This window comes from Crotalus tigris, unplaced genomic scaffold (assembly GCF_016545835.1).
Source record: "Crotalus tigris isolate CLP2741 ecotype Arizona unplaced genomic scaffold, ASM1654583v1 scf7180000019504.1669754, whole genome shotgun sequence".
In the NCBI taxonomy this organism is placed as follows: domain Eukaryota; kingdom Metazoa; phylum Chordata; class Lepidosauria; order Squamata; family Viperidae; genus Crotalus; species Crotalus tigris.
In genome coordinates, this window is record NW_024097569.1 from 195,155 (window position 1) to 317,050 (window position 121,896).

At 43.3% G+C, this 121,896-nt stretch overlaps 2 protein-coding genes across 2 annotated transcripts; one reads left to right on the forward strand and one right to left on the reverse strand.

The window, feature by feature from the left end:
* Window positions 1-25,209: 25,209 nt before the first annotated feature.
* PSMB2 (proteasome 20S subunit beta 2) lies at window positions 25,210-47,110 on the forward strand. Its single transcript, XM_039363041.1, has 6 exons — window positions 25,210-25,385; window positions 27,179-27,301; window positions 28,127-28,197; window positions 42,954-43,116; window positions 44,716-44,765; window positions 46,879-47,110. Exons 1-6 carry the CDS (start codon window positions 25,295-25,297, stop codon window positions 46,984-46,986), a joined length of 606 nt encoding a protein of 201 aa, XP_039218975.1. The 5' UTR covers window positions 25,210-25,294; the 3' UTR covers window positions 46,987-47,110.
* Window positions 47,111-53,941: 6,831 nt separating this feature from the next.
* TFAP2E (transcription factor AP-2 epsilon) lies at window positions 53,942-120,395 on the reverse strand. The gene is made up of 7 exons (XM_039363042.1): window positions 120,266-120,395; window positions 118,839-119,315; window positions 114,235-114,286; window positions 67,249-67,477; window positions 65,990-66,108; window positions 56,950-57,091; window positions 53,942-55,217 (listed from the first exon to the last, which is right to left on the reverse strand). The coding sequence occupies exons 1-7, from the start codon at window positions 120,290-120,292 to the stop codon at window positions 54,929-54,931; spliced, it is 1,335 nt and encodes a 444-aa protein (XP_039218976.1). The 5' UTR covers window positions 120,293-120,395; the 3' UTR covers window positions 53,942-54,928.
* Between the last annotated feature and the right edge of the window lie 1,501 nt (window positions 120,396-121,896).

A 121,896-nucleotide genomic window follows, 5' to 3' on the forward strand; every position in this document is an offset into this window, starting at 1 on the left:
TATCTATCTAATGTATACAGCTGCCCAATTCATACATAGGTAATGTAATCAGGTGTCAGTGGGGAGCTAGGTGCCAGATGGGCTTTCCCTGAACATGGCATGAGAGATGGTGGAGAGACTCAAACAAATAGAGGTAGAGGGTGGACATAAACAGTTAAGAGATGGAAAGAAAGTCAACTGGCAACTTATCTTGCAAAAGGCAACTTGGCCTAGCTGCAACAAATGTGGGCACCAAGAACCACCAAATGTGGAAAGAAGCATTTCACGTTATTCAGAGCTATGGCCCCTTAATGTCCTCACTAAAAATAAGGGCTGGATGTCCAAATTTTTGTATTTATCCCAGTTTAGCATTAAAAAGTCCTTCCTGACATCACATATGTTTTTGCTTCCTTGATCTTGGCTAGTTGATTGGGTTAATACGTGGGTCTCACACTCTTTTGAAAGAGCGATAATCTATATCCAAAACAGCCCGCCTGAAAGTTTTGCAGAGATAAAAGGACTCAGGGTGAGCCAGGGGTTCTCCTTCCTGCTTCAGCCTGTCATCCCCCTTCACACTCAGGCTGAAAGGAGAAACACAAGTCTTCGCAATTCAAACTCTTCATTTTGGCTCCTTTGTGTCCTGGAGTGATTGCAGGGATCCACAAAGTATCTGAGACAGGAGAGAGACACCCAAGAGGAATGCATCAGATGGAGTTGGCTGAGATTTTAGGTACAAGAGACCCAAGATGGCTAAGAGATGCAGAGGATTAAGGAGATGGCCTTGAAGATGGAGAAGGTTGACCTGGTGCCAGGTTTTCCTTCTTTTTTTTAAATTTTTTTTAGCGCATTCAGTTTTATAGTCTTAATATGGTTTTATATGGTGTTTTAACTTTTGATTGGGAGCTACCCAGAGTTGGCTATAAGATGGGCGACTATATAAATGTTTTAAATAAACCAATCTGGAACTAAGGAGAAATTTCCTGACAGTAAGAACAATTAATCAGAGGAACGACTTGCCTTCGGAAGCTGTGGGTGCTCCAGCATTGAAGGTTTTTTTTTTTATAAAAAGTTTTTATTTTCCATTTATTCAACATATACAACAAAAATCACTTTACAAGATAAAATAAATTCATAATCATAACCATGACCATAACCATAGGTGCCGCTTGCTCATTCCCCCCATGCTGCATCCACCCTTTCTAATACCTTCCCTACTTCCCTCCTCTTTCTCTCCTCCCCTCCTACTCTCTTCCCCTCCCCTTCTCCTCTTACCATCCTACTTCCTCCCTGCACCTTCCTCCTCTCATCCCTCTCAAACACAGGAATTCAGCATAGGGGAAATGCCCAAGCAGCACCTCTCTCAAAAATTACCATATCTATATTATCTTATTCTACCTATTTTTTTTCTTTCCTTTCTTTTTCTTTCTTTTTATTGCATATTGTTAATTTCGTTATTAATAACCCTGTACTCTGCTCTGAGAAGTGGGGGGGGGGTTTTTGAGGGTGGGTGGGTGGGTGAGTGGGTGGGTAAATAGGCAGCACTGAAGGTTTTTAAATAAAATATTGGACGGCCACTTGTCTGGAATGGTATAGGGTCTCCTGCTTTGGCAGGACTTTGGACTAGAAGACCTCCAAGGTCCCTTCCATCTCTTGTTATTCTGTATGCTGTAATTAAAAGAGTTCAATAACTTTTATATAAGCATCAACATAGCCTGCACTTATAGATGGGGGTAAGGAATAAACCCAAGATTGCCCATCTGAATCTTCTTTGGTATAAGACAGGGGTAGACAACCTTGGCTCTTTTATGACTTGTGGACTTTTATGACTTGTGGCTGGCTCAGGAATTCTGGGAGTTGAAGTCCACGAGTCATAAAAGAGCCAAGGTTGCCTACCCCTGGTATAAGAGAAGGGAGAGAAAACATCTGCCCAGGTTGTGGTTGTACCCTGTAACAATAAAGTTGAGTGCCAACAGCTCCTGTGGTATCTCTTTCCTGTCTTGGTCAATTTCCTGATTTAGTCAGCCTTGGAAGGCACCCGACTGCATCTTCAACCCCATGACTGAGGAGGCCGCACAGATCATGTCCACAACAAAACATATGTTGGGAGAAAGGAAAAAAATATTAACACTGGAAGAGCTTAATAAAAATTTAAGCTGTCTTCACCCAATGATCTGGGGAGGCTATAAAGATCACATATGGGCTGTAGAGCACTATGAAGTGGTATATAAGTCTAAGTGCTATTGCTATTGCTATTAAAAAGATTTAAAGTAGGTCAAAGAGTTTATGGTTTTGAACATTGTAAGGTGGAGTTCGAAATGCAGTTGTGTACAAATAAAGAACACATAATTGCTCAAATGCATAAATCTCTATTGAAATTTGAAACAGAAGAACAAGTGAAAGAATGCATGATAAACTGGGCTAAAAAATTTGTGTATAATACCCAGATGAAACAATGGGACAATAGGCAGCGTTTCTCAACCTTAGCAGCTTTAAGATGTGTGGATTTCACCTCCCAGAATTCCCCAGACAGCACACTAGCTGAGGGATTATGGGAGTTAAAATTCACACATCTTAAAATTGTTAAGGTTGAGAAACTACAACAGAACCCCAGAATAATGCAGCATTCCAGTCTCTGGCCAATAGTTGCTGAGAAAACAAAGTTGTTGACCAATGTCATTCTTCCTATCACTTTCCTATAACTCTTTGTATTCATTTTTGCTTTGGTTTTTCTTTACACCTTGGATGCTTTTTGCAATGCAATATCTCAATAATGACAGTAACTCTTTAAAGGGGGAGAGGCGGGGGGGGGGAAGCACATTCTTCTTCCTTGTTAAAAGATGTCTGCAAGGGGAACTGCCAGTCTGAAAAATGATCTTTTCTTTCCCCCATTTTCTTGGTATTTTCCTTCTAGCTTGTGATAATCTGTTCAGGTTAAAAAAACAAAACAAAACTACAGGCACATTCATTAAATCTTTGTCTTTGACATCTCAGCTGGTTTGCAGCCCTGGGCCCCCTCCATTCCTTGTTTTCCTAATTTCTTTCTCTTTTTTTCTTTAAAAATTTCTTCCTTCCTTCTTTCCTTCCTCCCTCCCTCCCTCTTTCTTTTCCATTTCTAGGTTTGCCTGATTGGCAAACAGGAAGGCTGATGGAGAGGGGAAATCTGCAGCTGGTGTCAATAGATCATCTGGGTTTTCAGTCATTTGTATATCAAATGTTGTGTGCAGCTCATTGTGTTGCCAGCAAGAAGATATTTATCAGCAAAAAGGAAGGGGAAACCAAAGGGAAAGTATATTTGTATAGGATTTCCAGAGTCCTATTTATCAATAGAAATGAAATTTAAGGGGAAACCATTGCTTAATTTACACAGCAACGCAACTCTTTTCGAGTTAGGGACCACAACTCTATAGTGCTGTTATAGCTACAGGGATACATACAATCTTTATTATAAAGGAGAGTCCTTTAGATTTATTTCATTACTTACTTTCTTGGTTTTGCTCGTGAATTTTCTTTTGTAAAAGAGAGTTAAAGCCTAAACATTTTTTATTCTCATGAACATCTTTCAAATTTGCCCCCTTTTCAGGTTTCTCATTTTTATTTTTTTCCCAAGAAAATATGGTCATTGTAATTATAGACCAGGGGTGTCACCCTGTTGGCTCGCAGGCCGGATGCATCATGGCGAAACTGAGCCCTCCCCATTGCCGGCAATGGAAAAAAAAGTCACGATACGTCGCAACACGTCAGGTGACATTGTGAGTTTGACATCCCGTTATAGACCATCACCGTGACAGCTGCCTGAATCTCTTAGCACACGCTTAAACTTGTCTTCCTGACATGCTTTCTCTGCTTTTATAATCTTGGTAGTGCTTGACCTACAACCTTTCGCTTAGTAACCGTTGAAAGTTACAACAGCACTGAAAAAAGTGACGTGACCATTTTTCACATGACCGTTGCCGCATCCCCACAGTCATGTGATCAAAATTCAGATGTTTGGCAACTGGCTCATATTTATGACCAGGGTGATATGATCTCTCTTTGCGACTTTCTGACAAGCAAAGTCAATGGGGAAGCCATTGACAACTTTAAGACTTGTGGAGTTCAGCTTCCAGAATTCCTCAGCCAGCTTTGCTGGCTGAGGAATTCTGGGAGCTGAAGTCCACAAGTCTTAAAGTTGTCAAGGTTGCAGACCCCTATTCTAGCAAGATTGCCTTGTGTCCCACAATTCATGGCAGAGCACCTGGAAGTCGGGAGACCTTTGGAGGTGAAACCATCTCTGTGCCCTGTGATGCTGTGAATTCCTGCGGAGTTTTGTTCACAGGAGAGGCACACCGCCTGATGCCCTGCTCTGAATTAATTATCTGCTGACACGATTTCGCTTCTCTCCCTCTTTGTGTTATTTTAATTAACAGAGCCCTCCTCCGAGCAAGCCAGCTGTCATATAAATGGTAAAACTGTCAGTGTGTACAGGAACTTAACTGGGATGGTTCCCCCCCCTTCCTCATTTGTAAACTTTAAGTAAAGTGTGAAAATTGGTCATGGGGATGCAAGGGGAAAGAAAGCAGGCTAATAATAAATAAAAGTGACTCCTTCTAAGTCAAGGTTGCTCAACCTCAGCAGTGTGAAGAGATGTGGACTGCAAACCCAGTTAGCTGGGGAATTCTGGGAGTTGCAGTCCACACCTCTTCACCTTACTGAGGTTGAGAAACAGTCTTCTAGGTTGTTGGGGAAGGGCCATAATTTAAAAGGAAGATACCAAGCATAGGCCACCCTGGAAAGAGGATCTAGGGAGCAGGTGATGAGAAGACTCTTCGTCTCTTGGAGACTAAATAAAATATACCTGCCCCTCCCATTCAAGCGCAATTCCCAGAATTCTCTTAGTAGCATATTCCTTGCCAAGAATTCAGGGAATTGTGTATCTGAAACGCCAAGCTTGAAAAAAATCTAAATAAATAATTGCACTGCTTGTCAGAATGTTTCCATATTCAGTTTAGGGTGATGACAAAGACTTATAAAGCCCTTTATGACATGGGGCCTGATTCTTTTCCTGGTTACATCTAGCATCCCATTAAGAGGTAAAAAAAATAAAAAAAATGTAAGGGAAGAAAAATGCTATGAATATACAAGATGGATTTTGACTCTGTGTCATTGGGAACTTATTATATTTGGCATCACCATTAGTCCTAAAGATCTCACATAAAATCAGTCCAGATTAAAAATAGATTTGGTGAGGAAAACAGTCCTTTCTCTGCCCTAAAGCCAAAATATGCCTAATTCACAATATTATTTTGTATCGTGGCATTCTTATATTCATTTAGGTTCAGGAACAGTTTTACTCAATGTTTTTAGGTTTGAAGGACCTTCAAGAGTTGATGCTTTCTGACCATCGTGCAGAGCCAGACCTACAAATGTTTGCCCTCTATTGAAATCAAAAAATGTTTTCCTTGGATGGTCTCAAATATGTCCATATGGGGATCAATTGTGGTATTTATGTTAAGTGGAATCATATGTTTTTGTTTAAAGGCAGCAGATGCTAACTAAGGGTGTGTGTGTGTGTATGTCAGAATACCACATGGTTGAAGTTCAGGCAAGGATATGTAGTGGAACATCTTGTTTCTTGCATTTTTTTCACATACTATCATATTTTGGATTCATGCTATTCTTATCTAGTATAGAATGTGATTCCATGTTCCTGTCTATCAGAACTGGGCATTTAATTGCATTAAAGAAACACTTCACACCAATTCTGTGTGGCCCAAAATGATACTTCTATTGCTGTCATTTCTGGATTGTAATTGGAAAAAAGACAACACAAATACAGAAGAGGTAATGAGATCCTGATGTGATTCCCAGTTGTAGGATGAATAGGACAACACATAGTTTATCCAGCACTTTTTCCCCGTGGTGACCAGCCACATACCTTTGGGAAGCTGACAAGTCATGAGTATCATGGAACAACCCAATCCATGATCCTTAACAAATTGAATGAGAAGGCATTTTGCTGAGGATTTTTTTTATTAGAGATCCTATGTAGTCACAATAATTAAATGCCATTGATATAATTATGCTTCTGGAATCTGTCTCAACTATGTCAATGGACGCCAATGTTTTGTGAGTATTTACTATTTTTTTATTTATGTTTAGATGGTAACTTTGCTCAGGAAGTTGATGCCCACGGGAAGGATCCTTATTTGCTTTATTATAGGCTGGCTGAGAGAAGGCGACTTGTCTCAACTCAGAAAGGGTCCTCTTTAATTGAATAAGGATTTAAACTTGGGTTTCCTAGTCCAACTTCTTAACCAGTCCAACACCTTTCAACTAAATCTACCCTTCAGTAACTTAAAATCATTTGATTTAGTCTTATCCCCTTGGACGCCTGAGAATTTATGCTTGCTATCTTTCATGTCTTCTCCTTATCTTGATTATGGTGCTCATTTCCATTCCATCTCCATCTCTTCTGAAGTTGTGTAGCTCTATTTAAGACCAATTCAGAGGTTGCCTAATCCTGAAGCAACATCACTGTTCTGATCTTCAGAAACTTTGAGTGGTGCTGTCCAAGGTGCTGCCTGTTTTCTGAACTCTGACTTGGCAGAATCTAGATCAGTGGTTCTCATTCTCAGATGGGTGCACTTCAACTCCCAGCATTCCCCAGCTACTTCACCCATCTTAAAGTAGCTGAGGTTGAGAAATACTGATCTAGACTGTGCCCACATCTTCTTGTTCTTGTTGGAATAACAATATGGTATTTGTTCCTTAAACCGCTTCTATCTTTTCCCCATATCATTGATGGCAACCATAGAGAAGAAGTTATACAATAGGAATCATTTTAATAATTCAACCAGCAATACACAACACACACACCCAGAATTAGTGTGTGTGTGTGGGGTGTGTGTGTGTGTGTGAGAGAGAGAGAGAGAGACCTGCATAGCTGGAAATGGCACAGTCCAAAGTCCAAGATAAGTGTAACTCTGCTTTTTTTGAAAATATATATATATCTAGAATAAAATGTACCCAACGTTTTTGCTAATTGTTGAGAAACAAACAATACCATTCTTGTGATGCCAAAGAAGGTGTGGATGGATGCAGAAATCCAAATTAGGAATCTGATAGCCATACTGGCCACTTCTTAACTTTAAATTCTTGCACATGTTTGGGCCTGCAGTTGGAAGTAAAGAAGTAGAATTCCTTCTTTGCAAGGCAGCCTGCATTTAGAGACTTTGTCACTGTGATGGGGCAATTAACTTCCTGCTGGCTTTCTTTAGTGCCTCTGTTCTTTTTAGCTTCTGGGCCATTGCCTCCATCTTTCTCTGCAAATTTGACATGGCAGATTTTGTGCAAGTGATGAGAGCAATAAAATGAAAGGGGGGTCAGTAGAGACAGCATGAATGCATCACAGGGAAAGAAGCAGGACATGAAATGCATTTACGCCTCTGAGTATGGATGAGCGATAAGACAGGATTTTCAGAATGCAGAGGTGGAAACCAAGAGGATTTAAAAGAGGTGTTATGCAAAGCTACTCAGCAAGGATCAAGCTGATCTTCCTCATCTTCTCCTCTGAGTGGTGACTCTTCCTGGGCTGATTCTGAGCCTACTTCTTGCCTAATTTAATAATATAATTTCTACTGGGCTAGAAACCAGGAGAATATGAGTTCTTCTCCTGTCTTAGACATGAAGTCAACTGGATGACCTTGGGCCAGTCACACACGCTCAGCTCTAGGAGGGAGGGAATGACAAGCCATTTCTGATATTTTGCCAAGAAAACTGCAAGGATTAGTCCAGGCAATCACCAGGACTTGACATGGATTCAAAGGCAATAATTATTGCATAAATAACTCAACAGTAGTGCCTGTGAGAGGGATCTAAGTGTCCTGGTGGACCACTACTTAAGTAAGAGCCAGCAGTGTGCTGTAGCCAATGCAGTCCTAGGCTGCATTAAAAGAGGGATAGCATCAAGATCATGAGAAATGGAAGTACAGCTCTATTGTTGTTCGTCCATCCATTTCGATGAAGGCCTTGACATCTTGGGGTGTATGGAGTGTTCAGGGAGGGGTAGTACCTCTGGTGTAGGGCATGTCATGCCTTTTTAGGGCAGCTCGTACACAGCTCTATACTGCACTAGCGAAGGCACATTTAGAATACTGCATCCTGTTCTGGTCAGCACAATACGAAAAAGATGCTGAGGCCCTAGGAAAAATGTAAAAATCAGCAACAAAGCAGATAAGGGGGGTCTGGAGGCTAAATCGTTTGATGAATGTCTAAGGGAACTAGATACGTTTAGCCTAACAAAGAGAAGGCTTAGGGGTGACACGATAGCCATCTTCCAATACTTGAAGAAGAGGCCATTGATTTATTCTCCAAGGCACCTGAGGGCAGGACAAGAAGCAATGGGTGGAAGCTAGTCAAAGAAAGAGATCCAACCTAGAAATAAGGAGGAATTTCCTGACAGTGAGAATATTTAATCAGTGGAACAGCTTGCCTCTTGAAGTTGTGGGTGCTCCATTGCTGGAGGTTTCCAAGAAAAGATTAGACAACCATTTGTCCAGGATGGTATATAGACTCCTGCCTTGGGCAAGAGGTTGTACTAGAAAACCTCCAAGGTCCCTTCCAACCGTACGATTTTATGATGCTAATATTATTGAGAATAAGAATAAAAATTGATTAAACTTTGTATGCTGCCTGGCTCTCAATGATACTGGATTTCCAGGACACATAACTGTAAGCAGGTTTCTCTAGAACAGTGATGGCAAACCTTTTAGAGACCAAGTGCCCAAACTGCAACCCAAAACCCACTTATTTATTGCCGGTTGCCAGGTGGGCGTGGCCCACTGGGTGGATGTGGCTGTGGTGGTCATGGCAGACTGGGTGGGTGTGGTCACCTCGATGTTGCTCATGGGGAGGGACATCTGTGGGGGCTGGGCAGGGTTGGGGGAGATCCAGGGGGTCTCTGGCAGGTGGGGCGGTGGGCAGGAGGCTCATCCTGTGGGGTGAGGCGAGGCAAGGCGAGGCGAGGCAGGGCAGGTGTGCCATTGTTGCAGGATGAAGTGAGGCAGGGGCCAGGGTGGCTGCTGCCTGACACCATTGGCCCCCGCACACAGAGGCCAGCAAACACATGGGGGCCGGCAGTGTCCATCAGCAGCCACAGCCTGCCAGCCCCTCGACCAGCGCACACTGGGGGTCCACAGCCTGCCGCCAGCAGTTCAGAGAAGCCGCCTCTGAGTTGGACGGCCAGCTGACAGCTGAGGAGGCAATGCAGTGGGTCATGCCCGGGAAAAGGAGAGATTGCGAGGCCAGGAGGGATGGGACAGTGGGGAGGGAAAACAGCCATGCTGGGATGCAGCCAGCCATGTGGGACCTCTGAGAGTTAGTGGGCGACTGGTTGAAGAGGGACAGTTGCCATCCCTGGGGTATGGTGCACGTGCTCACAGAGAGGGCTCTCAGTGCCACCTCTGGCACGCGTGCCATAGGTTCGCCACACTGCCCTAGAACAATGGTCCCCAACCTTTCCAGCTTAGCAGCCTGGGATGGGGGGATGGTTTTGCGTGAGTGGCAGGTGTACACACCCCCCACTTGCACAAATGGACCGTCATACCTGAATGTGCTCACTCACCGCTGGCACAGGTGGAGCTGCATAAGCGTGTGTGCCCACCTGCTGCTTACACTGCCTGGTTCCAACTGGGCCACGATCCGGTAGTGGGTTGCAGCCCAGGGGTTGGGGACCCCTGCCCTAGAAGAGATGTTTAGATTGTTGGCTTCTTCTATAATATAGCCCTACACGTAGTTCAAAGTAGGGTCTTTGCCAGACACTAGCCATGGATCACAGGCTACAAAGAGAAATAATGTGATGTTATATGCAATAACTTCCTTAATCATATGGAGATGTATCCAAATCAAATCACCTATTATGTTAGGCTATGAAGCTGCCATCCTTTTATCACATCTGTACTTTTCCTTCCCTTTCCCCTCTGCCCTCCCTGTCATCTTAGGTTGAGCTGGCAAGGCAACGTGTGGGCCCAAGGCTGAAAGGGCAGGAAGGTTGAAACATCACATTCATTTTCAAGAAAAAGATCCTTGTTATCTTTGGGAAGTATCCACATCAAGCTAAAACATCGTTGGCAATGCCTTAGAGCTGGATTGAATCCAGCTGTTTGCCATACCAAAGCAATGTTTTTGCTCCTCAGGGTTCATCCTTCATCTTTGACCCCATCTGGTTGCTGAGGCAAAGCTTTAATGTATTGGGGCTTCTAATTAACAAGATTTGGAAGTTAATTGTGATGAACTTTCAATCTCATTTAGATTTTCAGTTAGAGCCAAGGCATTCATGATGAGCTGTTGGGAAGCAGTGTTTCATCTGTGTAGAATGTGGCATGAGTGTCTGTTAGGATTCAAGTTGAGAGCCCTAGATGTCCTTTCAGATGATGATAATAATAATAATAATAATAATAATAATAATAATAATAATAATAATAATAATAATAATAATAATAATAATAAGAAGAAGAAGAAGAAGAAGAAGAAGAAGAAGAAGAAGAAGAAGAAGAAGAAGAAGAAGAAGAAGAAGAAGCGCCTTGGGTGCAATCCCAAAACAACTGGAGCACCACTTGAACACCACTGGCATTGATAAATTCACCATTAATCAATTGCAAAAGGTAGCCTTACTAGGAACTGCTTCCATCCTGTGATGAGATCTATAATACCATCAAACATCCACATCTGCCTATCCCAGGTCCTTGGTGAGGACTTGATAGGTAGACAAAAATGTCAAATCCAGTCTGAACATCTGGCTGACTGCGCGATGATTAATAATAATAATAATAATAGTAATAATAATAATTGGAGGTCATCTAGTGCAACCCGCTCTCAGGCAGGAAACCCTATACCATTTCGGAAAAATGACTGTCCAGTCTCTTCTTAAAAACTTCCAGTGTTGGAGAATTCATTGCTTCGAACTCTGTTATTCTATTCTATTCTATTCTATTCTATTCTATTCTATTCTATTCTATTCTATTCTATTCTATTCCATTCCATTCCATTCCATTCTTATTCCATTCCAATCTAAAATTTTCAGAAGACAATGTCCTCTTAATTTAGATACCAATTACATGGAATTTGAAAACTGGACAATGTAAATGGATTCTCTGTGTCCTTACTATGGCAAAAGACTAATGATGCAGTTATTCAGTGGATTAAAGACCTGATTATACTTGTCAGTTGTGAGTAAATTACTTAAAAATGTAATTTTGTACAGGTAGTTCTCAACTTACAATCATTCATTTAGTGACTGTTCAAAGTTACAGTGGCACTGAAAAAGTAACTTGCAGCTAATCCTCACAGTTACGACTGTTGCAGCATCCCCAGGGTCATGTCATCAGAATCTGGGTGCTTTTCTAATTTCCATCCATATTGCTTTGGAATAAGCAAGTGCAATGTTAGGTGAGGGTCAAATGGATAGCAAAATGGTCCTGGTGTATTACAGTATACAAGTCTTGCCATATCTTCCTGAGACATCACTCAAGATTATGCTGAAAATGATATGATCAGTGTAATAATATTGTTGGATTGTCCCTAATTAGTTCCTCTCTAATTATATTCTGTACCTCGGAGAAATCTTTTAAACAGCATGGCATTTTCTGAAGGGCTTTGTGCTTTGGACAGCTAGGAAATGAAATGGCAAAAAAGAAATGTGTGGGATATTTGGAAACTTGGGGGTAAAGTTTTTTTTTTCAATCTGGCAATTTGGTGCCCAGCCGAAGAAGAAAATAACATATTACAGGTAATATGTTTTCCTCCCAGGCACGGTGTCCCTGGTAGAGATAAAAAAAAAGGCAAGATGGCAACTACAGCTCTGAAACTAAAGCTTTGCCCCCTTTTTATTTATGACACATGTAAAAGGGGCAAGGCTTCTACCACACTGTTGTGTTCCAGCCTGGCCCAGACAAAGTATCTGGACGGACAGCTGATGGTGAGGCAATGCAAGGCCAGATTCAAAGAGTAGGTGTGGCTGGTTGATCTTAGCCTTTTTAACCAGTGCCACACCTATCTCAGGTAGGTTTTGATTGACTACTTGTGTCTGGCTCCTTCCACATCCCTGACTTGCCCTACACATTCCCTGGCATCTTTTTTGTTAATTCAATAATACATTTTCTAATTTAATCTTATCAGAGCACTCAACATTATGAGTTTCAGATTCAGCTGGCCCCAACCCTGTTAGACTTTGGCAAGGCATTGAAGACCTCAGTAGGGTTTAATCCTTGGCAATTTAATCCTTGGCAATTGTGTTTGGTGGGTTTGTTTGTTTAACCTTGTAAGCCATCCAGAGTTGCTTGTGTAAGATGAACAGCTACATATGTGCCTAAGCAATTGCTCCGAAGTCGACTTGATAGTACCATAATTTTGGGTTTCCTCCTGACTACTGGCACATGGAAGCTACAGTTCTGATATAATAATAATTAGGGGGAAATGTATTCATCATCATTATTACTGTATCATCATCACTATCAACATCATTTTGTTTATATTACAGTGAACAGAATATAAAAGCAAAATACAAGATTGATTGATTGATTGTATGTAAGGCCCAAGGAACCAAGAACGACATGTGGAGTTATTTCTGAGTAGTTTCTTTATTGTGTTTGCCTATTGAAAAAAAATCTTGCCAGAGTAAAACTACAATCTCCGTAACTATTACCGGCAGATATACTCTGTGAATTACTGAGGAGGATCCACTTTCGCCTTTTTCCTGGCTCTCTAGGAGAAAAAACCCTCCTTGCTGCTCTTCTGGGCTACATTCCACCATATTATGTGCCATTAACTTGGTGTCAGCTCTTAGTGACTACATAGATCAGTAGTTCTCAACCTTTCTAATGCCGCGACCCCATAATACAGTTTCCCATGTTGTGGTCACCCCCAATCACTTATACATCACCGGGTGCCAGGGGCGTGGCCAAAGAAAAGGGGAAAAAATGGCGGACAGCTTGTTTGGCGACCCCCGTGAAATGGTCGTTCGACCCCAAATGGGGTCCCGACCCACAGGTTGAGAACCACTGACATAGATAGACCTCCTCCAAAATAATCTTTCCCCAGCTTAGTCCTTCAGGTTTCCTAATGGTGCACTCATTGCAAGTGTAACCAACTCTATCATCCTCTTCTCTTTCCTTCCACCTTTCCCAGAATATTTTAGGCTTCTCCAAAGAGTTAGAGTGTCCCATAATATGTCCAAAAATGTGATCATTTGAGCCTGGTCATTTCTGCCTCAAGTGAGAGTTCTGAGTTGATTTGTCTGATGAGTGACTGGTTTGTTTTCTTGATGTTCCATAATATTCTCAGGAGTCTTTTTCAATGGCAAAATTCAAAAGCAACAATATTATTTCTACTGATACCTTCAAAATCCAACTTTTACTTCCATAAAGTGTCACATTAATGCCCTATTCTGATTTTTCTTGATATAGATATTTCATGGCATCTGTCTATCTTTTCCAGTGACTTCATTGTTCTGTAGCGTATTTGCTACTTCTGGTTCCTTTGCTGTCAACAATCCTACAGGGTAGATAATCTTAATATATATACAAATAATTGTATTAAATTGCCTAGGCAGGAACCTGAAGTTGGATTATAAATAATGTCTTTGCTGCACCCAAGTAATAATTTTAAATCATATTGCCTAAAAATAATTCCCAGAAAAATCATAATAATGTAGTGATGGGAGGAATAGAAATTTACAAACTTTTGCTTAGTTCTAGATGTAATCATATGACTGGATTCACGTTAAGATATTTTCCCAGTCTCTGAGATCTAATCCTAACAATTATCCATATGGATTTGTAACTTTAGCTGTCCTTTTAAGTAGTAAACTTAACCAGGCTAAATTCAATATTATCCTTATTATGAGATGACCATGGAGAAAAATTAACCTGGTGCAATAAGGCAACTGTTTTCAGAACTTGTATTTTGGATGCTTTGAAATGTACCTGAGGGGGGGAGGGTTGGTTTTGTTCTGAATTAAATGAACCCATTTTATTATTGATGCAAATAATGAATATTGGGAGAAATGAATATTAGTGCCTAATTATTTTCTTATACTGAGAGGATAGAAATCCTTTCCAATATCATCGCAGGCTGATTATCTACAATATGAGATTATATTAGCCTTTCTTCTCTCCCACCTTCAACGGCCATCTTAGTGAAAGGGGAGAAAAAAGCCTAGAATAATAATTAAAAGATGCCTAGAAACGCTCTTGGAAGAGCATAAATTCTGAAGATGAAAGTAAATTATTAAAATAATTAAATACTTCAAGTTGACAAGCAGAAGCAGAATCTTGCCAACGGACATTTGTCAGTAATTAGTTAATTAATCCTAACACAAATTATAAGCCATAACAAACCAGTCAGGCTGAACACAGCCGGCTGTTCAGAATTAAACTTAGGAAAGAAGAAAAGGAGAGGGAGAAAGGGAGGGGAAAAAAAGAAGAAAAAGTTTGCAAGTTTCTGCCTAATGGAATGAAGGTAGTGTACTATATCCATTTTTTGTTAAGAGTGAGGTGGCAAATGAATTCCTGGAGAGAAATCACAATGGACGCTTTATTGTATTAATTCTTATTTATTTAATATGCATACCACCAAATCCAGTTGTATTCTTGGTAAGTCACACAAGGACAATTAAAGCCTCCACAATTTAACATTATAATATCAACATTGCAATATCTGCAGTAATGCTGTAAAACTAAAACATTCACACTCCTCAAAATCAATAGACAGCCACATACATGTTCTCATAAAAGAATTAAACTAACAATGATAATTAGTTTAATGACCTCAATAACATCCACCCAGAATAATCTCATGATTACATGCAAGATGATACTCCACCATTATTTCAGCATATAGGAAACAGCCTCTGGCCCCAACCTGCAAAAAAGACCTTTTGCATCTGAAGACTTATGATCAAGCTACACATTACACACATCACCTTTAGTCATGGGAAACAGGTTGGACACTTTAAAAAAGAGATGCCCGAAGACTTTTGGTGCCATGAAGCCCATAAAAACGTGGATTGTGACCCTCAAACATCTCGGTGTCATTTTCAATTTTCAAGTGGTAACTCTTAAAGTGGTAGGAAAGTGAAAGTATAAAATGTACAACTGCCATCTGAGCTTCTTAATTAAATTAACGCTAGTGCCACAGATTGTCCTCAAGCACAATTGGGTCCAGAATTGCCGTTGCTAAGCAAGGCAGTTGTAAAATGAATCGTGTCTGATTTTACTATCTTTTTTGCTACAGTTGTTAAATGAATCATGAGGTCATTAAGTGAATCTGGTTTCCCTCATTGACTTTGCTTGTTCAGAAACTGGCTGGGAAGGTTACAGACGGCAACAACATGATCCTCAGACAACCATCATGAATATAGGCCAATGGCCAAGCACCCACATTTTGATCACGTGACCGTGGTGATGCCGCAACGTTTGCAAGTGGAAGGACAGCTCATAAGTCACTTTTTTCAGTGCCATTGTAACTTTGAATGGTCACTAAACGAAAGGTGGTAAGTTGATTATTTTTAAAGACCTGCATGGCTTAGAGCAGTGATGGCGAACCTTTTAGAGACTGAGTGCCCAAAAACCGCCCCCCGCCCCCACTCCACCTTCTGCCCTGCCTGCTCTGCCCCTGCCCACCTGCAGGGCCACGCACCACTCCATGGCCCACCACAGCAGATCGCCCAGGCAGCCCTGCAGCACCATGGCAGCCACGTCTTCCGCCCACACTCTGCAGCATCATCGGCACCTATGGAGCGCGAGGGCGGAGTCTTGTCCCTGCTACCTGGCTATGTCCTTGGCTGTGCTGGGGGCGACTCTCCTCCAGGGGGGCTGTGGTGAGGAGGGGGCCGCGGAGGGAGGTGGGGCTGGGGCAATGGTGCACGTGCCCACAGAGAGAGCTCCGAGTGCCGCCTCTGCCACGCGTGCCATAGGTTCGCCACCACTGGCTTAGAGCCTAATTATTTGAGGAATAATCTACCCTTGAGTAATGTCTGCCTGTCCTATATGATCCAACAGAACCAGCTTGCTTAGGGTCCCTTCAGTTAAGCAGTATAATCTAGTTGGATGCAGGAAGTAAGTCTACCGTACCTGGAACTACCTCTGGAGATCCACAAAGCCCTCAATCTACTCTCCTTTAAATGAATTTTAAAAACTTGGCTATTCCTCTAAGCCAGTGGTGGCGAATCTATGGCACGCGTGCCAGAGGCAGCACTCAAAGCCCTCTCTGTGGCCAGCGCACCATGCCCCAGAGATGGCAACCATCCCTCTTCAACCAGCCAACTGCTAACACGCTGAGCTCCCACATGGCTGGATGCATCCCAGCACGGCTGTTTTCCCTCCCCCCCATCCCATCCCTTCTGGCCTCGCATGCTCTCCTTTTCCTGGGCACGACCCATTGCATCGTCTCCTCAGCTGTCGGCCAGCCGTCCAGCTCAAAGGCAGCTTCTCTGAACTGCTGGTGGCGGGCTGCAGAGCCCCAGAGTGCACCAGTTGAGGGGCCGGCAGGCTTTGGCTGCTGATGGACACTGTCTGCCCCCATGGGCTCGCTGGCCTCTGTATGTGGGGACCGATGGTGTCAGGCAGCCGCCCCGGCCCCTGCCTTGCCTTGCCCTGGACAATGGCACTCCTGCCCTGCCTTACCTTGCCTCGCCTCACTCCGTAGAACGAGCCTCCTGCCCACCACCCCACCTGCCAGAGACTCCCTGGATCTCCCCCAGCCCTGACTGTCCCCCACAAGCATCCCTCCCCACGAGCACCATTAAGGTGACCATGCCCACCTTGGCCACACTCACCCAGTCTGCCAAGACCACCACAGTCACGCCCATCCAATGGGCCACGCCCACCTGGCACCCAGCGATAAATAAGTGAGTTTTGGGTTGCAGTTTGGGCACTCGATCTCTAAAAGGTTCGCCATCACTGCTCTAAGCTTTACATTATCAGTGGTCAGGCCCCTTCAAGCCACTGCCATATTTTTCTTATCAGCAGTTTGTAGCATTGAAGTGACCTTGTCTGAGCTGGGAAGCTCAGCAGGGTTCTCCCAGGGCAGCACTTGGAAGGAAAACCATCAGAAAAATCTCACTGCTCTTGGGTAAGGTAGACTGAAAAGCTGAAATAAGATTCTGAAACAGTGTTTCATCATCTTGGGACTTTAAGATGTGTGGACTTCAGAGTGGAGTTGAAGTGCCAGCATCTTAAATTTGCCAAAGTTGAAGAACACTGCTCTGGATAAAAGCAGACTCTTTTTATGCTTTGCCAAAAAAACAACGTGCCAAGAAAACCGCGATGTGTCTTTGGAGTTGCCAGGATTCGAGGCTGACTCTAAGACACGCCAAGTTCGGAGACTGTTCTTTTTTTCTGTTAATGTATATTATATAAATCCCTCTGTAATTTAAAAACATTTGGCTCGTTCTCGACAAAGCAAAAGTTCTGGTATATGCACGAGTGTCTTTGTGCATGGATGCACAAGTGTGTTTTTTAAGTGTTTTGTACAATGTGAGCTCTGACCTTCAAAGCTCGAACAGCCGGAAAATGCGGTTGCCCGAGGCTCTCACTGTCACTGCGATGTCTGTCTTCCTTAATAATTTCAATCTGGCTGACAGGGGACTGGGCATTTTTGCTCTGAACGGATCTACTGCAAAACCTGTCAGATGGGATTTATCTCAAGTCATGGTGTTTCCATCCATTCACGTTCACAAGTGCTTGCATCCAGACCTGTGGAACATAGTGATTCCCCTTCCCAAGTGAGGGGACCTTTTCAAGACCTTCCAAACTGGATATTTGGAATGGTCTTGGTTTTGTTCATCCACTCCTTGGGCACCTATGCAAAGGAATCAACATGTGGCAATCCTGGGTTTTCTTTGTCCCTTTTCCCTTTCAGAGCCAGTTAAAATCCACTTCAAAAAGGAGAGAGTAACAAAGGAATTTCTTCTCTGATCTGTTGCCATCAAGGTTAATGGAACCCATAAGAACAGAATAACACAATAACAGAACTGGAAGGGACCTTGGAGGTCTTCTGGTCCAAACCCCCTCCCCCACTCAAGCAGGAGACCCTATACCATTTCAGACAAATGGCTGTCCAGTCTCTTCTTAAAAACTTCCAGTATTGGAGCATTCACGGCCAATGGAGGCAAGTCGTTCCACTGATTAATTGCTCTCACCAAGAGGAAATCTCTCCTTGGCTCTAGGATGGTTCTCTCCTTGATTAATTTCCATCTGTTGCATCTTGTCCTGCCTTCAGGTGCTTTGGAAAATGGGTTGATCCCCCTCTTCTTTGGGGCAGCTCCTCAAATATTGGAAGACTGCTATCACATCACCCCTAGTCCTTCTTTTCATTAAACTTGTTGTTGTTGTTAGTTGCAAAGTTGTGTCCAACCCATCGCGACCCCATGGACAACGTTCCTCCAGGCCTTCCTGTCTTCTACCATCTTCTGGAATCCCTTTAAGCTCACACCTCCTGCTTCAGTGACTCCATCCAGCCACCTCCTTCTCTGTCGTCCCCTTCTTCTATTTCCCTCCATCTTTCCCAGCACCAGGATCTTCTCCAGGGAGTTCTTTCTTCTCATTAGGTGGCCATTCATTAAATTAGACATAACCAATTCCTACAACCATTCTTCATACAGTATGTTTTAGCCTCCAGCCCCCTAATCATCTTTGTTTCTCTGTTATTCCCAAGAGTCTCAGCCAGTAGGCTGAATCAGGATTTGTAAACCCAATCCAGCCAAGAAACACTGAGCTGAGGACAGTTGGGATGCTTTGATGCAGTTTTTTTTTTTAACACAAGCAAAAATATGTATGGAGAACAGTACCAACAGATAGGAAAATATCTCTTTATTGAGATGTGTATAGGTCAGTGGTGGCGAACCTATGGCACGGGTGCCAGAGGTGGCACTCGTAGCCCTCTCTGTGGGCACGCGTGCCATCGCCCCAGTCCTAGGCCTTCAGCTGGGTTTTATAAAACCTTTTTGCTTTAGGCCTCCACTGCCATGTTAAAAAAAAAAGGTTCAATCAATCAATCAACTTCTTGCAGGGAAAAAAAGATCTTGCAAAGTTGGGATTGATTGATTGAACTTTTTAGTCCCGCCCGGTCTGCCGTTACCACTGCAGCCACACCCACCCAATGGGCCACACCCACCCAATGGGCCATACTCACCCGGCACCCGACGATGCATAAGTGGGTTTTAGGTTGCAGTTTAGGCACTTGGTCTCTACAAGGTTCGCCATCACTCTAAAAGGTTCGCCATCATTACATCCATTTGTTTAGCAACTATTCGAAGTTACAAAAGCACTGAAAAAAGTGACTTATGACCAGTCCTCACACGTACAACTGAAGCAGCATCCCCAGAGGAGTCACGTGATCAAAATTCAGGCACTTGGCAACTGGCATGTATTTATGAAAGTTGCGGTGTTCTGGGATCATGTGATCTCCACTCGTGGCCTTCCCAGCCAGCTTCCCACAAGCAAAGTCAAGAGGGGAAGCTGGGTTTTTTTAAGGATCACATGATTCACTTAACAACTGCAGTGGTTCACTTAATGACAGTGGCAAAAATGTCATAAAATTGGCAGTGACTCACTTAATCACCACCTTGCTTAATGGAGGAAATTCTGCTTTCTGTTTGATTTATGACTTACAGTCATAAATCAAACACTACCTGTATTGTAGAGCTGTGGAATGGAGTGCTTAAGACAGAGTTTCTCAACCTTGTCAACTTTAATACATGTGGACTTCAACTCCCATAATTTCTTGTGAATGTCAGCTGGGGAAATCTGGGAATTGAAGTCCACATGTATTACAGTTGATAAGGTTGATGGACACTGGCTTAAGAGGTTGAATCTGGGCTGTGGAAACACAGATTCACTGCCTCTACTCAGCTAGATAGCTTCCTGATGTCTTGAGGCAAGTTGTTCTTTCTTAGCTCAGCCTATCTAACTGGATTGTCACTGGGGGAAAGAATTACAGAATAACAGAGTTGGAAAGAAAACGAGGAGAGACGTCTCCCTCATATCATCTTGTGTTTCAATAGAAACAACGAGGTATCAAGGGCACTAACAAAATAAAAGTTTCTCAATTGCTATTTTTATATTATTTAGTTTTTTCTAATTATTGACTGGTTTTTTATCTTGTTTTATCTGTCACCCACCCAGTTACTTATATGAGATGGGCAGCCATACACACTTAATAAATCAAATTATATCAAAATTGAATATACCATCCAAGACCAACCCAATTAAAGATCAGCATAGAATACAATAATTTAGAAAAAAAAACATTCTAAAGGAACATTTTAAAAATTGCAAGAATATCTTGATAGGCAGGCATGTCAAACTCGTGACGTCACGTGTTGTTGCACGACGTATCGGAATGTTTTCCCCATTGCCGGCAATGGGGTGGGCGCGGTTTCCTTGTGACATGTCTGGCCCGCAGGCCGGCAGTTTGACCCCCCTGCTGTTTGGGGTTAACAGTTAATAGGATGGAAAAGGTTTCAAAGAACTTTGTTGTGTTGTTGTTGTTGTTAGTTGCGAAGTTATGTCCGAACCATCGCGACCCCATGGACAACATTCCTCCAGGCCTTCCTGTCCTCTACCATCTTCTGGAGTCCGTTTAAGCTCACGCCTATTGCTTCAGTGACTCCATCCAGCCATCTCATTCTCTGTCGTCCCCTTCTTCTCTTGCCCTCCATCTTTCCCAGCAACAGGCTCTTTTCCAGTGAGTCCTTCCTTCTCATTAAGTGGCCAAAGTACTTGAGTTTCAACTTCAGGATCTGACCTTCTAAAGAGCAGTTGGGGTTGATCTCCTCTAGGAATGACCAATTTGATCACCTTGCAGTCCAAGGGACTCGCAGGAGTCTTCTCCAGCACCAGAGTTCAAAGGCCTCCATTCTTTGGCGCTCAGCCTTTCTTATGGTCCAACTTTCACAGCCATACATTGCAACTGGGAAAACCATGGCCTTGACTATAGGCACCTTTGTTGGCAGGGTGATGTCTCTGCTTTTTAGTATGCTCTCTAGATTTGCCATAGCTTTCCTCCCCAGGAGCAAGTGTCTTTTAATTTCTTGGCTGAACTATAGCTATTGATAAAAATTTTGTTAAGAGATTTATGGGGAATGGTCATCCAGGCAAAAATCAACAGCCTCCTGGTCACAATAGCAATTAAAACCAGGGCCTTTTTTTTTTTGTCACAGAACGCCCAGAACCGAGTTCCGGCACCTTTTTTGGATGGAACCTTGTAGGGTAGGCAAGGCTGGTTGTATGACATGTGTGAGTTCCGGCATCTTTTCTTTTCTTTCTTTCTTTTTTTTTTTTTTTTACAAAAAAAGCATTGATTAAAACTATTCACAATTAACAGGCATTTTAAGAGCACATGTCAGACAGATTCTATCTCGCAATATGAACAGAAACAAGCTTGGCTTTTATATGGGATACTCATATATCTATTGACCTAACTGGTAGCACCCTGATTCGGGCTAGAGTAAACCCAGATAATCCTTACAATGCCAATTGAGCCCAAAATTTCTACTGCTCAGTGAGACAGTTGTTGAGTTTTTTGCCCCGTTTTACGACCTTTCTTGTTGACTCCCTGCCCTTGTAAAGTGAATCATGTGGCTGTTAAGTGAATCCAGCTTCCCCCATTGACTTTGCTTGTCAGAAGGTTGCAAAAATTGATTAGATGACAGGGCAACCATCATAAATATGAGTTAGTTGCCAAGGACCTGAATTTTGATCATGTGGTCATGGGGATTCTGTAATGGTTTTAAGTGTGAAAAACGGTCATAAGTCCCTTTTTTTCAGTGCCGTTGTAACTTTGAATGGTCACTAAATGAACTGTTGTAAGTCAAGGACTTCTGCTTTGTGAAGCATTTAAGAAGTTATAGACATACAGGTAGTCCTCGATTTAGGATCACAATTGAGCCCAAAATTTCCTTTGTTGAGCAAGACAGTTAAGTGAGTTTTGCCCCATTTTACGGCCTTTCTTGCGTTGTTAAGTGACTCACTGCATTTGTTAAGTGAACCACTAAATGAACGGTTGTAAGTCGAGGACTACCTATATCTATGGGCAGTCTAGGGAGGAAGAAAGTTGGTGCTCTGCAGGGGAATAGTAAACACTGGCTTTGCCATTTTGGATATCCGGATGCCCAATCCTAAGTCCCATCAATTATAGAAGGTCTAACAAGGTGGTCATCTTGATCTGCAGGAATGAAGCTATATTTCCTCTTTAAAATAAATGGATGAATAAATATATGAATAGAAATAATGAAACATGTCCAATCTCGTCTCAAAATGACATCTGCATTTTGAGGCCTGAAAATTATCTAAACCCCCAGAGTTGCTGGGTTGATACAACACAGCACATCCTAACCCAGGTTAACAAAATGCACTGCGGTGTTCAGAGGATATGCTGAGCCAAAGCAAATCCACCACACATGGTGCTTTAAATGACAATCTGGTCTGACTAACATGGTAGAAAAGGACGTAGGTTCCCGCTACACAGAATCACAAGCCGCACAATATCATTTGGTGTGTCTAGTTTTACGTTTTTCTTGGAACTAGCTAGAATGTGGATTTGTTGTAAATATTTAGTAGTTAAGACCTCTGGGTTTTGGGATATCAATCCTGAGATATTGATTAGGGTTTTTGCGGACATTATTTTGCATTTTTAAAAATCTTTTGCACTGTGCTGCACTTGGAATGTCTGCAAAAAAAACCCTGAACAATTTCTCAGTACTGATCTTCTGAAGCCCAGAAAAACCTGTGCACTAAATATATAGTCTATAGTCCATTGAATTCCTTCCTTCCTTCCTTCCTTCCTTCCTTCCTTCCTTCCTTCCTCTTTCTCTCTGCTGGCTGGACTTCTGCCTGTCCTGAGCATCTAAGTGCAGTCCCCCCCTTGGTTCAGCTGGCATGTCTTGTCCAAACTGACAGTTGACAGAAGCTCTCTCTAAAGTGATCCCAGCGGCCTTGATATGATTCTCGCCTTTGCTAGCAAGTCCCTGGGAATAGATTGGAGTGCTAATCGCTGCCATTGACACCACTGACAGAGGTACTTTAATCCATTTTCACCTGCAGGGACCAGTTGATTTTCCTCATTTTAGGTGGAGAGTAAACACTTCTTCTGCTAATTGGTGAGAGGCAAAGAGGGGAGAGGTAAAAGAACTGGTGCTATGTTAACCATCAGATTTATTTTCGAGAACAGGAAGATACTTGCATCACAGATGGACCCATACACCAGCTTCTGAAGCAAGGAATTAAAAAATCCATTTTGCACCATACACAGTCACCATCCCTGGGAATCTCCAATATTCATTCATTCATTCATTCATTCATTCAATCATGCATTCATTCATTCATAGTCACCTATTCCATATATGTGACTCCGAGAGGCTTACAGACAAAACAAATATAAAAACAAAACGCAATTACAAAACCGCAATTGAAAAACAAGAATAAAACCCAATAAAAAATACATAAATGTTACTGACAAGGAAATCCTGCTCATCAAAATAATCAGTACAGCCACTTCACTGGTTCCACAACATCTCTGGTCCCCAAAACAGGTGGCAAAGCCATGCAAAAAAAGCCAGAAGGCTCAGGGCCAAACCGGAGGTATGATGTTACACAGGGTGATTGCCAAGGTAGAAAAAGCTGTTCTCCTGAGTCCCATAAGATGCCACTCCTTTGTAGATGGGATCCACAACATGCCTCTTGCAACTTGCTAGGTTCTGTTACTGTAACTTTACAATACAGGTAGTGTTTGTACTCGTGATTGGTGCATTTTGTCTGGATTGCCTTGAATGGCTGATATCACTCTTACATGATTTGAAGGACTTCTCCCCGCCCTTATTATTAGTCTCCTGAAAACTAAGGGGATCCCTTCTGAATTGCTTTCTTTACCCTGTCCCTTCAGACTCAGATTTTCTTTATCATAATATTGCCTAGGCCAGTGTTTCTCACTGAAGCTTAGCAAAATACTTGGACTTCAACTCTTAGAATTCCCCAGCCAGCATTCTGGAAGATGGTCCCACTCATCTTAAAGTTGCCAAGGTTGAGAAACACCGACTTAAAAAAAAAACAAAACCCAAGTTTTTCAAACATTGCAAGTAGTTCAAACATTTAACCAAATCTTGTTTCTCTTTTGGTCTAATGCAGGGGTCTTCAAACTTGGCCCTTTGATGACTTGTGGACTTCAACTCCCAGAATTCCTCAGCCAGCGTGCCTGGCTGAGGAATTCTGGGAGTTGAAGTCCACAAGTCAACAAAGGGCCACGTTTGAAGACCCCTGGTCTAATGCCTGCGGTCCAAATGTTGTTCGCAATGGCATTTTCACGTCTGACAGCTTTCAGGCATGAAATGTCACTCTGAAATCCCCTTTGCGTTGCTGCCTGTCATTGAGCAAATGGGAGTCTTGTCCTTTCCTTCCTTCCTTCCGAATAGGAAACTTTAAACGTAATGCCCGGATTGCATTCATACAGGAGTGGCAGGACAAGGGGTGGGGAAAAGTGCTCACAAAGCCAAAATGATGGTAGAATAAAAATGGTATGGTTGGCAACTTGACTTCATTGAGGTCCTGCTGTAGTGTTATGTACGAATTTATTTATTTATGAGACTTATATACCGCTTTAAGTGCAAGCACTCTCTAAGCGGTGTACACCAGTAAACAATCTGGGTCCTCATTTTACCTACCCCGGAAGGATGGAAGGCTGAGTCAACCTTGAGCCGGTGAGATTTGAACCGCTGACCTGCTGAACACAGTCAGCTAAAGCTAAAGCATGACCTTGCGAGACAGGAGAGCTAGCCAGGCGAACAGGCGGAGTAATCCAGGGATCCTCAACCGTGGCCACTTTAAGACTTGTGGACTTCAACTCCCAGAATTCCTCAGGCAGCAAAGCTGGCTGAGGAATTCTGGGAGTTGAAGTCCACAAGTCTTATAGTGGCCTAGGTTGAGGACCCCCGGATTAAGCAGAAACTGAGCCCACAGCAATATGGACCTGGGAAACATCTGAGAAGGGACCCTCCCCAGTTTTGTGGGCTGTGACAGCGAAGGAGGGGAAGGTATTTTCAGAATCGCAAGATGTTATTAAAGGCTAAAAGAAGAGCCGCTCTGGGCGTCGCTTGACTAAAACTCGAGGGAACCTAGCGAAGACCCGCCCACGTGACCTCGGCGGGACTCATAGACTACGCACGCCTTGGTCGAAGGCGGTGGATCTCGCGCGACGTCCCCGTGACGTCACTCCTCCGCGCCGTGGCGCCCCGGCTTCGCGCTGTGTCACCGAGGCTCGCAATTCGGTTTCGGTTGCTCGGGCAGTCATGGAGTACCTCATCGGCATCCAAGGGCCTGACTTCGTGCTGATGGCCGCCGACACCGTCGCGGCCTCCAGTATCGTTCACATGAAGCGCGGTCAGTCTCCGGGTTTTACTTAGCCGGGAGGGCGGCGACGGCGGTGCTGGGAACCGTTTGAATGACCCCTGGGTGGTCTGGGGCTGAGGGGCGAAGGCGAGTCAGGGGCCGAGTTGAGGCCGTGGGGCCTCCTTTACGTTTCCCTCACGGCCGTTTGCAAGGCGACGCTCTTGGAAAGGGTCGAGGGGTCGCGCTGGGAACCTGCTTTGCCTGGCTCGGGATCGAAAGAGATCCAGTAAAAGCCGAAGGGGGGGGGGAATTGGATTTGAGCTCCTGGGAAGAAGCTGCCCGTTAGAGTAGACCATGGGTAGGCAACCTGGGCTCTTTTATGACTTGTGGACTTCAACTCCCAGAATTCCTGAGCTAGCATGTGGGAACTATGGCCCCTTCATGACTGGTGGACTTCAACTCCCAGAATTCCTGAGCCAGCCATGGCTCAGCTTGGAAACCTCTCCCTGTCCCCTCAGCATTGCTGGCTCAGGAATTCTGGGAGGTGAAATCCAGGAGTCATAAAAGAGCCAAGGTTGCCTACTCCTGGAGTAGACTAAAGAGTGAGGGCCTGACCTTTTCTAAATTTCCGAGTTACTTCCCCCCCCCAAAAAATGGGTTAAATTGTCCTTCTCGCCTATTGATCCCAGAACGTATGGGAGGGCATGGGTGATATTTCAAGATGTTTGGAAAGTTGGCTAGGACAGAGCGTTTGGTTTGGGGGAGCTCCATAACAAAATGGAAGTCCTGGGGAAAGCCAAAGAAGACGCAATAAATTTGGAGCGTACAGTACTCTTGAGTGAAAATGTATAGGTGACTCCGCACCATATATTTAACTCGGTTACTAAATTGCGTTCTGGGTTTGCCCAAGACAATCTATAAAGTAGCCATCTAATTTTTAGGGTGCAAAAAACCCACAATATATTCAAATATAAAAAGAAAAATTACGAAGTTTTGCATGTTGTGCAAATAAAGCTCTTACGTTTGCAAGTGACTGGGCTAAACATATGTATGCCTAGCCATAGAATTAGGTTTTTTTTTTTAATATTCTGTGATTTTATGTTTTCAATTGCCTTTTTAAACTTTTTTGTTAGCTGCCTTGAACATTTAAGGCATTAAATATATTACTGAATTGCCAATTGATCGGTCATCTGCACCTTTTGACTGTTTTGTAAATATTTTTACATTACGAAAGCATTATTGATTATTAGAGAACAAGAATCTAAACAACTTGGTTATTTTTTGGCTCTTCAGTCATATGTAGGGCTTGTTTATACATTTATTTCAGATCATGGAAAGTTAAATGTTGTGGAATTAATTGGAAGAGTCATTATTCTCCTCCCTTTTTGTTTCTCAGTTTGAAAACTTCAAACCAGCCGCTTAGTGACCGTTCAAAGTTACAACGGCACTTGAAAAAGTAGTTTATGACCGTTTTTCACACTTACACGTTGCAGTATCCCCATGGTCATGTAACAAAAATTTGGGCACTTTGCAGTGGCACGTATTTAAGAAGATTGCAGTGTCCTGGGTCATGTGATCACCTTTTATTACCTTTTCACAAGCAAAGCCAATGGAGAAGACATTCACTTAACAACTGTGTTACTAACTTAACAACTGTACTGAGTCACTTAACAAATATGACAAGAAAGGTCGTAAAATGGGGCAAAACTCACTTAACAACTGTTTTGCTTAGCAATGGAAATTTGGGGCTCAATTGAGTCATAAGTCAAGGCCTACCTGCATCTGATTATTCTTTTTTCTGACACTGGTTCCTGTTCTTCTTTTCTTCCTCTGTAATGTTAAAGATCATGACAAGATGTTCAAGATGAGTGAGAAAATCTTGCTACTGTGTGTTGGGGAGGCTGGCGACACTGTACAGTTTGCAGAATACATCCAGAAAAATGTCCAGCTCTATAAGATGAGGAATGGTGAGTGTTGCAGCCGAGTCTCTAGGGAAAGTAAAGAATAAAAAACTAGGTCGCCATATTACAAGTCATTTAGGTGCTAATGTCTTCAGACCCTGTACAGATCCTTCCATTCCTTCACCTATTTATGTTTTTATCTCAGTTACTAGACACTTTTGTTTTTTCAGCTGTGAGGAACGATATTGCAAGGTGACAGCCAAAGTGTTGTAAACTTTTAGTTTCTTGTACTTCTGTTGTCTTGAAGTTTGCATATTCAGATTAACAGGAGTGTGTCTTAGTGAAGAGGGTTTTCATTAAATGCTTCTTACATTTGAAGTAAATACAACCACTCTGTTCAAGTGTGAGAATAATAACTTTGACTATTCCCCATAACATACATAGGATTCTTTTAATCCACTTTAATTTCTTTGTGTATCACATAAGTGCTAAATTTCAGAAGTACTATAAAGCAGTTGACATATTTGATTGATCATAATTACTCTGTATATGTTTGATAAGAATTTTCTCTGACTTTATGTAATCCCAGTTCTATCGATTTCTAGCTTTGTCTACAAATAAGCACAAAGTTTGGGTATAACCATTTTTGTGCATATATTTTGATATTGCAAGGGTATTTATAAATAAAACGTAAGAGGATTAGGGTACATAACTGTTAAGTCATTTTTCTATGCAGTCACTTGTTCACATAAAAATGAAGTCTTGCATTCCTATTTTAGTATTTGTTGCTTTGCACTATAAAATTCAGCTGAAGCAGTTTCTTCCAACGAGTCTATAGAATAAATTTCCAGATACCCATAAGATGTGATTGTGTTATTGTCTTAACAATAGGATATGAGCTGTCTCCAACTGCAGCTGCCAACTTCACACGCAGAAATCTGGCTGATTATTTGCGGAGCAGGGTAAGCCAGTCAGCTTTTATTGGCTGCTTATGTTTGGATGTATCGTTTGTTTCCCCCAAGTCTTATGATAAATGCAGATGTGTCACCTTCATCATTTCCTGATAGGATTATTTAAATTTCATGTTTCTAAACTGCCCATTGCCCTCAAAAAGGGGCTATGGATGGTGTACAATATAATGTAACCAATAAATAAAACTATCAAAATTAACATTACAATTAAAAAAATTTGGATTAAAAGTTTTAAAATTATAGAATAATAACAAACATCAAAAGGGGGAAAAAATCTAAGTGGCCATTTAATGATGGTTATGATTCATTCTGTCTGTCCTTGAAGATAAAGGGTTAATCTGAAAATAATTTCAAGTATAGGAAGGAGTAGGGGAGCATGCTGGGTAAGGAGTCAACTGCCCAATCTACTTAGAGCAGACATGTCAAACACAAGGCCCAGGGGCCAGATGCGGCCCGCAAAGTGGTTTCATGTGGCCCTCAAAGCCATCCTGGAAACAGTGAGGGAACGGCCCCTACTGTCTTCGCCCTGGCCCAGGCCAGCTGGGAGCCAATGTACAATTTTGTGGTGGCCATCTATGCTGAAACGCATTCAGTCTTAGCTCCACAAGGCCATCTGGAAACAGTGAGGAACCAGCCCCTGCTGCGTTGGCCCCGGCCCCTGGGTGCATGCTGGGGAGGGGTCACCCTTTGTGAGGAATGAAGAAATGCACCATGCCTTGGCACTTGCCCCAGTCCCACCCCCTTCCGCCAGAGACCCTCAGATCTGTCCCACTCCTGCCCAGGCCCCCACAGGCACCCCTGATGCAAACAATGTAGAGCTGGCCGTGCCCACCCAGTAGGCCACACCCGCTCCATCCACGCCCACCCAGTAGGCCGTACCCACCCTGGCCACTCCCACCCGGCCCCCCAAGGGCAACCACAATGCTGATGCAGCCCTCAGTGAAATTGAGTTTGACACCTCTGACTTAGAGATTCACTTCAGTTGGAGCATTTGTCCCTTTTTCACTTTTTCCATGCCTAGCCCTACATTTTTTGCTAATACTTCTGTGGGTCAAATACAAATACAAATGAAAATACAAATGGCTGCCAAGAAGGAGGGTTCCTCCTGTAACCTTCTCATTTTAACTGTTCATTTCTTGCAATTCTGCCACTGCTTGAAGGAAACTGTCTACAAACTGAGGCCTCCCCAATGCATTGAGCTTCATTTTCCATAATGCCAACAACGTGGATACTTAAAACTGGGTTTAGTCTTTTAATATTCCATGATTCTTTGTAATAGCCACATGTCACTTTCTAAGTGACACTTCCTGCTTCAGTAAGATCTTGAGGATAATAATAATAATAATAATAATAATAATAATAATAATAATAATAATAAATAATAATAAATAATAATAATAAAGTTGGAAGGGACCTTGGAGGTCATCTAGTCCAATCCCCTGCTCAGGTAGGAAACCCTATACCATTTCGGATAAATGGCTGCCCAGTCTCTTCTTAAAAACTTCCAGTGTTGGAGCATTCACTGCTTCTGGAGGCAGGTTGTTCCACTGGTTAATTGTTCTAACTGTCAGGAAGTTTCTCCTTAGTTCCAGGTTGCTTCTCTCCTTGATCAGTTTCCATCCGTTGCTTCTTGTCCTGCCTTCAGGCGCTTTGGAGAATAGCTTGACTCCCTCTTCTTTGGGGCAGTCCCTGAGATATTGGAACACTGCTATCATGTCCCCCGTCATCCTTCTCTTCATTAAACTAGACATAACCAATTCCAGCAACCGTTTCTTATATATTTTAGCCTCCAGTCCTCTGATCATCTTTGTTGCTCTTCTCTGTACTCTTTCTAGAGTCTCAACATCTTTTTTATATCGTTGTAACCAAAAATGGATGCAGTATTCCAAGTGTGGCCTTACCAAGGCATTGTAAAGTGGTATTAATACTCCACATGATCTTGATTCTATCCCTCTGTTAATGCAGCCTAGCACTGTGTTGGCTTTTTTGGCAGCTGCAACATGTTGCAGTTAAAGGTGGCAATTGACAATCAATAACTATCATGGCTGAGGTAATCTGAGAGAGATTGTGGGAAGGCTTGAATGTAACAGAAGGTATGTTAGATACAAGCCACCAACAGTTCCAGAGGTCACCACAATAGAGATGTTTGTGTATACAGGACTGAGGTAACATGAACTGATGGCCTATTTCAAAGGTAGCTTTTTATAATCCAGTACATCACAAATGGCTTCCCATCTGAGATCTGAGGGATCCTACCTTTTTAGCCTTTGGGGGGGGGGGGCTTTGAAGGCCTGACTTTTCCCTTAAGCCTTGGGATAGGTTGGGAGTTGATCAGGGAGGCTGGTATCTCCCTGGTCTGGTACTTGGGCATTTGGGGACTGTTGTGAGTCTCCTAGAATTATAAGATATAGGCAGCCATATAATTCTTGAAAATAAAAAAAAAATTGTTTTTAGGAAACCATAAACAAAAAAGTAAAATCTGAGGCTTCTGTATACATAAAGCTGAACAAAAGCGTATAATTCCGGAATCTGGTTTTTGCCTCCTTTATTCTGATGTGCTAATTTTAGGGATGTTAAGCCAAAACTGTGGAAATCAGATTCTAGCCCAAGGATTGTAACATACATTTGTCGTTCTGAGGTCTTTGATTGGGCTCTTTGATTAACATGAGGCTAAAATGCAGCCATTGTAGTATTGAAGGATCCCAAGGCATAGTTGCCACCATTGAAATTATGCTCTGAATGCTAGAAACTGTGGATTGTTCTAAACCAGTGTTTCTCAAACTTGGCAACTTTAAGAAGTGTGGTCTTCAACTCCTGGAATTCCCAGGAGCGTGAGAATTCTGGGACTTAAAAGTTCACACATCTTAAAATGGCCAAGTTTGAAAAACACTTTCTAAACCATGAAATAAGCACCGAGTCTCCTCCATTATTTAAGGAAAGTGATGAAAGATCTTAAGCTCAAACCTGGTTTATTTGCTGCAACATCTGACAGATGACAGCCTTGCAAGGCTAACACATCCTTAAAGTAGGAAGGAACAGTCCTTGCATGGCAGATTAAAATTCAGAAAGTGGGTTTCTAAACTTCCTGAACAATCTGTGGTGGGGACATGATTCAAACCATCATGAGCTTGTAGCAACTACAAAACACCTGTTCTGAGCTGGGGCTGTAGAAACACAAAGAAGCATTTATGTCCACTTTCCTCCTTCCCCTGAGTTCCTTGATCCAGCATTTTTTCCCCAGCTGCTTCTGATATGGTTGGTGTACTACCCCCCCCCCTTTTAAGAAAAATAAATACAAGCATGTGCGTACACAATACTAAATACTGCAGGGCAGGAAAAAAAACAAATAAAAATGGAAATTGCCTATGATTAGCCTCAGGTTTAGAAATGGTTGGGGTTTTTTTTTTTTACAGGAGGGAGGAGTCATGGCTTCATGGAGAGGAGAGGATGCCTGTGGTAGGCAGTAGGGCCCAGGTTAAACTTTTGCCTTCTACAGGTGAAATCTCAGTCAGGGTAAACCAGCCTGTGTACTAGATTCCAATAATCATCAGTCATCCATTTGTGGAGGAAATCAGCTAGATCAGTAGTTTCAATTCAGTGTCCAGTGTTTGTGCTCTTGTCCAGGTTTGTCAGTTTTTAATTTAGAGTGCGTTGCAAAACCTCCCTGGTCATCACTTAGTTCAGTGGTTCTCAACCTTTTTAATGCCGTGACCCCCCAACTGGTCGTAAGTCGAGGACTACTCAACCAGTTGTAAGTCGAGGACTACTCAACTGGTGCAGCACCGTTTGCAGAATGGGACTTTTGGCGGGCTCAGCAGGGCAGAGACAGCCTGGACAATTCCTATGGGCTTTTGAAAGCCAATAGAATTAGACTCTATTCAAGAGAGTCTATTCTATTGGCTTTCAAAAGCCAATAGAATAAAAGGGAGTAGCACAGCTAAGGAAAACAGGGGAAAAAAATGGCGGACTGCGTTGTTTGGCGACCCCCGTGAAATGGTCGTTCGACCCCAAATGGGGTCCCGACCCACAGGTTGAGAACCACTGACTTAGTTGCAGATCAGGTTCCTGTGCATCCATAAGTTACTTTAAGCAGATTCAAAACAGTGGCTGCAGCAAAATGAACATAAAATAGATCCTGCATTGCACCATAAGTAGATTCTTGAGACCGAATATCCCTCAAAGGCCACTGTCACTCTCATGCCTTCCTTGGAAGCTTCCAATCTCAGTGGCCTTGTTGCTGTGAAAAAGGTACCCCCCTTTTAAGGCAGTGTAGCACTCCAGTATGCCAAAAGGTGTGTCCTTGCATGCGCTTCCATTCTCAGCTTGACGTGATCCCAACCTATAAAAGAATTGATCATTCCAAGGCAGTGGTTCTCAACCTTTTTAATGCCGTGACCCCGCAACCGGTCGTAAGTCAAGGACTACTCAACTGGTGCAGCACCGTTTGCAGACTGGGGCTTTTGGCGGGCTCAGCAGGGCAGAGACAGCCTGGACAATTCCTATTGGCGTTTGAAAGCCAATAGAATTAGACTCTATTCAAGAGAGTCTATTCTATTGGCTTTCAAAAGCCAATAGAATAAAAGAGAGTAGCACAGCTAAGGAAAAGGGGGGGAAAATGGCAGACTGCGTTGTTTGGCGACCCCCGTGAAATGGTCGTTCGACCCCAAATGGAGTCCCGATCCACAGGTTGAGAACCACTATTCCAAGGGGATAAAAAGCATCAGGGGTGGGAAGTATTGAGATGTTCCATGCTCAGTTTGGAAGCAGCAGAATGACAGAACCACCTGGAAAGAGAGTGAAAAAGACACATGTAAATGGACTTTCCATTGGTATATAGAATTATGTTCTTTGCACTGAAATAAGGATACGCAACATCAAGATGGAATTAATTTAGTTGTACAGAGACCATCATTTTCCAGGGAGCATAGATAGCTTGTAAGCTAGAACCCTTACCTTGCCCACAGTAACCCTTGCTTTCCCAAGAAACCAATGTATGGCATCTAGCCATCAAAATATTGCCTATTCCTGCACAATGAGTACATTATGAGATTTTCTTTTCATTCGTGATACTATCCATTTTTTCCTTTCTCACACCTGTCCTAATATCCGTCTTTTTCACATGCACATCTGTGCACTTTATTGTTGCTCCATTGGCATCTATGTTCTTCCCCCTCATAGCCCAAGCTAGCCTGGCACATTGATTGATTGATTTCACTTAGTGTATTTCCAGTTTCTCTTTGAATATATTATGTGTCTTAATTTTATCTGCGTAGAATTGAAGGAATGGGCAAGCTGTAACAAAGCATGAGACATTTGGGATGGCCTGTAAAGCAAATGCCGAACTATTTTATTGCTTAGTAAATTTTCGTGGGTCATTTTGATTAACTATTTATGGTTGGTTTGTTTTGTACACCTCCCAGAATCACATAGTTTGAATTGAGTGGCCATGTAGATTGCATGCATGCATTGATATATGAATGGAGAAATAAATTTGTCAAGTGCTTCATTATGCCATCCTGATTTTGCTGTTGTAAAACTTTCTTTTCAAATCCAACACCTGCAAAGCAAAACATAACCCTCCCCACAACTACACACTAACTCAAATAGCAGAAAGAAATTAAACCATAAAAATAAGCTGAAATAAGGCCTCCAGTTCTCAGGCATATTAGAAGATTAATTTCTTTACAAAGACAAATTAATACAATAAAGTAGAACAATGTTGTTTGATATAAAAACTGAACTTTAAGATTAAAATAAATATGGTAATATAATAAATATTATAAGATGATATTTGTAAATAATACAATCTGGGTGTGTCAGAATAGATACATTTTCTTAATCTTTTTGCAAGAAACTGCCTCATTTTTTTAAAAAAGTAAATGGGAGGAGGTACAAACATGCAAGTGTGAATCATTTGCTGCTGAATTGATCTGGACTGTGCAATGTGTATAATTTTGCAATACAGGCACCACTCAGTTCATACCAACTTCTACCTTTAACTAAAAGGTAAATGTATCTTTCTTAAAATCTAATCTGCAAATTGGATTGTTAGCAACTCCTGCCTTGTACGGTTAAGGCCAAAAACCATTTTAATTTCTACTTACAATGATTAAATATCAATTATGTCATTGAGTTCAAGTGTCCTAATCTTCTTCTTCTTGTGCCATATCCGTTATCGGACGTTGGCGATCACGTTGGCGATCCTGTTTTTATCAGCAGCCACACGAAAAAGTGCTGCTGAGTTTTGTCCAAACCAGTCTCTTAGATTTTGAAGCCATGATCTTCTTCTTCTGCCTGGACCTTGTTTGCTTTCCATCTTTCCCTGGAGGATTAAATGGAGTATGTCGTCTTTTTCTGGATGTCGCATCACATGTCCAAAGTATTCTAATTTTCATTTATTAATTGTTTTGATGATTTCCCTTGGCTTTCCCAGGCGGCTTATCACCTCCTCATTTCTGATCTTGTCAACCCAGCTTCTACGTAACAGCCGCCTATAAATCCACATTTCAAAGGCTTCTTCTAGTCTCTTCAGGTGGCCTTCTGTCAGAGACTGACTCTCTACTCCATAGAGCAGGATAGGAAAAATACAGCATCTGACAAGCCTGATTTTCAGTCTTAGGCTTATGTCGTGGCTGCAGAAGACCTTTTTCATTTTGAAGAATGCTGTTCAGGCTTTTTCCTAATAGGTTTTTTTTTTTAAATTTGTTTCTGTGCTTCTCTTTCTGTTTAATTCTAATTTCAAATGAACACCAACCCTGGCCATTTTTTCCTGCTGTTATGTATTGTGCAGGTTACCTTTCTCCTCCTCCTCCACAAGTCTTAAAAAAAAGGATCAAGAAAGGAATATTCTACAAACTCCCTCCTCCTCCTCCTCCTCCTCCTCCTCCTCCTCCTCCTCCTCCTCCTCCTCCTCCTCCTCCTCATTGCAGATTGTAAGGAAGATCTCTATTTCTCCCCTTTCCCCCCTCCCCCCCTCAAGGATTTGTCTGCATACAATTACTGATCCTTTCCCAAATGTTCTCTCAGCTGCATGCTGCCTGTTTTCGTGGCCTTGCAAGTTCACGTGACCTTTGGAGCAGATGGCCAGGTGACACTGGTTCGGAGCATCAACACTAACGAAGGCAATTTAACATACCGCTTGGCAAAGCCGGGTTAGCAGGATGTGACATAGTGAGACCATGTCTCCTTCCTCTGCATGCCAAGTCCCTGGAGGCCTGATCCTGCCTCTCTGTCTCTCTCCCTCCCCTCCTTCCACCTCTGAGTTTGCCTTCTAGCTTACCTGCTCCAGATGGGCTACGCAGCAGGGAGGACACTGGTAGAAGCAGATGTGTTTGTTTACCGGAGATGAAATGTTGCGCTCTTGCAGATGGCAGGGCCCTCCAGCAAACGGTGCACTTCGACACCACAGTCACGCCAGGGAGGGAGAGGACTTCCTCTTTTAGCATTGCCCCATGTTGCCTTCTGAATAAGAGGCAGATCCACCTTCTGCACTGATTGGCACTTGACAGCACTGGAGAATCCTGCTTTTAAAAAAAAAAAAAAAAAAACTTCCAATCTCTACGTTATATATTTTAGGAGGGATGGCGACTGCAATTGCTTGATTTGAATATAATCTGGGCTGTTGGTTATGTATAAAGTCAACATGCTATGGGCACATTATTTTCAGTTTATTTTCTGATAATTCAGAATTCAAAAAAATTCATTTTGGGTGCTGGATGTGGGGGGGGGGAATAACAGCAGCTTATTATCATTTATCTGCCATAATTCCTAAAGTTCTTTCTTTGTAAGTCATATGGAATCCTTCTAGTGTAGTCCTTCTAAGCAACCAGTCCTAAGTCAAAGCAGTCCTTGACTTACGACTGGTTGCTTAGCTGAAGCCAAATTTGAAGTTCCAAAAGCTGTCTCCTCGTGGTCACATGATCACATTTTGGTCACTTGGCAACCAGCCCCCCCCCTTTATAGTTGTTTGCAGCATCCCCTGGTCATTTGACTGTGATTTACTTTTTTTTTCTTTTTTTTGCTGGAAACTAGCATTTACATACAGTTTCCAACGAAAAGCGCCATTCCGGATAATGGGTTTGCTTAACGACTGCCATAAAAATTGTCATAAAGCCAGGTTGGTCACACTAGTGCCTCAACTTACAACCTTCTTGACATACTAAGGAAATTCTGGCTTCATTATGATCATAGCTCGAGGCCTACTTGCATAGATAAAATATGTATATAAGTTGCACAAAAGCTGAGAATGTAGCCATGCAGGGAAAGGACTTCCTGATAGAACTGGTGCTGTTCATTCCCAGAGTTTGGGTGTGCCCAGTAATTTACTGCTCAAGTGATTGTAATTGCAAGATGCATTAAAAGGGAATCCTATCATTTGCTCTGGAGGCTGAAATGTCAGAAGGGCAGTGTTATGCACCCATGAAATCTCATGTTAGGATAAAGCTGTGAGATCTATGTAAATAAGCAGTTTTAGGAAATGGATATCCTGACCTAGAGTCAAACTGGTCTGCAAATCCAGATGTGGTTTCATTGATTTGTTGGTAACTAGTTTAGCATTACACCTGCATGCATCTTTTGCTCATCAATAACACCCATCATATTTCATCCTGTAAGGGTTGGTGAATGTGTATGCATGCGTGCATGTATATATGTAAGGGGGGGAGCATGAGAGGGACCTAAAAGCTGTTGTGACTTTCAAGTTGTTTTCTATACCGAGTAGCTTTGTAGGACTAGGTAAGCTTTCAGCAGATTCTCTCTTTATAAACTTGGAATAAACAAATGGAAAGTTCCTTTGCAAATCATTCCATGTGAATGACTGGGAAATGCCCCAAATGATTCTTCCCCCCCCCCCAGTGACTTTCCACATTTGCTGTAAAATGAGGAGAATTAGAGGAGTCGTATTCTTGGAACTGGGATACTGAGATTTCACCCGCATCAATCTATTTTCCAGATATGAAAATGGCAACTTTACCGATTTGGCACTCTCTGTCCCAGCTTGCTGTTTTGCTGCTTTGAATTTCCTTCTCTGTGAATTCATATTTTATACACTGAACATGTGTATTTTCCATGTGCAAGAGATTGTTTCTTATTTATAGTATTTTGTTTTGTGGTTTGTAATTCTATACTAAATATTAGTAGTTTTGTAATGTCCATGTTAAATACTAGGTCATATCTAGTAAACCAAAAGTAATTAACTCCAGAAGTAAATAATATTAGTCATTTGGTGGCCTGGGTAGAGAGGAAGGCATCTGTTTATGTTTGCATGTGCGTATTGGCCACCAAGTGGCTATGTGCAGCCCAGATTTAGAATTACCCAGAAAATTTGGTTGGTGGCAGGTTTTCTTCCTAATACTTTCTTGAGACGCAACAGCTACCTATCTGAAAGGCTTTAAAGGTTAAAACAGAAGTGGAATTATCAGGTACTTCAGTTCCCATTATCCCTAAACATTATCCATGTTGGTTTTGACTGATGTGAGTTGGAGCCCAAGCAACTTCTGGTGGGTTTTAGAGCCCTCTGAAGATAGTTGGGTCTACTATCTTGGCTAACAATCAACAGGACTCATGATTTAGACCCATGCGCTCATGCCCTACTTGGGAATTTCTGGGGCAGCTCTTTGTGGCCTCTGAAATGGATTGGGGTCTAATTGAGCCTGACAGTTTTTGAGCTAAAACGTCATTGCTGGTCCTTTTAATAAGATGCATAAGTTTGATAGGGCAATCTGTTTCATGTTACAGCTTCCCTCAAAATACACTGGGTGCTCTCATTTGTGTCACAAAATCCCACATTTTAGCTTGCTTTATCATTCAGAGGAGCATCAGAGCTTGATGGCTCTACAGCATTGCCAATTTTTTTTATAGAGCTGTGTGTTATTAAAATGACTAAATAAGAGAAGTAATGTTTTTGAGAGATATGGAGGAAGACGTAGCAGTCTTCTCAGGCAAAAAAATTGACCTTTCAGTTACAACAGATCATTCCCCCCCCCCTTCATGAATACCTGGAGCAGATAAAGACCCTTGTTGCCCCAAACCCATTGATAGTCTGTGGGCATCTCGTCAGCCAGAGGATGCTTTTACGTGCTATGCATGTCCCAAGGCCACAGCATACATGGGACAGTTAATGTTGTGCCATCGCACATCCAGAGAGTTTTAATTTAAGTTGGTTCTTGCTGGTTTTGCTCAATGAATCATTTGAGTCCCTGGAAACCGAGCGGGGTCTGCATCTATTTGAAATGCAGTTTCTTATCAAATACAAATTAGGAGTTCTGAATTTTCTTGGGTCCTTGTCTTCCTATTTATCTCTGAGAATGCAACGGTGAGGTTGCATGAAGAATTGCGCGATGCCATCCCTCTCTTTCTCAACACGGGCATTACCCTTCCCCAGTCAAGTGTAGCTTCTTATGAAGCAATTAATTACAGGGGCCTCAGCCTGGCCTGGGTCCAAAGGCAGGTTATCAGCTCCTTGCTGACTGTCCACGCTTGGTGGGATGCCTTCCTCGCACCCCTATTTCCTTTTCTTCCTCTCACTTGTGACTTTGGCTTCCGCCAGATGTCGAATGCCAGTCTCCCCCCTCCATTGTTTGTCACCAGTTTTGCTGTGTGTGTGTTGGTGGTGCAGTTGTCACCACTGTTCCTTCCAGTTGTAAATGTTGAAGGATGTCACGCTCTTTCTAATCACTGTTGTTATTTTAAATCAGAATAATGGGGTAGAGATGCATTCCCTTCCCCCATTTTTCTAGCATTGTACTGATATTAAGAAATAATGTCAGTACAGTCCTAGAAAAATGGGGGAAGGCAAAAGACTCTGCCTGAATCTTCCCTTTTAACCTGCCCGCCCACAAGTGAAACTTTCCTAGCTGCTCTTTAAAAAGTATCAATCACTGTAATTATAACTTGTAATTATAAAATCTAAAGTGAATCTTGATTGTTTGTTGCTAGGGTTCACGGTTTACAGGCAGGTAGTAATATTTAATTGGGGTTTCAGTTGTTACTCAGCTACAACACCCTGAGGACCAGCTATATATTTTTTTCCCAGCAAGTCAGCATGTACCCACCTTGTCACCAAAGGCAGACTAGATGTCAGGTGCAAGAAGTCAGGAATCAGGATAGAGTTGGAAAGCACTACAAGTTTATTTCATGCCACCTATACACAAGAATCTGAATCCTACTGAACAGTGAAGGCAAACTGGCACCGGATAAGAGTCAGTGGACTTTAAGAGGGTTTACAGCGGTGTAAAGACTCCAAACTAATGATGCCTTTGACCCTGCCCTCAGGCTCAGCCTGGCCATCTCCTACATCAAAAGCAAGTAAACAAGGCTCAAGGCAGGGGCACGGGGCAGGGGCACGGGAACTGCAGGGAGCTTCCCTAGCTAGATAATCTAGATTTATATGACCCTTTCCTCAAGTGGTATACATTGTCTTGATCTGTGCTCGTTTATCTTTTCTTCTTTTCCAGGCAAAAACATTTAGCCTAAACACTCTTCCTTACTTTAGAACACTTAAGTTACCTCTTGGTGGGCTTTGCATTGTGGCCTGTATGAAGCCTTGAAGGGGAAAGCTTGCATCTTTTCTCCATCCTTATGTCTTCCAACTGCCAAATCCCTCATCTTCCTAACCAGCAGGGCCACCGTTGCTAAGGAATTAACACAACCTAGGCCTACACAACGGGATCTTGCTGCCTTGTCCCCAGTTTGTCTCCGGGGAATGTCACAAATGTTGCTCTTGTAATCTCTCCCTTTTATTTCTGGATATCCCACTTTTCCATTCAAAAGGGTAGATAAAGTGCTGAAAATGTAGTCGAAAACAAAACACTTAAAACTATTAAAATGAAGCAACCCCCCCAAAAGCAAAAGACACGCAAACTTCTTTTTCTTAAAAATATGTCAAGCAATTTGCTTTCAGGCCTACATCTTAGCTTCTTTCCTAAAGTTGAGAGGAAAATACGGGTAACACCTCACCCTCACCCCCCCCCTTTTCATCAATCCGATTAAATTTTGAAATTTGTAGAACTTCTTTAAAAAGGCTTTAGCAGGAAAAGCTCCTGCTTTGACAGGTTCAGGAGAAAAGAGTTTCTTCATTCAGTCTACCAACTTATGGGGCATATTGCATATATCTGTTACGAAACGTACTGGGATGCTGTGGTGCATCGCACCAGAAGTTGCTAGTAACAGCTCTATATTGTGGAAATGTACCCAGGTAATAACAAGATAATAATAGGTAGATTGAATTTGATTTGCATCAACTGAGAGCAGAAAGTGATTTGGGGGCAGCTTCTGTCCTAAAGTGTAGCTCCCCATATCTACGCTTCTCCTTGCAAACTAAGGAAAGGGTGAAAGGAGACATTTGAAAGAACTTGGAAGTGTCTCCTGCAGTCCCTTGTACCCAACCAGCCTTCCCAATCAAATTGCTGCACAGCTGTCTGGCTCTAATTAGCTTGCACATCATTTATGTATGTATGCTTTGACATCTGATACAGACACGGCTCAAAGTTGGCATCTAGAAGCCATGTTTGTGGTACGGAACTTGATTCGCCAATTACAGTAGAACTTTCCGTTGACGGCTTCTAGATGTGCAAGATGCTTAGGTGTAAATAAAGGAGTGTTAACGCGGGCTAATTAATCAATGCCAGAATTGAGGAGCAGCTTTCAGTCCCAAACCCTTCTGACATTTTCCCAGATTTCTTTCTAAAAATAATCTCTTGCTGGCATAGATTGCTTGCTTAATAATACTTTAAAAGGAACATGTCTTGTTGGACAGCCCATGGAGTCTACTCTAACCATATGCCCAAGTTTTATGGACAATTGGTGAAAGTTGGCCAACTTTTCTCTTTTTTTCAGGAGAAAAACAACCAATTTATAAGTCTTCAATAGTAGCTGTTAACCTTTTAAAAGAAAGGGGGAAAAGATCTCAATGCATTTATCCCAAAATGGAGATGGGGAGACCTGGAGCAATCATAAAATGATAAGACTTTTTTTAAAAATATGTTTTATTAATTTTTTAATATAAACACCTTAATATTCAGTAGACAGTGCGTTGTCTGGGTTTACATTTATCAAACATTCATTAACAATTAAATTCTATAATCTGTAATCCACATAATAACTTTACTTGATTTCCTCTTTTCCCCATAATGTCCTCTTTTGCCAACCTTAAGTAAATAGAATTCTTATTGTTTTAATAAATGATAATTATAAAAGTTTTCTAATATTTCTACAAATAATAATCACATCAATATAATATTCCTTTTCTATCTTGTTATTCTGGTTGTCTCATCATATATCCTGTTTACAGTTCTTGTTTACATTTGTCTTTCCCACAATGTTCTAAACATTTTTACTGGTTAAGGTCTTCTCAGAATTAATTACATTTAATATATTTAAATCTGTTTTTCTCTGTTTTCCCAACCCAATACTTTTACCTTTCTTAAGGAATAAATAAGACTAAAAAGAGAAAGAATAAGAATAAGAAAAAGAATAAAATAAATAGATCGTATGCTACTTAAAATCCCTATTTCCTATAAGCTAACACATATTTATTTCCAAAAAAAATTCGTTCTTTTTTTTTTTTACCATAATTGAAAATGTATTTAATCTTGAAAATGATCTTTTTCTACCCACCCTTATTTCTGGGGAATTATTTAAAAAAAAAAAAAGTTTTGCCTCCAGCCACTTTAAGACTAGAAATGGCCATAGTTGTATTTATCATCCTTGAGACGAATCTTAATCATTTCTGAATTTTAGATTTAAATGAAGAAACCTTGCTGCTCCTTTTCTGTACATGAGGTTCAAAATATTGTTGATGTTATGTCCTTGTAGATGTCTGCTGTTTCAGCCATCTTGGCTTCTTTGGGGGAAAATGAATAAAATTATATATTGTCCAACTATGGTTAAACAGAAGTCTCTTCCCCAAACTGGTCTTCAGTTCCCCTAATTAGGTTATATGGACAGGAACAGGATGTGAAAGGTTGATTTTGAGTCTTGTCTGCCTTTTATCTATTGTTTTCAGGAAAGGGCTGGTACCTACTAGTCAGTTTTGACTCCTGGCACCTGCTTAAACTAGTTCCTGCAGTTTTCTTGAAACAGTTTCAGAAGTGGTTTGCCCTTGCCTGCTTTTTATTAGGGGATGAGGAGAGAGAGAGGGGCCCAAGGTCACCCAGCTGGTTTTGTGCCTAAGGCAGGGCTAGAACTCACGGTCTCCCCAATTCTAGCCTGCTGCCCTTAACCCACAACACCAAATTGGCTGTTTGCGTTTATTAACTAGCAATTCAACTTTCTTCCCTTTGCAAGCAATGATGGATTACAAATATCCCATCTCAAAACCTTAAGTGGGACTCCTGCAAACTCACCAAAAATTTCTACTGATCTTGTAATGTTCAGCCCAGAAGGGCTGAAATATTAAACATACGACAACTAGCTTAACATTAATCAATATCAAGTTTAACTTCGTCCAGTCCAGTCCACTTTACGGAAGGTCGACATTCAAATGCTAAGTTCAGCTTTTAACTTGAAAATTGGGGGGGGGGGTGTTGTGTTACCCCATCCTCACAGCTTGGTGATCTCTAAAGGCACTGGGATAGCAACTTATACTTTAAAGGATAGCAAATCTAACTCTGTGAGTTCCTGTCAGTGTTAATCCGATTCATTCTTCGCCAGTCTTAACTTTCCCAGATAATTTGGGCTGTATCACACATTACCTCAAGCCAACATGGTTTATTGACACATACACATCCTTCCCCTTGGTTTTGTTGCAGAGTCCTTATCATGTCAACCTCCTCCTCGCCGGCTATGATGAACACGATGGTCCTGCCCTTTATTATATGGATTATCTTGCCTCTTTAGCTAAAGTTCCCTTTGCAGCCCATGGCTATGGGGCATTTCTCACACTCAGCATTCTTGACCGCTACTATAAACCAGGTAAGTTGGACCAATGTGAAGCAGGACACCTGTGGCAACGTGGAGGTTTCATCTTTATCAAGCAAAATTTTTATCCATTGGGATTTGTAGAAGGCAGGCTTGGCATTGGGTATTATTGGATATTAGCAATCAAAAGTTAGGCACTTGGAGCTCAACAACTTTTCTGGACATTTAGAAGCAGAGTCACCTTGGACAACTGAGATGGCAGCACATACATTTAATAATAAATCTAACACGTTATAATGCTTCTCAAAATCTGTAGAGAACGTTCTATACGCTTTGGTAACATAAAATCCTCCCCGTTTCCCAAAATAATTTTTGTAGGTTCCAGATTCTTCATGTAGATTTTTTTTAAAAATCAGAGATTGTTTGTTTGTACCCTGCCTTTATTATTATTTATAAGTAGGGTGGCGAGCATATACAACACACCTTCCTCCTCTTGTTTTCCCCACAATAACAACCCAGTGAGGTGGGTTGGGCTGAGAGAGAGGGACTGGCCCAAAGCCCCCCAACTGGCTTTTATGGCTAAGGCAGGACTTGAACTCACAGTCTCTTGCTTTCTAGCCCGGTGCCTTAACTACTAGACCAGGGTAGGCAACTTTGGCCCCTTCATGACTCAGGGACTTCAACTCCCAGAATTCCTGAGCCAGCCATGCTGAGGGGAAAGGGAGAGGCTTCCAAGTTGAGCCATGCTGGCTCAGGAATTCTGGGAGTTGACGTCCACAAGTCATAAAAGAGCCAAGGTTGCCCACTCCTGTACTAGACCAAACTGGCTCTCCAAACTGGCTCTGGTTTCAACCCAGCCTGTGCTGTGTTGGTTGCCCTTGGCTCCTCTGTTGACATCAGTGTGAAAAATTCGCTCAGGCTAACTGACGTCCTGCAGAATTCAGTGGGATAGACGTCCCCGCATACGGCACTAAAAAGACAACGTGTGTGCCAAATTTGCCCCTGCTTTTAAGTTGTTTTAAGATGTTCTTGGCTGCCTTTTCCTTCCTGCAGCTCCACCTCCTCCCCCCCCCAGAATGGAGCAGAATTATGCCCTCCCCCCTCCCTCCCCCCCACCTTCTCTTATATTTTCATCACATTTTGTTGTTCTCAGCATGGGCGAAGCTTTCTTCCGAAATGTAAGAATAGCCGAGGCACTCTGCGCACACGTGCCAGTGCCATTGTTAAAACTCAACACCCAACAGGGAGCAAAGCACTAAAAGTCTGCGGAGGAACACCTCCTGGCTCCCTTGAGGGACTCGCAGCCAAGCCCGGACAGATGGAGCTCATTTAAAGCCATAATAAGCTCAAGAAGGCCGAAGTGCCGAGTCTCTCCGAGCCCCTGGCCGTGGGAGGCAGAATTCTGCCGGGTTTCCCATTAATGCAGAACAAATCGATTTTGGACGGCTCGTTGGGCCACAGAGCTGGGGCACAGGTGATCCTCCTTACATGTGGAATGAGTTTTCTCTGAGCTGGGAAAGCAACTTCAGTTCCTTTGTGCACTACTGAAAGACCATTCAAACTTCATGAAAGAGGATTTTTTTGGGGGGGAGGGGGCTCCGAGATTTGGCCACTAATTAAAGCTGTCTGCCGGGGTCTCCTTTCTTCCTTCAGGTATCACCCGTGAAGAAGCAATAGAAGTTCTCAAGAAATGTCTGGAGGAGGTGAGTGACTCGCCTCAGCCCAGGAAAATGATGCAGATTTGCTTCTCTTTGTTCAGCCAGCCCTTTTGCCTCTCTTCTGCTGCTGAATTCTCGTCTCCTCTAAGGCAGCCAGACGTGAAATTGGCTACCAGGGAAGAATTCTTTTGCCCCTCCTGATCTTCATTTTCTTCAATGTCTTCCAGATTCCAAATCCCAAATTTTCTTCTCAACAAGAGGAAAGAAAACTTGAGTTTGCTATATTTAATGCCAGTGGCCTGCTCTTCCGCCTCTTCTGGCCAAGAATCTTGCCTTGTTTCGTTCCTGTGTTCAGTGATGTTATCGTTTTCACTAAAAAGGGGAAAGATGGAAATTGGTGTGCCCTTAGGACAGTGGTTCTCAACCTTTCTAATGCCGCGACCCCATAATACAGTTCCCCATGTTGTGGTGACCCCCAACCACTTATACATCACCGGGTGCCAGGGGAGTGGCCAAAGAAAAGGGGAAAAAATGGCGGACAGCCTTGTTTGGCGACCCCAAATGGGGTCCCGACCCACAGGTTGAGAACCACTGATTTAGGAGAACTTTGAATCATGAGAAGGTCCCAATCTAGCCAAATATAACTTTTTAAATGCTATTTCCAGAGAGGATGGAATGAGAAACTGTTTGTTTGTTTATCTTTATTTGCCTTTATGTATTTATCTTTATATGCTGCTCATTGCTATGTGACATTACTAAGAATCAGAATTCTTGGGCTGAAGCTGAAATTTTCTGGTTGCCATTGAGAGCCTCCTAAAACACCACCAGGACTAGGAAACTTCCACTTGCCTTCTCAGTATAAACCTGGCCCAGTAGCTGCTCTCACTCTTTTTTCTTTCTTGCGTATTTTATTAACCAGTTCAGAAAGTATTTTGACGGATCTGGTGGTTCATAATGCCAATTCTTTACACTGACACGAGGAGCTTGCCATGTTAAAATTGCCCTGTTTCTCTTCGGATCCCTTTGATCCACTTCAGTTTATAAGTAAGTTTCTCCGCTGGTTATACCAACTACGCCACTGTTGCTCAACTTCGGCAACTTTCAAATAGGTAGACTTTAATTCTTCAGCCAGCCGTGGGATCTGAAAGTTGCCACGGTAGTGATCTACACACTACCAAATTTAGAAGTGAAGGCACCCTGTTCAGTTTCAAATTGTGCATCCTTCCTCTATCTGAAGAGGTGTACGTTCCTTGTTCTCTTACCATCAACATTGCAGAGATGACGGTACACCATACTCCAGCCTTTAATATAGTTTGCAGAACTACAACTACAACTAATATAATTTATAGGACTACATTTTTACCACCGGGCATTAAAAAAGCCCATGGAGTGAAATTCTCTGTGATGGGTACCATAACTCTTCCAACATTCATAAAGAGGGGGCTGAGTTTTTTTTTTAATTCCCTTTATGCTGCTCAAATGGAATTTTCCAAGGGCTATTGTTAATTTGTGAGGATTTTCTGGATTCATTCCTCTGATAGGTTTCATTTCACAGAGGCTTAAATATGGACCATACGAGTATGCTGTTGGTGAAAATAAAACCTTTTTTTTTCCTAAAAAGATCCAGTATGAAAAAAATGCCACAACAGCGGTTCAGATGGGCAATCTGCTCATCGCCTATTTTTCAGATATCCCTTTTTTGAAGTTCTCAGGCCTGCTGAGATTTGCAGGGCCGGAAATCAGTGGTGTAATTTTTCCATTTAAAAACTCTCAATTCTGGATAAAGGATGGCTCTGATTCGCATCTTCATTGCTCTCCTCTGGGAATGTTTTATGGGTCTCTGTCCTTAACTGAGCATGCTCCAGATTCCTTGGGACAGCGACTCCCAGAATTCCTAGCCCTAGTTGGGGATGATGGTGGGAAACATCAGTTCTTCCTCTTCTCCATGTTTGCAACTGGAGTCTAACCTTCTGAGTTTCTTAACTCTCAGAGCAGGGGTGGAGAGCAGTTTTAATAGGTGGGATTAGTGTGAGTGTGGGGGGGGGGATGTAAGGATATCAGTGGGGCAAAGAATCTGAAAGAGACCCTTGAGAAATAATACAGATCTCACCTGACTTGCTGCCAATGTTGAACCAAGTGGTTTCTCTCCCTCTCACAGCTCCAAAAACGCTTCATCTTGAACTTGCCTTCTTTCAACGCCCGGTTCATCGATAAAGATGGTATCCACGAAGTGACCAATGTCCCACTCCTGAAATCAGTGGCCTGAGTGTCCAGGCTCTTCTTCCTCTGCCAGTCTCCGATTTCCTTTTTGTACTTGTTGGAAAACCAGAACATCTTTAATTCTGTTTCCAAATGCAAATAAAAATTTGATTCCCCCCCCCCCTTCTCAACTACTTTTGCAACATTTTTTTGAGTGGTTTCTATGCGGGGGTTAGGTCAACCTGTGTGTGTGTGTGTGTGTGTGTGTGTGTGAGAGAGAGAGAGAGAGAGCGCACTATTGGCCTAGCTCAGGTTGCTAGTTTTTCGTGGTTTTTTTTTTTAATAAAATGGTTTTTAACTTTTAGGCAACAAGTTGGTCTGTAGCATTTAACAGTGGATTAAGTTTCCCATGAAATAGAAGTGAGCAAAGATCCCTTATCCAAATTGGTTCATACCTCCCATTAAAACATTGTTTATCAAACTACAATTGCTCGAGTTCAGACATAGACTAACCACTTGTAAGCTACACATGTTCTGTGAACTCAACAACAGAAGAAGACAACTGATCCGTTTGGCTCACCATGCCCCTAAATCAGTGTTTCTCAAACTCAAGCAACTTCAAGATGGGTGAATTTCAGCTCCCAGAATTCGCCAGCCGATTTTGGGAGTTAAAAGCTACACGTCTTAAAATTGCTGAGAAACACTGATACATTCTGTATAGCACATTCCTGTACAACATTAGAAATCAAGGCTGAGTTGACGCAAAATGCTACAGTAGTCAGTTTTGGTACATTTTGTAAACCCATTGTCTTGGGGTGCATGAATATCTACCTACCTACCTATCTTACATAGCCATCCCTCTCAGCAGAAGCAACTCTGGGTGGCATATTTAGAATATGAACCTAAGATTTTCTTTTAAGTCATTTTCCATTTTCAGTTGCTCGGCCTTGAAAGTGTGACAAGATTCCTGTTTTCCTTTGCCCTTTCTACTCAGTGTCAGGGAATGCTGGGAGTTGTAGTTCCCAGAATACCTCAAGGGTGGTCACTGATATAACTGTAGCAGTTCTTTCTGAACTGAAACAGCAAAGATGACCAATTTCCAATGCTGTTAGTTTTCTCCCCTTTTCACCTTGAATTAATGCCGCTCCTTTAATCGGCCTTTTAATTAATGTCACCATGGATCCCAGTGGCTTTCTGCGTATTTTTGTCATCAGCCAGAAGTCACAGATGCTTGGATGACACTTGAGTTTTTTTGGTCATGGTTTCTGTTCATTAAATATTGGGTTGAAAATGTATTTAACAATGCTGCAAGTCAAGATGATCTTTGTTGTGGATCAGAGGAAAGCGAAAAGAAAATGCACATTTTTTTTGAAAGTACGTATGTCTTGTGTATTGCACAAAGAATTGCCACTGTTAAATTGGATAGGCATCCTGTGTGTGTGTATAAATGTGTGTGTTTGTTTCATAGCTGGTCCTTCCCGACAGGCAGGTGATAGTTTTATGTATATTAATGATTTCAACCCCCCCCACCCCCCAAACAGCCTGATGGAGTTGGATTAGAATGGAACATATGTTTTGCCTCAGGGCAACGGACCTACTACGAAATCCCCTCTGACTTTATAGATATGGGGATATGTTACACTGGAAAAAGGCAGAGTTGCAAGCATGGGGGAAAAAAATAAAAATGTTCCTGCATTAAGGTGCAGACAAAGAACTGCCCAGTTCTCTCCCCAGCCGTTTATGTAAATAGAACACCATTTTTTTTTTTTACTTTATCCTACTATTTTTGAATGGGGGAAAAAAATCAACCTTCAAGTTTTACTTGAATTTCACTTGATTTTTTTTTTTTTATTAAGAACCACCTCTTCCATTCTCCTGATTGATTCAACCTTTTGTGTGCTTGTTTTGAACAAAAAGAGAAACAGCTAGAGGCAAAACGCAGGAAATAAATAACTGCCATTTGTAATTGAAGTTAGTTATATATGCAGCAGAAGCTTTTACACTCCCAAGATGTCAAGAAGGAGCAATTGCCAATATCGGACCAGAGCAAAAAAAAAAAAAATCAAGTTTATTGTATTTGTTTATATTAAATTTATATGCCACTCATCTCACTTTGCAAAGCAACTCTAAAGTTGCTCTAGTTGAGCTTGGGTGTGTTGTGAAGTTTCAGGTGTACCCTTTAGAACAGTGGTTCTCAACCTTTCTAATGCCGCGACCCCATAATACAATTCCCCATGTTGTGGTGACCCCCCAACCACTTATACATCACCAGGTGCCACGGGCGTGGCCAAAGAAAAGGGGAAAAAATGGCGGACAGCCTTGTTTGGCGACCCCCGTGAAATGGTCGTTCAACCCCAAATGGGGTCCCGACCCACAGGTTGAGAACCACTGCTTTAGAACCTTTTGGGCACCAGGGGCCAGTTCCTTGGAGAGAGGTTTTTCCACGGACCGAAGAATACGTGGTTTTGTGTGCTGCCTGCATCCCACGGATGGGGCTTTGCTTGTTTGTGCAGACCGGATGTTGGCATGCATACTGGTGTGGACTGGTACCGGTCCACAGACCAGCGGTTGGGGACCCTTGCTTTAGAAGTTGAAAAGTGCAGTTCAGGGTGTTTCAGTTGTGCCATCTCAACATCCACGCTTTGTGGACACCCTTGTCCCACCTGCTAATTTTCCAGGGAAGATGCCTTTAATTCAGAAAGTAGCAAACAGCCCTTAAAACTAGTGGTCACTGAGAATCCGATGCTGTCTGTCCACCTTTTACAACCACTTCAATTCCTGGCCATCAGCTCATTTGGAGGGCAGTACTTCTCATACTTTAACAATGTATTAGATTGGGATGACCAACCTTGGCAACTTCAACTCCCACAATTCCTCTGCCAACCATAGTGTTAGATAAAAGAGAAAAAACATCTGCTATTGGTCTTGGATTGCAATTTCCACACCATGCATATTTTTTTAAACAGACTGCATTTCTCTTACGGTCTCCCTTGGCTATCTTTGCAAAAAATGGATTGATCTTTCCTCCTGATCTACTATATCGAATGTTCCTAATGTGCTCCCAGATATGACAATGTTATCTTTATTTCCATCTCTAATAAATCTGGGGGCGATTCCTCTGCCTACTTCTCGGCAAGGCTCCTTCTCTGTCAGGTCAATTTGCACTTTGCATATAGGCAAAATTTGACTTTTTTGCACCACTGCACCTTGCTTTGCATTGGCTTGTGTGAGACGGCAGCCACCAATTTAGAACTCCATCATTGTGGAGAGATCCCCTTGAACTTCTGACAAGTCTTATTTGATTTCTCTCACCCTGCCTAGCTTGGTGTTATCAGCAAAATGGATTCACTTTGGCTTGTTGAAAATGGACCATTTACCCTCTGCAAGGAGTCCTCCATTGACAACGCTTAGGGGCCATTTAAAGTTACAACAGACCCTGAAAAAGGAACAACGCAGATTTTTAAGTTTTGACAGCCAACCCTGGTCAAGCAATCCTATTTTGGGTGCTTGGCTACCAGCCCACATTTTACAGCCATTTGCAGCATTCCTTGGTCACGTGATCATAATTTACAACTTCTGGTTTCTGGCCCAAAAAAAAAAAAAAAAAACCAAAAACCTGCCCGTAGACAACAATGGGTTCACTTAACAACCGCTGCAAAAAAAAAAAAAAAAAATCATAAAAGGCACAGTCATGTGATTCTCTGCTTAATGACTGTCATGACTTAGGGGCTCAATTACAGTTGTAGATCGAGGACTATGTGTAGTTTAGAAAAAAGTTTAAAATATCAGTCCTGAAATAGATCCTTGGGGGGAGAGACCCCAGGATAAAATATGTTCTTTTCTGCATCCTGGGGTGAATTTGGTTGCTAGGGAGCAAGGGGATAAAATACTGCTATTTTTAATGTCATACAACCGCCAGTTAAAAAGTCCAAGGAAAATGCCCTTTATTGATGAAAACTGATCATTCAAGGAAACAGTGTGTTGAATAACCCCCCAGGCACCAACCTGCCCTGCCTATTAGTCCCCTCCACCACCACCCCCACCGCCTCTGCTCTTCCCACCCACTCCTCTCCCGGCCACAGACCTGCTCTGGATTCCAGGTCAGGAAGGTTTTTGATACAGAGGCTGAAACAAGCCTTGTCCAAATCTTTGTTAACGAAATTAGCCACTCCGGAAGTGGCAAATACTTGTAATCCCAGAATAGGCCTTTTCATTTCAAAATGAGAAGAAGGGGGGAAGTCAGCCCTCACGTTGACATTCAAGACTTTCCTCCCTTCCTCTGGACAGCTGGCTCCAGTTAAGCTACATGAATGCACTTATTGGATAACTACTTAATAGCACATTAGCGCTGGACCAAATGGCTCAGAAACGTCATTTTCCATTTTCAAGATGGCTCCATTTGCTGCGATGCCTTACAGGGTTGAGGGTAGGGCAACATCAGAACTAGGAACAAAACATGCTGGTTGGGACAAGGAGAGAACCAGCAGAGGAAGCTGGCTCTCTTCTAAACCAGCCATCTGGGTTTTGCACGGCTTGCAAACGTGGGTTGTGTGCACGTGCACTTGCGCACATTCCATCTGAACCATCTCAGCACATTGTGAGAATAAAGCCATTCCAGGTAGTCTTCAAATTGCAACTGTAATGGAGCCTGCCCATAACAGTTGTAAGTCGTGAAGGTTGTAAAATGGATCAACCATGTGACTGATCGGATTTAAATCATGACCGACCTTCTTGCAGTGATTGTTCAGCGAACCCTTTGCTATAGGACATTTCTGCCGACAATCAGAAGTAAATGCTGGGTTTTGGGCAAAAACGTTGTAAATTACAGGCATGTGACTGCAGAACACTACAAACGGCAGTGAATGTGGGCCAGTTACCAAGCTCCTGAAATACAGTTGTGGGATTGTGGGAGTGGGGAATGACCATCGGAACTTTACAACTCAGTTATAAGCTTGGGATTGTTGTAACTTCAAACAGCCAATAGCTGACCAGTAGTAAATCAAGAACTATCTATAGACTGTTCAGCGAGCTGCTTATGTTATACAAATCAAAATAATTTTTCCCATAGCTAACTTTTATACCTCGCACAGTATAAAGTCTCAAGTATTTAATTTTTACCAGCGTTATGCAAGCATCTCATTGTTACGTTTAATTTTAATTTTATTCCTAATATGCAGGTCATCTGCATTTAGTAACCATAATTGGGACTGGCAATTCAGTTGTTAAATGAAGTGGTTGCTAATGAACCATGCTTACCATCATCAGCTTTCTTTTGCTTTATGGACCTGCAAAGGGCATAACTGCTGAGCTTGGTCATGTCATTTTATTCATTGTTGGTGTAACTGTAAATGGTCACTAAATTGGGCAGTTGCCAAATAAGAACAACCTGTACTATGACATTTAATTGTTCTGTATTTATATTCTAGTCACTTCTATTTCCACTACAACACAATAGCTATCTTCTGTGTTTAATTGTGAAGTATATAACTGATTTGAGAAGAAGCCTCATTTTGCTTGGAAAAGTCATAGTGTTTTAGATGACTGATGGAGAGAAACCATCTGGCTTTAAAATGTTTGAGGGAGGGAAGGAAGGAAGGAAGGAAGGAAGGAAGGAAGGAAGGAAGGAAGGAAGGAAGGAAGGAAGGAAGGAAGGGGAGGGGAGGGGAGGGGAGGGGAGGGGAGGGGAGGGGAGGGAAGGGGGATGGGTTTACTGGCATTTCTGTTTCAGTTGGCACAAGGTCTTTGTTATGGTCCCCATCACTAACCACTTGGGGTCCTTACTGAGCTTTGGCCAATTTAGATTGCATCACCATTTGGGAAGATGTGACTCAGCACTTTCACAATTCCATTAGGGGTGGGCCACAAGAAGCCCTAAGGCCGGGCCACATATAACCACACACACACACACACACACACACCCCCATACCCATCACCACCTTGCTTTGATGGCCCTAGTATCTTTTCCAACCTCATTGCTGAAATGTAGCAATGCAATTTGTCGCTGTTTTTAAATAGAAAATGCCAGGCTAGCTGCTGCATGACGTTAGAATAGGCTTAAAGCTTTAGAAAAAACCCTGAATCACCCCCCCCCACTCCACTTTGCGCCACTTACTGCCATAGCAAAATACAAGTCTGGAGATGGTTGCAAATAAAAAGAGATTTTATTCCAATAATAAGGGTGACATTTTTTGTTGGGTGGAATTCATAACATCTATTGCAGCTTTTCCAGAGAAACCTTAGGAAGTACAAAAGGCAGAAGAGAGGAGAGAAAAATCCAAATGGGCTAAAATGTCTCTTTAATTTATTTGCATTGCAAACTGTAGTCCATTGCTACCCTGTTTTACATCCAAGACCTCGTTCCCCAAAATTGCAAGGACTGGCTTTATTTCTTTCATAATAATAATAATAATAATAAAAATCATAGAAGTCTCAACTTAGATCATTTTAAATAATGCACACTGGACATGTTAAAACTTTTTTTTTAATTTCTTTAATTACACATAAATAAATATATACAGATTTCATTATAGTTCCATTTGGCCTCTCCTGCAAGGGCTAATCTTGTGCTTCCAATCAAATTGTTAATTTATTCTTCCATTATTTAATATTAATAGCATTATGAATGTTTTAGAACAGGGGTGTCAAACTCAATTTCACTGAGGGCCGCATCAGCATTGCGGTTGCCCTGGGGTGGGTGGGAGGGTGGGTGTGGCCAGGGTGGGTGTGGCCTACTGGGTGGGCGTAGATGGAGTGGGTGTGGCCTACTGGGTGAGCATGGCCAGCTCTACATCGTTCGCGTCAAAGGGGCCTGTGGGGGCCTGGGCAGGAGTGGGACAGATCTGAGGGTCTCTGGCAGAAGGGGGTGCGACTGGGGCAAGCGCCAAGGCATGGTCCATTTCTTCATTCCTCACAAAGGGTGACCCCTCCCCAGCATGCACCCAGAGGGTGGGACCGGTTCCTTGCTGTTTCCAGATGGCCTTGCGGAGCTAAGACTGAATGGGTTTCAGCATAGATGACCACCACAAAATTGTACATTGGTTCCAGGCCAGCCTGGGCTAGGGCCAAGGCAGCGGGGGCCGTTCCCTCACTGTTTCCAGGATGGCTTCACGGGCCACATCTGGCCCCCGGGCCTTGTGTTTGCCATGTCTGTTTTAGAACTTGGGAGGGGAGGCTGGCTTGGACCTCCCCCCTCACCTTCAATCTGGAGACACTTTGCTAGAAAAGAGGAGGCCTAGGAGCAGGGATTGTGTCCCCTTTGGCGTTGGGGTGAGGGCTACCAAGATGGCTCTATCAGCCCCTCCACCATGAGGTCTAACTGGACCAAAATCTGTTAACAAAGCTGGAGAATATTTTCCATCATGGGATGTTTTATTTCGCCATGAGACTGTAGCAAAGGAAAGCCACGTGAAGCTTCAAGACCGGTGATTCGTACATTTGTGATTAAAAGAGCCTTTTCTTTCTGGTTCAGATGTCTGGACCTGACCTGCTGCATGGGTCAAAAAATTCCAGTACTCTTTGACTCTAAGCAGGCTTTGATTCCAAACGTTTCTCCTCTAGATTCTACCCGAAAACCTCTTTGTCTTGGTTTGCTCCTTTGCAATGCTGCCTGGAGCCTCCCCACCTTTGTCCGAGCATGGACTTTTCCCAAAGGAGCACCATAAACATCATCAAAACAATTGCACATATAGCCAGGCTTCCCGTCTCTCCTATGGAAAAACCAGATGTGTCAACCCAAAGCACTAACTAATTTCTTCTCGTAGCGAGAGTGGCTCGCCCTCGTCTTCTTCTCCTCCTTCTTCAACCTTCTCTTTTTCATTGACTTGGTTTCAAAAATGCATCCGTCGCAGTTCGGAAAACCCGGCAGGAGAGAGGAGGGCTCGTCATCTGCCTCCTCCCGCCCCCGGCAACACTTCCAAGCGCGTTGAAGGACCTTCCTGTCTCTCGCGTCCTGGAAATGGGAAGGAACGCTCCGACGGGGAGAGATGGCGGGTCACTGCCTGCCGAAGGGGTCATTTCCGATGCTTCACATCCTTTTCTGAGGTTTTGGCGTCGCCCACCGAGTGACCGTTGCCCGTGCTGTTCATGAACATTTTGTCCAGTCCTTTCAGGGACTCCACCAAGTAGTTCTGGAACGCTGTGAGAGCCGCGCAGATCGCCGGCCCTCCGAAGCCATGGGTTATTAAACTGAAGTGCGTCAAGCAGCTTTGAACGCCAGGTTCCAAGATGAGTGTCGGGCGGCTGTTTCCCAGAGGGGAGCGATCCTGAGCCATCAGGTCAGCAAACTCTTTGCAGATTTGCCTGGAGTGGAGAAGGAGGAAAAAAAAAAAAGGGAAATGGGATATTTAAGGTGGGAAGAGAGGCAGGTGTGATCTTGTAGTCGGCTGTTATGCTCATTCTGACAGCCGTCAGTTGCTGGTACTCCTGCAGACCCTCCCAAGTTTATTTCCCACCCTTTTCAAAGGGCCTGCAGGCTCTTTGCACAGGCTTTCTGCGCAGTTGGTCCTCGACTTACTGGGACTAGAATTTCCACTGCAAAGCAGCGGAGCGGTTGAGTGAGTCGCACCCCATTTGACAACCGTTTGGCTAAGTGAAACAGTGCGATTGTTAAACGACTCGTGCAGATGGTAAGCGAATCTAGTTTCTTTCCTTGAGTTTCCCTGTCAGAAGTTGGCTGGGGAGGTTGCAGATGGTGGTCACGTGACCCCAGGATGCTGCAACTCTCCTAAGTACATCCTGGTTGCCAAGTGCCTGAATTTTGACAGGGTCACCATGGCGATGCCGCGATGGTGTAAGTGTGAGGACTGGCTGTAAGTCACTTTTTTCAGTGCTGGCGTAACTTCAAACAGTTGTAAAATTAATGGTTCCAGAATTGCAGAATAACAGAGCTGGAAGGGGCCTTGAAGATCTTCTAGTCCAAATAGGAGGCCCTATACCAGGGGAGGCAACCTTGGCTCTTTTATGATTGGTGGACTTCAACTCCCAGAATTCCTGAGCCAGCCATGCTGAGGGGAAAGGGAGAGGTTTCCATGCTGAGCCATGCTGGCTCAGGAATTCTGGGAGTTGAAGTCCACGAGTAATAAAAGAGCTATAGTTCTCCCATGCTGGCTCAGGAATTCTGGGAGTTGAAGTCCACGAGTCATGAAGGGACCATAGTTCCCTCGTGCTGGCTCAGGAATTCTGGGAGTTGAAGTCCACGAGTCATAACAGAGCCAAGGTTGCCTACCCCTGCCCTATACCATTCCAGACAAATGGGTGTCCCGTCTCTTCTTAAAAATCACCCGCTACTTCTAGAGGCAAGATGTCCCACTGGTTAATTGTTCTAACTGACATAAAATTTCTCCTTATTGCTAAACTGGATTTCTCTTTGATAAGCTTCATTCAGTACTATTTGTCCACTTGGTTGTAGTATAGATGGAATACTATCTATATTTTTAATGATCAGTACAATGGAGAAGTCTGTATATCTATAATTTGCCACCTGCAACTAGTCCTACCTTTCCATGACATATTCCCAATATTTTATTAAGGTTTTTTATAATGTAAAATAAAGGTCAATTAAAATAAAAAGGATAAAAGAAAGTAAGGGGGGGAGGGGAAAGGCATTGACTTCTGACTCTTTCCAGTACATACAGTGTAATAGAAACTAGATTTACAGCCTTTACTTTTTGCATCACATTTAGTTACTATAAACCATTTCTGTAACTAGGCAATTATTCGATCTTCAAACTAAAGTCTATATTTCTTTCTTTTTCTTTTTACTATTTTGCGTATAAAAAAACAGAAGCGATTTCCCAACGGAAACAGGACTGAATAAAATTTTCTCTTTGTTTAAAACAGTTTACTTTCCACCAAATCCACTTAGTTCCCATCCGTTTTTTTTTCCACTTTGAGAAATAATATAGCTTTCTATTAACGCTTATTGGATTTTCTGCACTGTCATCGTGTATAATTGCTAAAACGTGTACCTTATCCTTCAAGCTGACTTTGATGCTAACATGTCTTCCACCACAGGTGGGATCCTGTTACTTACTTGGTTGCTAAAAGCATGTTTTTCCGGGCGTGGAGCTCGCTGGGATCCGAGTGCTGGCGACAGAGGTATTCAGCGGCTGCCTTGGCTGGGAACTCTGTTTCGCACACATAGCCAAAGTCCCGGGCCAGATGAACAGCCTCCCCTGGAAAGTTAGAAGGAAAATCAAGCTGGGGTGGTACAGGTAGTCTCAGCTTACAACCACAGTTGGGATCAGACTTCCCATTGCTAAGTGAGTTTTGCCTCATTTTACGCCTTTTCTTGCCACTGTTGTTAAGTGAACCACTGCAGCTTTTCAGTTAGTAACCTGGTTGTTAAGTGAATCTGGCTTCCCCATTGACTTTGTTTGTCAGAAGGTCGCAAAAGGGGATCACGTGACCCTGGGACGTTGCAAATGCACGCAGGTTGCCAAGCCTCCAATTTTTGAACCCGTGGCCACAGGGATGGGGCAATAAGTCCTAAGTCACTTTTTTCACTGCCACTGAAACAGAAGAACAGAATAATGGAGTTGGGAGGGATCTTGAAGGTCTTCTAGTCCAACCCTCTGCTCAGGCAGGAAACCCTGTACCATTTCAGACAAGTGGCTGTCCAATCTGTTTTTAAAAATTTCCAGTGTTGGAACATTCACAACTTCTGGAGGCAAGTTATTCCATTGATTAATTGTTCTAACAGTCAGGAAAATTCTCCTTAGTTCTAGGTTGTTTTTCTCCTTGTTTAGTTTCCATCTGTTGCTTCTTGTCCTGCCTTCAGGTGCTTTGGAGAATAGCTTGACTCCCTCTTCTTTGGGGCAGCCCCTGAGCTATTGGAAGACTGCTATCATGTCACCCTTTTCATTAAACTAGACATCTCCAATTCCAGTAACCGTTCCTTATATGTTTCAACCTCCAGTCCCCTGATCATCTTTGTTGCTCTTCTCTGCACTCTTTCTAGAGTCTCAACATCTTGTTTACATTGTGGTGACCAAAACTGGATGCAGTGTTCCAAATGTGGTCATGACATTTTGAATGGTTGTAAGTCAAGGACTGCCTGTAACTATTTGCTGCGTTTGAACCAATTAACATTACATCAATTGTACAGCATCAGCATCTCAGACTCAAGTGTGAGAGAAGTCAAGGCTTCGTAAATTGCCACTGTGGCAGTGTTTCTCAACCTTGACAATTTTAAGGCATGTGGACTTCAACTCCCAGAATTCCACAGCCAGCAACGCTGGCTGTGGAATTCTGGGAGTTGAAGTCCACATGCCTTAAAATTGTCAAGGTTGAGAAACACTGCACTATGGCATCTCACTGCATCACCAGCCCAGTGGGATTCAGACGGGTTGGGATACTAGGCCATAATCAGTGCCTGCACTAAAAGGAACTCTTGACATAATAACAGGAGGCATGTCAAGATGTCATGACCCAAGTCTTGCCTATTATGTCACAAGGCAAGCACAAAAGCAGCAGAATTTACAACACAATTTGTTCCCTCCCCTTCTGTAAGTGTCCATCTGGGCAGAGCGACTGGGAGCTGCAGTGACCCAATCCACTCAGTCACAAAAAGCTAACCAAGATTTATACTAACTCAGCAAATAATGTTGCTGCCGCTTTAACCAACCTAGTTAAATGCAGAAGGCACTAAGATTGGTTAGTCTGGACTCTGGATGAATATAGTTTTTGTTTTTTTTAAATGTAAACTGTGTTTTTGGAGGTTGCGTTTGAATTATGTGAATTGTTTAGCTTTGTGTTTTAATTGTGTATGCTGCGCAAAGTCCCAGGCAAGCGATGAGCAATTATATAAATTATTATGTATTTATTTATTATTAGAGCGCTATGCTACCCATCTTGACAAGGCAACTATAGGCGGTTACATAAATAGATGTAATTAGATTAAATTGGATCACTAGATAAATCAATTAGCAAATAAGATGCTACCAGATTCCATGTCAGGTTTTTGCCACAGACTAACATAGCTTTCTGATCCGCATCTTGGATAAAATATGCTGCATAAACACAACCTAATCATTCTAAAAAGCAGAGCAAGTTGTTGACAGTTGATGGGGAACTGCTGGAATCTCGAATAGTCACTAAAAGACTGGTTGTAAGTTGAGGAATGCATGTGTGTGTTTGTGTAGGTATATGTATATATGTGTGTAGGTATTTATGTGTGGGTATTGTATTTCCACCTCACATTTCCTTCAATTGATCTATATCAGTGGTTCTCAACCTTTTTAATGCCGCGACCACCAACCGGTTGTAAGTCGAGGACTACTCAACCGGTCGTAAGTTGAGGACTACTCAACTGGTGCAGCACCGTTTGCAGAATGGGACTTTTGGCGGGCTCAGCAGGGCAGAGACAGCCTGGACAATTCCTATTGGCTTTTGAAAGCAAATAGAATTAGACTCTATTCCAGAGAGTCTATTCTATTGGCTTTCAAAAGCCAATAGAATAAAAGGGAGTAGCACAGCTAAGGAAAAGGGGGGAAAATGGCGGACTGCGTTGTTTGGCGACCCCCGTGAAATGGTCACTCGACCCCAAATGGGGTCCTGACCCACAGGTTGAGAACCACTGATCTATATCTCAGCTTGCGGTCTGCAGACTCCTGGCCATGTCGTCACAGGGGGTCCGTGAAGACTTAAAAAATGTTATGATTTGAATCTTAATAATAATATTATAATAATAAAGCTGGAACGGACCTTGGAGGTCATCTAGTCCAACCCCCTGCTCAGGCAGGAAACCCTATACCACTTCGGACAAATGGCTGTCCAGTCTCTTCTTAAAAACTTCCAGTGTTGGAGCATTCACCGCTTCTGGAGGCAGGTTGTTCCACTGGTTAATTGTTCTCGCTGTCAGGAAGTTTCTCCTTAGTTCTAGGTTGCTTCTCTCCTTGATTAGTTTCCATCCGTTGCTTCTTGTCCTGCCTTCAGGCGCTTTGGAAAATAGCTTGACTCCCTCTTCATTGTGGCAGCCCCTGAGATATTGGAACACTGCTATTATGTCCCCCTCCTTCTCTTCATTACCTTGAGTTGGGTCTTGGGGGTCTGTGAGCATGAAAGATATTTAAAGAGGGTCCGTGGTGAAGAAAAGGTTGAGAATTACTGGCCTAGAATATTCCCACTTCCATTTTATCCCTACAACAGCCTTGCGAAGTGATATCCCAAGGGGGCTTTCCTGGTGTGGTTGGGTTTGAACGGATCTCCCCAGACCTCTGGCCACCCTCCTACCCTCGGCTGCCTTTCTTCCAAGATTGATAGGCATCAGCCCATATAACCATGAGAACTAGAACCTTGTAGGATTTGTGCCCTGGCCTGTTAGCCGATTCTCGCTCAGAGGGGCTGAACGGGAGGCCCAGACGTTGCACCGAGAGCGAGGCCAGCAAGTAGGTTAACACATTATAGGATGGATGACTTAACCCGAAGCACAGCAAGGGAGGGAAGATGAATTAACTCTGTCTGTTTAACTTGAGTTCGGGAGCTGGGTATGATCGATTGCCCATCCGCTCCGATTACTTCCACAATAATGCCTGAAGCTGGATCAATTTCACCAATGCAGGGGCACTTCCACAGAATGATGGATCCCCTCCTGACTGCAGCTGCCCCCGGAGATCTGGGACTTTTGTGCAGAGACTATTGGACAGGCCGAGTCTCCCTCCTGCACCTTCTCACACCCCTCCCTACACATAACAGCACCAACAGATGCCACCTCTACCTTAAGCCCATGCACACATCCTGGGATAAACGCCGTGCAGAAATATCCCGTGCCTTTTTACTACTGGATTGCAAAGATGTCATCTGAAAACGGAATTGGGGGGGAAATTTTCCTAGATAGCTTGGGAGAATCTTGCCCTCCCCAAAAGATGAGATAACCAAGGGTTACCTCATGGGAATGTCCAGTGTTTCGTTCCACAATTTTTTCCACGTGTCGAAGGGTAAATGAGACTCGCAGATTCATCGAATCTGTGAACTGGAGGCCGCTTGGAGTCCATCCTGTCTCAGTGCAGGAATCCAAACTGCCACACTCTCGTTTGGACCCTTCTGGCAAGCCAAGCTTCTTGGGGCATTGAAATAGACTTCACCTGTTTTAAAAGTTTGTAAGCTTGTAAGTTCCGTTTCTGTTCTTCTTTATTTGATATAGATTTTGGGGGGGGGGGGAGGATTTGTTAACACTTTGTAGGAATGCAAACAGGCCAGGCTGCTTTTCCCAAGAGAATGCCCTTCCGTGAACTGTAAGATTTGGCGGGTGCTTCAAATCTAGTAAAGCCTTTCTGAAAGGCAAAACAAACAAACAAACCAAAGTCTATGGAGATTCTCAGTCATCCAGGTCAGGGTTGTCCCAAAGGTGCTTTTTTCAAGAGGCAACTGGACTTTCTGGTTTTTCCCTGGAGACGTTTGGCTCCTCATCCAAGCAGCAGCAGCATCTTCTCCTCCTCCTCCTCCTCCTCCTCCTCCTCCTCCTCCTCCTTCTTCTTTTTCTATTTCTTCTTCTCCTTCTTCTTCTTTTTCTATTTCTTCTTCTTCTCCTTCTCCTCCTCCTCCTCCTCCTCCTTCTCTACCACCACCACCACCACCATACAAAATTCTTCTTCTTCTTCTTCTTCTTCTTCTTCTTCTTCTTCTTCTTCTTCTTCTTCTTCTTCTTCTTCTTCTTCTTCTTCTTCTTCTTCTTCTTCTTCTTCTTCTTCTTCTCTTCTTCTTCTTCTTCTTCTTCTTCTTCTTCTTCTTCTTCTTCTTCTTCTTCTTCTTCTTCTTTTTCTCCTCCTTCTCCTCCTCCTCTTCCTCCTCTTCCTCCTCCTCCTCCTCCCCTTCCTTCCTTCCTTCCTTCCTTTGTTTCTTTCTTTCTTCTTGACAAAGGAAACAAGAGGAAATGCTGAGCCAAAGAAGAGGACCCAGGTTTGCATGCTGGGATGTTTATGCAGCAATGCAAAAGTATGATCTCATTGGAAAAGACCCTCATGTATTTCAACGTCCTTTTTTGGAAAGGCTGGGACGGTGAACAGGAGACGTTTATGTTGCCTATTCCCTCTGGCCTATAAGTGCTAACTAGGGGTGGAAATCGTCTAGCCCATCCACCCTAAATGCACTTTCCTGGAGTTCATTTATCCTGAAGAGCCCTGAAAATAGAAGGCTTCCCTTTAAAAATCCTTCAAAGGAAGGGCCACGCTTTGTGGGGTAGGACTGATTGTCCTTGGGCAAACAAGCTATCATCTGTCATTTATACTGACCCCCCTGATCAGCAGTCAATGACAGCTCCCAGCTGTCTGGGCTGAGCCCGAAATGCTTGTTTCCTTGCCCTGCTCCTCCTCCTCCTCCTCCTCCTCCTCCTCCTCTTCTCATGGAAATAAACCATTCAGGAGCATCCAGTCCCAAAAGCCGCCGTCAAAGACAACCGCAGCCTCCCACAACTGTCCGTTTCATCCGCTGCCAACAAAGCAAAGGGGCTTCTTTCTGTTCTTCTCCAGCAGCTGCCTTTCCGTCACAATAGACCGCAGAACTAAGACCATCCCCAACTCACGGACGGACGGCCTTTCTACACATTGTAGTGTTTCACATAGAAGCCATCCAGGTGATAAACTCCTCCGATGGGGGTTGTGACGAGCCAAGAAATCCTGCAGCCTTCCCCCCCCCCCCGGCTGGTTCTCCCTCAGTTTGGTCCAACAGCATTTGCTTCCCAAGTAATTGTCCTGGAGTGGAGGCAGCGTAAGGCTCTTGTACGTATTTCACGAGAAATGTCACTTTCAGCCGATCATCCTCTATCCAAGACCTGCATCCTCTGCCCATGGTTCCTGTTGAATTCCAGGGAAAGCCATCTGGGGCGTCTTCCGGTTGCAAAGTCTACGCAGCCAGAGAGGTTCCTCTGATGGAGGGCAGCACTCCCCAAAACGATTGAAATGATCGCACCTGGCCACTACAGGTAGCCCTCGACTTGCAACCGGAATTTCCATGGTTGGGCAAGGAAGTGGTTAAGTGAGACTCGTCTAACTTTACAACCTTTTTTTTTTTTTTGCCTCGGTTCAGCAAATCACTACTGTTGTTAAATGAATCAGGCGGTCGTTAAGCAAATGACTTAAATCAGGGGTAGGCAACCGTGGCTCTTTTATGACTCGTGGACTTCAACTCCCAGAATTCCTGAGCCAGCCATGCTGAGGGGAAAGGGAGAGGTTTCCAAGCTGAGCCATGCTGGCTGAGGAATTCTGGGAGTTGAAATCCACGAGTCATAAAGCAGCCTAGGCCCTAGGCCAGGGGTGGGCAACCTTGGCTCTTTTATGACTCGTGGACTTCAACTCCCAGAATTCCTGAGCCAGCATGGGGGAAACCTTGGCCCCTTCATGACTCCTGGATTTCAATTCCCAGAATTCCTGAGCCAGCATGGGGGAACTATGGCTCCTTCATGACTCGTGGACTTCAACTCCCAGAATTCCTGAGCCAGCATGGCTCAGCTTGGAAACCTCTCCCTTTCCCCTCAGCATGGCTGGCTCAGGAATTCTGGGAGTTGAAGTCCACGAGTCATAAAAGAGCCAAGGTTGCCTACCCCTGACTTAAATGCTTAAATATTGACTTTGCTTGTTGGAAGTGGCCTTTGAAGGTTGTAAATGCTGACCCGGGGTGGGTGGGTTGATCATGTGACTGTGGGGATACTGCAACGGTCTTAAGTGAGAGGACTGCTTGTCAGCCCTCTCCTTTCCAGTGCCATTATAACTTCAAATGGTCACCAAGTGAATGCTTGTAAGTTGAGGACTATCTGTTACCGTCCGATCAAAAACACTTCCTAGAGAAATTTGGAAGAAATCCTCAAGCTCCCTCTGAACAAAGTAGAAAACCAGAGGCCCAGAACAGAACAGAATCACAGAATTCTAGTCCAACCCTGTGCTCAAGCAGGCAAACCTGTAGCCTTTCAGAGAAATGGTTATACAATCTCCTCTTAAAAACCTCCAGTAGTAGTCATAAAGTTGGAAGGGACCTTGGAGGTCATCTAGTCCAACCCCCTGCTCAGGCAAGAAACCCTATACCATTTCGGACAAATGGCTGTCCAATCTCTTCTTAAAAACTTCCAGTGTTGGAGCATTCACCGCTTCTGGAGGCAGGCTGTTCCACTGGTTAATTGTTCTAACTGTCAGGAAGTTTCTCCTTAGTTCCAGGTTGCTTCTCTCCTTGATTAGTTCCCATCTGTTGTTTTTTGTCCTGCCTTCAGGCGCTTTGGAGAATAGCTTGACTCCCTCTTCTTTGGGGCAGCCTCTGAGATATTGGAAGGCTGCTATCATGTCACCCCTCACTCTTCTCTTCATTAGACTAGACATACCCAATTCCAGCAACCGTTCCTTGTATGTTTTAGCCTCCAGTCCACTAATCATCTTTGTTGCTTTTCTCTGTCCAAGCATGCATCTTTGCCATTAATATTGATGAAAAACATCTTCTTTTCTTTTTCACAGTCCGTTTTGAGTTGTTTGGTCACAATGATTCTCTGATACTCTTCCCAAGAAGATGTCCTTTAAAAGCCATTTCCCTCCATGGCAGTACCATGGTGTGCAGAAGAAGACAGGTCCAGACTGCAGTGATTTTACAGTTGAGATGCCCTCTAGAGGTCTTCAGAATCCTTGCTTTCCGCATCAACCCTCTGTCCTCCATATGGTCTGGACTGTAATTCCCACAGTTGATTGCTAGTGCCCCTACAGCCCAAGGCTAATGGAAATGAAAGTCCAAAACTTCTGGAGACCACCAAATTGCCTGTCCCTCTGATTAACGATTTTGGGTTAAGATGTGTGAAGGAGTCTGTTCCATATCCACACTGCTAATTGCATCCATCTCTGAGAACTTGTCTCTGTAGCCTGTTGCATTCCCAGGGGACACTGTTATAGGTATTCTTCACTGGTGGCACCTGGATTATGGATGCCACCAAAGAAAGCTTCTAGAATGGGCTGCAGTGATAGGGCAGCAAGACAATGAGTGCACTTGGGCGGGTGTAACGAGAACTGAGGGAACTCTCTGTGTTTGTATGGCATGCATGTTTTATTTGAGGGAAATAATGCAAAATCTGTCTCATGGGTTGCACGGTTTTATTGCTGCTTCCTCACAAAGCTCAGTAGAAATCATGCCTCCATTTTGTCAATGTTTTGCTGAACAAAAATGTGGCTGCCAGATTGTGGAAAAGAAATCACCAGCAGATGGTGGGCTGTAGATTGCTCGCTCTTGCTTTAAGGCAGGGGTGAGGAACCATGGCCCTTCAGGACTTGTGGACTTCAACTCCCAGAATTCCTGAGCCAGCCATGCTCATCATCAAATTCTGGGAGTTGACGTCCACAAGTCATAAAAGGGCTGTGGTTCCCCACCCCTGCTTTAAGGAGATGGTGACCGCTTAACCCCAAGAAATAAGCATCAGACTTGGAATTAAACTGAAATGGTCTCCTTTTTAATTCTCTGTCCAGGGTTGTCTATGGAATACAGTCAAAAAAGTTAAGATGGTGACTGAAAGGATGCTACTGAAATTCTGCCTTGACACACTTAAAAACAAGTAGAACTTCCATTGTGCCATCATAACTATCATCTTGATGTTTTTGATCATGTCCTTCAGACATTCCAGTTGTTTTTTTATTGATCTATTTTATTTTCCTCCTAAAGCAGTGGTTCTCTACCTTTCTAATGCTGTGACCCCATGTTGTGGTGACCCCCAACCACTTATACATCACCGTGTGCCAGGGGTGTGGCCAAAGAAAAGGGGAAAAAGATGGCGGACAGCCTTGTTTGGCGACCCCCATGAAATGGTCGTTCGACCCCAAATGGGGTCCCGACCCACAGGTTGAGAACCACTGTCCTAAAGGATTTTTTAAAAATTGCATCTGAATTTTAATTCTTTCTGTGAACACTTTGAAAAAATGAGTCATACTGATGCGAGGCTGAAGGTAGCTAGTAAATCCATTAGCCAGGGTGTCAGAGAGATAATTCAAGATGGGTGGTGGTCAACTTTTCCCACTTTTAATGTAAAATGAGGACATTTTAATTCCCAGAATTCCTACACACACACACACATACACAAAATAATATCTTGTCAGGCCAAACACAAATAATCTTACCTTCCACCAGTGATGTTAACAAGGTGACATTTGCTGCTTTGCGCCTCCCAGCGGGTAAATTTAACCCAATCTTTTCCAATCTTTCCCTTAAACATCTTCCACCATTTTTAGATTTTGCCCTAAAACAGGAAAGCAGAAGAGTGAAACAATCTGAATGAGATTTAAAAAAACCCAACCAAACAAGCAAACTAAGGAACCAGATTACTCCTGATTTCCAAAACCTGTTCTTCAACAATTCTTGGAAAAGTCATAGGGCTGTTTGGAAATTTTGCAATTAAGTTGTGATAAAGGTTTCATGGTTTAGTAGTGACTTCTTATATGCATCAAAATTAACGTAAAAAATACCTGCCAGTGGTCCTTGCTTAACTGCCCGCTTAGCAGCCGTTCAAAGTTACACCAGAAAGAGCTATTTACAAACCAGTTGTGGAGTTGGTTGTGTGATCACATTTTTAGGCATTTGGTAACCGGCTTGCATACACATCTGTTTGAAATATCCCGTGGTCATGTGACTGCGGGCTTTGGTTTTTTTTGCTGATTTCTGGTGTTTACTTTGGTTTCCAGCAAAAAAAATAAAAATGCCCAGAGTCAAATGAATCCATTTAACAACTCTGATGTTCACTAAATGACTGCACAGTTCATTTAATGACTATGGTGTTCGCTTAATGACCACTAGCAAAAAAAGGTTGTAAAATCAGGCATGGGTCCTGTGGTGACTCATTGATGGATGCTGCAACTTATGACCGTAATTCTGGGTTCATTTATGGTTGTAAATCTAGGAATGCCTATATAGTCTTATCTTAACTTGAGACAATCTCTTTTGGGTAGGATTTTACTAAGATATTTTTGCTGACCAGCTCCCTTATTGATCGATAGATAACCTTTATTGTGATTTTTTTACTGTGGGCACCATGGCACACATCAAAAATGAAATTTAGTTGCCCACTCTCAAAGTGAAATACATACATGACACATACGTAAACATAGTATGTACAGCATATGTATAGACCCACACTCCTACATATACATAACAAATAAATATTAAATACTGTAACTTGAATATATAACGGAAGGAGGAAGCTTGAGAATTCACAAGGTTAATGGATGTATGGAATGAAACCATTGATTATTCATTCATTCATTCATTTAATTTTTATGGGGCCCACCTGAAATTCATGACTGTAAAAACAGATCCCTCAATCACAGTTTAACAAACTAAACAAATTTGTTTTCGTAAACAAATGAGTCTTGTGAGTTCCTACCGCCGAAGTACACCACCGAGGAGGGAAGCGTTGAGGCATTCGGGGGGTGAGAGCCTCCTCTGAACTTCACCGACTGTCACTTTGTACTTGGAGGTGGAACTAAGGAGAGATAATCGTCCAGGAACAGAGCAGAAGACTTCGTTTGGATTGGTCACCCCTCCTATCAGGGTGTCCTTGTTCATGGTTAGGGAAGAGATGGTGGTCCCGTTGGCCTTCGAAGGGATGGGCACTAGAAGATCAGAACAAACAAAGAATGAAGGAGTGACAGCTACAAAGAAGCATGGGTTCATTTATGGATAGCAGCTATAATAATACAGCCATGGAATAAGAATCATAAACAGGGCACCAGACCAGACCATATTTAATATGAAGAACAATTGTAGTAATAGTAATAGTAATAAAGTTGGAAAGGACTTTGGAAGTCATCTAGTCCAACCCCCTGCTCAGGCAGGAAAGCCTATACCATTTCGGACAGATGGCTGTCCAGTCTCTTCTTAAAAACTTCCAGTGTTGGAGCATTCACCGCTTCTGGAGGCAGGTTGTTCCACTGGTTAACTGTTCTGTCAGGAAGTTTCTCCTTAGTTCTAGGTTGCTTCTCTCCTTGATTAGTTTCCATCTGTTACTTCTTGTCCTGCCTTCAGGCACTTTGGAGAATAGCTTGACTCCCTCTTCTTTGTGGCAGCCCCTGAGATATTGGAACGCTGCTATCATGTTCCCCCTCATCAGCATTAGTGAGACATAAAGTTTTTAAGATGCCCCTAGTCTCACCTTTTTCTTATAAATATCTAATGTTGAAAAAGAATGTGGGAAAGATAAGTGTTAACTAGTCAGAGCAAAGACATGGGAAAAATGGAATATCTTTTCACAGCATAAAATAAACTTCTAAATGAGATTGTTCAAAACTGACAGAAAAGTCATGTCAAACGTAAGATCATTGCCCCTAAAAACATTCTATTGGCGTATAGCAGAATGAGTGGAATTTTATTTGAGTTTCCAATATTATTGAAACGCATTCCAATAATATTTATCAATTCCAATTAACTCAATTGCTATTTGCCAATTTCTGAGAGCTGGGGCAATATTAGTCCTCCAGTTGTGGCTGGACTGCAATTTTCATGATTGGGGCTCAACAGGAATGTTCACAGGGTATGATCAAAAAGTCAAGATGGCAACCTCACTGTGTGACACTTGTGACTACCATCTTCACTTTTTTGAGTGTGGCCTATGGACATCTCTGGAGCTCAAGGAGATTGACTAAAACAAACTTCAATTAATACTATTATATTCAACCTATATAGGTGGACATGCCAGTGTGGCAGAAATACACCATTCCTATGTTCTCGTGGCTTGTATGGGAATTAAATTACATGGTGTTGTCAAGGTAGGATTTAGGGACAAAAATTCAAGGTCTCTAAGAAGAATGATCTGGTGCAGAGGAGGGAACTATGACTGCTTTATGACCTATGGACTTCAACTCCCAGAATTCCTGAGCCAACATGGGAGTTGAAGTCCATAGGCCGTAAAGAGACCGTAGTTGCCCACCCTGGTCTGCAAGGTCTTCAATATGGCAGGTCACTTTGTTACTATTTTTTTCAGTTCTGTCTAACTTTGAATGATTGCTAAACAAATGGTTTAAGTTGAAGGAGACCTGTACATTACTGCACACTGAAGGAGAGTCTTACAAGACAAACTGAGAACATAAAATTTATTAACTACACAGGCTGTGTATGGACAGAGTTGAAACTTCTCCTTATTTTGTGGGGGTCAATGAAATAACAATGGAGGCTACAAATCTGAGTGAAAAGGAAGGGGAGAAAGGTATGGGATGAGTTGGTCTGAACCAGAAGGATGACAATACAATGCTCCACATCCACACCTGCCATTGCACAACACTCAGTTCACTCAAATTGCCAATCATGAATTCCTGAATATGAATGGCTTGACTTAATCTGAACAGATCTTGTTTGAACTCACAAGAACTTAACCATCCCCATCAGCATCCAGGGTAGCCCAAGTGGTGCAAGCGTTGATTCACACAAGAGAAGGCCAGGATTAAATTGCACACTTTGGGCCACTGGTTTTGACCCCAATGCACCTCATGGGGCTTTTGTGAGGTGAAATGATGGCTTCTTTGAAAGGAAAAATACAGTATACACACAATAAATAAATAAATAAGCTAAGTCCAAGGGATTCTTACTATTTAGTTCCTGGCCAAATTTTTCTTAAAACCATGAACCATCAAAGAGCCACCAAGAAGAACACTCCCACCAACACTTAACAGGGCAGGTCAGTAGTATATTAAAATAAGAGCAAAACCCTCTCTCTCCTAGTACTGATCATGTTACCTAGTTTAGTAATAAAACATTGGCAAGAAAATCACCAAGCTCCGAGAGCACCAAGGACCCCACAGGTCTCTTAAAACGTTTTACTATGCTATTAAACGTCGTAATATAGTATGTAATGTGTGGGACTGTACAATCGGTTGTACAAAAACAACTTACATAACCTGGTGTTCTTACAGCGCAAAGGATATCTGATTAAATGGTGTGACCCATTTTGCAGCCAATACAATACATCATTGTGAATTCATAAGCACATCATGAATAGTGAAGTATGAACTAAGAATTTAGGCAGTGTCCACATCACATGGCTTCCCAACCAGGACTGATTATATGAATGGTACAGAAGGACTCCTGGTTTTCAAAGCAATCCCCATTTGGGGGGGGGGGACCAAAACTAATATTTCTGCATTGTCTCAGACTAGGATGAAGAAATATGTCAATTGTGGTTTGTCTCCCTTTCTACTTTTTTAGTTCTAAGTTCACTGTGTTTGGATCAACAACTTAAGATATGCTGACAATACAGTTCTGCTTGCCAGTAAGCATGAAGACCTTCTGCTCCTCATCAACAGAGTCACAGAAATATCTGAAAAATACGGCTTGAAGCTTAACACCTCAAAAACCAAGATCATGGTCGTCAGCAAACAACTCGTTAATTTACCACCAATAAATTTAGAAGGAATACCACTAGAAAAAGTTGAAAGGATCACGCACCTCGGTTCCAATTTACATGAAAGCTGGGACATGGCCATTGAAGTTAAGACAAGGGTAGAAAAAGCCCAAACAGCATTCTTCAAAATGAAAAAGGTCTTCTGCAGCCACGACAGAAGCCCAAGACTGAAAATCAGATGGTATATTTTTCCTATCCTGCTGTATGGAGTAGAGAGTCGGTCTCTGACAGAAGGCCACCTGAAGAGACTACAAGCATCTGAAATGTGGATTTACAGGCAGCTGTTACATATAAGCTGGGTTGACAAGATCAGAAATGAGGTGATAAGCCGCCTGGGAAAGCCAAGGGAAATCATCAAAACAATTAAAAAACGAAAGTTAGAATATTTCGGACATGTGATGCGACACCCAGAAAAATACGGCATACTCCATTTAATCCTCCAGGGAAAGATTGGAGGCAAACGAAGTCCAGGCAGAAAAAGAACATCGTGGCTTCAAAATCTAAGGGACTGGTTTGGATAAAACTCAGTAGCACTTTTTCGTGCGACTGCTGATAAAAACAGGATCGCCAACATGATCACCAACGTCCAATAACGAATATGGTACAAGAAGAAGTTCACTGCATCCTCTTTCAGTTTGTTTTTCTAAAGCATGCAGTACAGACAGACCTTTTTTGTTTAGCGACTGTTCAAAGTTACAACGGCACTCAAAAGGTAACATGCAACTGTTCCTCCCACTTATGACTGTCACAGCATCTCCACAATCACAGGATCAAAAAGTGAGCGCTTGGCAACCAGCATGTGTTTGCAATGGTTGCAGCACGCAGAGATCATGTGATTGTCACTTGTGATCTTCCCAGCTGGCTTCCCAAGCAAAGCTAATGGGGGAAGCCGGCTTCGCAACAACCACACAATTCACTGAACTACAGTGATTCATTTAACAACCAGGGCAAAAAGGTTGTAAAATTAGATATGATTCCCTTAACAACCACCTTGCTTAGCAATCAAGATTCTTGTCTCAGTTGTAGTCGTAATTTAAGGATTAGGTTACTGTTAAGTCATTCTGTGCATAATTCTTTTAACATGCGCATTTGGTTTGTGATTTTTGCCTAATATACAGTCCCCCCCCCCAAAAAAAAAATAATGCCATAGGGTCATGCATTTTTGTACATGGTTTTCAAATGAATTTGTGCAGATATTTCCCCGGTATGCTTTTTTAAAAAAAAAAAAATTGACAAGCTGCGCTAAAAAGTCTTATAACGTTTTTTGCTTGTTTCACGATTTTTTTAAAAGACCCATTAAAATAAAATCAACTTCATTTGTCATTTACAGTTTCTCCTAAAATGCAATATTTTAATGACTCAGTTTGTCTGAGTGCAGGGATAGGCAACCTCGGCTCTTTTATGACTCATGGACTTCAACTAGCTGGCTCAGGAATTCTGGGAGTTGAAGTCCATGAGTCATAAAAGAGCCGAGGTTGCCTACCCCTGTCTTAGTGCGTGCATATTTCCTTGATATACTTCTTATATAGGCCCCGATGCTTCACACATTTATAAATATGAATTTTCCACTTAAACTGGATGAAGACCTGACTCTTGCTTTCAATTACAACCTAGTTCTTTAATCAGTTTGGGTGTTTAAAATTTTAATAGCTACTTTGGCTACTAGTTTACTGCTTGTACTTCCAGTTAATATGAACTCAGTTCAAGCTGGGTTTGTATGCAGTCCAGATTCCAATAATATTAGATTTGTAATTGACATAATTGTTTTAATTCAAAGCAGATAAAATCCAGCAGCCACCAGTTTTTTGAATGTGGAGAAAACATTATATATGGCATTTTTGGAAGTTTCTGAAGCAGGTGTTGATTTATGAATCTGCCCCACATTTTAAATATATTCTGAATTGAATATATGTTTTAAATAATCTGTAAATACATGTGATTAGTAATGGTGTGTCTCCTTCTGAATTAAACCTATGCCATGATATATGTCAAGAATGTTCTCTTTTGATTTTTGATTTTAATAGTTCTTGCTGGAATTATAAGATATCCTGAACTTATTAAAAAGCTCATAATGATGGATCATAACATTTGAACTTTCTAGGATACTTTACTGCAGATCTCTAATTAGTCATTGTGGAAAAAATGAAATATCAGTATAATTAAGCAGGAGATTGGGTTAGATTGCAATGGTATTACACTGTTACAACCATTAATTGATAAAATATTTCTAATCTGTCTTGCAAAGAACCTGTATCTGCATAACTAACAAGTCTTCCCTTCCCTTCTTCTCTCCTTATGCCAGTTTACATCCTACATCAGTTTAGAGTAGATAATCCATGCCTCTGATGAAGTGAACCTATGTCTTTTAATAAGATTTTGTTAGTCTCAGAAGATGTTGCCAAATTGCTTCAGATCTATAACAGGGAAAGCAAATGATAATTTTATTTTACATGTGAATGTATGTTGTGTTTTATAGAGATTTGTTTATGCGTTGTTTACCTGGAAATAGATTCCTGGAAACTCTCACAAGTGATTAATTTGACCACGCATTAAATAGGGACACGACAGAAAGAGGATAAACAAGCAGATTAAAATTATTTTAATCAACTAATTTAGTCAAATTTAGTTCGTGATTTGAACTTTAGGCAGTGTAGTAATGTTTGTTTACCTGGGTATAAATGTCTAGAAACTCTCGCAACTGGCAAATTTGATAATGTATTAAATAAAATTACACAACGGAAAGAAGATAAACAAGTTGATTAAAGTTATCTTAGTCAAATAATTCCATTAGCGATCTGAGCTTTAGCTTGTATTTTGAAGCTTTGTTTACCTGAGTATAAATTGCTAGAAACTCTCACAAGTGGACGTTTGACAATATATTAAATAGAGACACAATGGAAAAAAAGATAAACAATAGTGAGTAAAGCCCTATAGGGATTAGGGTTAATTGGGCATTTGATAATCTCATTATTTCGGATCAACTCTGTTCTGATAGGGCTGTTTTAAAATGTTGATAGAACTTAGAACTGGTTTTGATTTCTCTGAGAATTCTTCTTGCCATCTTAGTTAAGTTCCTTTTATTCAAATTGTTTTGCTTTGATCTCATTCTGAAATCCCATGGCTTTTCAAAGGTTCCTAAACCAGTAATCTTTTTCTTAAGAAGTTGAAGGAAGTTGATGGGACTGATATGAACTCCTTACCTACACAGCCTTTGGAATAATAAACTGGAACGTTCTGTTTTGGTTAAACCAGTGGAAGTTTGCTTTAAAGAATATGAATGCCATTTCCTTTTATCTTAAGTGAGGTTAATACAGCAGAAAAATTCTTTCACATATCCTGGATACCCAGGGGAATGTTTAATAAGGGTTATTGCTCATTGGAGATGCAATTCAGGAATTGAAATCTTAATTCATATGGTCTGGACTTGTTCCCCTATACCACATTCAGGAGTGAAATTTATAGGACTATACATATTTCTCATTGTGTTTCTTTTTCATTGCTTATTTGATGGTACTGTTATTTTACTTCTGTTTACACTCTACTCATTTCCTTCCTTTTTATTATTGTAAACAGATAAGAGTAGCTCCACAGAGAGACAGGTGGCAAACAGATTTAACTAATCATAATAATAAATATGATTTTTGATTAATTGTTGTACATAAAGGAAAGCCGTATTTTATGGGCTATTTTATGGTGCTATTATTTTACTTCTGTTTTATTTACACACCTTTTATTTTCTTCCTTTTTATTACTGTAAATAGAGTAGCTCCACGGAGAGATAGGTGGCAAATATTTTAACAACAACAACAACAGTAGTAGTAGTAGTAGTAGTAGTAGTAGTAGTAGTAGTAGTAGTAATAGTAATAAAATATTATTTTGATTAAATGTTGTACATAAAGGAAAGCTGTATTTTGATTCCATGTATCTAAATTTCAGAGATTGTGATTGTTTGGTGCACAGGTATGGTTAAAATAATTATTATCCAGAATTGGAAGGATACATACGTTTGGTCAAAATTTGAATTGACCAAAGAGCCCAGAAAAGGGTCAAATTTTTGGAGTTGTTTTGTTTTTGAGATACTCTTTCCTTGCTCTCCTAATTGTAAGACAATATTTTGTTAACAGTGCTATAAGTACAAGACGGCATGATTCACTTAACTGGAATGATTTGCTCAATAACCAAGGTCTCCGTTTGTGGCCGTAAGCTGAGGACTACCCGTATTTTAACATTTTAAGATTCCCAACTAAGCTTTTAGAATTGCTTATTCCTCTTCATGCACAATTTTAAAGAAATTTTTAGAAATGGGTGCTTTTTTAGATGCTTCTTTTTTGGGTGGGACATTTAAAATAGAACATTGTTGTTTATACATTGTTGTTCCTTTTAGTACCTCTCTCTCTCTCTCTCTCTCTCTCTCTCTCTCTCTCTCTCTCTCTCTCGCTCTCTCATCTCCTCTCTCCCTCTCGCTCTCTCTCCCTTCCTCCCTCCCTCCCTCTCCCTCCCTCCCTCCCTCCCCTCCCTCTCTCTCTCTCTCATCTCTCCTTCTCATCTCTCTCTCTCTCCACACAAAGTCTGTCCCTTGCCAGGCTTTATAACCCTGTTTATTCCTGTTGGCTTTGATGGTGTTTTAAATACATAAACCTAATACATTCTGATGTATTAAAACTTATGTAAAAAGATGTGGGTGCTGCAGAGAAGCACTGAGACGACTTCAGAGAACGAATCTGGTATTAGCAAAACATGAATGTAGCTTGGGAAAACAAGAAAGCTTTAGAAAGAAACCCAGTTTGCCCTGCCTTGATTCTCTTTGGTTTACTTCATTCCACGTCCAAGCAAGGTAGGTCAAACACAAAGTCTAAGGATCCACTTATTCCTGGGCCTCTTTCTGAATCCCATAAAACATCTGGGGTAGAATTTAATTTCAAAGCAACAGACAATGTGTCTTGTCAACTGCTTTGACAAATGGAATTTATAGGGTGATACCTTATGAATAATGTAATTTCTAGACACATGCATTTGGGGGAAGATTCATATTATGTTTTTCCCTAGCTATTTAGGTAGGTCATAGCAAGTCAAGAAAACCTGTTTGACCGCTTTGAAGTTATTGTCCTTGGGAAGTGCAATTGAAACTTTTCAGTCACTACCTTTTATAGGCTGCCTCTGTTTAACTTGTTCTGGAACTCCTTCCTTATGTATGAAAAAGCGTCATGCCTTATTCCGCCAGTTTAACATATGTATGATGTACATACATAACTTACACGTTTCCCGCAGTGGAAGTAAAGCAATTCATGCCATTTGCATGAGGATATCATGACATGTGTGATGTCATTGTGGCTTCGACTAGATGCATAGGATCTGTAGGAGTGGAGGATGAGCTGGAAGGTGGGGTTAAACGTGTCATCAATGTGGAGTCCTTGCATTGTCGCAAAAGACCCAAGTCCAGCCCCTTGTGAATTCTGTTGTCCCTTACCTAGCGCCAATTTAGCTTTGACCATTACAGGTAGTGCTCAACGTACAACAGTTCATTTATTGACTGTTCAAAGTTACAACGACACTGAAAAAAGTGACTTATGCCCATTTTTCATACTTATGACCATTGCAGCACTCCTGGGATCACGTGATCAAAATTCAGATGCTTGGCAACTGACTCATATATATGACGATTGCAGTATCCTTGGGTCATGTGATCACCTTTTGCAACTTTCTGATAAGCAAAGTCCATGGGGAAGCCAGATTCACTTAATAACTATGTTACTAACTTAACATAGTGATTCACTTAACAAGTGTGGCAAGAATGGTTGTAAATGGGGCACTTAGCAACAAAACTTTGGGCTCACTTGTGGTCGTAAGTCCCCATATTATTGTATTATACTGTACTTAATAAACTCTTCTGTGCTATGAACTCAGTAAATGCTCCTGGTCTTCTCTTAGCACATTTCTAGTTTTTAAAAGGAATATCCACTGATGGATGGTGCTGGCAACAGCAGGTCCTAGTTATAGTCTTGACCTGCCACCTGCAGAAGACAACCAGTTTTACTATCTCAACAGCCCTCCTGAGTCCATCAAAGGATCTCATTTCTCATCCAAAGAGCTGGTTTGAGATGAAGGCATGGATGGATTGCTTGCTAAGAAACGTTTTTAGAAGGAAGTAAGAAATGGCCGCAGGAATGGCCAAAAGGGCGAAGAAGGTGTCCGTGACAATGCTTGGTTCTTATAGCTTATTTGGAAAGGTGATTTACATTTTTGATACCTTTTCTCTCTAAAAAATATTATTCAAATATATACTTTAGATCTTATTTCTTTTATACAACCCTGACTGCTCTTTAGAAGGCCAGATCCTGAAGTTGAAACTCAAGTACTTTGGCCACTTAATGAGAAGGAAGGACTTACTGGAGAAGAGCCTGATGCTCGGAAAGATTGAGGGCAAGAGAAGAAGGGGACGACAGAGGATGAGGTGGCTGGATGGAGTCACTGAAGCAGGAGGCGTGAGCTTAAATGGACTCCAGAAGATGGTAGAGGACAGGAAGGCCTAGAGGAACATTGTCCATGAGGTTGCGATGGGTTGGACATGACTTCGCAACTAACAACAACAAATGTAGAGAGAGAGAGAGGAAAAAAAAGAAACAGAGAAAGAGAAAAAGAAAGAGAAAGAAAGAAACAGAGAAAGAAAGAGAGAGAGAAAGAGAGAGAAAGAAAGAAAGAAAGAAAGAAAGAAAGAAAGAAAGAAAGAAAGAAAGAAAGAAAGAAAGAAAGAAAAAGAAAACAAACCAGTTTGGTGTGGTGATTAAAGCTCCAAGCTAGAAACCTGGAGGTGGTGAATTCTAGATCCCCTTAAGCATGAAATCATCTGGTTGACCTTAGGCCAGTCACGCTCGTTCAATCCCTAGCAAGTGGCAAACCGCTTCTGAAATCTTGCCAAGAAAACTGTAAGACTAGTCAGGGCACTTACCAGGAGTCAACACTGCCTCAAAGGCACAAAAAAGTCTACTCCCCCTCTCTTTCTCTCTCACACACACTTTATATAACAACTTCTTTCACAATTTCACTTTTTAATATCTCTTATGTACTCTACTTAAAGGTAAAGGTTTCCCTTATCCACTCATGTCTGATTCTAGGGTGTGTGTGTACTTTTATATCTAACATGACTATACGCCGAGGCACAGGGAACGCCGTTACCTTCCCATTGAAGTGGTACCTATTTGTCTACTTGCATTTGCATGCTTTTGAACTGCTAGGTTGCCAGGAACTGGAGCAAGCACCCTGTCATGCGAGGCTTGGATCTTGAACTCAGGCTGTCAGCTTTCCAGCAGACAGTGCTCGGCACGTTCAACCACGAGTCATTGCACCCCCATGTACTGTACATATATTCAGCTTTTTACTTTTACCACTTTTTGATGTTTTACATTGGATATTGCTTCCTAACCACTGATCCCCATCCCTTTACAACAGTGGTTCTCAACCTTTTTAATGCCGCAACCCCCAACCGGTCGTAAGTCAAGGACTACTCAACCGGTCGTAAGTCAAGGACTACTCAACTGGTGCAGCACCGTTTGCAGAATGGGACTTTTGGCGGGCTCAGCAGGGCAGAGACAGCCTGGACAATTCCTATTGGCTTTTGAAAGCCAATAGAATTAGACTCTATTCAAGAGAATCTATTCTATTGGCTTTCAAACGCCAATAGAATAAAAGGGAGTAGCACAGCTAAGGAAAAGGGGGAAAAAATGGCGGACTGCGTTGTTTGGCGACCCCCGTGAAATGGTCGTTCAACCCCAAATGGGGTCCCAACCCACAGGTTGAGAACCACTGGTTTACAATATGCTGATCTACGACCATAATAAAAATAGATTTGATTGTACCCTAAAGGATGGGAAGACAAGTATCCTGTGGGAGGGCACTACGGTCCTTCTTCAGCCAACTCAGATGCCGATGGGGTGCTAGTCACTGCAGCGGTCTGACAGGGCAGCAGATGAAAGAGCTGTACAGAGCCCTTTATAAATATCTATACACACCCCTCAGATATCTCTTCCCTCCAGCAGCTTCACATGGTCTCGACTGCTGCTTCCCTAAGCGATTTTGGGTGCCAGACAGCTTTTCTCCCACATCTAGTCTGCGAAAGGATCCTAAAATGACGCACAAATCCATTGCACAAAGTTGCATGCGAGATGCCAGCTGCTGTTTCACAAAAGGGCTGCTTTGGGGCCATTTGGAACAAAGTAGCAGCAACAGGAGATGAAGAAAGAATTCCGGGAGGAGGGTGGAGGGGGGGGGAAAGAAAAATAGCCTTGCTTCTACTTGCTATCCTTCTTGAGTTTCAAACTGGGTTTCAGGGTTTATTCTTAACACTGAAAAATGCGGGGCATATATTTGATCAATATCTATCTCCGTCATGGGGGAGATAGAAAATAGGGTTGGATTCATGAAAGAAGGTCTACCATCCATCACAGACAGCATTTCCTATCATTAAACCAACGTTTCTCAACCATGTCAACTTTACAACGCTTGGACTTCAACTCCCAGAATTCCCCAGCCAGCCATAAAGGCTGGAGAATTTTGGGAGTTGAAGTCCAAGCATTATAAAGTCAACAACATTGAGAGACACTGCCTTAAACCTTTAATCCAGTGTTTCTCAACCTTGACAATTTTAAGGCATGTGGACTTCAACTCTCAGAATTCCACAGCCAGCATTGCTGGCTGTGGAATTCTGGGAGTTGAAGTCCACATGCCTTAAAATTATCAAGGTTGAGAAACACTGCAAGTTTAATCCAAAGCAGGGCATGCATGTTGAAAAGAACTGGGGTCTCAATTGCTTAGCGCTGACATTTTTTTTGAGCCCCCCTTGTAACCCCTCTCTGCTCCCAAGACCCCCAGAGTTCATATGCTCCCCTTTTGCTAGCAAGCCAGCAAGGAAGGTGTTTATGGCAAGGTCTGCAGAGGTCAACAGACTTGGCCATATTTCAGCCTGTCCTCTGCCATTTCTCCTTTGCCCTGAAGGGTTTTGCTTTTGTTTTTCTCAAATTTGCTCTCCTTATCTGGAAGCCGTAATCTGAGGTTGTGACCGAAAGAGCTGAAGCCTCCTCTTTTGAAGTGGGAAAGTGACACTGTTTCCTGCATCCCTCAAATATCTCAGGTGCTTGGGGGGGGGGGTGAGGGAAGGGGCCAAAGAGGTAGGACAAATGTCACGCAGCTAAGGAGGAAGAAAGCTTGCTAAACACTAGATTCTAGATTGCAGAATTCTTCCATAACAAGTGGGAGACAAGAATCTTCACCACTAGGCCATCACACACTAAGTTTCCTCCACTAGCAGTAATTCCACTAACCCAGTGGTTCTCAACCTTTTTAATGCCGCGACCCCCCAACCGCTCGTAAGTCGAGGACTACTCAACCGGTCGTAAGTCAAGGACTACTCAACTGGTGCAGCACTGTTTGCAGAATGGGACTTTTGGCGGGCTCAGCAGGGCAGAGACAGCCTGGACAATTCCTATTGGCTTTGGAAAGCCAATAGAATTAGACTCTGTTCAAGAGAATCTATTCTATTGGCTTTCAAAAGCCAATAGAATAAAAGGGAGTAGCACAGCTAAGGAAAAGGGGGGGGAATGGCGGACAGCCTTGTTTGGCGACCCCCGTGAAATGGTCATTCGACCCCAAATGGGGTCCCGACCCACAGGTTGAGAACCACTGCACTAACCATTCTTCAGATGCCTTTGAGCACGGAACTTTTTAGGAATGAAATAGCCACTTTCGAATGTGACTGGATTTAGTCGGTGGTAGGGAGCGTTTTATAGTTTTGTTACAGTTTGTATAAACTTTCAGGACTCCATGGAAAGTCAAAGAGAAACAGAAGTACTTAAAAAAAAATATGGAATAAATAAACTAACCTAATGGCCTGAGTTCACACAACACATCCAAACTGACTAATTCAAACACAGCCAAAAAACAAACCTATGTTAAAACTGATGAAAGTTAAACTTTCGTACAGATGCTGCTGTCTGGTTGACCATTGCCTGGTCATGCAAGTCAATCTAAAATGAACTACTTGTTGTAAAGGTAAATCGTACAGGTGATCCCCAACTTAGGACTACAATTGGGACCAGAATTCTCATTGCTCAAAAGGCAGCTGTTAAGTCAGTTATTTCTGATTTTATGACTCTGAAATGCTACAGTTGTCATAAATACCTGCCAGTTGCTACATGCCCAAATTTGATCATGTGATCGTGGAGATGCTGCAATAGTTGTTAAGCGTAAGGACCAGTTGTCACTTTTCTTAGTGCTGTTGTAACTTGAAATGGTTGCTAAACAAATGGTTGTAAGTCAAGGACTATTGTATTCCTTTCCAGTTAATGTAATAGATAGTTGTTGCTTCCTATATTATAATGTTGCTGCCAATGAACTGGGACTAATGAGAAGAAGAAAATTAGAATTTTATTCTTCTTTCTGCAGATAATGTGCTTATGCGGCACTCAAATCTTCAGCAAAGCAAAGTGATTTGTTAAATTGTTGGGATCAGCCCAAAGAATTGAATCAGACAGAATTCATTCAAACATTCAGTTCCTTTTGAGCAAGTATGAAAAGACCTTTTTTTCCAAATTGAACAGATCTGAATGTTCATATCACTGATCCAAATTCAATTGCTTTGAAGGTGGTTAATGGAAACACTCTGATGTTTTGGTCAAACAATTCAACTAAGATTGGGGTATATATATATCACTAGCTGTAAGTTGCCTGCAAAACTGAGAAATGGTTTACCTTTATTTATTAAATCTTTGTGGTATGAAGAACTGGGAAGGCCTGGAATTTTGAGAACACACAAAAAGCAGGAGCAGCTGTCCTAATAGTTCTGATGGGACACAAAACCCAAAGACAAACTGTGAAACTCCGCTACCTGTTTTACCTCCCTCAAATGCTGCCGCTTATCTTTGCGTTATTTTTTCCCCTTTAATGTTGTAGGCAAACTTCCAAGTAAATTTTAGATTACAGCCACCCGCCATTTTTATTTTCTAAAAATGCCTCTAATGTTTCTGAAGGACATGAACAGTTACCTGCCATTTAAAAAAAAAAATTAAAAGAAATTTGATAAAATAAAGTGAGGTCAGGAGCCTGCCTACCACCTAAGGAAAAACCTACGGGCGTACTGGTACCTGCATGCGCCATATTACCTGCCCTCGTTCATGCTTAAATTTTTTCTCATTTCTCCCAAGGAGGAAACAGACCTGTGCTCACCCAAGAAAAATGTCTGCTTTCAATAGTGTTCACACTTAAGCATTGACAGTGCACAATGGTGCAACAGTGCCTCGGCATCTGAGGCAAGTTCACAAGTCACCGCCTCTGCGCAATCACAAATCCATCACTTCCAATAATAAATTCCTTGCCGTCCCCATTACAACATTTTTGCCATGATCGGTCATTAAGCGAATGACACCATTGTTAAGCGAATAACTTTGCTTGTCGGAAGCCGGGTGGGAAGACCACAAACGCCAATCATGTAATCCCGGTCATAAATATATGCTGGCTGCCAGGCGCTCAATTTTAGATCGCGTGACACTGGGATGCTGTGAGGATCAGTCATAAGTCCCCCCTCCTTTTTCTTCAGTGCCGTTGCAACTTCAAACAGTCACTAAACGAGTGGTTGTTAAGCCGAGGACTGCCTGTCTTTTGCTGAAGTCAAAGAAATGTCTCATTTGGTTCAAGATGGCTTTTGGTATTCTTGGTTCTGGATACACGTCCGTCTTCTTCTCCCTATAAACAAAATTCTGGCTGTTTGGTTTCTTTCCTTCCCTTGAACATTCAGTTAACCCCAACAAGCTCTAGATCAGTGGTTTTCAACCTGTGGGTCGGGACCCCATTTGGGGTCGAACGACCATTTCACGGGGGTCGCCAAACAAGGCTGTCCGCCATTTTTTCCCCCTTTTCCTTAGCTGTGCTACTCCCTTTTATTCTATTGGCTTTCGAAAGCCAATAGAATAGACTCTCTTGAATAGAGTCTAATTCTATTGGCTTTCAAAAGCCAATAGGAATTGTCCAGGCTGTCTCTGCCCTGCTGCTGAGCCCGCCAAAAGTCCCATTCTGCAAACGGTGCTGCACCAGTTGAGTAGTCCTCGACTTACGACCGGTTGAGTAGTCCTCGACTTACGACCGGTTGGGGGTCGCAGCATTAAAAAGGTTGAGAACCACTGCTCTAGATGCAGCTTAACCAGATATAGGGAAGGAGTTTCTGTGGGTTACTTATAGTCTATAATCTACTATTACACATCATGCGCTTTCTGCAGAAAAATCTGGACACGGCTCATTTGGGCATCTATGAACCGCGAGGATGTTCAGGAATCCAAGTGGCAGGAATAATGTTCCCTTTGGAAGACAGGCCACTGTTCTCACCGTGCGTGGGTGTGGGCCTCGCCATGTGCTTGCATGCATTTTCATTTCCCATGGCCAGGAATATTTCTCAGCAAAGTTGATGCATGGTGAATACTAATGACAATAGCAATCATTCTTGTATCATCCTGTCTGTAATAGTAGCAGGCAGATAATTTACAAGGCACTGATAGAGCGTTTCTCAATTGTGGCAATTTTAAGATGTCTGGACTTCAACTTAGACACAGAGGACAAGAGGGTGATAGAAATAGATATTAATGTTTGCAAGCCAGCTAGAGCAGAGTTTCTCAACCTCAGCAGCTTTCAGCTGTGTGGACTTCAATTCCCAGAATTCCCCAGCCAGCTGGGGATTTCTGGGAGCTGAAATCCACAGGCACAAAATGCTGACTGAGGACCTCTGGGCATTGAAGTCCAAATATCTTCAAGATGCCAAGATTGAGAAACACCGCACTGATGCAACACCCTTACAACTGCGGTTTTCAGAATTCAAGCATTTATTTTGTTCTTTCATTCATTTAAAACATTTGTAATAGTTGCCCGTCTTATAACCAACCTTGGACAGTTCCCAAAAAAAGCATGCCTTTTCCACTTGCCACTGTAGAATTTCTTAGCTGTGATTTTCCGAAGCAACACATACCAACATTTCATACTGTTCAGCTAGATGCAAGCCATCAGATTGTCTGGATTGCAAACTCTCTTGGGCAAGAACGCGCTCTTAATTATCTTTGTGATTTTAATAAAAGGAGCCTCAGTAAGCAGTTGGTCACCTAGAACAAGTGGGCAACTGCAGATCCCTTATAACCTCATCCCAAGTCATGACTGCTGAAAGCTGGCAGCTCTGATCCCGCTCACCCTGTCACAGTTTTGAGGCAGGAAGGACAGGAAAACTGCACAGCTGGGTTGCCAACCTTGTCTTTAAGACCCGTGGATTTCAACATCCAGAATGCCTCAGCCAGCATGAGCAGGGCTAGCAGGGACATTCTGGGAGATGAAGTCCACAGGTCTTAAAACCTGCCAAAGTTAAATCCCTACTCACTGTATAGCAAGCACCAAAAGATCGGTTTGAACAAACTAAGTTTCCTAGAATTTCTGCTCAAACCTCACTGCTCGTTTTAATTTAAAGCAGTTTTTTGTTTTGTTTTGTTTTTAGGATGGTTCAATGTGTGTTGTTTCTTATGAATGGACTGGAGGACACTTATAAACACTGACAATTGTGTGCCATCATTAGATATTATAGATCATTCCAGCAAAAAAAGAAGAAACAATGCAGGTTTTAGATGCGGGTAGCTCTCGAACTACGGCCCCAATTGCAATCAGAATTCCTGTCGCTAAGCAAGGCGGTTAACTGAGCCACACTCAATTTCACAAACTTTTTTTTGCCACCGTTAAGTAAATCACAACAGTTGTAAAGTGAATCATGCAGTCATTAAGTGAATTGTGCTCCCTCCCCCATTGACTTTGCTTGTTGGAAGCTGCTGGGAAGATTGTAAATGGTGATCACAGTGACTCTGGGACACTGCAGCTGTCATAAAATACAAACTGGTACCCAAATTTTGCTGACACGACTGTGGGGGATGCTGCGATAGTTATAAGTATGAGGCACAATTTTTAAGTCTGAGGAACGCTGTGACTTTTTTCAATGCCTTGTAACTGTGGTTGCTAAACAAATGGTTTGTAAATTGAGGACTCACTCTATTCTCAGACAGAAGAAGCATGCTGGGCTCATCGCCAGAAGCTGTTCGGTGAGGATTCAGCTATGCCGGGGGTAGACAACCTTGGCTCTTTTATGACTCATGGACTTCAACTCCCAGAATTCCTGAGCCAGCTTTGCTGAGAGTTGAAGTCCACAAGGTATGAAGGGGCCATAGTTCCCCCATGCTGGCTGAGGAATTCTGGGAGTTGAAGTCCCCGAGTCATAAAAGAGCCAAGGTTGCCTACCCCTGAGCTATGCTATCAAAGGAAGTGCTCTCCAGCCACAGGCAGCCCGACTCTCCTATTTTCAGGCTGCTGTCAGCGGAATGAGAGCCGAGGCACTTCTTGCACAAGACGGGCCCCCAAGATTGATTAATTAAGCAGGGCTAAGAGTGCTTTACCAGCAGTCAGGATTGTCAGTTCAGACAATCTGACACCAAAGTAAGCAGGTATGTCAAAAGGAAATGCAGGGCGACTTCCAGTAGCTGAAGGGAGTTTCCCGGGGATGAATCCAATTCTGGATTGACTTCATTCCTCCAGGAACCGCCCTGCCCTCCGAGGTTGGCCGGCTTCCTTGCTTTTGAGGGGAATGAGCCAGATGCATGGAAGGAAGGGCTTCCATCTAGGGCAGGGGTAGGCAACCTTGGCTCTTTGATGACTCGTGGACTTCAACTCCCAGAATTCCTCAGCCAGCATGGGGGAACTATGGCCCCTTCATGACTCGTGGACTTCAACTCCCAGAATTCCTCAGCCAGCATGGGGGAACTATGGCCCCTTCATGACTTGGGGACTTCAACTCCTAGAATTCCTCAGCCAGCATGGGGGAACTATGGCTCCTTCATGACTTGTGGACTTCAACTCCCAGAATTCCTCAGCCAGCATGGGGGAACTATGGCCCCTTCATGACTCGTGGACTTCAACTCCCAGAATTCCTGAGCCAGCATGGGGGAACTATGGCTCCTTCATGACTTGTGGACTTCAACTCCCAGAATTCCTGAGTCAGCATGGCTCAGCTTGGAAACCTCTCCCTTTCCCCTCAGCATGGCTGGCTCAGGAATTCTGGGAATTGAAGTCCACGAGTCATAAAAGAGCCAAGGTTGCCTACTCCTGATCTAGGGCTATCCATCAGGCTAGTGAAATACAGGTAGTCAGGTACGACCATATTTGAGCCCAAAATATCCATTGGTAAGCCATACAATTGTTAAGTGAGTTTTTGTCAAGCATGGCAAAATCAGAAATCCAGGCAGTTCGAGTGAATTTAAAAATTTGTTGCAAGCTTGTGCTCCGTACAAGAACTACTAACCGTCAAAGCAAATTGGCGGCAGGTAAGAGTCAAAGGAATTCAAGGTGGGCTGGAGTTGGATCTCTTGTGGGCACAAAGGGACTCGAGACTGATGCCACGTTTGACCCCTCCTTCGCATTCAGCCTGCTCATCTCCTACAGTTTTCCCCATTTTAGGCCCTGTCTTGCCACCATTGTTCAGTGAATCGCTGCAGCTGTTAAGTTAGGAACACAGTCGCTAAGTGAGATCAGGCTTGCCCATTGACTTTGTTTGTCAGAGGTTTGCCAGAAGTGATCTCAAGACCCCGGGACACTGCAACCGTCATAAATATGAGTCAGTTGCAAAGAGCCCAAATTTTGATCACGTGACCACAAGGATGCTGCAACAGTCGTAAGTGTGAAAAACAATCCTTTTTTCAGAGTCATTGCAACTTTGAATGGTCACTAAAGAAAAGATTGTAAGCCGAGGACTTGTAAGGTCTCCAGGGTCAGAGGCTGTATGCTTCCAGAGTCTTCACAGCCTGCAGGCATATGAAGTCTAGTCAAGTTAACTGCCCCGACAGTGTGATTTTTTTTCATCAATGCACCTCAAAATGCACATCACAAATAAAAATGACACATAAAAAGCAGAACCTCAATCATACTGTTGTAGACACCATCTTGCTTTTTTTTTTTTTTTTTGACCAGGACAACCTGCTTTGCTGGAGATATCTATCATTTTAGAAGATAGCTGCAGAATTAGTTGCTCCTTTTCCTGGAGCGTCTCCTTGCTGGGTCAATTCTTTCCATTTCAGTTTGTGTGAAAAGCAATATATAAAATTATGCAATATGAAAATTATTGGTGACTCATGGCTTGAATTCACGTGCCATCCAAACACATGCCATTCTGCTTCCTCCAACATCCACACCAAAACCTGTAGAAGTTGTGAGTGGAAAAGAAAACTTAAAATGATAGGGCTGAAGGGACCTTGAAGGTCTTTTAGTCCACCCCCTTGCCCAAAGCAGGAGTCTGTCCAATCTTTTCTTGAAAACCTCCAGCGATGGAGCCTCCAGAATTCCAGGAGGAAAGCTGTTCCATTGATTAATCATTCTCACTGTCAGGAAATAAAGGATGTTTATTATGCTCTTGTTTTGGAGATTGTGCTCTTGTTTTTGAAACAAAAGAGCTATTCAAACTATTCACACCTCTTGAAAGATGGAAGATCTAGCATGAGAGTTTTTAAAAAAACAACACAAAGCAATGTTGGCTCCTCAAAATATCTTCAATAGCTCACTTGCAAATTTGAAAATTTGTTTGATGATTGCAATGCAGCTATGAAGCTAAATCTGGAAGATCAATCTATGAGTCCAGATACTCATAAACCCAATTCATATTGGAGCCTCTTTTGTATGAAGTCAGTTGCTGTTCTGCTGGCATGGGCAAAACCATCAGATAAAGCAGCCTTGTGATTTGAACCTAATACATATTTTCAAGAATAAATACAAACTGTAAAAAAAGGTTATACAATTTTGGTGACCAATAGACAAGTTATTCTCAGGGTTGTTTTCTGTCCATTTTCACCCTGCAAAAATGCAATTTTGAATCTTCCTTCCTTCCTTCCTTCCTTCCTTCCTTCCTTCCTTCCTTCCTTCCTTCCTTCCTTTTGTATTTGTTTAAAGAAATGAATCCTTTTCCACCCTTGGGAAAAGCAAGGTTTTGAGATCTCCGCTTCCTCCTATCCTGCCCTTGGTAATTTGTCTGATCTCTCTCTAGTCAGTTTAGCAACCTCATTTTCTAGTCAATTTCACAACCCAGTTTTGTTCAAGAACCTCTAGACAGTTTCACATCCACAGAAAATTCCCAGGGTTGTTTTTCTTTGCTTACGGACTCTAAGCTGTGTGAATCCTACCTCAATAGCATCCCACTAGTAACACCACCACTCTGAAACATCAGATTCCCCTGATAGTACTTTTTCCAATTTATTTTATTAAAAGACCTAAATTTTCATGAGTCGCAGCTCATTTCCCCAGATGCATTTATCCCATTTTTTTTTTGACCAACGTAGATTAATACAGCTGTCCTACACACTCTGAAATGGGTACTTGGCAAGGCTTTTCACAAAAAAAATTCTTAAAAATATCCAGGCTGAAGAGAAAGATGAAAAACAGATTTTTTTTCCCAAGGGAAAAGAGCACCAGGAAGGCAGATTCTGTATTTTGTTGCATATTTGATTTGTTTATTTTATTAATCAAATTTATATAGCCATCTCACCAAAGAGCACAACCAGTGTGTGCAACCACAAATAAAAACCACAGATAAAGACAAAAATCACATGAACAGTAATTATTATAAAAAACAGAGATACAAATTCTAGCCAGGGATTCTCAACCTTGGCAACTTTAAGACTTATGGACTTCAACTTCCAGAATTCCTCAGCTGAGTTCCTCAGTCTTAAAGTTGCCAAGGTTGAGAAGCCCTGCTCTAGGCAAAGACGGAGTCAAAATAGTCAGCTCATCAATGGAGGCATCTAAACATGTCTTCAGTTCCCTGGGAACTCCAGCGTGACAACATAACCAGGTGTTGAGGGCATCCTGCAATACCAAAAAGGATGGAGCAGATTTAATTTTGGGGGTGGGGTGGGGTAGGGTGCCACAGCAGAGAAGATACATCTCCTGGAAGCCTCCAGACGTAGGTCCTTAGCTGATGGCACCCACAACATGTCTACTCTGGCAAATCTAATAAGATGAGCTGATGTACATGTTCTGTGGGTGATTTATTTGCCATCCTAAGGGGATAGAAAATCTGGGTGCGTCCACTTTAAGTTTCTGCCACTGTGTTGGACTGGATCTAAATGTATAGTCATGCTAGGGCTATGTAAAGCTGTACCTGTAAGATTGTCAACATTTCTGGAATTGTAACCAGATTGCGCCCTAGAGAGGTTTAGCCCACCATTGAATTACTATATAGGGTAGATGGCATCATGCTTCTTTGGGAAGGTATCCAACCTTGGCAACTTTAAGACTTGTGGACTTCAACTCCCAGCATACTGTAGCTGGCTGAGGAATTCTGGGAGTTGAAGTCCACAAGTTTGAAAGTTGCCAAGTTTGAAGACCCTTGCTGTAATCAGCTCAGTTTGACACCAGAGACTCTGGGATTCCAGAGACGTTTTTTTTTTAACACACCTTCATCCTCGTATTTAAACTGGGACTTGATGTGTAGCCTCAGGTTATTTTTATCTGCAAAATGCTTAATCACAGGGTTGTTTTAAGGGCAAGTTTCAATGAAAATTATGACTTCGTGTGCCAAAGAAAGTATCACGTCAGTTGCACATTAAGGCAGGAATCCTAAAAGAAAACTCAGTAGAAGCTTGGATCATTCCCCACTGAAATATAAATTTAATATATAAATAAATACCTGACTTCAGCAGGAATTACCTACACATTAGTTCGGACTAACACAACTTTGTCCTCTTCCCGTCTCAACAGCAGCTTCGGCTGGTTTGTGGCATGCAATTCTGGCTTGGCATAAAGTGCAGAATGTTTATGATTTTCCTCTTATCCCTAGTCTGTATTTGCATTCCATCAAATACAGAATCCCACAACTTGAGAGAAAACAAATTCACAAGCGACCAAACTAGCCAGCTTTCTTTGCTCTCTATAAGATTGACTGGCTCATCCCACAAGCCATCATTCCAGCAGACTACGGCTTAGCAGCACGCGTGAAACCCAGCATTTAGAACTGTAAGCTCAACCAGAGTCACAGGGCTGAGTTGGGCAGCCACAGAAATGGAATGAGCAAATAAATAAAATTTCCTCCATCACCAAAATACAGGGGGGAAAAAAAACACGCTCGCGTGCGTGCACACACCCCTAATGCCAAACCCGAGCCAGCCGCCTGCACTCTGTCCCTGAAGCAAAACGATTCCAGAGGCCCACTTTCTTAAAACTGACAAAAACTGCCAGCTTTGCATAAATAAAAGTGCTGCGGATGAAATCGGTGCCAAAAAAAAAAAGCTCTCTGATTTTTTTTGTCAACATTTTACTGTACTCATACCTAAAGCAACCCCCCCCCCCGATTTGTGAACATATACACACCTCTAATTAGACAAGTTATAACAAAGTAGGTAGAAGCGAGACACTAAGTGCCTGGGAGGCAAGAGAAAAGGGAGAAGGAAGCATTCAAATCTTTCCACGTTGCCCAGAAAAAAACTTTATCTTGTGTACACATGCACACCCCAAAAGACGCACACGCATTCCTGACTTCCTCTATTCGCCTTAATTAAGCATTATAAACATCATATTAAAAAGAGGGGGTTGCAATTTAAGCCTGGCCCCTGAGGGAGAAAACTCTCTTTCAAGTTTCCTTTGTTTTGCTGATTAGGTATTTTTACACAGAGGAAAAGCAGAAGTCTGCCTGAAAGGGGGGGGGGGGGTAGTTGCATGACATTATTGTTTTTATAAAATGCCGGATTTTTGAAGTCCCCATCAGCCGTTCACTCTCTACATTGCTTCACATCACAGCTACTTAATTTGAGAAAAAACTCTTATTTTCTGGGAACTGGTTACATAGGGATTGGAGCCCAAGGTGACTTTAAAATGCTGATGTTTTGTGGGTCCATAAGTTGCACTTACTACTTTCAGATCCTTCTGAATTTACATTTTAACACCTATTTGAAGAGATCAACCCCGACTGCTCTTTAGAAGGCCAGATCCTGAAGTTGAAACTCAAGTACTTTGGCCACCTAATGAGAAGGAAGGACTCAATGGAGAAGATCCTGATGCTGGGAAAGATGGAGGGCAATAGAAGAAGGGGACGACAGAGAGTGAGGTGGCTGGATGGAGTCATTGAAGCAGGAGGCGTGAGCTTAAATGGACTCCAGAAGATGGTAGAGGACAGAAAGGCCTGGAGGAACATGGTGCATGGGGTTGCAATGGGTCAGACACGACTTCGCAATTAACAACAACAACAATAGGGAGCCAGGCATAATGTTGAGAGGAAGGCATTTTTAGACCTTAAAAGATTTGGAGATTTGCATCACATGTTGACATAGGATGCTGTTTTTCAAACTTGGCACCTTTAAAATGTGTGGGTCTTCCAGTCCCAGAACACCCCAGCCGGTGGAAACTCACATATCTTTAAGTTGACAACTTTGAAAAACACCGCATTAGAACATGTTTTCTTTATGATTCATACTAAGTCAGGGGTATCCAACCTTGGCAACTTTAAAACATGTGGACTTTTTAACTCCCAGAATTCCCCAGCCAGCCATGAGAATTCTGGGAAGAATTCCCATGAATTCTGGGAACTGAAATCCACAAGTCGTCAAGTTGCCAAGGTTGGACACCCTTGCACTAAGTCATAAAACCCAGTTTCACAAACTGCTGTGTCTAAGTTTACACAATATATTAAGCCAAAGCAAACAAATAAAAAGCACATTATGATGGAATGAGAAGCTGCAAGCAGCTCAAAATAGTGAGAAAGGCAACTGCATCTGCGTGAGAGAATCCCTCATGCTTTTTTACATCTGTTGTGTATAAAATGGAGCAGGGCTTCAGTGAAGCAGCTGCAGCCGCCATCTTGATTTTTTTGACACTAGCTCCTCCCACGGGGGCTCTTGACACTCATAAGTGGGACGATAGGAATGTGATTTGGCCAAGCTTCTCCCAAGAAAATCTTCCAGGGACCACATCCTATGGAGAAAGTCAGTTCACATTTGCAAAATGTGGAAAATCCTGAAATGGCCAGGAGCTAAAAAAATAAAAATCAAATAAGGTCTGAAATTCCAAGGATGATATTATGGTGTCTGAAGCAGGATATGAGAGGAGGCAACAGATGAAAAAAATGTGCGTAGTCACACACACTTCATCACTGCAGCATTGTCGTGACGAGGAACCAACACCACGGTGGACTTGCTACTTGTTTCATATTTCAAGCAAGGGCTTCTTGTTTAGCATTAAAAAACTTTTTTTAAAAAAATTGAAACTCTGAATTAAAATTATTTTTTAATTAATAAGGAACTGAGATTCCTCAAATCAATGCCATTTTAATCTACTCCTTATTCTGGGATACTATTCAGACTAAGTTATTCAAGGGAAGCACACTGGAGATTAAGACAGTAAGTCATCACGGCTAAAAAAGTCCCACGAGTTTCCGTGACCTTCTTCATTTGAATGCCACCCATCTACTGGGAAAACAAGTCACTTGGAAAGATGGTATATAAATCTCTGAGTTACATAAATAGATGTGACAATGTCATCTCATATAAAGTTTGACTTAGTTTTGGGTACTTGTAGCACTCTAATTCAAAGATCCCCCCCCCAATTTGGAGCACTTTGAGTAACAAGGGGAAGTCAGTGTGAAAATTACATGTGAATTGGGTACTCCAGCAATTGCTGAGTGTGTTTTCCAATATGTGTTTCCCATGATATCTGAAATTGCATTATATCAATGGTTCCTCATCTAACTTGTGTTGGAGGAATTATAAGCAAATGCTTAGCATCAGGGACGTCAAGGCCCCATTCGTGATTCATTTGGGTGGACAATTTTTGAAGGGATTAAGCACTTCTGCTGACCAGCCAAATACAATTCCATTCTATTTGCATTGATCAGCGCAGCCTCCACTGTCATGTTGTGACACTATATTTTAAGAATGATGTAAATGAACTGGAGCAAATTGTGAGCATTAAGAGCAAAGGACTGGACACTAATTTTACAAGAAGCAATTTAAGGAATTGGGAGTTTTTACTCTGGAGAAATGTCAAGTACCCGAAGAAGTATCCTATGAAAGATCGGAAGCTTTTTGGCATCATCTTACGAGTACAGGATACCAAATTTAAAAAGTGCAGGACACTGTCAAAACTAAACCTTCCATCCCCCACACCACCAATACCATCCTGCCAGAATCAATGAAGCTTCTTGCACAAGAAGTGAAACGTCTTCAGGGAAAAACAAATAAAGTCCTGCTGCCTTTCAAAAAAAATGCCTTTGAGACAACCATGACCTGGATGACTGAAAATCTCCATAGACACGACACCAAGTTAAGTTAGGGGACACCAGCCTCCAGACAAGGGCTAAGAAGCATGCTAGCTAGGGAATCCTTGGAGCTGAAGTCCATACTTCTTGAAATGGCCAAGGTTGAGAAGCATTGCTCTGCCTACACTGTAGAGACAAGGATGCATGCCCTCAGTTCCTGGGAAGACTCAGGAAATCAGGGTCTGCATTTGACGGAGGCAAGAAGGTAACCAGACATGGATTCTAGCAGAAAACCAAGGGTTTTGCCAGCCAGACTTTGCCTCCCATTTCAATCGCTCCAGTGCTAAACAGATTGTGTTAAATTCTCGCCGACTCAGTCTAAATATCAATTTGTGCTATGGGAATATGGATCTGCTCCAACGAGATCTATAATTGCAGCACGGCACTAAAGAGGCAGGCGCATTGTGCCTAGGGGATTTTCATACAGGCAGGTCTTCTTGTTTACAAGATTGATCTCAGATCACTCGTGGCAAGAATTCACTTTTCTTTAGATCTTCTTTTGCCTAAATAGATCTCCTTCTTTGTTGCCAAGAAAGAGAAACATCCGGTACAGGGAGACCCTGTAGAAATTAGGTCAGGGGTTTTCAAACCTGGCCCTTTTATGACTTGGGGACTTCAACTCCCAGAATTCCTCAGCCAGGCATGCCTGGCTGAGGAATTCTGGGAGTTGAAGTCCACAAGTCATAAAAGGGCCAAGTTTGAAGACCCCTGAATTAGGTGATGCTGGAACCCAACGTTTGCTCCTAATTTCCCCTGCTCTTCTCTCATTTCTGGGTTGCTCTGTTTTAAGCCCAAGGCTCAGTTTGCCCAATCTATTACAGGATGAGGACTTGATAGGATTGTATCTCTAATAATGGCTGTTACTGCTGAACCAATCCTACAAAGAAGCGATTCCACACTGCAGGCAGAATGTTTTGATCATTGATAAGCCGATCAAAACTGATCTGCTACAAGCACGGGCTGCTTTTAAGGAACCTCGACCTTATGGAGAACTCTTTTATTTCCGACGTACAGCTTTTCTTTCTTTCTTTCTTTTTTATGTAAATACAGTTTGTACTCATCACGTCAGTTGACCATATTATTTTTCCCCCTGCAACAAATGACTTTCATATGTACAAATATATTTCTGGATAGAAATTGCAAATATGGATAGATTTGTCCTTGTAGACATCTCTATCAAATCTGGAGCTATTTCCCTCCTTTTTTAAGAATATTAACAGGCAAGGTGGCTGTTGAGTTTGTAAGGCTTAAGAAATCAATACTGGAATACAGATAGTCCTCAGCTTACAGCCATTCATTTAACAATTGTTTGAAGTTACAATGGCATTACAATCAGCCCTCCCACTTACGATTATTGCACTTGGTAACTGACATGTATTTATGATTATTGCAGGATCCCAGGGTCATGTGAACGCCATTTGCAACCTTCCCAGTAGCTTCCAACAAGCAAAGTCAATGGGAAAAGCAGGTTTTCCTTAATAACTGCATGATTCACTTAACAACGCAGTGATTCACTTAACAACCATAGCAAAAATGTAAAATTGGGCACAACTTACACTTAACTTGACAGCTGTCCTGTTTGCAACAGAAATTCTGCTATGGTTATAAGTCGAGGACTCCCTGTACCCCATATCATAAAAAAATACTTGAGTCGTTAGTAATTAAATGTGTTGTGGGAATATAAGAATATGAGATTATGGAGAAGAAAGAAACAAATAAGGTTAAGATTGACAGGTTGCATTTTCCCTTTCCTTTTCTCATGCTAGTAGAATATAGGATTATCCCACACCTGATTAGATGCAGATGCAAGACTGATCCTTACCCAATATCTTTATGGAATTTGCTAAGCCAAGCTGTAGCATTGGGCTAACAACTAGGATGCATTTAAAGGAAAGAGAGAGACAATATCTGTTTATTTATATTCAGAATGCTTGAACGCTACTTGCAAAATACAATATAAGATTATGAAATGAATACACAAGATTAAAGGCAAGGCAAAGCAGCCTCAGAACAAAGCCAGCAACGACCGTGTGAAAAATTCAATCCTGAGGCAGTATTAGTAAGAAGACTCTCCCACCACCATCTTGCCTGTCTCACCTAATGGGACACTTTGAGACTCTTTAAGGTACACTTAGCCAGGTACATCTGAGAAAAGATATCTCAGAGCACTTAATAAGAGCAGGTGTGTCTACAATCAAAAAAATTATGATAGTGGCCATGAAAACACTACCAAAGTCATGTCTATCTATGATGGGTCTTCAAACTTGGCCCTTTTATGACTTGTGGACTTCAACTCCCAGAATTCCTCAGCCAGGCATGCTGGATGGTGGATGATTAGGGTTAGGGTTACATACATACATACATGCATACATACGTACATACATACATATGAGGGAGGGAAGGAGGGAGAGAGATGGGTGGATGGATGGATGGATGGATGGATGGATAGATAGATAGATAGACAGACAGACAGACAGATAATGTTTGTTTGTTTGTAAAATTTATTGGCTACCCATATTATCACAGGGTAAGATGGTGGATGGATGGATGGATGGACGGATGGACGGACGGACGGACAGACAGACTCTCTGCCATCAATATCTAGTTTGATGTGAGTCTATCCCAAGCACACATTGGTCTTTCATTGTATCACTGCTTCCTTCCTGGGTCCCTCATCAGCTCTCCAATCCTCCAGCACAACGAACTGTAGCTGGCCAGGTAGACTCTGGGAAGCTGCAGACCCCTTGAAGGGCTGTTGGCTTCCTGTCATCAAACAACAGTTCCTGCTTACTGCCTCTTCCAGAATGTCTTCCATACCCCTAAGGAAACTCATTGGAGTGGCTTCTTCAAAGGCGGAGGTGAGATGAGCAGAGACAAATGTTGCAATCACACCCCTGGAATAAACGCTGTTGCAACAGAATTCACTTTGCCTGATGCCGATTGTGATTCGTGGCTCCCTCTTTCATTGCCTTTGTGGGGGAGGGGGCTTCAAGTCAGAACTGACTCCTGGTGACCAGGTGAACAAATCCATGCAGTTTGCTACGGTGACATTTTCAAAGGGGTTTCTTCCTAGGGCAGGGGTAGGCCCCCTTGGCTCTTTGGACTTCAATTCCCAGAATTCCTGAGCCAACATGGCTCAGCTTGGAAACCGCTCCCTTTCCCCTCAGCATGGCTGGCTGAGGAATTCTGGGAGTTGAAGTCCACGAGTCTTAAAGTTGCCAAGTTTGAAGACCCCTGACCTAGAACAAGGGTAGGCCACCTTGGCTCTTTTATGACTTGTGAACTTCAACTCCCAGAATTCCTGAGCCAGCCATGCTGAGGGGAAAGGGAAATGTTTCCAAGCTGAGTCATGCTGACTCAGGAATTCTGGGAGTTGAAGTCCCTGAGTCATGAAGGGGCCATAGTTCCCCTATGCTGGCTCAGGAATTCTGGGAGTTGAGGTCCACGAGTCATGAAGGGGCCATAGTTCCCCCATGCTGGCTCAGGAATTCTGGGAGTTGAAGTCCACGAGTCATAAAAGAGCCAAGGTTGCCTACCCCTGTCCTAGGGCTACCAATTTGGAGCTGAAAAAATCTGGATGACCATTAGATGATAAAAATAATTATGGCTTTTCTGTACAATATCTCTCTGCTGGTCACCTAGAATTTTGCAGCCCAGATTTGATAGTACCGATAGAAGGGAATACGTATAGTTCAGGGTTGAACTGTGGGGTCCTTGGTGCTCTCTGAGCTTGGTTGTTTTCTTGCAGAAATTTCATGACCCAACTAGGTAACATCTTCAAGTGCTAGAAGGAGGTGGCATTTGCACTTTGTTTATAGACAAGTGCACTGATGATGTTACCTAGCTGGGTCATGAAATGTATGCAAGCAAACAACCAAACTCAGAGGGCACCAAGACCCCACACATTTGAGAGTCCTACTGTTCTTGTTCCTATTTTTCTATCTCCTAATTGAAACCACCTTTGATTTAAAGCGCTGCTCACTCCAAATCCAGTTTAAGGCTGAAATGGTATGTCTATGTGTGTGTATACACATATCACTACATGATATACCTCTATATCAGAAGGAAGAATAACCCAGCTGCTCAGTATTTTGTTTCAGTTTGTAAGTAAAAAATGTTTCTACCGTTTCTACCAGTTTTATTCTCTGTTTCACTCCCGCTCGTTTCCAATATGTTTTCATGAAGCCATCACAGACTATATACCGTATTTTCCAGCGTATAAGATGATTTTCTAAAGCATGCAAATCATCTCCGAAGTCGGGGGTCGTCTTATACGCCGAGTCGTCTTATACGCCGGAAAATACAGTATACCTTTTTGTAAGCATTTCTTAGAACACACAAATTCTTTTTTTTCTTTTTTTGTAGGCCAATTTGACCCGACATTCTTTAACAAGCAATTTTTCTCCATCACATAAAGGGGTGGTTTTTTTTTCATGCCTTATTGTGCACATTCTCTATAATTTGCATATTATTGGCCCCTTTTTAAATCAGAAAAAAAAGGCACCACAAAATTCAGAGAACCATGGGAGTTAAAAGCGTTTGGTTTGTATATTGATTCAAGAAGTGCAAGTTAAGTAAATTTGCACTGGAACTGGCCAAAAAACAAAAAAACTTCCCTCATTCCTGATGTTAAAGAATTTAGCCTAAATTCTTTAGGCTGAGAAGAGCAAGACTCAAAGAAAGACCAAAACTACAGACAGATCCAACTGGCAAACATGCTTTGCTTTTTAAAATTATATTCCTTTAAAACAAATACTCTTCAGATCTTGGATACAGTACTTTACTCCAGCCAAAGAGCAAAATGAATTTGTTTTCTACATAATCATGAATTTTGACAAGAAATTGGATCGCACTGTGATTACAACTAAATGTCCCAATCTTATAAAAAAGAATAATAATGTTAATAATGGCTGAAACACATTTTCTCTGTGTTATCTTGGCATATGAATACCAAAAAAAGGAGAAAAAAGACAAATAGTTGCATGAAGTGAATGCGTAAAACACACATTGTGTCCCAAGCTGGTATTTCTTATTCAGCAGTATTTAATGAAAAGCCTGTTATATTTAATTAAAGCAAAACTAGAAAACAGAAACCAAAGAATCAATCATTACGGTTGTTAGTGTTCATCTTGCTTTTTTTTCTTTCTGCATTTTTTTCCTAACAGAACAATATTTTAATATAGAAGAACATTTTTTTTCTTTATTGGAAAATATAATGCAGCTTACTAACTACTGCTGCCTTTTTTTAAAAAAAAACTATCCTTTTAACCTTCATCGTGTAAGGATGCATTAAAAGAAATGAGGACGAATGTTACGCTTACAATGTGACATATTGACTCTGGCAACTCTCTGAGATAAAAAAACGGAGGTGGGTTCACACAACACATATCACCAGATGAGTCTTACACCTAAGCAGATGCCTTTATTATGCAATGGGTGAAAAAAAATCCCATTAATTTAAATCTTTTATATTTATTTCCCAATTTCTCTATCCTTCATCAAGTATACAACTTTCCAAAGTTGTATACTTGGTAAAGGAAAAGCAGGAAGAAATAAATTAATAAATAGTTCATCAATACAATAATCAACTAATTCAAAAGTCCAATAAAACAGATAGTGACTACTTTTTCCAGAAATTGTCTAAACCCAATTTAAAAAAAAACCCAGCTATTGGGTGAATGCAGAGTTCATAGGATTACGCAGAGCCAGCAAATTGGTCAGTTCAGTCCCCTGCTTTAATTCCAGTATGGGGGAACCATGGAATTCCCAGTTGCTAGTGGACTACAGCTTTCATCATCTCAACCTAGCTAGACTGGAGATAATAGGAGAATTGTCGTCCTATGAGGACGGGTAGACTTCAACTTCCAGAATCCCCCAGCCAGCCATCTCTATACACCTTCAAGTTGCCAAGGTGACAAACACTGGCTTACGGGGATGTCCTGGTTCACCAAAGAAGACAAATGAAAGTCCCATCCACAACTACCAAGCCTCATTTTTATCCTAACTCAACACGTTGTGCAAGCTGCTCAAAAGCTATGCAATCCTTAAAGTCATAGATAGTTTTGAACCAAGCAGGTGTGCAGGGAGGCTTGTCTGCCATCTCTTAAACCAGAGATGGCTTTTCCTGGGAGAAGGCAGCTTGCTTTCAAATCCAAAATGTGGCATGATCGTTTCACATACCAGCTTCTCTTTCTATAGAGGAAAGGACTTTTCAAGCCGAGAAGCACAGCCGGAGTTTCAGCCATTCCCCAGAATTCTTGAACAAGTCCAAGCCATCTCAGAAGAGGGCCCCAAAGGATGATGGTCAAGATAACACCTCGTGGTGAGATGGGAGGCAAACAAATTTAATAAATAAATAACTGAAAGAGGAAAATGAATACTTGATGGTTCATTGTCAGGCACAAAGAATCAGGATCATTCATAAGGCTGCAGCCTAGCAGATTTAGTCAAGCCTGTACACAAGAATCTGGTCAACTAAGGCTCAACACTAAATTGGCACCAGAGAAAGGTCAATAGAATTCAGGAGAGATTGGACTTGTGGTCACGCAAGGATTCTAAACTGACGACGCCTTTAATTCCACCACCACCACCCCCAGCTCTGCCTGCTCTTCTCCTATATTTATTCCACCCAGGAGACTCCTTTCAAGAAGAATGCCCTATATTCCATGATTCTCTAAGACAGTGTTTCTCAACCTTGACCATTTTAAGGCATGTGGACTTCAACTCCCAGAATTCCACAGCCAGCATTGCTGGCTGTGGAATTCTGGGAGTTGAAGTCCACATGCCTTAAAATGGTCAAGGTTGAGAAACACTGCTCTAAGAATCTTGCCACTTGCTTCTTCAGAAATTCGGGAAGAATTTAGCCATAGGATCTGATTTTTTTTCTCACTGCTGTGAGTTGATCATCATGGATGCTAGAGCCAAACACGAGGAGCAGTTACATCAATGGCATTTATTTTAATGTTAATGAAATTTTAATGTGCTGTAACTGAAATCAAATCACATTTGATTTTCACCTGCTTTGCTCTGATCCAAATTTCTTTGAAGGTGCAGCCACTGGCATATTTCTCAAACACTCATCTCTGTCTCTCTGTCTGTCTCTGTCTCTCTTTCTTGCACCCACACACAAACACACCCACACATATACACAAAGACATATATACACACACATAAAGACATACACACAGAGAGACATACGCACACAACACACACATATCACCATTCCCACCACGAAGCAAAGAATTCAAATCTCAGAATAACATGACTGAAGGCACTTAATTCATTATTCTGTTAGAAATATTTAAATTTCCAAATATCCAGATCTTATCCAACTCAACATTTGGAGGCCACACAATTGAGGGGATCATTCCAGTTTTGAAAAGAGCCACAAAAAGCCCACCTGCCTGCCTGATCCTGTCTCCCTCTGCCATTCCCCTCTCTCCTGGAGAGATCTCATGCATTGACTGCTTCAGGCAGTGGGATCTCTCAGCCTTGGCTACTTTGCTATGTATGGACTTCAACTCCTAGAATTTCCTGGCCAGCATGACTGAGGAATTCTGGGAGTTAAAGTCCATGCTGACTGGGATCTTCTGGGAGTTGGTCTAGATTCCTGAGGTTGAGGAACACTGCCTGAAGGGATGTGCAGATTACCCCTTTGTGCTGTAAAGGCCTGCATTCTTAGCAGACATAAAAATTGGATTGTTAGAAAGCATGCATCTCAGTCAAGCAGACGCTGGCCTTGAAAGGTTGGAAAATGAGGGCAAATGAAAGATGTTGGCCTGCCTATCTGATCCCAGCTAAAGCTCCCCCATTTCTCAACTCCTCTCAGGATCAGAGACCTTTTAAGGTCCTCAGTCCTAGAGGAGATCAACCTTGACTGCTCTTTAGAAGGCCAGATCCTGAAGCTGAAACTCAAGTACTTTGGCCACCTAATGAGAAGGAAGGACTCACTGGAGAAGAGCCTGATGCTGGGAAAGATGGAGGGCAAGAGAAGAAGGGGACGACAGAGAATGAGATGGCTGGATGGAGTCACTGAAGCAGCAGGCGTGAGCTTAAAGGGACTCCAGAAGATGGTGGAGGACAGGAAGGCCTGGAGGAACGTTGTCCATGTGGTCGCGATGGGTCAGACACGACTTCGCAACTAACAACCACAACAATTTGCTTAATAACAGAGGCAGCTGATTAAATATAAACAAACCAGAATCTTCAAGAAAGACCATCCATAAGAGTAAATCCGTTTTACCCACTAAAGAGAAAGGGCGACGTGGCTGAGTTCATGTAATATGCTGAGTCAGATCCATGACTAAGATTAACTAATAGTAACCATAATTAGTTTTTCTGACCTGGGCAAATCCAGGTCATTTGGTTAGATCTTGTAGATCAAAACATTCGGTAGAACTACATTCAATGTAGTGTGGGAACATAGCATATCCTACTTCCTATCAGCTTCATCCCTGCCGATGCTTTGATCTAACAGAACTTTACAAAGTGCCTGGTGAGTTGTGATGAGTTGTATTTATGATATGGTTTCAAGCTCTAAAAATTCCCAGCTAACTGCATGTTTGATAAGCATCACAGTGGTTTCTTCCTGCTCTAGTTTACCATTGTTGATATTATCAGAGTCCATTAATCCCCTAAAGATCGTCAATCACAAATCACTCTTGATTTGCTTGGGCAAGCCACCTGAAAGATGTCATTTGGCTCACATGAAGCACAAAGGACACCCCACAATGCCACCTGACTTGTTTCAGGCGGCATTTTCAAATCTACACACCCATTGGGACTTCGTCTCCCAGAATTTCCTAGCCAGAATGGCCAATGCTGAGAATTCTGGGGATTGAAGTCCATGCATCTGGCTATTGCTAGCTGGGAAACTGGGAAAATTTAAGATAGGTGAAGTTCAGGTTTGTTTTCCAGAGCATAACAGCAGTTGGAAAGAGGGATATTCTCCCCTCTTCTGCCCCTGAGAGGCGGCTCCAGCAGAATTTCAAAGTCCTTCAAAGCTGCCAAACCTGTTTGACCAGGAATGCAGTATAAGCAGCATCTCCCAAAATGGACAGCAAGTCCAAAAATGCTAGAGAATTCCTGGCATTCTGACACATTGGCAATCAACAGGTGCAGAGATAAATGACATCTACATACCATTCAAAAGAGACCATCAAAAAGCTAGAAAGGGAACAAATATGACTAGAACACTTCCTTATTAGCAATCAATACCCAGATAAACAGATTGACACCAAGATTAACACTAGACCAACCATCAAGAAGCAAACGATAGAGAGAGAAGTTCCCTGTGGATGGGCTCCAGCACAAGTCCCAAAGCTTGGAAGACTAACTCTATGGTCTCAGTGACCAACTCAGATGAGCTCCCGCCACATTATCCTGGGTCACGCATATTTGCCTTCATTCGAAGCAAACAATATTCCAGTCGAGGAACTGCCAACCAAGCTAATCAACAGCCTAATCAAGGAACCGACAAGATCACTCCCACCAATATTGACAGGGTAAGCCACTAGAACACAAAATGAGAGCAAACTCTACTCTTACGAGCACTGATGATGTTATCTAGTTAGGTAATGAAATGTCTGCAAGAAAACAATCAGACTCAGAGAACCCCATTCCACTTTCTTGCAAAAGACTGAACCAAGCTGGAGAACACAAGGGTCAGGTTGCATTTTTTTAAAACCAGAGGTGTCCAACCTGGGGATTTTAAGACCTGTAGACTTCAACTCCCAGAATCCCTCAGCCAGCATGAAGTTGGAGTTGAAGTCCACAGGTCTTAAAGTACCCAAGGTTGGGATTTTCTACGCAACAATATTTGTGATCAAAAGTAACAAGTCTGGAATGTACCATTTAAAAAAAAACAAAGGCAATTTGAGCAGAGAGGTTAACATAATCCTCCCTTCATAATTATGCAAGCATTATACAACCCTCTTTGCATTTATAAAAAAACCCCGACTGCTGACGTGTGTAGCTTTTTTTTCATGGAACAATAGACCCGCTGAATCTTTCAACTGTGTCCCAAGAAGAGACACAGTCAAATAAAATGAGACAACACCGGGACTAAGAATTGTCTGAAGTACAAAGAGAATCTAAACTAAATCAACAAAGTCCTCAAAAATATAATAATTGCCCCAATTTTGCCGTAATGACATTTATTTGATGTACCCAAAGATTTCTGGAGTCTCAGATTGTGAATTTCCCTTCCCATTGTATCTCTTGATAAATTACTATTATTTATATTGTGATTGATTGCACAATCAGATGTTTAGACTGGATTTGCCATTTTAACCACTTATCAATCCTTCTCAAGGATCGGAGATAGGCAGTTGTTGTTTCATATTGATAAAAGTATGATCATGGCTTGTAAGCTATTCCAAATAAAGCTGCCTTTTGCGATTGACTAATGGTGGTTTTGTCAATGCCAATAGTGTTCAAGTGGTCCAGATGTTTTGCGAATGGATGAATATTTCTATTATTATTATTATTGATCATCACACAGTGAGCCAGATGTTCAGACTGGATTTGGCATTTTTGTCTACCTATCGAGTCCTCACCAAGGACCTTGGATAGGCAGATGTGGATGTTTGATGGTATTATAGATCTCGTCACAGGATGGAAGCAGTTCCTAGTAAGGCCGCCTTTTGCAATTGACTAATGGCGAATTTGTCAATGCCAATGGTGTTCAAGTGGTGCTCCAGTTGTTTTGGGATTGCACCCAAGGTGCTGATTACTATTAGTACTACCCTTGCTTTATTATTGTTGTTGTTGTTGATATTATTATTACTATTTCAAATTGTTTGTGCAATCACCTAATCTCCACATATAATAAAGCACCAAGAGAGCATTATGCATCCTTAGAAAAGAGGTGTAAGAATTTGCAAAGGGCAAGTTTTCTCCATTTTCCTATTTTTGTAACCAAATAAAAATAAAAAATTAGAAGTGAATATTGGGGAAGTGAGTCCTCCTTAGCCCGGCCACAAATTGCATTTGTAATGTAGCAGCAACAGACTTTCCCACAACCTTTTGTCTTTTACCTCTTCTGATTTGTAACTCCTGCCATCTCCAGCCAGTGGCTCCTTACAGAGCAGCCAACTCGTTACACTAATATCAAAGAAATAATGGAATGGACTCATTAAAGAAAGGACACCAAAGGAGTGGCAGAATGAAATGTGAATGACAAAATAATCTTGTAATGATTTTAAAGTAATTAAATTGAACTGTTGAATTGTCCCGTGGCGAGTTGTCCCAATTCAGATTAAGAATGTCACCGTTGGACTTCAAGAAGAAACAGCTTTAGTCCTTCTTCTGCCTAGTCTCTTTCTTTGCAATATTGTGCTGATAAAAGTGTGTATGAAGCAACATATGTAAAAAAAAAAAGGGGGGGGTCAGGGAGACAGTTGTAGTCACTATCTTGACCGTGTTGAATCTTCTGCCACAACGTCCCTGTTGTTGACACTTTATTTTGCAATGATTTTCCTCAAGCTGCTCATTGCCCAGTGGATGAAATCCAGACCTTAATTATGTGCTGGAGTCCTGACCTCTACCTGCCCACTTGAGCCACTGGATGTATGTTGTTTACTCCAGAGGAGAGGCTTGCAAGGCCACGCTGAGCTTGCCTGGGGTTTTCAAATGGCGAATCCCGGCTCTATACATTAGATTAGGAACTCGGAAAAGATCTAGGAAGAAAGTAATCCCCCTTCGCTATAGTTGCCTAAATCTCCACGCCCGACGTCTACATGGAGAGTCAAAAAAAAGTCAAAATGGCATCCATGGCCACAAGATCCATATCCATGAATTACAGACCAACACTCAAGCAGTCAGCAATGCCCCAATCAAGGAACTACCAGTTGAGACAAACAGTAAACATTCCCACCAACAATGACAGGGCAAGGCCCTGGTCTACAAACAGAGATTAAACCAGTAAAAGAGATTTTTTTGTAGCTCAGGGTTGAAATGAGGGTCTTTGATGCTCACTGAGCTTGCTAATTTTCTTGCAAATATTTCATTATCAAAACTAGGTAACATCGTCGTCATCCTCATCCCTCAGAGAGAAACTCCCATTTATAACACCGATGATGTTACCTAATTGGGTATCGAAACATCTGGAAGAAAACAAACAAACTCAGAGAGCATCAAGGTGACCCACAGATCCATATTTTTTTCCTTCCGTTCAATCCAGATAGTCCTCGACTTCCAACAGTTCATTTAGTGACTATTCGAAGTTAGAACGGCACTGGAAAAAAGCGACTTATGACCGTTTTTCACACTTACGACCATTGCAGCATCCCCACGGTCACATGATTTACATTCAGACGCTTGGCAACTGACTCGTACTTATGACGGCTGCGATGTCCCGGGGTCACATGATCCCCTTTTAGAGACCTTCCGACAACAAAGTCAATGGGAAAGCCGGATTCACTTAACACAGCGGTTCTCAACCTATGGGTCGCGACCCCATTTGGGGTCAATCGACCATTTCTCGGGGGTCGCCAAACAAGGCGATCCGCCATTTTTCCCCCTCAGGGGGCGCCGCCGCGCATGTGCGCCGCGCATGGGGCGGTGCCACGCATGCATGCCGTGCATGGGGCGGTGCCACGCATGCGTGCCGTGCATGGGGGTGGCGCCACGCATGCGCGCCGTGCATGGGTGCCGCCACGCATGCGCACAGCGCCGCGCATGGGGTGCCGCCGCGCATGCGCACAGCGCCACACATGCGCGGCACGTTTGTGTGACGGGGGTCGCCGTCACACAAACGTTGAGAACCACTGACTTAACAGCTGCGTTACTGATTTAACAACTGCAGTGGTTCACTTAACAAAGGTGGAAAGAAAAGTCATACAATGGGGCAAATCTCACTGAATGAATTTCTCATTTAGCAACATAAATTCTGGGCTCAGTTGAGGACTACTCATCGTGTCGGATTCTTGGAGATTGCCTGGACAAGCCCCTGCAGTTTTCAGGTTTTTCAGAAGCGGTTGGCGTTGCCTACTTCCTAGGGCTGAGAAAAAGTGACTGGCCCAAGGCCAGTCAGCTGCCTTTCTACCCAGGGCAGAACTAGAACTCTCAGTCTCCCAGCTTCCAGCCTGATGCCTTCACCGCTACATGTCAAAAAGAGTCAAGGCTTTGATCGTGTGGTTGAGGGGGGGGCAGCAACTTAATTTTCCTTTACCACCCTTTGCAGTCAGCCCTGGGCAGGGAGACTTCATCTCCTTTCATTGGGCTGCTGCTTTCCATGCAAGCTTCCAAATCTGGAAGATCAGCCACATGCTTAATTCGTCCCGCCCACGTATGAGTTATTTTTAAAACATCACGCAAAAGAGATAAACATTGTTTGTGTTGTTTTTTAAAAAACATGCTAATAGCTTCACAGTTGCATTCGGAATTGTCGATCCAGGACAACACCCCACACCCTCAGTAGGTACACCCATTCCTTCCCAACAGCCAGTCGTCTGGCAGCTATGCCAAAGCGGTTAAACGCGAGCTGATTGAGATGGTTAACCACCTATGGACGCCTTTCTTTTAGTGACATGGAAAACGAGTCCCTGCAGGAATCCCACTTCGATGGGAAGGCGGGAATGTTTTAAAAAATAATTCCACCCCATCTAAAGCAGCTCAAATCAAGGAAAAACAATTATATAATAAATCTTTCTGGCCAGATGTTCCGTTTTGTCCCATATTAGTACTGGTGTGGGTTTTTTTTTAGTCTCTGGGAAGAACATATGTTCCTTATTTTAATTTGGGGTGAGGACAGATCAACATTTTTAAAAGAAAAAGAAAACCTAGTGGTTTGAATGTTTTTAAAAGGTTGCTCTGCACAGAGGAAGGAAGATAGCACGGAACTCATTATATTCAGTGATTATTTCTGGAGAATGAATGTATATTTATTCAAGGAAGGAGGTGGAGCTCCTATGAAACAGACACTCAATCCCAAAACTAACACGGGTAGAATTTACATCAGATGGCTGTGGCTGCTGCCTCATCTCCCTTATTTTGGCTTCCACCAGCTTTAAGTCCACTTTCTTCCTGAGTGGGTGAAGTGTGGCCCATCACATCTGGAGAGAATTAGGAAGAGCAGGACAGGCCAAGGCTTTGCCGTGTTTCTTAACCTTAGGGACTTTAAGAGGCGTGGACTTCAACTTCAAAGCAGGCTGGGGAATTCTGGGAGTTGAAGTCCTTGCCTTTTAAAGTTCCCAAGGTTGGGAAGCACCGCTATAGAGCAGCATCCCCACCCTTTTTGGCACCAGGGACCAGTTTTGTGAAAGACAATTTTTCCATGGACCAGGGCGGTGGCGGGGGGGGGGGGGAGAGAGGAGTGTGCAACCTAGATCGCATGCCTGCACAATTTTGCTCGTCTGTCACTCACTTCCAGCTATGTGGGCCAGTTCCTAACAGTCCACAAGCCAGTACCGGTCTGCAGCCTAGAGGTTGGGGACCCCTACCATAGAAAATACAGTGGGGCTAACAGTGACCTACTGATGGGAGACAGCCTCTCACTGAATTCAATAGCCCTTAAATCCAGAAAAGAGAGCCAGTTTGGGATAGTAGTTAAGGGTATTAGATTAGAAACTGGGAGACTATGATTTCTAGTCTTGCCTTAGAGCAGTGGTTCTCAACCTGTGGGTCGGGACCCCATTTGGGGTCGAACGACCATTTCACGGGGGTCGCCAAACAATACAGTTTGCCATTTTGTTTTCCCCTTTTCCTTAGCTGTGCTACTCCCTTTTATTCTATTGGCTTTTGAAAGCCAATAGAATAGACTCTCTTGAATAGAGTCTAATTCTATTGGCTTTCAAAAGCCAATAGGAATTGTCCAGGCTGTCTCTGTCCTGCTGAGCCCGCCAAAAGTCCCATTCTGCAAACGGTGCTGCAAGTTGTCTGCAGTGAAGGCGAGCTATCTGGAAGTTTCCACCCCTCCCTGCTGAGCAACTACTAAAAATATAAGTAAAAGAGGGCCAGGGGTGGGAAGTGGGAGGCCGGCGGGCGCAGGCAGAGTTGCTGGCGCGTGTGGGGCCCGGCGGGTGCCTTACCAGCTGGTGGTCGCCCTGCGCTGTCGCTGTCCCTTGCCAGCTACGCCTCAGCCGGCGCAGGGGGCAGCACCACGCATGCGCGGCGCTCCCGGGCAGGGAAAGTCCTTGACTTACGACTGGTTGGGTAGTCCTCGACTTACGAGCGGTTGAGTATTCCTCCACTTACGACCAGTTGGGGGTCGCGGCATTAAAAAGGTTGAAAACCACTGCCTTAGAGCAGGAATTGATCTGGGTGACTTTAGGCCAGTCATTCTCTTTCTCTCAGCCCTTAGGAAGAAGGCAAGGACAAAAACCTGCCAACAAACAGACCTTGGGAAGCAGCTCTCTTTAACAGTGTTTCTCAATCTAGCGACTTTAAGATGTTGTGGATTTCCAACTCCCAGATTTCCCGAGCCCATTCCGTAAAACAAAGACTTGTAGCTTAAGCTTTAAAGCAGTGTTTCTCAACCTTGGCCATTTGAAGATATGTGGACTTCAACTCCCAGAATTCCCTAGCCAGCCATGCTGGCTGGGGAATTTTGGGAGTTCAAGTCCACACATCTTAAAATGGCCAAGGTTGAGAAACACTGCTTTAAAGCATCATTTGTAGACATGCTACTATAAATCAGGGATAGACAGTCTGAAAATTCCACCTGTTTGGGACCTCAGCTCCCATTGGCCCTAGTCAACACGACCAGCGATAGTGGATAATAGGACCTGTTGTTCATATTCCCTGCCCCTGCGATACATTAAATGGTACTACTAAAGATACTATCATATGAACAGCCATGGGTATTCAGAACAGGCCAAGATGATATCGTAAGCATTAGGATGTCATTCTGCAAGCCTTGTGATCTGCCTCTTTGCAATGAGGTCAGTGATGTATATTGTCAGGCCCTCCCCTCCTGCAGTTGCCCATGTCCATAACCATGAGCTAATCTACATTATGCTTACAGCAAGGGAGATCCTGAATCTGTGCTATTTTAAACTTGGGGTCATCATCTAAGGCCATCCTGGAGGTGAGGATGTCAATGAAGCATTGGAATCCAGGCGCCCCCAACTCAACCTGTTTACATAAGATTTAACTGGAGTCAGACTGCAGAGGAATCTATCAGGCTTTGATGTCATGATGAGTAAATGGTGTCTTGGACCATGCACAGTTTGTGCCTTTTTCCTCTCCTCTACCACCTAATTGTCAGCCACAGGAGCCCAACAAGGAGATAGACAGGGATGGAGAGCTTCTGAGACAGAGCTACTGTATCTGGAATAAAAAATTAGAGATAGGCCTTGGAAGGCCACTGTTATGCTATGTGGGACCTTAGGAGACTGCCCAAAGAGATGCTACCAAGGGAACAATCAGTTAAGGAGTCAAGGAGAGAAGCAACCTAGAACTAAGGAGGAATTTCCTGACAGTTAGAACAATTAACCAGTGGAACAACCTGCCTCCAGAAGCGGTGAATGCTCCATCCCTGGAAGTTTTTAAGAACAGACTGGACAGCCATTTGTCTGAAATGGTATAGGGTTTCCTGCCTGAGCAGCGGGTTGGACTTGATGACCTCCAAGGTCCCTTCCAACATTATTATTATTATGGCTCATCGCACAGTCAGCCAGATGTTCAGACTGGATTTGGCATTTTGTCTACCTATCGCAGCGGTTCTCAACCTATGGGTCGCGACCCCATTTGGGGTCAAACAACCATTTTACGGGGGTCGCCAAACAACGCGATCCGCCATTTTCCCCCCTCAGGGGGCGCCACCGCGCATGCGCGCCGCGCATGGGGGCGCCGCCGCGCATGCGTGGTGCATCCGTGTGACGGGGGTCGCCGTCACACAAACGTTGAGAAACACTGACCTATCGAGTCCTTACCCAGGACCTGGGATAGGCAGATGTGGATGTTTGATGGTATTACAGGTATCATCGCAGGATGGAAGCAGTTACTATTACTATTATTATTATTATTATTAGACAAGATAGCCCACAGCTAGTTAATGGGAGGGGTAAAGGTTTCAGAAGAGACCCCCCCCCAGCTTCTCAAGATGTAAAGGAGACAGTGGGAGAATTGTACTTTCATATTTGCAAGAGTCTGCCAACAAAGTGGAATTAGCTTATCTGGCTGTGACTTCTGTCTGGTTTGCCCCACGAAGCCAACAGCCACAAAGAAAACTTTTGTAGGGCAAATGTTATCTCCACGAGCGATAAGAAAAGCCAAAATGCAGGGCAGAGGTGTCCAGGTGAAGCAAAGGTGAGTTCCAAAAGTGAAGATGGTGGCTGCAACTGTGGGGCTGAAGCACTGATAAACGGGCAGGGCACCGTGCGTCTTAGTGGAGAAGGGCTGGGTGAGGAATTCTGGGAGCAGAAGTCCACATATCTTAACGTTGCCAAGATTGAGAAACATGGTGTTTAATGTGTTTGAAAGGAACAAACAAACAATCAAATTGGTATGAATTGTAACTTTCTTTTTGTTTTTATTTGACTCACTACCCAGAGCCATCTAGCTGTGGATGGACAGTCACCTGAAGACATAAAATCATTTTTTTAAAAAAATATGGTTAAATTCTATGCATTAGAGTGAACTTAACAACATCCCCCCCCACTCCCCATACCCGGTTGTTATTCGATTGAAAGGCTGAATGTTTCGGTTTTTGTTCACAGCAAAACAAAGAATCCAAAGCTGGCTCCTGGTGTACCCTGTTATAAAGGGCTCTAACCAATCAATCAGCCTGGGCTATGGTTGATTAATGTGGCAATTTAAGCTATTGAGGCTTGCAGGACCCAATCTGGGCAGCTGCCATTTCTCACTTTCTCATATAAACCAAGATTTTTGTACTTTTTTTTAAAGCAGGAATTTAATTTTTATTTAATTTCATATTTAATATTCACTCTTATTTGATGCAGTGCTACTTACAAACTCTCTCTCTCTCTCTCTCTCTCATACACACACGTTCCTATCTACACAGCAGCTATAGTATTTGTATTTGTGTAAAAGTAACAAAAAAATTGCCCACTATAGTGACAGCATATTATAAAACTCACTTAGAGACTTAAACATCAGCATTACTTTTTAAAAGACACTGAAGGGGACAAGAATGTTTGTTCCCTCCACAGCAGTGTTTCTCAACCTTGACAATTTTAAGGCATGTGGACTTCAACTCCCAGAATTCCACAGCCAGCAACGCTGGCTGTGGAATTCTGGGAGTTGAAGTCCACATGCCTTAAAATTGTCAAGGTTGAGAAACAATGCTCCACAGAGAAGCACAACTGGTGATTCCCTCATTGGAAATGGCCACAAAACTCTCTGAAAGCTGATACCAATTTTTTTTTTTAAGTGAGAAAAGGGAAAGATTAAATGCTAAGACTCTGCAGTGCCTCAGATGGTGATCCCCAAAGATGCTTTGGGAGTGTGAATGCAGCACTGTCTGCAACTCTTTAAAACAGCTGCATCTTTCTCCAGTCCTGCAACAGTCCCATCCTCAGCAGAAAAAACAGCAGCTGCAACTATATATTCATGTGCCAAAGGACTTTCCTGGAATCACATGTCAGGGGCTCCACTCAATAGAAAAATGAAAAGTAACAATAGTACCTACCACTGCCTTGAACTGCATGTAAATGAAATCTAGCTTTGATTTTCCCTTGGCACCGCCTTGACTTATTGATATGCGCTGCTGACTCACATCACTCAAATGCCAAATGTGATAATAGGGTAGGAGAGGAGAGAAGAGGATATAATAGGAGAGGGGAGGAGAGGAGAGGAGTTGGAAGGGACCTTGGAGGTCTTCTAGTCCAACCCCCTGCTCAAGCAGGAGACCTTACACCATTCTGGACAAATAGTTTTCCAAACTTTTCTTAAAAGCTTCTAGTGATGGAGCACCCACAACTTCTGGAAGCAAGCCGTTCCACTGGTTAATTATTCTTATTGTCAGGAAAACGGAACGCCATTGCATTCCACTAACCTCTGTGCATTTTTATCCATGATGCCCCATATAGGAATGTTGGCCTTGGATTTTACAAGAATATTTGGGGGAACCTAGAGAGGAAGAGGTGTTGTTTGCTTCCAGAGAGATTGAGCGACATTCCATTATTATCCCTACTGGTTGAGTTTCCTGAAAAGAGCAGACATCTCAGAGTAATTCTAGCATTAGGCTGAGGTTTTCTTGGAGTAGGAAGCTTCCACGTTGGCATGGCCACAGGGGGGAGGTCACATTCTTGTGAGACGTTCTTGGTGACCGGCAACTGGACCTTTTATTTCAGGAACTTTTAGGAATTCTGTGCAGCTTTAGAAAAGCAAACGCCCAGCCCAATTTGGGATAGTGGTTAGAACAGCGGTTCTCAACCTGTGTTGAGGGACCCCATTTGGGGTCGAACGACCATTTCACGGGGGTCGCCAAACAACGCAGTCCGCCATTTCCCCCCTCCTTTTCCTTAGCTGTGCTACTCCCTTTTATTCTATTGGCTTTTAAAAGCCAATAGAATAGACTCGAATAGACTTGAATAGAGTCTAATTCTATTGGCTTTCAAAAGCCAATAGGAATTGTCCAGGCTGTCTCTGCCCTGCTGAGCCCGCCAAAAATCCCATTCTGCAAACGGTGCTGCACCAGTTGAGTAGTCCTCGACTTACAACCGGTTGAGTAATCCTCGACTTACGACTGGTTGGGGGTCGCAGCATTAAAAAGGTTGAGAACTACTAGGTTAGAAGGTTGGGTGAAGAAAGACACGGTCAAGTCCATGCCCAAGGGTCTCCACTCACCCTATTTTACAAGATGGGGGGAGAAATTGAAGGGAGATTCGGTCCCATCTAAGCTGCTCTGAACAAGAAATAACGCACCTCCCCAAAAGAAATAACAGCGAAGCTTGTTGAGATTTACAAACTTCAGGTGCTCTGTTTCTTCCCCATTCCTTCCAGTTCCTTTTTTCCTCTCCTCCCTTCTCGTTCTGCCTGATTTTCTGGAAAGTATTCAGTGGGCTTTGCTCCCAGACAAATTATCTCCACATTACAAGAAAACAAATAACATTCACCCCAGCCTTAGAAAAATCGTAAATTTGATCTGACAGCTGAAAGGAAGCAACCGGATGCCACCCGAAAGCTGAGATGGCAGTGTCCATCATCCCTTGCCAAGTTAGCGCAGCGGGAAGTCTAGCCTAATGTTTTTGGGTGGCCCTGGACAGTGAAAATCCTGAAATAATTTTTAACTCATGAGTCAAGGACTCATCACAACTAGGTCCATACCTAGTCTGTAGTTACCTTTATTTAACTGTGGTTCTTTAATAAGCCTTTGTACCGCATTGAGATAATAATCATAATAATAATAATAATAATAATAATAATAGTCTGGATAGTGGATGTGGCAGTGCCTGGAGACAGCAGAATAGACGAGAAAGAACTGGAGAAGATAACAAAATACAAAGACCTACAAATAGAAATAGAAAGACTGTGGCAAAAGCAAGCAAGGGTAGTACCAATAGTCATAGGCTCCTTGGGTGCAATCCCAAAACAACTGGAGCACCACTTGAACACCATTGGCATTGACAAATTTGCTATTAGTCAATTGCAAAAGGCGGCCTTATTAGGAACTGCTTCCATCCTGCGACGAGATCTGTAATACCATCAAACATCCACATCTGCCTATCCCAGGTCCTGGGTAAGGACTCGATAGGTAGACAAAATGCCAAATCCAGTCTGAACATCTGGCTGACTGTGCGATGATCCATAATAATAATAAAGTTGGAAGGGACCTTGGAGGTCATCTAGTCCAACCCCCTGCTGAGGCAGGAAACCCTATACCATTTCAGACAAGTGGCTGTCCAGTCTCTTCTTAAAAACTTCCAGTGTTGGAGCATTCACTGCTTCTGGAGGCAGGTTGTTCCACTGGTTAATTGTTCTGACTGTCAGGAAGTTTCTCTTTAGTTCCAGATTGCTTCTCTCCTTGCTTAGTTTCCATCCGCTACTTCTTGTCCTGCCTTTAGGCGCTTTGGAGAATAGCTTGACTCCCTCTTCTTTGGGGCAGCCCCTGAGATACTAGAAGACTGCTATCCTGTCCCCCCTCGTCCTTCTCTTTGTTAAACTAGACACGCCCAATTCCAGCAACCATTCCTTATATGCTTTAGCCTCCAGTCCCCTGATCATCTTTGTTGCTCTTCTCTGTACTCTTTCTAGAGTCTCAACATCTTTTTTACATCGCGGTGACCACGATTTACAACCCAAATGGTTAGTTTTACACAACATGCTAAACTCAAACCAAGATCAGTTATGCTTAATATGGGTGCAGGAACTCAGCCTTCGATTTTCAGGGGCTCCACTTCCAAAGAGACCAGACAAAATGGAGTTTTGGCTTCCTGCAAATCCTCTTGGCTAAAGCAGGGAGGCCAAGATAAAGTTCCTGAAAGTATCAGCAGGTTCCTAGAACTGATACCAGCTTCCTATTCTGGCAAGGATGCTGGGCCGAGCTGTGCCAATTCACATCTAGGTTTCTCCAAAATCAGTATGCAGAGAGGGAAGAAATACAAAGCTAAGAGAGATCAGGACTCAGAAGCTGGCTTTCTCTTTTATGAACCCTTCAGACTTTCGGATTCCAGACTGAAGCTGGTTCCCACACCAAATGCTCCAAGCCATGGACGTTCCCTTACCTTTCTTGATCACCGACTGGTCCAAAAGGTTCATACTGGCCTCATCCACCGCCTGCAAGAACAACGGGCATAGATAATTGCTCAGCTCCACCACACTTGGAGTTCTGGTGAGGATTATGAGATTAATCCATCCGAAGGGCTTTTCGCCCTCCAGACATTTCAAATGCAGCTAAAAGTGAAAGTAATGCAGGGCTGGTTACGGGAGATCGCTTTAGCCTATATATCTTCAAAGCTGGGGCTTCTAAAGAGGGTTTCTTAGAAGAAAAGGAAAGTTTTTTTAAAAAAATAATAATAACATACCCAACTTCTTCAAATCTGGGGCTTCTTTACAGAGGGCTTCCCCCCCCCCAAAGAGTGAAAAATGGCCCCTTCCATTTCTCAAGCAACTACCAAATAATCTGGCACTGCACAATGGGTATTTTGAGGGGGAAGAGAGAGTCATATAAGTCAGTGACTGAATTGACCCATTCTCTGATTTCAGCTGAAACATCAACTAAACCAAACGGCTGAAAAAGAGAGAGAGAGAGAGAGACAGAGACAGACAGACAGAGAGAGACAGAGAGAGACAGACAGACAGATAGACAGAGACAGAGAGAGGGGGGAGAGAGACAGAGAGAGAGGGGGAGAGAGAGAGAGGGACAGAGACAGAGAGAGAGAGACAGGCAGACAGAGAGAGAAAGAGACAGAGAGAGAGAGAAACAGAAAGAGAGACAGAGAGAGAGAAAGAGAGAGAGGGAGAGAGACACACACACACAGAGAGAGACAGGCAGACAGAGACAGACAGAGAGAGAGAGAGACAGACAGAGACAGAGACACAGAGAGAGACAGACAGAGACAGAGACAGAGACAGACAGAGACGGAAAGAGAGAGAGAGACAGAGAGAGAGAGAGAGAGAGATTATTTTTTAAATTCTCCTGTTTCTTTAACTGACTTGTTCAATCCAACCTATATTTTCTAGAAAAGCGCAAGAGACAATTTGGCCTCTTCTAATTGTTTCTACAAACAACAAACAAACATCCAGGGCTTCTGAGGGGAAATAAAGCCCTTGGGAGATTTCAAAATTGCTCCTTAAAGCTACCAGGCATAATTCAACTAAAGGCATTTTTAAAAGCTCCCTTCATTCCCCACTGGAAAAGATCCCTCCATCTGTTTAACCACAGCACCGAAGTCACCGGGAACCCGTCTTGCAATTTCGCCGTTTAAGGAATAGAGGAAGTCCCACCGATTGAAAGAGGATTTAGTCCCCCCCAAATGCCCACAGACTTTGCCAAAGTAGGTTAGTAATTTTTAAGGCGTGTTAGTCGCGGGGGGGGGGGGAGAGAGAGAGATCCCAATACTCTAATTGTATGAAGCATGGGCGGAAAAAAGTCTATACGGTTGTTGTTGTTTTGGGTGGGGGGATGAATTCCTCAACAAGTTTCACTTTCTAGATTTATTTTATTTTTTTAAAAAATCTAGCTCCGTTCCTGGAATTAGTGTAGGATTTTTTTTTTTTTAAACCACGGTCACAGATTACAGGCAGAATTTATTCTTGGTAGAATTACACGTTGTGCATTAAAAGTTGGGCTTAGTTTGCTGCAGAAAACGTACCGCAACGGGAAGTTTTGCCTTCCCCCCTCCTCTGACCCGCTTTCCTAGCCAGCTTCTTCTTCTTTTTTTTTAGCTTTCTCACGTGCACCCGTCGTTTTTTGTTTTATTTTTCCAAAACGGAATATTTTTCTTAAACGGACCGATTGCTTTTTCATTTGAATAAATATTATTCCTTGCAACCAGCCATATTTTCAAGTAAAATTTGTTTCGCCTTTGGGGAATTTGTTCCAGGGAGCCGGTAGGAGAGGAGAGAATAGAGCAGCTGCTCAGAAAATGCAAAGGCAACTGCAAACCAACGTTAGACGTAGCAGCTTATTTGCTAGAAGAGATTTATGAGTTTTATTGCCCAGAAGGGCTTCGGGTCTATCAACAGAACAAAGTGCGTTGCTGTCACGTCTGCTCTTGTTTGGAAGGGGGAGAGAATCCAGGATGGAGAGGCTTATTCGGAGTAGCCGAATAAAACCCTAAAATTGCAGGGACGGGATCGGGCCGAGGAAGAGAAAGATTTAAAGGGAGGACAGATGGAAAGTCTTTCTCGATTTTAGACAAGTACATTCGAAATCACAGAAGACTATAACTCTGTTATTATAGAAATCGTAAAACACGGAATAGATTATATAATTATCTATTCATCTATCAATGGATAGATAGATCTATGGATGGAAAGAGAGAGAAGTGAGAAAAAGAAAGAGAGAGAGAGAGAGAGAGAGAGAGAGAGAGAGAGAGAGAGAGAGAGAGAGAGAGAGATTGATTTTAAAAATGCCAAGCAATAAAAACTATACAAACTTACACAATCAATGGATAGATAGATCTATGGATGGAAAGAGAGAGAAATGAGAAAGAGAAAGAAAAGAGAGAAAGAAAGAAAGAAAGACAGAAAGAAAGAAAGAAAGATTTTAAAAATGCCAGGCAATAAAAACTATACAAACTTACACAATCAATGGATAGATAGATCTATGGATGGAAAGAGAGAGAAATGAGAAAGAGAAAGAAAAGAGAGAGAGAGAAAGAAAGAAAGATTTTAAAAATGCCAGGCAATAAAAACTATACAAACTTACACAATCAATGGATAGATAGATCTATGGATGGAAAGAGAGAGAAATGATAAAAAGAAAGAAAGAGAAAGAAAGAAAGAAAGATTTTAAAAATGCCAAGCAATAAAAACTATACAAACTTACACAATCCCTGCCCCAAGAAGCAAGCCCCACAGGGAATAATGGGAGTTTATTTAGGATCAGAAACAATTTAAATACAATTTAACGCAGGGTGATCCCCAACTCCCACTGAGTTAAATAGAAATAGGACCGCGGCTTTTATTTTTAAAACAAAACAAAGCAGGAAGCTGACTTCGTGGGGATGGGGTCGCGCATCAGCCTGTTAAAATCTCATGGAGTTCAGCGAGAGAGGGATCTTGTATTTATTCTGCTCTTGACTAAAACTTTCCGCTGAGGTCCATTGAACTGAAAACGTCTCGGACTTTTGGCGGGAGTCTGTCTGCTCCTTCGAAACAGTCGCCTCCCCAGAGAAGCGGGCCACAGAAGCACCCACTCCCCTTGCTTTGCCCCTCCGCGCTCCCACAATGTCGGGCTACAATCGCCACTCCCCGTAAGGGGGGAAAATACGTATTTATGCATCGCAACCCAGTTTGTCGTCGCTGCGGAACGCCGCTTAATCGGACAGAAAGGAACACCCCCTCGGAAAGTGTGGGGGGGGTACGATTTACACGGGAGTAAACATGGGGAAATCGAAGAGAATAAAGGATTAATTCAAAGGCATCGGCTTTGGCCCAGGCTTGCGTTCTCGGGTCAAGAAAGCCAAATAATATTTGAAGCCACGGTTAGCTCAAGCAGGGCCTGGTAGTTCGTTCCGCGGTCAAACTCTCAATTGCTTTGAAGTGCGGAAAGCCGAAAGCTTTCCTGGATCGGGGCTCCTTCCCGCCGCTTCTGATTTCCTGGAAACTGGCGCGTTTTAAGGTTCTCGTTTGCACGAGAAGGGAAAGGGCCGATTTGGAACCGAGATCAAGAGAGAAGAGAGAAGAGAGAGAGAGAGAAAGAAAGAAAGAAAGAAAGAAAGAAAGAAAGAAAGAAAGAAAGAAAGAAAGAAAGAAGAAGAAGAAGAGGAGGAGGGGGCGAGGGAGAGAAAGAGAAAGAGAGAGAGAGAAAAGAAGAAGAAGAAGAAGAAGAAGAAGAGGGAGAGAGAGAGAGAGAAAAGAAGAAGAAGAAGAAGAAGAAGAAGAAGAAGAAGAAGAAGAAGAAGAAGAAGAAGAAGAAGAAGAAGAAGAAGAAGAAGAAGAAGAGAAGAAGAAGAAGAAGAGGAGGAAGAGGGAGGGAGGGATTGAGGGGGGGCGTGGGGGAGAGGAGAAGCAGAGGCGCTGGGGAAGAAAGCGGAAAAAAGGAAAAGACAAACAAGAAAAAAGTGCGCCGCGCACCGCCATCCTGACAACCTTGTCCCCTCGGGAGTCAGCTTCGCCGGCTTTGAAGCAAACTTTTCTTTTTCATCCCAGAAACAGGCGTGCCAAATTAGCCCCCCCCCGCAGCCCCCCCCAACTCACGCCAGCTTATTCAGCCCCGCTTTAGCCTCTCTTAATTCTGTTTGCGCGGTGGAAAGAAGCAGATGGAACTTGGACGAGTGGCTGGATCCCGGAAAGCCTCGCTTTGTGGGGGGGGGGGGAAGCGTCGCGACCGAATGGTTAAGGGGCTCTCGGGGAGTTTATTCTAGCTCTGGCGCCCTCGCCTTTGAAGACGGAAAGGGCGCCTTTTCAGGAACGGCGGGCGCTGCGCTCGCCTACTTGTGGCGGAGTGGGAGCGCACGGCAGGACCCCCCAAGGAATCCTCAACTGACCCTCCAGGAAAATGTCCCGGGAATTCTTTCTGGGGGAATAAACAGACCCGGAGAGATCTTTTTAAAAGGAACCGTCGAAGAGCCCCCAGCGTTCTCTCTCTCCCCCCCCAAACCTCCCCGTTTTCCTCTTCCAGTCCGCCGCCTTTGGCGAGGCCGGAGGCGCGGGCCGGTACCTGGATGTCCTCGAGGCTGGGGTGAGCCAGAGCGTGGAGTCCCAGCGGCCCGTCGGCCAAGGCGTGCGCTCCGTCGGCCAAGCCGTGGAGCAAGCGCGGCATGCCCGGGTAGTCCCTGCGCGGATCCAGGCCGAGGGCGCGGTGCGTCTGCGAGAGGAGGCCCGCCGCGGCCGCTGCAGCCGCCGCCGCCGCTTCTTCGTGGCGCGCCCGCTGCGAGGGCCAGCCGCTCTGCTGCTGCTGGTGGAGGGGGTTGAGGCCTCCGTAGGGGTCCCCCAGGTGCGGGTAGGCGCTCTCCTGGCTCTGCGCGTAGGGCAGCGGCGGCTGCGGGTAAGGCGGCGGGAAGTAGGGCGGCTGGAAGTCCGAGGCCGGCGTGTGGCACAGCGGCGGAGCCGAGGAGTAGGCCGCCGCCTGGTTGAGGGACGACAGCTGGGGGAGGCGGCCGCCGGCGGAGCCCCCGTTCAGCCCATCCGAGCGGTCCTGGTGGGGGACATCAAAGGGAGGGAAAGGTCACCACGCAGCCACCCGCGCTCCCGCGCCGGCTTTCCCTGGCTCCAAGCAGCGCGCGTCGCCAGGGCTGCCGGGGCCTGCGACGGCTCCCCGAGGCCCCGGCTCGCAACACCTGAGCCTCGAGGCAAGGCGCAGCCGCCTCCTCTGCCTAGCCGAGCCCCGCTCCTCGCCTTCTCCCCCGGGCAAGCAAGCCAGCAAGCCAGGCGGAGAGCGCAGCGCGCTTCGGGGCTTGGCGCGGCCCAGCCTTCCTCGGGGCGAGCCTTTCGCTTTCTGCCCCGTTCGCCCGTCTACCCTGGGGCCGGAGCAGGCAAACTCTGCCGCTGAGAAGGAGCCGAGGCGCACCCGAGCAAAACAAAACAAGGCGCCGTTTGGGGTCCCGCCTTGCCCGCCTTGTCGCGCTTTGGGGACCCCGTCTGGGGTCGTCCTCTCCCCCTTCTTCGTCCTGCCTTCAGGAAGGGAGGCCGGCCGAGACCCGCAGGCAGGAGCCCCTTGCCCCACGCCCGGACCCAGCCCGGGTTTTGCGAATAAGACCGGCGGGAGGGGTCCCTGCCTTTGCGCTCAGCCTCCGTGCGTGGCGAATAATCCGAATTACCCTGCCGGAGTTTCTTTCGTTTCTTCGGCCCCCTTTACCTCCCCCCCCCACCTTCCACTTTTGCAATGATTCTCTGCGCTCCCTTCCTTCCCGTCCTGGAGCGGGGGGGGGGCACCTGAACCATCACGGTTACCGGGATCCGACATCTGGGACATATTAAAAGACGGAGCCCCTCGGAACCCGGAGCTCTAAGGGGGCTCTCGAAGTTGCTTTTCGAAGGATCCCTCCCGGGAGAGAAAAACCTCATGTTCCTCTTCCCCCCCCCCCGCTCTTCCTTAGAAACGCGTCCCCGCACACCCCACCGAGGAAGCCCCCAAAGCTAACTCACCATCGCGGAGTACGTGTGCACCAACATCTGCGCGGTAGGCCAGCCCCCAGGTGGTTTTAGGGAAATGCCTCCAGACGGGGGTCGAGAGGGAAAGACGCTGGAGGCAACCCCGACAGCTACCGGAACCTGCGCCCCGTTCCACCCCCCCCCCCAAGAAAAGTATCCGTTAAAGGCGAGCGACGAGCGACGGCGCGTTCGTGGAGGGTTCTTCCAGCGCGTAAACCAGCCGAGCTGTGGGCAGCGAGAGCGGCTCCTCCTTCTCCAAAATCCCCCCCCCCGACCTTTCCCCCTTTGAAGCCTGCGCTTGGCTCCCACCTCTTCCTCCCTCTGAACTCAATACAACTCCATGGACTCCAGTTATAGAGGCGGGGGCGCGCGCCGAGCGTCGGGAGCGCGCCTTAAAGAGACAGACAGCGCTCCGGGGGTGGACTTCAAAGCGAAAGCGCCACTGCGCGTGCCTTGTGTGTGTGTGCGTGTGTGTGTGTCAAGGGGGGGAGAGAGGGCGGAAGAGCACTCCCACTCCGCTGCCACGCGCGCCGGATTAGTCTCCAGAGGGCCCCCCGAGGTGTGTGACGCCTGCAGACCCCCACGATCCGCTCCGAAAGCAATCCGGAGAGAAAGGGGCCGACGGCCCGGTCCTCCCCCCCCCCTTCCCGCACTTTCCCCTCTGAGCGCGGCGCGGCGGGAGGCTACGCTTATTTATTTGCAATTGATTTGGGAAGCCGTGATTTAACGCGCGGGATCCGAGGAGAGGTGCTGCAAAGAGGAAGGGCCGCCGACCGCTGCGGCCTTCTCTCCGGTAGACCCACGCTGGGCTCCCAGCTGCAGCTTTCGGACCCGGTGGGGAAGCCTTGACTACGCGCTAAAACAAGAACAATTTGGAGATCGGCTTTGGCTATAAATCACCGCTGCGGAGAATTGCCCGCAGCTTCCGAAGAAGAAGAAGAAGAAGAAGAAGAAGAAGAAGAAGAAGAAGAAGAAGAAGAAGAAGAAGAAGAAGAAGAAGAAGAAGAAGAAGAAGAAGAAGAAGGAAGAAGAAGAAGAAGAAGAAGAAGGAAGAAGAAGAAGAAGAAGAAGAAGAAGAAGAAGAAGAAGAAGAAGAAGAAGAAGAAGAAGAAGAAGAAGAAGAAGAAGAAGAAGAAGAAGAAGGTGGTCAAGGAACAAGCTCTCCTGCCTCCCCCGCATTTAGGGGGCGCGTTTCTTCCTCCTTTATACCCTACGCCCCTCCGATTTCCCCTCCCCGGCCGAGCCCCCCCACCTCGCTTCGCTCTGGCAGGGCGAGAACGTGGCCTTTCCAAACGGGGACGGCTCCTTTTCCAGGGACCTGAAAAGTACCTGGATTGCTGGCCACTTTCCTTCGATTTGACAGCGCGTTAATTCCCCCGCGCCCTCCTCTCCCCCCCCCCCGCGCCCCACCGCCCCCCCTTCTTTTGCCAGTCACCCAGGCATCGCTAGGAAGGACAAAACACCTTTCCGTCTGCGCCTGTTTCTCAGTTTCTCAATTATTTCGCCGCCGAGAAAAGAAACGTCCCCCTTTTTCCTGCAGATCCCGCTGGGTTCGTATCCGGGAAGCGCGTCCCGCCTTGGGAAGCAGCCTTCGGCAGGTAGATCCCGAAGTTTGGCCGTGGGAT

Bases quoted from the DNA above. Each gene is read 5' to 3' on its own strand.
- PSMB2 (XM_039363041.1), top strand. From the start codon at position 25,295: ATGGAGTACCTCATCGGCATCCAAGGGCCTGACTTCGTGCTGATGGCC. The intron at 27,302-28,126 runs GTGAGTGTTGCA...TCTTAACAATAG, and splicing joins GCTCTATAAGATGAGGAATG to GATATGAGCTGTCTCCAACT. The intron at 44,766-46,878 runs GTGAGTGACTCG...TCCCTCTCACAG, and splicing joins TCAAGAAATGTCTGGAGGAG to CTCCAAAAACGCTTCATCTT.
- TFAP2E (XM_039363042.1), bottom strand. From the start codon at position 120,292: ATGTTGGTGCACACGTACTCCGCGATG. The intron at 67,478-114,234 runs GTAAGGGAACGT...CTGATCTTCTAG, and splicing joins CCAGTCGGTGATCAAGAAAG to TGCCCATCCCTTCGAAGGCC. The intron at 55,218-56,949 runs GTAAGTAACAGG...TCTCCACTCCAG, and splicing joins AACATGCTTTTAGCAACCAA to GCAAATCTGCAAAGAGTTTG.